General features: G+C 39.4%; 2 protein-coding genes and 1 long non-coding RNA gene across 7 annotated transcripts; 1 reads left to right on the top strand and 2 right to left on the bottom strand.

Annotated features, from left to right (window-relative positions):
* Positions 1-6,021: 6,021 nt before the first annotated feature.
* On the bottom strand, positions 6,022-61,853 carry STYK1 (serine/threonine/tyrosine kinase 1). 2 transcript variants are annotated; one of them, XM_030939969.1, is made up of 10 exons: positions 61,750-61,853; positions 22,179-22,298; positions 21,598-21,732; positions 18,706-18,969; positions 16,938-17,119; positions 15,136-15,219; positions 12,180-12,388; positions 10,057-10,097; positions 9,296-9,392; positions 6,022-7,455 (listed from the first exon to the last, which is right to left on the bottom strand). In XM_030939969.1, exons 2-10 carry the CDS (start codon positions 22,228-22,230, stop codon positions 7,251-7,253), a joined length of 1,269 nt encoding a protein of 422 aa, XP_030795829.1. In that variant the 5' UTR covers positions 22,231-22,298; positions 61,750-61,853; the 3' UTR covers positions 6,022-7,250. The 2 variants fall into 2 exon arrangements, with proteins under 2 accessions (XP_030795829.1, XP_030795830.1); XM_030939970.1 differs by having other exon boundaries at positions 22,179-22,305; positions 61,750-61,776.
* Positions 61,854-84,824: 22,971 nt separating this feature from the next.
* On the bottom strand, positions 84,825-109,246 carry YBX3 (Y-box binding protein 3). 4 transcript variants are annotated; one of them, XM_010371391.2, is made up of 10 exons: positions 108,656-109,246; positions 104,894-104,957; positions 103,898-103,931; positions 101,348-101,437; positions 98,935-99,057; positions 95,670-95,876; positions 89,787-89,884; positions 87,677-87,851; positions 86,989-87,089; positions 84,825-85,392 (listed from the first exon to the last, which is right to left on the bottom strand). In XM_010371391.2, the coding sequence occupies exons 1-9, from the start codon at positions 108,912-108,914 to the stop codon at positions 87,024-87,026; spliced, it is 1,116 nt and encodes a 371-aa protein (XP_010369693.1). In that variant the 5' UTR covers positions 108,915-109,246; the 3' UTR covers positions 84,825-85,392; positions 86,989-87,023. The 4 variants fall into 4 exon arrangements, with proteins under 4 accessions (XP_010369693.1, XP_010369694.1, XP_030794546.1 ...); XM_010371392.2 differs by having other exon boundaries at positions 87,677-87,848; XM_030938686.1 differs by lacking the exon at positions 95,670-95,876.
* LOC115899927 lies at positions 107,850-119,011 on the top strand. Its single transcript, XR_004059544.1, has 3 exons — positions 107,850-108,102; positions 108,339-108,422; positions 118,478-119,011. It is a non-coding gene; the product is annotated as an uncharacterized LOC115899927 (long non-coding RNA).
* Positions 119,012-122,182: the final 3,171 nt, after the last annotated feature.

Below are 122,182 nucleotides of genomic sequence, written 5' to 3'. Positions count from 1 at the left end.
CGACTTAGAGCTAAAGGTTTGCAAGTGGCTTTTACTTTTCTGGTCTCCCAGTCCTCAAGGCGTTTGTGAGATGGGTGTGGCTCTATTCCCGCTTTAACTGTGAGCTAAATAAAGATAAAGTTTAGAATAGAAATGGCAGACCGGGAATATAAACCATTTTTCTTACTTGATTTCGAACGGGGTGCTTTCCCCTTTGAATAACGATTGGTAGTTGCCCCGGACCTATAAGCCTATAATAATAGAGACAAAGTCAAAGGAATCCATCACAGCAAAAAACGTAAGAGATCTCATTTGATCTCTCAAGAATTCTGTGAGCTTGGCAATGTAGATTGCTGTATATGCCTTAGGCTGATGAACAAACAGGCTTAGAGAGTGTCACTTGCCCGAGGTGAGGTAGCTCTAAGTGTTGGGATTGAATCCCAGGTCTTCTCACCACCACTCTCTTACTAAAAATCACTGACGGTGATTTCAGTGGGACAAAACTGGCTTAAAGTCTTAAAACACACACCCCCTACGCCTGAAAAACCCTGACTGTCACCGTGCTTTTTTTAACAGCAGAACTTCTAAGGTTCTTAATTCATTCAATAAGGGTTAACTTTTAGTAGCCTGTGGAGTTTTGGCAATTTGACTTAAGATACAATAATGGTTTAGCCCATTACTGTTTCTCGCCAGATAGAATTAAATTGGAGGAATGAAAGAATGCTCCATTGTGGCGTAGTTTTTAAGGTAAGGGAAAGACTTTTACACAGTGTCTGCTTTTTAAATATTATTGATCACCCTTTTGTTATCAACACACAGAGTAATCCTCTCTGTCGGTTGACAACCTTCAGTGATTTTTGCAGAAAGTCGTGGTGAGAAGACCTGGGATTCAATCCCAACACTTACAGCTACCTCACCTTGGCAAGTGACTATCTCTAAGCCTGTTTATTCATCAGCCTAATGCATATACAGCAATCTACATTGCCAAGCTCACAGAATTCTTGAGAGATCAAATGAGATATGTAAAATAAGCTTTAAATTTTATAAAACGTTAGTTTTAACAAACATTTCCTATGTGACAGTTTGAAACTAGAAATAAAAAGGCATTTGCACTGGTAGTCTAGAAAAGAAAGCAAACATGTAAGGCAAATATCAGCACAATGGAGCAATTGCTATAATTAAGAATATATGTGCCATTCTGGCCAACATGGTGAAACCCCGTCTCTACTATAAATACCCAAAAACACGTGGTGGCGTGTGCCTGTAGTCCCAGTTACACGGGAGGCTAAGGCAGGAGAATCGCTTGAACCCGGGAGGCAGAGGTTGCAGTGAGCTGAGATGATCCCACCGCACTCCAGCCTGGGCAACAAGAGCGAAACTTCGTCTCAAAAAAAAAAAAAAAAGAAAGGAAAAGGAAAAGAAAAAGGATGAGGAGGGAGGGGGAAGGGGAGGAGGAGGAAGAAGATAATATGTGGCCGGGCGCAGTGGCTCATGCCTGTAATCCCAGCACTTTGGGAGGCCAAAGGGGGCAAATCACCTGAGGTCAGGAGTTCAAGACCAGCCTGGCCAACGTGGCAAAACCCTGTCTTTACTAAAAATACAAAAATTAGCCAGGTCTAGTGCCATGCGCCTGTATTCCCAGCTACTCATGAGGCTGAGGCAGGAGAATCGCTTGAACACGGGAGGCGGAGATCGCGCCATTGCACTCTAGCCTGGGTGACAAGAACGAAACTTCGTCAAAAAATATATATATGTGTGTGTGTGTGTGTGTGTGTGTGTGTGTGTGTGTGTGTGTGTGTGTGTGTCTAAAACATGCTGGTAGTACAGCAGAGGAAGCAAGAGCATTCTATTGCAGAGTAGGTAAATTTGTAAAAAGAGTATTGGAGAAGGACCATCAACGGAAGTATTTGAATTGGACCTTGAGAAGTAAGTTCTATGTATGTTCAGTGGGATGAAAAAGCATTCCAGGCAGAAAATGACCTGAGCAAAGACAGTGGTGTGAAATGCATGTTTTGGGAACACCACAAAATTCGGTATAGCTAGAGCATAAGGTTTAAGTAGAATGACTAAAAAGACAAATTGAGCCACGTTTCCTTGAGTCCATATTAGTACTTATATAACTATTAATATAGAAAAATGAATCAATCCCTACAATAGGCCACCGTTTTGGAAAGTACGTAAGAAACAGCAAGCACCATGTTTTATCATTAGGGTGACTAGCCATTCCAGTTTGACCAGGACTGTGGAGTTTACTGGGACATGGGACTTTCCATACCTGGAAACACCCAGGAAAACTGAGATGGGTTGGTCACCACACTTACCACGAGAATAATTCACAGAAATTTGAGCACTGTATTCCATAGTGTCCCTGGAAATATCAGCTGTAATCCATTTTGTTGAATTATATGGAAAGCCTCATTCAATATTAGATTCCTTAATGTCTCTCCTTCAGGTTTTTGGCACATGTGCCAGTGTTCATCTTCATGTTTACCTAAATAGAACTAAGGATACCAGAATGTGTAACTATGTAAGTAGAGGTTATGGAATGCAAAAAGTATTAACGTCTTTGTTAAGTGGGCCATTAAGATCATTAAGATCTCCAAAAATGACATAGGGGTTCAAGACTATAACCCTGTTTGTAAGATAAAATATGAAACCATATTTACTTAACTCTTCATGTTTTAAACCAAAATTTGAACCTTTTGTGTGGAAGCAAGAATTACAAAGTGATAAAGCATTTGCGTTTTGTGGCGTTCGTGGATGGTACACCACAGTGACGTAAAGTTCTTCTGTATGGCTGCTGAGTACTTGAAAGGTGACTAGTGTGACTTCGAACTGAATTCTTCATTTTGATTAATTTAGATTAAAATTTATATAAACATATGTGGCTAGAAGCTACTGTATTGCTCAGCACAGTTAGAATCTTTTCATATACTTTTAGTTGGGCTAGAAATAGCAAAAAAAAAAAATTGTGAACATTTTTCAAATCGGTTGTTGTAGGCTCCAAATTAGGACATACTTACTGATATCAACACAGTTTACTTATGAAAATAAATGTTTGAGCTGCTTAATTGAAGCCAAAATACTGTTTCCACCTTTGCTAATACAGTGGTAAATTTCAAAGCACAAAGTGAAGAAGGTAAGAAATAAACGTTTTATTTCCAACTGAAATTAAGGCTTAATGATGAAATCATTCTGACTTCCAATTTTCAGAAACATGTTCCATCTTTATCGTGATAAGCACTAGATATTATAGTCTCATGTTTTAAATTTATGAATAATTTTTGATTCATTTGATTTTGTATTTACAGAACAAAAGATGTCAGGGCTATTTCATTCAGTTATTAATAAATGGATCAGAGTAGTAAGTCAAGAATAAGTGCATAATGTGGTTTAAATTTTAAAAAATAGGCCGGGCGCGGTGGCTCAACCCTGAAATCCCAGCACTTTGGGAGGCCGAGACGGGCAGATCACGAGGTCAGGAGATCGAGACCGTCCTGGCTAACACGGTGAAACCCCGTCTCTACCAAAAACACAAAAACTAGCCGGGCGAGGTGGCGGGCGCCTGTAGTCCCAGCTACTAGGGAGGCTGAGGCAGGAGAATGGCGTAAACCCAGGAGGCAGAGCTTGCAGTGAGCTGAGATCCGGCCACTGCACTCCAGTCCGGGCGACAGAGCCAGACTCCGCCTCAAAAAAAAAAAAAAAAAAAAAAAAAATTTTAAATACTCAGAATCAGGTAGTCTATTTTTTTTTTTTTTTTTTTTTTTTTTTTTTGAGACGGAGTCTTGCTCTGCCGCCCAGGCTGGAGTGCAGTGGCCGGATCTCAGCTCACTGCAAGCTCCGCCTCCCGGGTTTACGCCATTCTCCTGTCTCAGCCTCCCGAGTAGCTGGGACTACAGGCGCCCGCCTCGTCGCCCGGCTATTTTTTTGTATTTTTAAGTAGAGACAGGGTTTCACCGTATTAGCCAGGATGGTCTCGATCTCCTGACCTCGCGATCCGCCCGTCTCGGCCTCCCAAAGTGCTGGGATTACAGGCTTGAGCCACCGCGCCCGGCCCAGGTAGTCTATTTTTAATTCATCCACCCACCTTGCTCTTCTCTTTTCCATAATAGACTTCCCTGTGGACTTTAGCCTTATCTGTCTTTTTACCACTCAGTGGTATTAACTTTTTAAATAAGAGAATCACTATCATGCAGAAACACCTAACTTTCCACACCACTCTTTATCACATACGTTCATATATGGAGAGCGCTTGGAGCTACTTCTAGATTATCATGACATGATATATTTAATTCGATTATTCAATCTAAAATTTTTTTCCAGCATTTAACAATCTTATATGCTTCAAACACATAGCATAATCTCTAACTCTTTTGCCCAAAATGGATAAACATAGTCTACTAAATTAAGGATAATAGGATATCTTCCAGTCTTCCACTGTGTTTGCTATTTGTTTATTTCAATGAGCATGTCAAAGCAAAATTTAAAAAAAAATTATTGCAACAAAGTTAAGATTAAGAAAACTCCATTAACTTACTTTTTTGTTTTAAAATGCTAAAAAACCCACTACTATTATTTAATTTTAATAACAGAATACCTAAATCTGGCATGAAAAACATAGTGTTCTCCATGAGCATAATTTGAAAACTACTGGTTCAGACTATTCTATTTTAAATGACATCACCAAGTGTCCCTTAGAGACTATATCTAGGTGGGTGTTTGCTTTATTCCTAAGTGTTGGAACTTTTTTAACAATAAAGCACAGATTAGAAAAACAAGACTGGAAGAGAAGGCAATCAAACCAATACAAAAAAATCTATCTAGAGTCAACCTGATTAAATATAAATATTTTGATTCTGTTTTTCATTCATTAGCTTGGAAACACCTAGGTTGGCTGAAAGGTCAAAGATGTCAGAAATACCATCCTCCTTCTGGAAGAAGCCTGGCCAAGTGAGAGAAAGAACCAGTTTTCTTAGAATAAAAATTACTGTATCCAGTTTTCCAGGCCAGAAAAACAAATAAAATTGGGGTAAAAAATTTAAATATCAATTGTCTGCTTCTTTCCCTCCTACTAAAACAAATAAGACAGTACAACAAAGCAACCTTCCATTTCACTGCGTTCCACTTTCCCTTAGCTCACTGTGCTGCAACCCATATGCTTTCTTGCAGTTCCTTGCCTCAGAATTTTCACACACGCATGTCCTACTCCTGGGCCACTCTTCTCATTCGGCCTGGGTTACTTACCCATCCCTAAGGTCTCAGTTTATAGCCCATTTCTGCTCAGGGAAGTGTTCCTTTTAAACTCCCTTCTACTACCCTATGCTTTTTCTTGATGGCACTTAACACTTTGCACTTAACAGATACCCACATAAATAAATGTATAATGTGTCTCACCTTCTAGACTGTAATCAAAAGCTCCCTATTTCTTTTATCTTACACCTAGCCAAGTGTCTGGCACAGCAAACCTTAACACTCAATATTTTTCAGTGATCAGATAAATAAGTAAATATTTGTAATTTTGACTTAAATGGACAGCTAAGAGGCAACAATGGGATTCCAAAGGACTTTGTAATTTTGTGTGAAGCCACTCTTCCACCCTTCTCCCTACTGCAATTTGCTACCCATTTAAATCCTGACTAGTCATTGTGGAATTCTCACAGCAGCAAGAATCATTATTCCTTTAGCTAACTCATTAGGATTCCATCAGGATTCCATCTGCTACAACATTTTTAGCTGCCAGTCATCTTTCTTACGGCAGTCTTAGATGTCCCTTCCAGGGTACCTGAGTGTTTTTTAAAATTGCAGACCATCATGTTCAACAGAATTGCCCTCATGATGATGTTTTCAATATTTTGAAATAGTAGGAGTCCACTATCATCATCTAAAAACGTGCAAAAATGATGACTTCATCATTGCACATGTATAATATCACTACCTGTGCCATGTCATCTTTAGGCACGTCCTGCCTCGCAGTGTTACCAACTGAGTTTCTCTTCTTGGCCATAGTAGATTTTAAATGAAAAATATATGAAAGGTTCTGGGTTAGGAAAGGCAAAAGAAAAGGAGAAACACATTTATTGAGCACATCTGTGCCAGATAGTATACAAATACATACTCAATACATATCAGTCCTCAGAACAACCTTGTGAGACAGGTATTATCCACATTTACACATAAAGGGTCCCTTTTCTGACATTGTACGTTATCTCTTGAATTTTTCTATTGACATTAACTTTCATTTATTTACATTTATCCTCCCTTTATTTTTAGCAGTTATAAACCAGAAAAACATATTTCCATTTAATAAATATTAATTTAATAAAATAAGTTTCACAGTATATCAATGGATGATTGAAAATTAGAAGCTGCTAGCCTTCCATATCAGATTACATTCTTTTCTAGCCCTTGTTAAAGACTGGGCTACAGAGCCTTCTTGCTTAGTTTCTACATTTCCTATTTATTGTGCACACACTCACATACACACACACAGCATTCTTATCACTGTTCTAACATTGACTCTCTAGGCTTAGTCTCCTTAGTCTAATTGGAACTAGGAACCTAGCTTAATGAACAATACACGTTGAATGTTCATAATCATGAAATGACTCCTCCATCTTCTAATTAAACGTAGTAACAGAGTTTACCTGTTTCAGAATCAGATAAAAGGGGACCATCTTTCTTTTATCTACACCTAAGGTGAAACTCAGAGGTTTTTCCATTATAGTTCTCTTCCAACCCTACAGGTAGGGCTCAGGACTGAAGAAATTTGTGTCCTACCACCTTTTCTTGAAGGAGGTGTTGGTCCACATCTGTAATCCTGAGCAAGAAGAGCCTTAAATTTTCTTTCCCTTCAACTCTTTTATTGGATTTCTACTCCTTTATTTCATTCCAAATTTTCTGGACCTGGTAATCATCTAGAGAAAAATGTGGTTCCAGAGGAAACTAGCCTAGGATGGGAGGGATGAGCTTATTTGTGTCATGCCCCAACAAATACTGCAGAGTTCTAAAACTTCCTTTGCACATGTCTACCACTTCTACCCAGGATTTCTAGGACTGGAACAGCAGAAGTGCGACTGACAGTATGTCTTAGCTCAGGGTGTGCAGAGTCTCATCCGGCATCATTTAGATTTCCCGAGAAATGTGCCAAGGAAGATCAAGAATCCATGTCCCATTTCTTCCTTTGTGTCCCCTGGAAAGACCATTCTCTGTTCTTACAGGAATTGATTACAAGAACGTATAATCATGCATGAATGTGCGTTGCCCGGGACTCTTCAAAGCATGCTATAGTTGTAGAAGAGGCTCTCCACTCTGATGCCGGCCACAGCTGCATACAGTTCAGGTACCACCAACTCTGGTACTTGTAACACAGCCTTGTCATCTGCAGTTTTAATGGCAACTTCTAGGCGCAAGCGCAGCTCTCTAGGTGAGGGGCGGCCAGCCTCATGCCAGCGCCAGCAGGACTTCATAATACCGTACCTGAGAGGGAAACAAGAGAAGCTGACTTCCTTGACAAGGCAAATGTATGGGGAGTGTGTCTCCTCTCCTCACAAACCTTAACAAACAACTCTACAGTTCTTTAATTGTCTTCTGTTTGCCCTGCTACTCATATTCTTCCCAGAGAGTGATATTCCGGCCGGGCGCGGTGGCTCAAGCCTGTAATCCCAGCACTTTGGGAGGCTGAGACGGGCGGATCACGAGGTCAGAAGATCGAGACCATCCTGGCTAACACTGTGAAACCCCGTCTCTACTAAAAATACAAAAAAAACTAGCCTGGCGAGGTGGCAGGCGCCTGTAGTCCCAGCTCCTCCGGAGGCTGAGGCAGGAGAATGGCGTGAACCCGAGAGGCGGAGCTTGCAGTGAGCCGAGATCCGGCCACTGCACTCCAGCCCCGGCGACAGAGTGAGACTCCGTCTCAAAAAAAAAAAAAAAAAAAAGAGAGTGATATTCCTTCTCAACCTTTTTATATCAAGTCTTAATAGCACTTTCTCAACACGTGCTCTTTTATGATAGGAATGACTTAATATTTTCCAAACTAGGGTATGACAGGACAGTTTTATCACTAGACATTGTTTGCTGTACATTGTGAGCAACGTGCAGTAAAGTAACAGGGCTGGGTAGAACTGAACACATATCATTTTTACTCTGATATGAGACAGAGTTTTTAATCATTATATACTGCTGCACATTTTAGGTTGATTTTCATGTTTCATATATCTCCTCATCAAAATGTTACATTCTTTAATGCTTGTGCCTCGAAGCTGCTGCTAGAACTGCAGATGACAAGGCTGTGCTACAAGTACCAGAGGTTGTGGTACCAGGTCAGGTATTTTGTCAGTTAGGCGTCTCTCCCAGTATCAAGACCAGCCTTTTACACATAGAAATGTTTGTCATCAATTTCTTTCTATTGTACCTAGCTCCATCACTATACTGTGTGCCTGTGTGTGTGTGTGTATACTCATATATAGTTAAGATATTTAAATTTAGTCTGCTTGATGCAGTAATTGTTTGTCATAATGAAAACCAAGTGCTGTAGATTTACCCATTCAATGATGAAAACCTTATAAAATAGCAACAATTCTAATAAAATCATTAATATATTCTCTGCTTCCTTCTTATACACAATTTAACCTTCTCTTACATTCTATAGCAGTTCCTTTTTGAACTTCATTGGTAATAACAGTCTGTGTAATTTTATATTTTTCCATTTCCTGACTCTAGGTTGGTTCACTAACTGTCCCTATCTGCTGATAACACCAGATCCTCCTTCTGCCTTTGTAATTTCTGCTTATCTCCCCTTCCTCTGGTTGGCTTCTGCCACACTGAGAGCTGGAAAAACAGGGAGACAGTCATTTAAAAGTTAAATACTAAATAAGAACTGGTATACTCTGAATGGGTAACTCTAGTGCAATGGGTTTTATGACAGCTGTCTGAACTGTGGCTGGCAGAAGACTGACATGTAGACTAAACACAACTGTACTTGCATTGGGTTTAGTTTACTTGCCACCTATGTTAGAAGCTTCCCGTGGAACTAAACTAGAATAAAATTAGATTCCTAGTGTAGTTCTCAGTGTGTGGTGGGGGTATGTGTGTGTATGTGTGTGAGTATGCATGAGTGTGGATGTATATGTATATATAACATATATGCATATATAATATATGAGACAGGTGTATTTCACTTCATGGGTTTGGTTAAAAGCTGTACATTGGTACATACAGACAGGCGAGGATCATCTGAGCACTTTGAAAAGGGCATGATTGATAGAGAGCAAAACAACATTTGGCATGACAGAAGAGCAGATCTTTAAAACTCACTTACATGGTACGTGTGCAGCTACTGGGTCTCTTCATGATTTTCCTTTTTTGGAGATGCTGTAGGATGCTGGCAGGAGGGACTTCAGGATACGGTGGTGCCCCTGTCATTATGAAAATAATGAGCACTTTAGGGTCCTCTAAAATACAAACTGTAACTAACACTATTCTTCATCCACTTGGATTGGTTGCTTGCAAAAGATATAGCCGTAGGAAAAATACTACATACAATTCAGTTGCTCCCTGGTGATCAAATATGGATATAACGTAGTGAACTGGGGGGAAAGGTGTTTTGGAGAAAAAAACCTGATAAGTTAGGAGAAACCTGAATCTCTAAGAAAGTAATCAAATAAGACAAAGTAAGACATAAGACCTGTCCTCCACTCTCTGCACATGGGAAGGTGTGCAGTTTCTCAATCAAATGAATTAATAAGTCTGAAGTAAACATTTTTATGTTTATCCAAGACCACTCTGGGAATTATCCTTGGGATTTGAAAACATCCTGTGGATTTGGTAATATTTTGGGGAAAATAAAGATGAAGAGAGCAAAAGAAAGGTAAAAAAGGACAGGGAAGAAGGGAGTGGGGCAAGGAGAAAATAATCAGTTTATATGACCATCACGGGAATCAGGCTTAGATAACATGTCGTCCATTTCAAGCTTCAGCACTGTACTGAAACCCTTTCCGAAAGCATACATCATCCACCCCTTAAATAAACATGCTTGCATATTTGCATACAGGTACACACTATTTTGGGGTTCATCCTTACCTAGAGTCACCATCTCATAGAGCAGGATCCCAAAAGACCAGCTGTAAAAGAAACAAAGCCATCTACTTAATTGCTATTTCTGTTTTTCTAAAGAGAGCTCATTTAAGTGTCAGAGGCCTTTAGTAAGAGCCCCATAAAAAAGGCGGATGAAGGAGAATCAAGGATGAGTGTCTGAAAAGCAAAATAACTGCGATTAGAAAGCATTTCTGCTCAATTTCCGTAGATTTGAATCTCTTTTAGGATTGAAGCTATATCTCTATTTACTCTCCTGTATTTTAAATTAATAGATGTTTATTATTTGCAAATGTGTGTGCATATAATCACACAAACACATTTACCTCAATCACAAAAGCACATTTACCTAAAAATATTCCCTCTGTGTCTCTTTCTTCCTTTCCATCCCTCTCTGCTGAAATTCTAGCCTTTATTCTTAGCACAAATCCAACCAAGTTTTATCATTTAGTCACTATTTTCTCAGTAGATTTAATTCCCCAAACCTAGGAAAAATATTAACAGAGCAAGCTTTATATATAGTTGAAATTGGTATTTGCCTAAGCAATATGACTTGAGAGGTGTATAATTCACTATTCTATAATATCATTATTAAATGATTAATATTTTACAGTTAAGTTTATTACCCCCAGATGTCTACTGAAAAGCAGATGTCAGTGAAGCAGCAATGGAAATCTCATAACTGACTCATCCTATTAACTGATATTCTAAATTTCCTCTGCTGCTCATGGCATTCATGACTAGCAGGATGTTCTACATTATATCTATTCACTTCTCCAAGCAATTGAGCTATATGGCTACCAAAAGTCAATTGTGATTCTTCATGATACTGTTAATGTCAATTTTACATGTAATTGCAATTATATGTAGTTATATAATCAATTAGATATTTTATACACTGATTACATGAAAAAAAGTGTTATCTTCCTTCAAACTAAGTTGAATGTTTTAAAAATTATTTATACAAATAAACTGCTGAAAAAGAAAGTGTTGTCAAATTGTGTGAGGGAGACAACTGTAGAAAACTGGGAAAAGTAACATCAAAAGTCTGCAAACAATTTCATAATTATTTTCAGGTTTCTCATGCTACCTAAAATCATTCTGAACTGGAACTCAAAAATAAATCATTCTTATTTACACTAAAAGATACTATTTACACTAAAAGAACAACATACAACTTCATTTGGGAGACTCATCCTCATAAAAAGAAGCCTCACCCCCTCCTTGAAAAAAACAGATAATCTACATTTATAAGTTTTATGTTAAAATAAGTTATTGAAGGTATGTATGTTTCTTTTTATTTTAACAATGTATGTTAACTGGCATTTTGGTTATGTGGACCTACCTCCTTCAGATAAAAGAGACTTTACTAGATTAAGTCCTCGGATATTGATGTGGATAATCTTTTCACTTTTTTTTTTCTAATTAAGGCTGCTAATCCAATACAGAAGAAGTACTTGAGGCTGGGCGTGGTTGCTCATGCCTATAACCCCAGCACTTTGGGAGGCTGAGGTGAGAGGATCACTTCAGCCCGGAAGTTTTAGGCCAGCCTGGGCAACATGGTGAACTTTGTCAAAAAAAAAAAAGAAAGAAAGAAAGAAAGAAAGAAAGAAAGAAAGAAAGAGAGAGAGAGAGAGAGAGAGAGAGAGAAAGAAAGAAAGAAAGAAAGAAAGAAAGAAAGAAAGAAAGAAAGAAAGAAAGAAAGAAAGAAAGAAAGAAAGAAAGAAAAAAAGCCAAGTGGGGTGGTACATGCCTACAGTCCTAGCTTCTAGGGAGGCTGAGGTGGGAGGATCGCTTGAGCCTGGGAGGTGGAGGCTGCAGTGAGCTGTGATCATGCCACTGCACTTCAGCCTGGGCAACACAGTGAGATCCTGACTTAGAAAAGAAAGAAAAGAAAATAAAGGAAAAGAAAAGGTTGAAAAACTACCAAAAAGGACTGCAGACAGATGACAAACATGAACTCTGTCACATAACATTTCTGCTTGAGAGTATGCCTGATTTCTAAGTAGAGATTATATTTGTAGAAATAATTGGCAACAGATCAAATCATATTCAGGGAGAACACCCAAGTCATGAAGAAAGTAAACTCAGAGTCCAGGAATAAACCGTACACATCTGCTCTGATGCCAGCAGGTCTTAGGAGAAGCCGTTCTGGGGCAAGCCACTTGAGAGGTATGGTTTGAGTAGAGGAGATGGCCCCTCGGGTGTAAACTTCATAAGCCAGGCCCAATCCACAGAGCTTAGCAGTGAGATCACTTTGGATCAGGATATTCCTGGCTGCCACATCCCCATGGAACAGATGCTTATCCTGCAGGAATTCCTGTCAAGATAAAATCAAATATGATCAGCTGTCTGAGATCACAGCTTGGGTCACAGACAAGGAGAGACAGTCCTAGGAATCTTCAAAAACAGAAGGACATTTTCTATTCTGAACAAGTCTCACTAATAATGATACGTCACTTCCAAAGCATGCTAATGAATCGCACGTTTCTGTATTGTGTTTAGGAATACCAAATTGAGCAAATAATTCAAATGACATTAATACTGGATTTTGAAAATATAATCACCTCTGTGTTAAACACTGACCCCTGCTTGATTTTCCTTTCCCGTGAGAAAGGACCCAGCTAGACACCGGAGAAGGGAGTAGATTCCAAGTTTCTTCCTTTTTTCTTTTTTTTTTTTTTTGAGACAGAGTCTCATTCTGTCGCCCAGGCTGGAGCGCAGTGGCGGGATCTCAGCTCACTGCAAGCTCCGCCTCCTGGGTTCATGCCATTCTCCTGCCTCAGCCTCCTGAGTAGCTGGGATTTCAGGCGCCTGCTACAAGCCCAGCTATTGTTTTGCATTTTTAGTAGAGACAGGGTTTCACCGTGTTAGCCAGGATGGTCTCAATCTCTTGACCTCGTGATCCGCCCACCTTGGCCTCCCAAAGTGCTGAGATTACGGGTGTGAGCCACCGCACCCGGCCTGATTCCAAGTTTCTAGCAGTAGTCCCCAAAACAATGTAATACATACCAAAATTGAGTATCATAATGAAAAATTTACATACATATCTCACTTTTTCCCCTAAAATAACTGCATGAGTTGAATTCAGAAATTCTCTTTTAGATAAATTGAAATGATTACAAATGGCCACAGAGTTATTAAGTGGTACTGACCAGAACCAGGTATTATAATTCATAGGATATACTATATAAAGTCTACTAAAAATTCTCAAGTCAGTCTGCATATTGGAATTGCCTGAGAGCTTTTTAAACATAAGATTTTCACCCCAGATTTACTAAACCAAAATGTAAGAAGAAAGACCTGGTAACCTACATTTTTGAGAAGTATCAAATTCTAGTACAGCCAACAGAGCATCAGAGAGCTATGGCACCCTATGGTAATTGATTTTTGGAGTTATTTCCGATGGCATCAAACTATTCAAGACATAAGGAGAAGCTGCAAAACTATATATGACTGAAGACCTGGAGATTGAGGGCTGTAATTACTAAACAAGGATGGTATAGAAAATTAAAACGTAAAGGTGATAATTTCCAATCACTGATGATAAAGAAAACTAGCAGTTTTCTGTGTCTGGTGAAGCTTTAAAATAAGAAATTATACTGCCATGATAAGAATTAAAGAATGTAACTGGCCGGACGCGGTGGCTCAAGCCTGTAATCCCCAGCACTTTGGGAGGCCGAGACAGGCGGATCACGAGGTCAGGAGATCGAGACCATCCTGGCTAACACGGTGAAACCTCGTCTCTACTAAAAATACAAAAACTAGCCGGGCGAGGTGGCGGGCGCCTGTAGTCCCAGCTACTCGGGGGACTGAGGCAGGAGAATGGCGTAAATCCGGGAGGCGGAGCTTGCAGTGAGCTGAGATCCGGCCACTGCACTCCAGCCCGGGAGACAGAGCGAGACTCCGCCTCAAAAAAAAAAAAAAAAAAAAAAAAAGGTAAGAAAAAAATAGTATGATATTGCCTTGTAACAGGTAGCACAGGGTCTTGATGAATGCACCAGTTTGACCAATTCATCCCTGTACGGCACCTCTGCAATTGTGGCTCTGAATACAGGGTAGGTTGTATCCTGACACTCTTTATCAAGGGAACATACCAACGAGGCCATCCAAGCACCATAGACAATATTCACGTATATGATGTGTACTCTCCCTTGACCCATAGGAGCTTCAGCCATAACTATTACTCCTTACCCACCTTAATCCTTTTTTTCTAACCTTTTCCTGATTCCACTTAGATCCCTATATTCCACACCTCAAGGTGGTAAGATAAATCAAATATTTAAAACAGCAGCTTCACAGAGCCCTGATTTTCCATAGCAAATGTTAATTTTAAACACAACTATTGAAATAATTTCATAGAAATGGACATAGAAAGTTCCTGGGTAATTCTGGTAAAGGTAAATTTTTTATCTTAAACCCTGAGTTCTTTGTCTTATCTCTTTAAGTTGTTTTAAAATAAAGGAATTATCCAACTGTTGCTCTTCTCATTCATCCTTTTCCACTTGTTCCTTAATCATTTTATAATTATATGTACTCCCTGTCACATTCAGTATCAAAGCAAGTCTCTAACCAAACATGTTCTGAACTAGTTTTTCTTGTTTTTCAGTTACAAAATTGCATACTTCCTTCTGGTTCTGTCGCCTTTCACCCATTCAGTTTCTCTTTCTGTATCTTTTCCCTACTTGCTTCCCTATCCATCTCTTTTAATTCTATTATTAGTACATATGGGGATGTAAAAGTATCAGGTAAATGGGCGTATACCTCTTGGCCCTGGCTGTTGAATTTTAGGACTGAAAAATCTTTAAAATCCTTCCTGTTCCTTGTATAAACCCTAAGTTGACTACTTTCTTCCTGAAATTACCAATAACGTAGTAAATTATCTAGATAAATCCCTAAAGAAGGGACTAAAAACAATTTATCCATGCTTGAGTTTCTGCTCCCTAACTTCTAATTTTCTTTAGAACATATACACCACTTGAGAATATTAATATGAGAAATATGGCATAAAAAACAAGGCTAACAAGAAAATGTCACACCATCAGTTGTCATTTTGCGTCGTCTTACCAGTGCCAAAAGGACCTGCTTTCCAATGTGATATACTTGTTTTTCTGTGAGATCATAGAGAAGACCATCCATGGTCATCACATCCTAAAGAGACAGGGGGGAAAAAAGCCATTATATCAAAATGGCACTAACAGATTTGGAAAAGAAATAAAGTTGGGCAGAGATACTCTGAAATGCAGTTACCAAAGCAAAGAAAAATATAAGGGCTAATGTTCAAAGTGAGGCTGATGTGGGAGATTTTCAGATAGGCAGAGAAATAAAACAATCAACTGGACTGGAAAAACAATGACAGACATAGATGAATAGCAGGTAAGTAAGGCAAGTATAAATAAGACTATTCACTGAATAAAACAGCAGTTTTTCTGGGGCTCTGTGTGAGTGTGTGTGTGTATGCACATGTGAGCACACATGTGTTCATGATTAATTTAGCACATTAACTGAATGCATCTTTATTGAATGCCTGAAATGTCCCTTATTCCATGTTGGGAACTGGGAATACAAGCATGAGTAAAATAGCATGGCTGCTGCCTTCTGGAGCTTGTTGTGTGACAGGCACATGTGAATCGGAATCAAATAATCACACACAAATAAATCGTTACATATCTGTAAGTGCCATAAAGGAAATGTACAAAGTGCTAAGAGAGCATATGATCGCGGGCAGAAGAGAGTTGATTGAGTTGGAGGGACAGGGAAATTGTTTGATGAGATCTGAAGGATGAGTGGAAATTAACTATGAAAAGAAGAGAAGAGAGAAGTTTGGTGGAACAAGAAAAACATATAAAGATAATCTGAAATAGAGCTGCGTGGTATTTTTGAAAAATGGAAAGAAGCTAGTGCAGTTAGAGGACAAAACAAGTTTTAGATGAGTGACCTCTGTAAAAAGTTTAAAATGCCTAAATACTTGCAATTGTCCTACTGACAACACTGGATGGAAGACAATAACAGGGTCCTTTTCTCATACACATTCAGTTGTACAATAATCAGCGTATGAAGGACGTTCAAAGAATATTGAACTTGCTCATTAGCAAGTGAGAAACTAGGGAAACAGGTAACACTTATCAAAGAGGAATGTAGAACATGAGAAATTGTAAGGAAAAGGACATCCATTTGAGGCTAAAAATGTCTGAACATTTTAATTTTAAAAAACATGAGTTTGAGCTACAAAAGTTTTACAAGCTAAATTTCTCCCTGAGTTTGCCCCACCATACTATGGTGATGTTACAGAATGGAAAACACACTTAATAACCATGACAAAATTACAATCATTACCAAAAATACTCATGTCATTATATAATTATCTTTAAAACAGCTACCATTTTGAGTGCTTACTCTGTATGAACCACCATTTTCACATATATAATTTCTTGTATTTTTTATAATAATTATTACTCCCATTTTACAGATTCAGAAAGCTCAGTAACAGAAAGGTGACTTGTTCAGTCACATAACTAGTAGGAGGTGAAGCCTAAAGTCCATGCTCTAAACTTGTACTGTCCACTCTGTGCTCATTAGCCACATGTGGCTATTTAAACTTCTATTACTTAAAGTTAAATAAAATTTAAAATTTAATTTCTCCATCATATCAGCCACATTTCAAGTGTCTAGAAGCTATCTGTGATTAGTGGCTTATCATATTGGATGGAGGAGTTATAGAACATTTCTATAATTACAAAAAGTTCTCTTATTCTGTCATGCTATTATAATGTCTCTGCATTTTGTCATTTGTCACACTAATTGACATGTGAAAAGCTAATCAACAAGGTCAAGCCTTAACCTCCTAATACCTCTGCCCTACTGCTCACCCGCCGACAGGTCCAGAGAAAGTTGAGCAGGTCCCCATGGACCACATCCTCCAACACCATATAGAGTGGCAGCTTTTCAGTGCAGCAGCCTTCCAGCTGCACTAGGTTCTTGTGTTTCCCCAGGTATTGATGGAATTGGATTCGCCCTAAGAAATCTTGTACCTCATGGAGCCCAGCTGGTTCTGTAGAGGATGAAAGAGCCAGGAAGTGAGCAGTCAGCACATCCTCGATGAGTGGGAGGCAGGGAGCGGGAGGCAACTTAAGACGGTAATTCTTAAGGCCCCACATGGGAGTGAATGTAGGCAAAAATAAATACAAAGGGGACCAATTAGAAGAAGATGATGCTTAATATCACTGATCTTTTATCAAAGGTAACACAGAATCATAATTATTAGAACTGGATAGGCTTTCATCTGCCTAGAGAGATAGTCTGTTTGCATTAAAAAGTTATCACTGTCTAGTCCTTTGGATTAATACCCTTGCTTGTCTTATCTTTGTTCTATGTATCCACCATTACTGGCCCATATCATGAAGAAGAGAGAGAGAGAAAGAAATATAATATAAGCTGGGTTCAATGGCTCACGCCTGTAATCCCAGCACTTTGGGAGGCCGAGGCTGGTGGCTAAGGTCAGGAGTTCGAGACTGGCCTGGCCAATATGGTGAAACCCCATTTCTACTAATAATACAAAAATTAGCTGGCCATGGTGGCACATGCCTGTAAGCCCAGCTACTCGGGAGGCTGAGACAGGAGAATCACTTAAACCTGGGAGGCGGAGGTTGCAGTGAGCCCAGATAGCACCACTGCACTCCAGCCTGGGTGACAAGAGCAAAACTCCATCTCAAAAAAAAGAAATATAATATCAGGAAAGGGTATCAAAGAATAAAGTAAAATGAGGAAACAACCTCAGAATCCTAGTCCAAGTAACATCCATTGTGAAAAAAAATCAGTTTTAACAGCCTCCATAGCAAAGAAGAGCTAGGGAACCTAGGATGCAAGGATGTTTTAACGTATGCAAATCAATTCTGTGACATACCGCATTAACAGAATAAAGTATAAACATCATATGATCATTTCAATCAATGCAGAAAAGGCATTTGATAAAATGCAATATCCTTTCATGATAAAAACACTACACAAACTAAATACAGAAGGAATGTACCTCAACACAATAAAGACTGTGTAAAAACCCACAGCTAACATCTTACTCATCATAACATTGTACTTATTCGTGGTAGTCATTTTAGTTATTATTTGGAGATTGGGTGAGGATTCACAAATAAACAATTTGTGTAATTAAAAAAGGGCTGGGCGCGGTGGCTGAAGCCTGTAATCCCAGCACTTTGCGAGGCCGAGGCGGGCGGATCATGAGGTCAGGAGATCAAGACGATCCTGGCTAACACGGTGAAACCCTGTCTCTACTAAAAGATACAAAAAACTAGCCAGGCGAGATGGCGGGCGCCTGTAGTCCCAGCTACTCGGGAGGCTGAGGCAGGAGAATGGCGTAAACCCGGGAGGCGGAGCTTGCAGTGAGCTGAGATCTGGACACTGCACTCCAGCTTGGGCGACAGAGCAAGACTCTGCCTCAATAAAACAAAAAAAAAAAAAAAAAAGAGGACACCAAGAAAAACATTTCTGTCTCAAGTTTCCACTCTATTTCCTTTTTCTGTACACAGTTGTGATCACAACGGTTAGTTAACATCTCAATGTTCACAAAGCCTGTTAATATTTACTGTTAGGGGAAGGGGAGTCAAACACTTCTTGTTTTACCTTTTAAAGCCTTGAGAATAACACTCTTGGACTTAGAAGCGTCCCCAGTGTTCATATTGGCTCTCAAGATAGGCCCATAGCTACCGTTGCAAATCTGCTCCACAACTTCAGAGAGTTGCTCCCGCGGCACCTGCAGCTTAGCCAGGGCAGGTGTAGCTCCCAGAAAGTTTTCCACTGATGTCTCCTTAAGTGGCAAAGCCACATTTCCTCCATGTCCAGCTGCTTCCCAGCTTAGGTCCCTAGACGGAGGGACAGGGGCAGTGTCTAGAACAGAGAGATGATGTCAACCAGTTTTTCCCTGCCCTGGGGATTCCAGAAAGCAGACACTGAAACAAACTGGCAAGCAAGTTCCTTCAGCAGTTTTCTCTCTGGCCAATGTGGAGTTGTCTTCTGATGCTTCTCTATAAACCAGCATCAATGCCAAGTTTGTAGAACCTTTACGATAATCCCCATTACTTCTTAAGACAACTCAAGAAGGACCGTAGGAAAGTGGTCATGACACTTCCTTTCTGCCTTCCTTCCTCTGGGTTACAATTGAGTACTCCCCATGAGTGTGGTATGGAGACAATTAGGGAAGTTCCTGAATGGGAATCCAAACCACAGAGGCCTAAAGGTGGAGGTAACTGCCAGTGAGAACTGTCATTTAAGTCAGACAAATGGCTTTCAAAGTTGGAGGAAAGGTATGGATAATTAATCAAATTTAAGCTATGGCTATTCTTCCTCCCTCAAGTTACCCCAAAAGTCAAGTTATTTCATATATCCTTGAGTCTCGGTTAAAAAAGTCTTTGGGTACTTTCTCCCTCCCTTGGCCAGCAAAAAAGAGAGGTTCATCCTTCCTATTAAATCTACATTTATTCATTTATTCAACAAATACCACTTATTACATGCCAGGTACTGTTCTAAGTGTTGGGAACAGGCAAAGTCCAGATTCACCTGAAGATTACTTTCTAGTGAGAGGGGAGAGGAAGCAGGTAATAATATATCAAGCAATTAATGTTGTGGAGGAAAATAAAAGATGGAGAAAAAGCTGAGTGTGGTGCCATGAGCCTGTAATCCCAGCTACTGGGGAGGCCAAGGCAAGAGGATCTCCTGAGCCCAGGAATTAGCATTCAGCCTGAGCAACATAGCGAGACTCCATCTCTTAAAAAAAAAAAAAAAAAAAAAGGCAGTGGGGAGAAGCAACACCAGTGAATCAGTCACCTATGTTATAAATGAAGGTCAAGAAAGGCCTTTATGATGAGATAACATTTGAGAAAGGCCTGGAAGCAACTAGGGAGCAAACCATGCTGGTGTCAGGGAGAGTACTGTAGGCAAAGGGAGCAAAAATTGCAAAAAGCATTAAGCAGGGAGCATACCTATAATAGCTGAGAAACAGCAAGGAAGCCACTGTAGCTGGAGCCAAGTGGGATCATTGGAGAGTAATAGGAGATAAGGCCAGGGAGGCCCAGATCATGTAAGGCCATGGAAAGTATTTTGTCATTTTTCATTCTGAGCAAGATGGGAGGTTACTGCATGTGTGTGTGTGGCAGAGAGATTTCAATCTGACAACTAACAGGACTGACTATTAAAAGACTCATTCTGGCCTTTCTATAAAGGAGTAGGGGCAGAAGCAGGGAACGTTAAGAGTGTGTTGCAGTGATCTGTGAGATGTGAGAGTAACTTGGGGTTATTTTGAAAACAGGGTAACAGTGTTTGCTTACGGATTAGATATGGACTATGAGAGAAAGAAGGGAGTTAAGGATATAGTCAAGGTTTGAGACTGAAAACACAGAAGACAGGACTTGCCCTTTACTAAGACAGGCAAGACTATTTGGGGAGGACATTTGTGAGAGAATTTCAGGACCTTTGTTTTGGTCATATTACATATGAGATGTGTATTCTATTGAAACTGTGCAGTAGGTGGGTTAATATGAGAATCGAGTTCAAGGGATTATCATTGGAATAGAAAACATATTTGAATACATAAGACTAAAAATTATAACATTTAGGAAGTGGCTTTAGTTTTTTTAAGTATTTCAAGAAAAAAAGTTCAAAACTGTTTCAAATGCTTTCGACAGATCAGGTAAGATGAAGACTAAGAATTGATCATTGGACTTGTCAACAGAGCTGTCACTGATGACCTTGGAAAGACTTGTTTTGGCAAAGTGGTAGAGATAAAAACCTTATTTTAGTGGGTTCAGAAGAGAATGTGATGAGTAGAAGTACTAGAAGTGAGTTTAGACAACTTGTTTGAGAAGTTTTCTATAAAAGTGAAGTATAAGAGAAGTGGGATAAAATTTAAAGAAAAACTAAGGATTAGCCACTATAGAGTTTCATATTATTATGAGAGTTTTCTTTTTCCTTCTTTTTACCCTGAGTTTCATGTATGAGCTGATTCCCTTTTATTATATGCTCAGTGGAACTCTGGAACAGATTGTTATCATCTACTTAGCACTTCAAAGACTATTAAAATATGAAGGCCCCTCCTTTCCATCATATATCCTGGAGGCAAAGATTAGGAATGGAATGTATCATAGGGTGATATGTCATCCTCCTAGGATGTTAATAAAGCCCTGGACTTTACCCCCTTAGGTCTTTCTCCTAGGTCCTTAGGCACTCATATAGTCCAACAGGAATATAAACAGTTTTGATAGTCCAATAGGAATAGAAACAGGTTATATGAGGTTTTTTCTTGCACACTCTTTTTTCAGTCAGTAAGCACATGTTGAATTCCAACTCAGGACTTCCTAGAAAAGAGATCACCCCCCTCTCAACTCCATGGGAGGGAACCCATGCCTCTCTCATTGCAGGTACCTAGACTTCTAGACATGGGCTCATTGAAACTTAGACCATACTTTTTCCTAATCTCCATCTTCTTTAAGCCCCTGCCCAGCCCCAAAGTTTGAGCTTTACCTCGAGGTCCAGGACGGTGCTGTTGAGTTCTTTGTTCTCTGATAAAAAGCCACAGGATGACCCCAAGAAGGATGAGGAAGATAGTAACCAAGAAAGTTGGGACGATAATCACTTCATACTGCTTCTCCTGGATGACTGGGTAGGCAATCACATAGGAAGAGAAGAGAATGAAGAAGAAGCCTAACCTGGCGTTCATGCAATTTCCCCTATGCACCAGCAATCAGCTCATCATACATGAAAAGGTCATCTCTTCTACCTTCCCCTCTACTTCCATTCAACAGAAACACTGCTGGGAGTAACTCTCTAATCCGAAACCCCAGTGGCCCTGTTTCTTAGCCCATCAAATGTATATGACGTTGCTTCTGGCAGTTTTCTTACCAAGATTGAAGATGCAGCATCTGGATCGCTGATTAGCACTTACCCTCTCCCCAAAAAGACAATGGCTTCTAGTCCCCATCCTTTTATCACCACTGTCTTCATTTCTACTGGAAATCAAATCATCCTCCTTCTAGAATCTATCCAGACCTTAGCCTTCATAATTCTACAATCAGAGGATAGACATCTGTGGAATCTGTACTTACCACACAATTTGTCACTGAGACTGCATTCCAGGAGCATCCGTGTCATGCCCATTGCCACAGGGCTGTCCTCTTCCCTGCTAGGCCCACAGAGAATGTACAGAGCACAGCTGTGAGTAATTCCTAAGGACTGAGTGGTTTTTGAAAAAAATAAATAAAATGAATGAAAAAAAATACATGAAACACAGACAGAATTTTAAACTGCCTCTACAGATTGCTAGTTAGGTAATTGGCTACCTCTCTGAGTCGTCCGTTTATCTCTATCTACCTAGCTGACATTCAGGTTGGAAGAACCCTCCCAACCTTCTTCTTTCAACATTTCTCTTTTCTCTATTATACAGCAAAGACAGCTCTGATCTGCTCTTCTCCTTTCATTCAATTGTTACTGAAATTATTTTAAAGTCTCCCCTCCCACCTGAGACTTCTGCTCCCATGATCAAGTACAGATTTGCAACATGCATCTGAACTGTGATCCATGGGTTATGTAGGCATGATCTACCTCCCCTACAGTATTAAGCATGTCTAATATATTTTTTTAGCTGTGCATCACATTTTTTAAGCAAAATATTTATTTGAAGTTGGGATCTTGCTCTGTAGTCCAGGCTTGAGTGCAGTGGTGTGATCACGGCTCAGTGAATTCTCAAATTCTTGGGTTCACGTAATCCTTCTGCCTCAGCCCCCCGAGTCTCTGGAATTACAGGCACGAGCTACCATGTCTAGCTCTAAAGAAAACATTTAATTTCATTTTTACACACAGTTAATTCAGATAATGAATAAAAAATTGACAGATGTCAAAGGATATGAATTACACATTTGCTTTATTTCTCTGAAATATCCGCACCCTCACAAGCAATGAACAGACAGCATTTATCAATGAAAACTATTTAATTCCTCATCCCTCAGAGCTTCAAGGTGCTTCCTCTGCTCATATCAGATATAGACATGGACACTGATTGCTACCAGGATATAAAGGAAGTATCAGTACCAAGCCACCTTCTCTTTCTCTCTTAAATAAAAAGAAAATACATTCATATGATTCAAAAAATAAAAACGTAAAATAGGATAGCATAAAAACCTTTTTCCCACCCCATTCTTTTCCATTTATCCAGTTCTTAACTCTCCTCCAAGTAGACTCTAGTTATTAGTTTCTTGTTTGTCTGGCAATGGATTCTTTAAGTGTATCACTGTTAAGTCTATATAATATAATCAGTACATATTTCAAATAACACCCCCAAAAACCTGGTTCTTTCTTTCAGAAGAGAACTCATGTTTACCACTCTCCCATCCCTCTCCTAAATTTATATTTTGCCTTTGCTTGACAAGACACGCCCATGGTTCTATAGTCAGCAAAGCCTACTTCTTTAATTCTGATTAACTTGAAAGAAAATACAGTGATTTTTCTCCTAAATAAGTCTAAATATGCCATCCAGTTTTGGAGTGACTTGATAAAAACATAAAACAAAAATCAGAAGCATAGCTTATATAATATGCCACTATATTGTACAGGTGTTACATTGGCCATATTGTGCTGTCCTCTACTATTACATTACGCGTTGTTTTTATTATTGATACTAACAACCACAGTGTTATTTACTGAGGTAGAATCTCTCAGTGCCTGAAAGACCTATGTAAAGAAGCCTCCCAGATTCTGCCTTACCTGTTTTCGACTCTTCCTGGAGCACCATGAACTTGTATGTGTGTTCAATAGTTAAGCAATTCCCTTATAACTCAAGAGAGACAAAACTGTGTAGTTGGTTGACAAAAGCCCAGGTAGACAGCAAAGTAGCCAGCGGGTGGAAAATTTGCACAGAAGAGGGAAATTCTTATCCTTATCCTTATTCTTAGAACGGGATCTAAGAAGTCGATGAATAGTTAGATAGCAAAGTCCACCGTATCTAGTGTGTAAACCAAAAAGGCAAGGAGAAATGTGGCTGAGAAGGTTTTCACAATTCACGAGGCCACATGGAAGGACTGGCACTCATGATGAAACTTTCAAGAAACAGACTCTTAAGAGAGTGGCACAAAGGAGAAGGTCTGAAAAATAAAACACTGGATCAGTAGGGTGAATTCAGGAAGGCTATTAGAAAATTCATCACTGCTGTTTTCATTCTTATTTTCCTTTCCTTTGCTTCCTTTTTAGTGGATTATCAGAAGTAATTATTTTCATTCACGGAGCAGCCAGTTTAACCAGTTTGGCTTTCTGAGGAGGAGGTTCTCAGCATACTCCCTCTTACCGCAGCACAAGTGGAAAAAAAGGGTCAGTCAGCAGCTAGCTCAGACTCGTGAGCTCTGCCCAGAAAACAAACTACACACCCACTGATACATACTGAAGGGAGTCGTTTAAAGCCATGTGTGTACATGTACCCCAACATGGGTACAGTGAACTGCTCATGGAAGGTATCCATACTCAACCATATGCACCTGGCCAAACACACCTATCCCTGATAACTCAAACTCATGCTTACACCCTTACACTGACTATCACACCTATCACAGAGCAGTCACCTTTGGAGGCACTATGGCCTGCTACTGCATTTCCTGAACCAGGTTCTCACCATCACGTTTACTTGTACATAAGTCGTTTAAAGAGGCAAGGCTTATGGATATCTCGCAGCCCAGTGAAATTGGATGCTAGCGCAAGCAGATCAATGTATAGAATGATGAGGCCCACTCAATGAAATTGCTTTCCATATGTGTATACAGTAAGCCTTTTCTGATGGTTACAGTTTAGGTAGAGGCATATGCAGTGTACCAGATGAGTCTAGGATTTTTAGGGCACACACACCGGGCACACCCACATATCCATGAACGCTACTGTGGGAAACCTCACCACAAAGAGGCCACCAAAGCTCATACATCAGAGAATGCTTGTATTTACTTGTAACAGCAATATTCCTCTCTACATCACTTTTTTCCTTGAAATTCACACACAGAAACCACATGGCTTTGCCTGCCCACTCTGACAAGCTGAGAAAAGGCATGCCTTGATGCCAAAACCCTCGAGGATGACTTTTCCCATGGGTTCAATTCTGGCCCACCTGACCACTAGAAGGATACTTCTGACCAAGGTTCCTGTTCAGTCTGACCGATACTCCACTCCCTTTCATTGTATCTAAATACTTTTCCCAATATGTCAGAGTAAATATGTAGGCTATTGCTTCTTCTCTTAGCTGAACTGTAAAGTTCTTAACACTATAAAGCATTATCCACAGTTCTCTATTGAATGTTATGAATAATGAAATCCATGGCTTTGGAACCAAGGGTCTAGTGGAATTGTAATATATTTTATTCTGACAACTATGTTTGATAGTTGTAAAATATGTTTGTACATACTTTGCCTCTAGTTTACATAATCCTATATTTACAGAGCCAAACCTCTTCAGGCAGGGTTCGAATTAGAACAATAATATCATCTCACTGGTAGTTATCATTCCTAAATTTTCTCTCATCAGTTGCTTCAGACTTTCTCTTAGCATATTAAAGTTTTAACTCCCCTCTTTAATTGGGAATCCTGAGGAGAAACAGTGCAATGAAGGAGACACAAAGGGGAGGAGAATGAAAGTAAAATGAGGAGTAAAGTCCACGCTAAATCTTTACAGGACTATAGTCTGAAGACCATAAAAGCTCATGAATATAACTATAACGAAATTGAACTAAATAGTAATATTAATTCTCTAAACTTTTACACATACAATACAAGCATAATGTCACACTGCATTTAAGCATCTATTTTAATTCACACTATAATCTATTTGCAACCATAACACAACTCTTATTAAGTGGCATTTCTTTTCAGTTAGCACAATACAGTCTCCCAGACACAATCTGCAATTTACTCATGACTTTCCAGAGTAAACTCTTTTTACCAAAATATACCTAGGCATAAGACTTCTAAAATCAGATTTGCTGTACTCTGCCTGCTTACGTGTGGTGAAAAATTCCATGATTGAACTCACTAGAACATCTGGCTCTGTTCCAGTAGGGTACAATTAAATCCGTTGTGCCAGCCTCACCTTCAAGCTTACTGCTTGCTTATCAACACATGCGGATCTTCTAGCCATGTTCTTTTTAGATAGACAAGTGATCCACCCTCCCAAGTGGATGCCATATGGGTCAAGGAAGTTATTAACGGCTTTGGGCTATGGGGCAGACGACTCAAAGACTAAAAGTGAGGAGGGTAAAATATATGGAGGTAGCAGCCCCTAGCCTGAAACAGTCTGCCTTCCTGTACAGTCAGTCTTTCATCCTTACCCTTGAGCTATCTGGAAAGAAAAACAAAACAAAAACAAAAAACCAAACCAAACCAAAACCAAAACAAACAAACAAAAAACATGTTTAATGGGCTGAACATATTAATTTGGAAGTGAGACAGAGAACAATGCTCAGATCTAAAGGATTTGAGAATTACTTGTTACCAGCATCCTATAAAACAAGCTTCCTGTTTGCAGATCTAATAAACCTGTGTTTAGTGACTACGGTGTGCCAGGTATTGTGCTAGGCACTTTCATACAAAGAAGGCAAGGCAGAAACTGAAGGGTTAAGTTATGAATTAGTGATTAAGTTATAAATTGGCCACTTTTTTTTTTTTTTTTTTTTTTTTGAGGTGGAGTCTCGCTGTTGTCGGCCCATGCTGGAGTGCAATGGCATGATCTCAGCTCACTGCAACCTCTGCCTCCCAGGTTCCAGCAATGCTCGTGCCTCAGCCTCCCAAATAGCTGGGATTACACATGCGTGCCACCATACCCAGCTAATTTTTGTCTTTTAAGTAGAGACGGGTTTTCACCATGTTGGCCAGGCTGTTCTCGAACTCCTGACCTCAGGTTATCCGCCCGTCATGGCCTCCCCAAGTGCTGGGATTATAAGCATGAACCACCGTACCCCGCCAAATTAGCCACTTTTTAAAAAAAATGGCAGAGCAAGGTTGCACACCCAGGTCTTTTACTTACAAACCCAATGTTCTTTATACTATTTCCTTATACATATATACTTGTCTTCCAAATGAGCAAGACCAACAAGGTCAAGAAGGAATTACATTAGAATCCAAAAGAATCATGGAAACCACAAGGCTGAAACCAAATTTTACTAACAAATGCACTCCAATTTGGAAAGAATGGATGAATTGAATCTGCCTGTAAGGGTGTCCTATAGGAACCTCATAGGGACATAGATGACATCTGCATGTCTGTCTTTAAAGTATATTCTGAAAACAGAGGTAGAATCAGAATTTTTTTCCCAGTATTCACCAGATTATGCCATCTTGGGTTGTTTCCTTTGCTCATTTTCCTGGGTCTGATCCCCAATCCTATTTCTATCTTCTGCTTTTTGAGTAAAACAGTCCGGTTCTTAGGACTAGCCATCTTTCACTGAGAGCATGAGGGTCAGAAAGAGGCCAGAAATTGCAGGGCACAGGGCACTGGCCTAGGAATTAGGGTCTTCATGCGGCTCTCTCAGTGCCCCAGGCTCGATCTTTCTAGGGAAACAAACCAGTGAGAGGACAAAGAGTGCATGGAAGGGCACACTGGAGACGTGATTCTTTTTAAATCCAGAGAAGCATATTGGTATAGATAACTTGCCTTACGCCCTGTGATATCGCCTAGGGTGGGTGAGGCAGGGAGGAGGTTACCTAAGAGAGATTATCTTGTCCTCTCACTCTTCTCAGATATTGAGAAATTGTGCTTATTCTGATCTTTGCCCTCCCTCATCTTCCTAGAGACCCAGGGATCAAAACGAACTTTGAAACTCTAGGGAAAGTGTTTCAAAGGGGTTCTCATAGGGAAACCCCTTTCCACCATGGTGCCTAGGAGTCCCTGAGCCTGTTTCAACAGATCTTTTGACTCACTGGTGCTCACCAGATTATGACATCTGAGGGCTATCAGCTTTTCTTGCTTCCTATTTTTACCTATCTCCAGAGATTCCTGAAACATACGATATATAGTTGAGATGAGGAAGTTTAATCTGTATCCTGGTACCTCACAAAAGTTTACTTTGTAAAGGAGCAAAGTGATTGGAAGCCAGGCCCCATAACATCTAGGTAAGAAACGCAGTGCTCACAGACACTTACAAACAGCATCAGATTTTAAATATGGTTTCACAGATAAACACATTTTATTTCCTTTGAGGTATTATACAAATTCAAAACAGCTTATTTTTATCATAATTATCTTGCTATTTTTTATGTGCCCAATTCCATAATCCTTCATCTACCAGTTTCAAACAAAAGCCCAGAAATAGCATATCTTAAACTAAATATTCTCCTGCTGATTACTTTCTCTTCCTGAGATTCCTAATGAATAACAATTTCCCCAGCTCCTCAGTTTCCGCAGCTCAGAATAAGGGCTATCATCAGCAAGAGGGAAACGCCTAGAACACACAACGCCACTCCCACTCAGTACAGGATTATCTCTGATCCATCCGCGTCTCCTTTTCCTACCTGATTAATGCACCAGAAGACGGCTTGGGGCTGCTTTCAAATACCTTGTTCCTACTGTTGTCAGTGACCTTGCATTTCCAAGGATCGGTCCTCTTCTTTGGTATTCAGTCTGCTGGGTTTTTCCTTCTAAGGAAGATTTTGGGTTCTCTAAAAGTCTCTTGGAAGTCTCCCCCCATAAGTGAGATCGGTTTTGTTTTCTGGCCACTTTTCCAGGCTATCTAACACACTGCCCCCTGGCAGAGAGGCGGGCCCAAGCTGAGGAGGACTGAAGGAGGACAGGCTACACAGGCTGTAGGGGCACATATACACATACAGGCACTTTCTCATTCTCTGATAAATGAGACTCGGGCCCAGGCAGACAGAGAGATGTGGTCATGAGGTCTCACCATCAGAAAGCTAACTCAGCTGCTGCTCACCTCAGTGCTGTGCCGGACAGGGTGTGTCACTATAAAAGTTCTATATGTAGAATGTAATTCCAGGTAAACAATAACAAACTCCTGGTAAGCGGAAAAAGACACCCCTGGGAACACATAACCTCCTGCCTCATTCTGTACAGCCAGTATCCAAGGGCAGGTTCCCCTCCCTAGGGTGTGGGTCAGCGTGGTTCAGAGCTGAGCAGTCCAGGAATTAAGGGAAGTGGAGTCAGCCCTGACTTAGTGCCGTAATAACAGAGTGAGAGATTTGAAGTTCTAGTTCTGGTTGGGTGGGTGATTCATTCGGCATCCGGAAGCATGTCACCTGACCTTGCCATTCCTTGCCTTCCTAGTTTAGGAAGCAGGAAACGTGCATGTCTCCTAAGGGTTGTGTGTCTCTCTCCTGCTGCAGAGAGCAGCAGGAAGTTTATCAACTGGAAAACGGGCATGCCAATCAATAAGTACCCTCAGCCAGTTATGCTACCTCTGCTTGTCCCTGCAAGAGCTCCCAAATTTTGGAGGCTTCCTTTCATCCACATCTTCCCACCCATATCATGGCAGCCGTGGAATCTGATAGGTATCTATTCCTACCCTTACCCTGCATACAATTTCCTATGCTATAATGGTAAGAAAAGGGGCTTTGGAGTTTGGCTTCTGTTTGAATCTCATTTCTGTCATTCATTATGACTTCATATAGGTATTTTAACTTTGTGAACCCCTGTTTTCCCATATGTGAAGTGCTGCTGATGATATCTACCTACCAGGGTTGTTGAGAGCTGTATAGCATAATTTCTGTAAAATACCTAGAACATTACCAGAGCCATGGCGGATCATCAATATGTGTTGCTGTCCCTCTTCCTCCCTTACTTCTTCACTTGCCTTTCCAGTTGGGAAATAGTCATACAGCTGTATCAATCAGGTAAACATGTATAACCAAAAATAACAAAATGAAACAAAAAACCTGTCATCTGAATATTTATAATATTTGTGGATGTAAATATACTCATCTCCATGTACAGAGAGGGAGTTAAAGTAATCAAAAAGTTAATGCAGGATTTAAAACTTCTTATACTTCAATTAGGTGTCATTTGACAGCAAAAATAGTACAGCTGCCAGTAGGTATCTGAATTTAACAATCATGCTGAGGAAGAGAGATTTAAACCAGATAAATCAAATAGCATAATGCTGTAAACTAAGGTATAGAAATGGAAAGAATGCTAGATAGTGGTATGGTATTTATCAGGGAAAATGTATCAGCACCTGCCTGATTTCTTCTGCCTCTAAATTTTTCAGCTCCTCGTACTGATTCCACTGATAACACTTATATTCTGGCTAATTTCCACCCAGTTCCTGAACCAATTCTGATGAGGGCATTATGGCAATCAGCAGTCTCAGTCCTCTTCATCCTATTTATCTTACATACTTCCCAATTTGGGGAAGATGTAGTCTTTATCCGCTTCCCAAAATCTGCCCAATTACTCATGCTTGTTAACAGAACTCTCTCAAATCTGGACCCCTCACCTGAATGCCACACAAGTCGATGAGGCCTTGTTGTCCTCCCTTTGCCTAAATCAATCCTAAGTAAGATTGAAATGTTGCTTTATACTCTGATTACCGTGCTCTTGCTACTAATGTAAAAGCCTCCCAGATAAATGCAACCACAATGGTCAAATGCCTCTTTACTGACCATCATCCTGCTCCACTCTACTTCATTCCTACCTCATTCACACCCCTGAACCCCATTGCCTTTTTTTCGGCCGACCACACTGAAAACCTGAGTTGCTAAATCTTGCCTGAATTTTACTCTAAAACTGGACCATCCATTTGAGACAGTTCTACTTCTCCCACTTCTACAATCTAGTGAGTTTATCTCACATCATTCCTTGGGGGGCCAGCCTTATTCCAAGTCATTCACTCAGATGTTAAATAACTAACCATAAAAGTTATTAAATATGTTTCGCTATGAAGGAGAAGTTTAAGGTGCTATAAAAAAGGTGCAATAGAAAGGAAGTCAAAAAAAGTTTCTCTAAGTAAACAATATTTAAACAAATGATGAGTAGGAGCTGACTAGATAAAGGTGGGCACAGGCACAAGGCAAGAGAGGAGGAGTATCCAGGCCTTGGATGAGAACAGAGCTTGATACATTCTCAGAACTGGAAGGTCAGTGCGCCTGGACAGTAACAAGAGAGGAGAAAACACGAAGAGATGGCACTGTGCAGGTAGTCCAGAGACAGATCATAATGAGCCTTTAGGCCGTGTTAAACATTGCTTGTTTTATTCTAAGTATCATCGAAGTGTTTAAGTAGAGTGACATAATCCATTTTGTATTTTTTTGAAAAAACATTATTTGGAATACTACTCAGCAATAAGAAGGAACAAATTATTGCTACATGCAACACTTGGATGGAACTTAAGGACTTCATGTTGAGTGGAAAAAGCCTGTCTCAAAAGGTTACATGCTGTATGGTTCCATCTGTATAATATTTCCAAAATGGCAAAATTAGAGAGACAGAAAATAAATCAGTGTTTACCAGTAGGAACAGGGAGAAGGTGTGACTTTGAAGGGGTAGCATGAGGGAGTTCCTTTATGGTGACAGACAATACTGTATCTTGACTGTGGTGATAATTACATGAATATATGTGATAAAATATCAAAGAAATATGCACAGAGAGGAACAAGATGACGTGTGAATGCAAAAACTGAAATCCCAGGAAGCTCTATAGTCTAGTTAATTATACTATGCCATTGTCAGTTTCATAATTTGGATTATTTGCTACAGTAATTTAGATGTTCCCATTGGGAAAATGGGTAATTGTTACATTGGATTCTATACTATTTTTGCAACTACTTGTGAACTTCTAATCATTTCAAATTGAAAAGTAAAAAGTAGTATTATTTTTGCAGCCATTGAATAACAAATTGCAGGTGATAATAAATACATACGAGAATATCAATTGTGAAACTAATAATTTCATAATCATTTTTGGGTTACAGTAGTGACAGTAAAAAGAGAAAAAGAATGGATTGGAAACCTTGAGGAGATTGAGCCAACAGGACACAGTGGTTGTAGAAGGTAAGAAGAAGAAGGAGAAATCAAATAAGAGGAGAAGATAATCAAATAAGAGGAGTCGTTCTGGACATTTTGATTTGAGATGCCAGTGTGACTTTGAAGTAGAATATTAGAAATAAGCATTTGGTTGTACAGTTCTTAGGATTTATAAGGGAAGCCTGGACCAGAGATAAATATATGGGAGTCATTAGATAATACTGAAAGCTTGAAAGTGAATAAGAGAGAAAGAGGAAAAAATAAACAAAAAGGAAAAAGAGAAGAGAGAAAAAGAGGCCCTAGGAAAGAATGCATGGAGTTCCAATGGATAATGCTACATGAAGGAAGAGGAGTTGGGGTCCAGGAGGAAACTCAAAAAGGCCCTAAGAGGGAAAAACTAGAGAAGTAAAGGGGAACCAAGAATTTGTGCTGTTGTAGAAGCAAAGGAGAGGAGAATGGACAACAGCTGGACTAAAATCTGATGAGAGGTCAGGAAAACAATAAGTAGTGGATACAGGCAACATGGAGGTGACTCGTCATAGAAAGAATAGCTATAGTGTAGTGGCCAGAGAGCAGGGTGGTTCTGGGAATAAATAGGTGGTGAGGATGTGGAGAAAATGTGTTTAGGGGGCTCTTCTGTGATCTTTGACACCTGTATGAATGAGAGGACTGAAAAGAGGAGTTCAGAGAGAGATTTTATAGTTGATTTCTTTGAAAACTTAGGGCTCCAGCAAGATGAGAAAGGGAACTGGTAATACCCCAACATGCAGTAATCTCTCATTCTAAAAAAACAAAGCAAAGTTTGGTATGGAGAGGCCTGTATCAGGCATAAATGTTTTACAAAGCCTAAACACACACACACACACACACACACACACACACACACACACACAGATACTGAAAAACATTAAGATGGATTACTAGAATACATAAATAACCCAGAAAAAAAGACACATATTTAGGACTTTAAAATAAAGAAGTCAGCATGAATCAAAATGAGCAGATCAGTGGTTCTCAAACCAGAGAGCACATTAGAATCTCCTAGGAGGCGTTTTTTTAAAATATCAGTCCTGATATTCATTTCCCACTTGATATGGTTTGGCTGTGTCCCCACCCAAATCTCATCTTGAATTCCTATGTGTTGTGAGAGGGACCCAGTGGGAGGTAATTGAATCAAGGGCCAGGTCTTTCCCATGCTGTTCTCATGATAATGAATAAGTCTCATGGGATCTGATGGCTTTATAAGGGGGAGTTTTCCCAAACAACTTCTCTCTCTTTGCCTGTCACCACCCATGTAAGATGTGACTTGTTCCTCCTTGTCTTCCACCATGATTGGGAGGCCTCCCCAGTCACTGGGAACTGTAAGTCCATTAAACCTCTTTCTTTTGTAAATTGCCCAGTTTCATGTATGTCTTTATCAGCAGCATGAAAATGGATTAATACAGTCAACTGGTACGAGGAGTGGGGAGCTACTGAAAAGATACCCAAAACTGTGGAAGTGATTTTGAAACTGGGTAATAGGCAGAAGTTGGAACAGTTTGGAGGGCTCAGAAGAAGACAGGAAACTGTGGGAAAGTTCGAAACTCCCTAGAGACTTGTTGAATGACTTTGACCAAAAAGCCAGGCTGGGAGCAGCGGTTCATGCCTGTAATCCCAGCACTTTGGGAGGTCGAGGTGGGCGGATCATGAGGTTGGATCACGAGGTCAGGAGATCGAGACCATCTGGCAACATGGTGAAACCCAGTCTCTACTAAAAATACAAAAAATTAGCCAGGTGCAGCGGCAGGCGCCTATAGTCCCAGCTACTCGGGAAGCTGAGGCAGGAGACTTGCTTGAACCAGGAGGTGAAGGTTGCAGTGAGCCAAGATCATGCCACTGCACTCCAGCCTGGGCGACGGTGAGACTCCTGTCTCAAAAAAAAAAAAAAAAAAAAAAAAAAAAAAAAGCTGCTAATGATATGAACAATGAAATCCAGGATGAAGTCATCTCAGATGGAGATGAGAAACTTCTTGGGAACTGGAGCAAAGGTGACTCTTGTTATGTTTTAGCAAAGAGACTGGTGGCATTTGCCCCTGCCCTAGATATCTGTGGAACTTTTAACTTGAAGGAGATGATTTAAGGTATCTGGCAAAGAAAGTTCTAAGTAATGAAGCATTCAAGAGGTGACTTGGGTGCTGTTAAAGGCATTCAGTTTTAAAAGGGAAACAGAGCATACAAGTTTGGAAAATTTGCAGCCTGACAATGTGATAGAATAGAAAATCCCATTTTCTGAGGAGAAATTCAAGCCAGCTGCAGAAATTTGCATAAGTAACAAGCAGCCGAATGTTAATCACTAAGACAAGGAGGAAAATGTCTCCAGGGCATGTCAGAGATCTTTGAGGCAGCCCCTCCCATCACAGACACAGAGGTTTAGGAGGAAAAAATGGTTTCATGGGTTGAGCCCAAGGTCCCTCTGCTATGTGCAATCTAGGGACTTGGTGCCCTGTGTCCCAGCTGCTCCAGCTGTGATTAAAGGGCCAAAGTAGAACTTGGGCTGCTGCTTCAGAGGGTGAAAGTCCCAGGCCTTGGCAGCTTCCATGTGGTGTTGAGCCTGTGGGTACACAGAAGTCAAGAATTAAGGCTTGAGAACCTCTGCCTAGATTTCAGAGAATGTTTGCTGCAGGGGCGGGGCCCTCCTAGAGAATATCTGCTAGGGCAGTGCAGAAGGGAAATGTGGGGTTGGAGCCCCCACACAATGTCCCTACTGAGGCACCACCTAGTGGAGCTATGAGAAGAGGGCTACCATCCTCCAAAACCCCAGAATGTTAGATCCACCAACAGCTTGCACCATGTGCTTGGGCAAGCTGCATACACTCAACACCAGTCCATGAAAGCAGCCAGGAGTGGGGCTATACCCTGCCAAGCCACAGCAGCAGAGATGTCCAAAACCATGGGAATCCACCACTTGAATCACCATGACCCAGATGTGAGACATGGAGTCAAGGAAGATCATGTTGGAGCTTTAAGATTTGACTGCTCTGCTGGATTTTGGACTTGCATGGAGCCTGTAGCCCTTTGTTTTGGCCAATTTCTCCTTGTGAAACAGCTGTATTTACCCAATGTCTATATCCTCATTGTATCTAAGTAATAACTAACTTGCTTTTGATTTTACAGGCTTATAGGTGGAAGCGACTTGCTTTGTCTCAGATAAGGTGTTGAACTGTGGACTTCTGAGTTAATGCTGAAATGAGTTAAGATTTTGGGGAACTGTTGGGAAGGCAATATCGGTTTTGAAACGTGAAAACGTGAGATTTGGGAAGGGCCAGGTATAAAATGATGTGGTTTGGATGTGTCCCCACCCAAATCTTTTCTTGAATTCCCATATGCTATGGGAGGGACAAAGTGGGAGGTAATTGAAACATGGGGGTAGATCTGTCCTGTGCTCGTGATAGTGAATAAGTCTCACAAGATCTGATGGTTTTATAAAGGGGAGTTTCCCTGCACGAAAGAGTTCTCTCTCTTTGCCTGCCATCATTCACACAAGATGTGACTTGCTCCTCCTTGTCTTCTGCCATGATTGTAAGGCCTCCCCAGCCACTCGGAACTGTAAGTACACTAAACCTCTTTCTTTTGTAAATTGCCCAGTCTCAGGTATGTCTTTATCTGCAGCATAAAAATGGACTAATACACTATTCCTCTTAGAGATTATGATGATTATAAACCCCATAGATTATGACTTCACATATCAGCTTCAATCAAGGAAATGCTTCCCAGGAGATACTAACGTACAGCTGGGGTTGAGAACTACTAAGATATATTCATCAAATGGAATTTAGGCAATAGAATACTTGTTGGATAACAAAAAGTATAGTTTTGATCCACCTGTACACAAAATTAATTTTGGGGAAAAAGCTAGATGCTTTGAGAGACATAAAAATTAACATTATAAATTATATTGGGTTTGTGATAACTTCCTAAGCTTAAACAAAAAACTGTCTTCCAACAGGAAAAAAAAAAAAAATCACAACGAAAACATCAACCAATAAACAAATAAAAACATAGTACTTTTATAGTAATAAGAAAACCACTAATCTGCCAATAAATAAATAGTCAAGGAACACGAAAAACAAAAGAAAACCAGTTCACCAAAACAAAATGTTTCACAAATGTGGAAGCATGGTGAACTAAGATGGAAATTTTTTTATCTTAACTAGTAATTTTAAAAATACTTTAAAATAAAACAAGATACATTTTTTGCCAATCCATTTAAGAAAAAAAAGATATTTATTTATTTATTTATTATTTATTTATTTTATTTTTTAATTTTTTGAGCTGGGGCCTTGCTCTGTTGTCCAGGCTAGAGTGCACAGGTGTGATCTTGGCTCACTGCAACCTTGATCTCCCAGACTCAAGTGATCCTTCCACCTGAGCTTCTTGAGTAGCTGGGATCACACGCAGGTGCCACCACACATGGCTAATTTTAAATTTTTTTTGGAGAGATGGAGCCTTGCCATGTTGCCCAGGCTGATCTAAAATTCCTGGCTTTGAGTGATCCTCCCACCTCAGCCTCCCAAAGTGCTGAGGTTATAAGTGTGAGCTACCACACCCAGCAGAAAACAAGATTTGAAAACTAATATTTATGCTCTAAAGAGTTTTATTTAAAAAGACCACTCTTATAAGATTGACAAGGAATCTAAATGTCCACATTTTGAAAAAAAACTTGGCACTATGAAAACTGACAGTCTGAATGGCCTTAATGATTTTGACTCTGTAATATCTCTCCCAAGTGTCAATTATGTGTATTTTTTTTAAAAATGGAAGATGTTTCTGAACACACAAAAAAATCTGTGACACTTATTTAACTGTTTTGAAAATATAAATAGGGATTTGCTTCAAAATAATTCATGAACTTGAAGGAGGAGAAATAGGTGGAGATGTAAATAAAAAAAAAATTAACCATGTGTTCAAAATTGCTGAATTCAGGGGATATACATGGGAAGCCATTCTACTATTTTTGCTGCTTTTGTATATATTTGAAATTTTCTGAAATGAAAAATTAAAAATAGAAGAAAAACTTAAATTTTCATCAAGAGGAGGGATGTTTCAAATTATTTTTATATAGTTGGACCATGGAACACTACACATTTATTAAATTTATGTTCACAAAAAGTTTTAATAAATGGCAATTTTTAATGTTAGTGAGTTAAGTAAAAAGGCATGTTTTAATAATATATATACCACAAGAGTACAATGAAATTGAGTGAGAAAAACACCTGTGTAGGGGAATCCCAAAGAGAAGTATATTAGAATGTTATAGCAACAGTGATGATGGTTAGTATGAATAATTTTTTCCTCTATTTTCTATTTTCCAAATGGAATGGATTGAGCCTTAGTTATTTTATAATAAGAACATGCAAAAGAAGAAAGGCTACAAGGCACAAAAGTTTGATAGCCAAAATACAAAAGAGAAAATTGGCTGAGGGTAATAAAAAAAAGTCAAAGAGGGAAAACAATCTTCCTAAAGAACTAGTGTTTAGAATTAAAGACAAAGTACAATCATTAAATCAAGATTAATGGCTTCAAAGAGGGCTCTCCTGGCCTACAGCCAAGGTAAAGATCTGGAGTTTAACAAGCTTCACTGTTGCTTGTTAAAGGCATTATCTTGCCTACCTGGGAGAAAGCCAAGTTGGAACTCCCAGGAACAAAGTTAATGTATCATCTCCATTCAACTGTAGTAAAGGAGAAAGAATAAAATAACCCGTGTCAGAGTTAGGGGTGGGTTTATCTTAATGTACTGAAGCCTTGGTTTACTAACCTATACAGCTGAGATAATTCTGCCTGCCTACATCAGAGGATTCTAGTGAGAATTAATAAGAATGTAAAATTGTTCTTCAGTGATAGTAGCTAAAAGTGCCTCTTCTAGCAAGAATGTATTTGTGTAACATAATTACTTTTCAGACAAAGGGTTCCAACTTTGTGCTCCTGATCAAGGTTCCCTTTTTGATGGCTTTCCTTCAATGCATTAGCATAAATGTAGCTAAAATTCCTTTCTTCTCAGCACAGGCACAATAAAATGAAAGTGCCCGAAGACTTGCTAAATGTTAAGTAAATTTAGGAAACCAATTCAGTGAACAAAACGTGAAGAAGCAGGTCCGGGTGCGGTGGCTCATGCCTGTTATCCCAGCACTTTGGGAAGCTGAGACAGGTGGATCACCTGAGGTCAGGAGTTCAAGACCAGCCTGGTCAACATAGAGAAGCCCCGTCTCTACCAAAAAAAACCCCACAAAAATTAGCCGGGTGTGGTGGCATGCACCTGTAGTCTCAGCTACTCGGGAGGCTGAGGCAGGAGAATTACTTGAACCTGGGAGGCGGAGGTTGCAGTGAGCCGAGACTGTGCCATTGCACTCCAGCCTGGGTGACAGAGCGAGACTCCATCTCAAAAAAAAAAAAAAGTGCAGGAGCAGTGTGTGTGCACGTGTGGTTGTGGGTGTGTGAGGTGTATATGCAGGAGTGTGTATTTTCCTAAGTTGAAGTTTGCAATTCTACTGCAGCTAGCTTGTTGTCTTAAGAGGGCCATGCTGGAGCCCAACAGCCTCCTGCCTTGGTCCTGCACTTTTCCTGCTCTGAACTTGTATGTGTGAGGGAAATGCTGGGCTCACTCACTCCTTTCCTTTTCATCTTTTATATCTGCCATGATAAAGGCATATTTACTATTCAGACTCCTAGGTTTCAGCTCACTTTCCAGTTTTTTTTATTATAAGTCTCAGAAGCATAGCCCAGCCCATTTCTGAAATTCAGTACACCCATCTCTCCTACTATGATAATTAGCTTTGTACTCTTGAGTGAATTACTTAGTCTCTCCTAATCCTCAGTTTCTCATCTGCAAATTGGGTTTGCAATAGTATCTAACACAAAGAGCCATTGTAATAATTAACCAATTTTACATGATAATGCACCTAGAACAATACCTAGTACATAGTAAGCAGTAGCTGTTACTAATTATTCCTATGATAGCTATAAAAATAAGAATATTTCTATAATAATTACTATTATTATTCCTCAGATTATGACATTTTTGAATGACCTCTCCTTGTGGGTAAGACCTTCATTCTATGTAACATCAATATGATAACATAATACCACTCACATTTCTGTATATTCCACAGGAATAAGAATTATTTCCTGATGCCTGAGTTTACAGAAAATCTTACTTATGCTTCAGTACAATTTTCTTACCATCCTTCTGCAATGTATCTGCTTTTTTAAATCTTAAATTGTCAATTGTTCTATACTTTTTTTGTAAATTACTTCATAGTTTTCAAATTTAAAAGGTCATATGAGTATTAAAGTGGATGTAGCAGATTTTATACTATTCTTTTCCTAGGCTCTAACAACCAAAACGTAAGCCAGTGGTTCTACTTGAGGAGCTTTTTTAAAATCCCATTGCCCGGGATGCATCTCAAACCAATTAAATCAGAATCAGACTCTGGGAATAGGAACCAGGCATTGAGATTTATGTAAAGCTCCTAAGGTAATTCCAATATGCGACCAAGTTTGGGAATCCTGCCTTAAACCCTTGTTATCTCCTTTTCTTAATTCATCCAGAGAAAATTCACCAGACTCTAATTTATTAGATAAGATTCTACATTGACATCCACTATTCTAGTTCTCTCTCTCTCTTTCTCTCTCTCATTCTTTCTCTCCCCCTCCTCCCTTCATTCATCTCTCCCTCATTTGTATGTAATCTTCAGCAAGTGAGATCATTTCCCTGGGGTTTAATTCCTAATCTGTAAAATAATGGGTCATAGTCTTGCACAATGTAATCAGAGATGTTTTGACAGCACAAATGAGATAAAACATATGAAAGTACTTTAAAGTTTTAGAATACAAGTATTTCAGAAATCCAAGGTAGAATTATCATATTCCCCACATCCTTCCTTCTCCTCTCATGTAGACATGTGCAAGGCCATCTCTTCTGAAGTACCCTTGCTTCCTGAAGTAAAGCTTTTCTATGGTAAATAACTTGAGGATCTGTTAAACTCTTAAGGTTTTGGTATTTCTTTCACAGACTTTCAAGCCAACTTTACTCAAGGTTGTATCATTGGTTGACCACACTTTTTATCTTGTCTTATGTCACTACTTACAGGTTTTAGAGAGAAAAAGGGTTAACGAGTCTACGGAGACATAATATGAGGTGCACTCTGGAAAAAATCTAAGATAAATGAACTTTAAAATAATGCTATTTTTGCACACCAATATGGTCTCCAGTATGATGAGGTCCTGACAGTAATCTTCACTTTGGCTTCAACTTCCTTCTGCTCTGAAATTCATCTTGTTTTCCTCACCTAAATTTTTCTCAATAGAAAGTTCTAGGAGAAATGCTTGGTTGAAAGGAAGAAACTTCTCTTGAAACAGGGAAAGGAGTCAGGAGATCTCAGTTATAACACTGGGTCAATGACTTCCTGTGTGACCTTTGGCAAATCAATTAACATATCTTTTCTTTTTTTTTTTTTTTTTTTATCTTTGAGACAGAGTCTCGCTCTGTTGCCCAGGCTGGAGTGCAGTGGCGCGATCTTGGCTCACTGCAAGCTCCGCCTTCTGGGTTCACACTATTCTCCTGCCTCACCCTCCCGAGTAGCTGGGATTACAGGCGCCGACACTATGCCCGGCTAATTTTTTTTGTTTTGTTTTTTTTCAATAGAGATGGGGTTTCACAGTGTTAGCCAAGATGGTCTTAATCTCCTGACCTTGTGATCCGCCTGCCTCGGCCTCCCAAAGTGCTGGGATTACAGGCATGAGCCACCGTGCCTGGCCCAATTAACATATCTTTTCTAGAGAGTTGCATGTAAAGTATTTGAGATGTATAACAATCAGTACAAATATGAGGTATTATCATTATTTATTGATATCTCACGAGGAGTACTCAAGAAAGTAGAACTATAATGAAACTAAGATATATAAACTATATTTACATATGAGAATTCAGAAGTGTAAAACCTGAGAAAAAGTGGATAAGAGTTTTTCTCTATCATCTTAAGCAAGAAATTTAACACCTTATATCCTTTCCTCAAAATCCAGTCCTTGCAGTCCTTTTAGTAGAATCTGTACATCCTGTATGTTGACAGAAAGAGTCAGAGCTCCTGGAAAATCAAGAATGGTAGATGTGCCCCTACAATGATACAGAAAGCAGTTTAAAGCAAAGGTATATGAATGATGCTAGCAATACCTGCTACCCTCGTGGGTTCTTGACTTGTCGTGGGAACAAAAACGTGGCACTGCATTAATGCTTAAAGATTGGTCTTGTTGGAGGTATTTGAACCAGAGCAGCTCCATTTTGATTAGGGGCTGGGTAAAACAAGGCTGAGACCTACTGGGTTGCATTCCCAGGAGTTTAGGCATTCTTAGTTATAGGATGAAACAGGAGGTCAACAAGATGCAGGTCACAATGGCCTTGCTGATAAAACAGAATGCAGTAAAGAAGCCAGCCAAAACCCACCTCAACCGAGATGGCCACAAAAGTGACCGCTGGTCATCCTCACTGCTCATTATACGCTAATTATAAGGCATTAGCATGCTAAGAGACACGCCCATCAGTGTCGTGACAGTTTACAAATGCCACAGCAACATCTGCAAGTTACCCTATGTGGTCTTAAAAGGGGTGGAAATTTCACTTCCCAATCTTTTCCCAGAAAACTCATGAATAATCCACCCCTTGTTTAGCATATAATCAAGAAATAACTGTAAGTCTACTCAGTCTAGTAGCCCACACTGTTCCTCTGCCTATGGAGCAGCCATTCCTTTATTCCTTTACTTTCTTAGTAAACGTGCTTTCACTTTATGGACTCACTCTGAATTATTTCTTGAGCAATGTCCAAGAACCCTCTCTTGGGGTCTGGGTTGGGACCCCTTTCCAGTAACATCTTCCTGGAAACCATGAAGAGACTATACTGAGGAAAATTCTATGGACCCAAAGGAAATAGACTATAGCACTGCCAATTGGGCAACTTTAGGTAAGGGGCGGGATATGTTTTGCCCAGGCAAAGGATCAGATTGGGTTAGAGGTCGAACTTAGGAGACTATCTCCTAAGATAGAGAGGGTTAAGGTCCCTCCTAATAAAAGGCAAGGATGCTTAATGGAACTTGAGTTTGAGGCCCAATTTAGAAAGGTTAGAGTCCTTCCGAAGATTTAGGGGTTAGAGGCTCCTCTCAGTAAAGTCCTTCTTGGTTAAAAGTGGATTTAACACTATGGGATGTTAACTGCTATTCTCTTTGGATTAATCTGCCTTGCACTCTTTGCTGACAGCCATGGGTGACAGGATTAGGCATGTACAGGATCACCAGACATGGGGAGCTTTTTTCTCCCCAAAGGGGGAAACTTGAGAGCTGATGGGACTGCTAGAAAACATCCTTCACTACTGACAAGTGGCCACCTGGGTCTTTCTCTAGTCTCCCTGAGCTCCTTGGCTTCCCCACCCCACCGTAGGCAACACTTTTATCCCTTCCTGTTCCTCTTTCTGTACAAACCAGTTGCAGGAATGGTAGAAATCACCAGCTCTTGCAACATTTTGATTAATGAGTAAAAGGATTCACGATGCTTGTCTTAACGCTGTAGCGAATCTGGTGTATTTTGTGGTTGAATTTGTCTTTCTGTGTTATTCAGTCATAAAGGGGAGGTACCTTGGGATAGAACACAGGCTTAGGACTCCATAAGCTGGATAGGGTTTCTCTCTCATCTTGTTTTACATCCTTGGGAGCTTGACCTTGTAACCACGTGGCAGTACTTTCTCTTAGTCTCTGCCATCCAGAGGACAGCAATTTTGGAGTTTATGACATAGTTAGCTCTAAAAATTGTTTTGAGCGGTTAAATCCTTCATTGGCTCAAAACTGTCTGCTCTAGGCCCTTTCTGGGAAGGCAATGGAAACTTCCCAATGCTGTAGCTTAGTAGTTAAGGTTGTGTCTTTTCACAGTGGCATCCCTGGTTCGGGGTTTAATTTCTGGTTTAGGGAATTAGTACTTTCTGGTTGATATTTGTGTGATCTTTGCCATTTGTTGATTTTATTCCCCTCCATGAACAACTTCTATCTTCCCTTCTTGAATCTTCCTTTCTCCAAGCTACCTTGTAGACTCTAAATCTTGTAAAAACTGCTAACCATCTCTTTTAAAATACTGGTACACTTGTGATTAAGTCATAACCTTAGTGAAGGCTTACCGGTTTCATCTGGGAGGTTACTTTTGGTAGAGTTTAAAAGCCAGAAAAATGGATTGTTTGGCCTGGCTAAAGTCAGGTAATAAGAGATTTAAGAGGATTTTTAAAGTGCTGTGGTTAAAAGTCAGCTTTAATTAAAAGCAGATATATGAGCTATATGTATATTTAAAAGGTCTTTATAATTTTTCTCTTCTTGGATCTTATTTCTCTGAGGAAAAAAAAATTTTTTCTTCTCAGTTGACTGAATTGTTGATAGGGTTTGGCTATGTCCCCATCCAAATCTCCTCTTGTAGCTCCCATAATTCCCATGTGTTGTGGGAGGGACACAGTAGGAGATAACTGAATTATGGGGGTGGATCTTTGCCATGCTGTTCTTGTGATACTGAATAAGTCTCGTGAGACCTGAGAGTTTTAAAAGTAGGAGTTTCCCTGCACAGGTTCTGTCTCTGCCTGCCGCCTACGTGAGACATGGCTTGCTCCTCCTCGCCTTCCGCCATGATTGTGAGGCCTCCCCAGCCACATGGAATTGTAAGTCCATTAAAGCTCTTCTTTTGTAAATCGTCGAGTCTCAGGTTTGTCTTTATCAGCAGCGTGAAAATGGATGAATACAGGGCCGGGCGCAGTGGCTCACGTCTGTAATCCCAGCACTTTGGGAGGCCAAGGAGGGCGGATCATGAGGTCAGGAGATAGAGACCATCTGGCTAACATGGTGAAATCCGTCTCTACTAAGAATACAAAAAATTGGGCGAGGTGGTGGGCGCCTATAGTCCCAGCTACTCGGGAGGCTTAGGCAGGAGAATGGTGTGAACCTGGGAGGCGGAACTTGGAGTGAGCCAAGATCACATCACTGCACTCCAGCCTGGGCAACTCTGTCTCAAAAAAAAAAAAAAAAGAAAAGAAAAGAAAAAAGAAAAAAAAAATGGATGAATACAATTACTTTTCTCCATTTTGTCTTCTTGCCACTCTTGATATACATGAGGTGATCTAAAACAATTTCTAACAGCCTGGGAGTCCTTGGGGAAAGCAGAGGAGTTGCCACAGATCCTGTTTTGGAAAAAAGCTTCTGTTTTCCTTATGAAACCACTGGAATTGAAAGGGGATAAATAAATCCCTCTCAAAATCGAATGCTGTGTTTCATTTTGTATTGTGTTATCTGATGGTTTTGACTTTTGTGGGTATCAGAAATTACTTCTCATTATGAGAGAGCTTTGGTTTGTAATAACTAGGAAACATACTTTTAGGGATGGCTAACGGAAGTTATGGGGGGAGGATACTCGGCTCTTTGCATGTTTGTATCAGAGAAGTATACTCTTGGCCACCTGGAAGATATGGAAGTGTCCCCATTGCCACACTGAGAGATAAGAGTCCCAAAGGATGTGGACTGATTTCCTCTTTTTGGAGATTCAACATCTGGTATAAAAATGGGACCCTTAATTTTTTTAAATCTGTTTTGCCTTCCAGCTATGCCTGCCTGTTAGGCTCTAGAAATTACATGCTTTCCTGGCCCTCTTCCTCAAAGGGCTCCTCCCTGAAGCCAGTAATTCAATTAAGAAACTTAAAAACTGGCAAATGAAAAATCTTACAACTACTGGATCTTCTGTCTGTTGTGTATTCGTATGTGTTGTATGTGTAATGTTTATATATGAAAGAGCTCTGATTAATTGGTTTAAAAATAATAAGCACTTAAATCAAATATTTTGTCAGAAAAATAAAAACTGTAAGGCTTTTTAGTTCATGTAACTTTAGTAAGCTTTGGGAAATAAAGACAGTTTTAAAGATTATTGGTAAAATAAAAACGTCTTCCAAACTTACATATTTGGTCTAAATTAGGCAGATAAGATATTAGATTTACTAAATGCTTTAAGGTCATAAACTGCTTATTTGACTTCTGAAAATTGTTTGGTGTACCTGCTTTAGAGACATTAGATTCTAGATAAGGCCTGGGGATATGTAGAATTCACCATGCCCCCTGGCTATGCTGGAGAGAATCAGATCTTATCTTGTACTTCTGTCTGGTGTCCTAAGCTTCACACCTAGTACCTAATTAAAATGACTTACTTACCAGGTTTTTCACCAAAAATAAAAGTTGCTAAGAGTTAACATTGTAACATATAATTGAGACAACCGGAAAAACAGGTTTTTTTTTGTTTTTTTTTTTTTTTTTTTTTTTTGTTTTTTTTTGTTTTTGAGACGGAGTCTTGCTCTGTCGCCCGGGCTGGAGTGCAGTGGCCGGTTCTCAGCTCACTGCAAGCTCCGCCTCCCGGGTTTATGCCATTCTCCTGCCTCAGCCTCTGAGTAGCTGGGACTACAGGCGCCCGCCACCTCGCCTGGCTAGTTTTTTGTATTTTTTAGTAGAGACGGGGTTTCACTGTGTTAGCCAGGATGTTCTCAATCTCCTGACCTCGTGATCCGCCCGTCTCGGCCTCCCAAAGTGCTGGGATTACAGGCTTGAGCCACCGCGCCCGGCGAAAAACAGTTTTAACATGCAAGGTGTGTAAGGAAAGTGAAATGTGTTTTTGGTAAAAGATTATAAGAAGGCATGGGAATGTGAATTTTTTTTTAGCCTGGTTTAGAAGGCTAAGGGGTTGTAAGTATTCTTTATCCTGAAAGTTTGAGCAAATTGTGGAAGATCTGTGAAAAATTAATCTTGTGAAGGAAATTCTGTGTGAACATATTGGCTAAAGTTAAAGGGGTCTTATTCAGTTTTTATGTAAATTGAACATTGGAATAAAAGCACAACAGGGTGTTCTTAGAGCACTGATCTGCTCCTTTTAAAGAGTTTAAAAAGGCTTATGGGAATCTTACCTTTTGGTGTAACTGCTTAAGATTGAATAGATTTGTCTATAAGGTTTTATTAAGAATTGGGATTGATATTAACAGTACACTAATGCAAAGGGTAAAATCTGGCTTTCTCTCTTGAATAAGATTTTTGTGTAATATTTTTAAAAATGAAACTCTGTTTGCCTTTTGACTAAACTATAAGAAAAAGACAGGAAGGAAAAGAGGCATTGTGTGGAAAGCTGTCTTCCCTGTATTAATAAGTAAAGTTTTTTGTCTTTTCAAAATTTTTGAGTTATCATTTTGGCTAAATGAACGACTTATGGTGACCTGAGATTCTATGTTTGTAATATCAAGTGCTTAAACCTTCGATATTTGACAAACTTTCTAAAATCAAATGATTAATTATGTCTTTTTCTGACCTAATTAATCTTTTCATATTAGGTCCCCTAAAGTCCAGAAGAGCCGTATTTGGCTTAATGTGGTATAGAAATCTATAGAAATCATACAGGAAGCATTATAAAATATAAAATTATGTTTGACTTTCTTTGGGCTGTATTTGAATAAATATGTTCTTGGTTATGTGTTCCAAAATTATGGGAAGCTCCTATAATTCTAATATAACTTAGTGTATTGTTAGTAATTATAATTGTTACGTAATATTATTGTGTGCCATAGAGGTAACCACATTTCCTTGTCAATCATGTCTGACTGTGACTGCCCTAAGACTTTTTGTCATTCACAGACAACTGTTGTCTTGTTTTGATCCTCTTTTAAAAGTGCCTTATAATCAGCAATAGGACTTTGACAGGTGCTCTTGAATGCAGGTTTCTAATAACTTTGGAGATTGTGACATTAGGATAGAGGAGAAAACTTTCATGATTCTCATGGAGAGCTGAAATGTTCATGAATATCAAACAGAACAGGAGTTAACTGCATGGATTGAACTAATGAGGAATGACTGAAATAATCATTTTGTGACTTTTTGCTTAAAACATTGCTAATTCTTTGCTTTGTTTTTCAGAGTAGAGAAAATCTTTGAGTTTTCTATAGCTTGTGGCAATACTCCTGTAAACAAAATTTTAGAGCATATTTCTCTCTGATTTCTCCAGAATTTGGAAACTATTTGTGAGTATGCTTAATTTACGGCAATATAGTTATTTGCATAAGTGAAAAAGAATGCTTTCTTTTGCAACAGGATACAATTGAATAAACTTTTTATTACCAAGTCTTTGACTGGAATAGCGTGCTCTCCTTTAAGGAATTAAACTTGACTTATACAGCCAATAAAAGCTCCTTGGGAAAACTGGCCACATACCTCGTCTATGCAGTCCCTGTACAGGGTTCCTGACCTCTGGTAAGTGAAGAATGTCATTTTCTGATGGGCCCAGGAGCCCCAAGTTATCTTGGGACCTCAAGAGGAGGGGAATTTATCCAACTCATAGGTATTTTATGGTACAAAACCGTGGCTGAGCTCAAGGAGTTTTAAAAACTCTTAACTGAAATTCCCGATGGAATAAAGTTTCATCAGAGATAATTTAAAAAGAACCTATGTGAAAAATAATTATTCTTGCTGAACTTCATATAAATAATCAGGCCAAGTATAATACTAAAGCTTATTTTTGCAAACAAATTAGTTCTATTATGATTTGTCTTTAGTCAAAATGAGGAGATAGAAAAACTATGTTTCAAGAACTATGGTACACCTGTTGTTAGATTCTAGTTCCATCAGCTTTTAGTTTTTTTCTGCAATTTAGACTGACCCTGCTTATTCCTGTGAATCAACCAGTGATCTCTGACTGCAGCTCAGAAGAAACAAGATGGATGGGTAATATAAAAATCTGGATTAGTATTCCAATTCTGGGTAAGTACTGGAATCAGTTAGTGACCCCATATCATCTTGGTTCCAACAGTTGCTCACTTCACAAAAATCTTGTTAGTTTACTTAGGATAATTTTGTTTATTTTGCTCTACTCTTGTAGAATATATTGCTTTTGTACCCTTTGTGTAGGAATGCAGTATAAGCTTACTGATTGTTTTCTTAAATTGAACACTTATTAATATTCCAGATATTACCTTTTGTGGGAAATCAAGAGTTATGAATGACCATCTGCATATTGATGCTTTCTGACTGAGCTTCTATCTACCCTAAATACAAAAGACACTGATAGTTAGGCAGCAATATCATTGCCACTATTCAGCCTGAAGAAGTTACAGAAGATGGATCTTCATCCCTCTACAACCCTTAGGATTAAGGGTCCCCTCGTAAAGGAGAGGAGAGAAATATATTAGAGGCATTTGAACCAGAGCAGCTCCATCTTGAATAGGGATGGGGTAAAATGAGGCTGAGACCTACTGGGCTGCATTCGCAGGAGTTTAGGCATTCTTAGTTATAGAGTGAGATGGGAGGTCAGCCCAAGATACAGGTCACAAGATACGGAATGTGGTAAAGAAGCCAGCCAAAACCCACCTAAACCAAGATGGCCACAAAAGTGACCTCTGGTGGTCCTCATTGCTTATTATACACTAATTATAATGTATTAGCATGCTAAGAGACACTCCCACCAGTGTCAAGACAGTTTACAAATGTCATGGCAACATCAGGAAGTTACCCTATATGGTCTAAAAAGGGGGAACCCTCAGTTCTGGGATTTGCCCATCCCTTTCCCAGAAAACTCATGAATAGTCCACCGCTTGCTTAGCATATAATCAAGAAATAACGGTAAGTATACTCAGTCAAGTAGCCCACACCACTGCTCTGCCTATGGAGAGCATTTCTTTATTCTTTTACTTTCTTAGTAAACTTACTTTCACTTTACTCTATGGACTCGCCCTGAATTTTGTCTTGAGCAAAGTCCAAGAACCCTCTGTTAGGATCCGGATTGGAACCCCTTTCCGGTAACAGTCTGACCTTTACTTTTTGAAATGAAATACTAAAACTGTCTCAAGAAAAAAGTAATCTTCAAATCAGAACAGGAGGAGAAACATCATGAGTTTATGACCAAAATTCCAGAGGAAAATCCTGAAAAATTTTTTGCCTAATTTTTATTTACATTAAACAACAAGTATATATTAAGTATTGTTAACCATTCCTTGCTAGTCCCCATCTGTCTCCTCTAACATATTTTTGGACCTTTTCCCAGGATCCAAGTAAGAAGGCAAAATTTAGATGTTATATTCTCGATCCATATCATCGCCTCCTCCTCTTGGACAAAACCCAGACTCTTTTCACACATCGGCATGGAGCAGAGTCCAGCCAATAAACGGAGTGAAGCAATCTGCTTTGGAATCCACCCTGCTCTGCTCTTCCTTAACTGACATTTGTGTTTTACACAAACTTCCTCAATACTGGTTTTGATTCCCACTATTACCTAGTACAGTTTATTGCACGTGGTTATAACAGCAAACATTTGTACTGTGGTAGTCGTGTGTTAGGCACTCTTCCAAGCACTTCACAAATATTTAGTCATTTAATTCTACCAGATGAAGAAACTGGGGCACAGAGAGGTTAAGTAAGTTGCTCCAGATCACACAGCTAGTAAGCACTGAAGATGGATTCCAACCCAGATCATTTGGCTTTAGAATCCATGTTCTTAAAATCTGTCCTATACTGTTTCTCCAGTAAATTCTCAAAAACTAGTTTTTTTTGTAAAATTAGAATTATCTTTAATATTACTTGTTTTTTAAATTGAGATATAATTCATATACCATAACATTTACCCTTTTAATGTGTGCAATTTAGTGGTTTTATTATAGTCACAAAAGTATGCAACCATCACCACTATCTTATTTTAGAATATTTCCATTACCCCAGAAAGAAACTCCTACCCAATAGCAGTCATACCCTACTGCTCCCTTCCCCAGCCCCGGGGATTCATGAATTATTTTCTGTCTTTATGGATTCGCCTATTCAGGACATTTCATATAAATCGACTCATACAGTATGTGGACTTTTGTAACTGGCTGGCTTCTTTTGCTTGCAAATGTTTTCAAAGATGATCCATGTTGTAGCATGAAAGAGTACTTCATTCCTTTTTGAGGCTAAATAATACTGCATTGTATGGATATACACAGAGATTTTGTTTAGCCATTTATCAGTGGGTGGGCATTTGGATAGTTTTCACTTTTTCACATTTATATAAAATGCTGCTGTGGACATTCACATACAAGTTTCTGTGTGGACATGTTTACATTTTTCTTTGGTATATATGTAGGAGTGAAATTGTTGACATGGTAACTCTATGTTTAAATTTTGAGCAACTGACAACTGTCTTTTAAAGTGACTGCATCACTTTATACTCCCACCAGTAATTTATAAGGAGTCCAGTGTCTCCACATCCTTAACAAACACTTCTTGCTTTTTGTCTTTCTTACTGTAACCCAAATAGTTGGTGTGAAATGATATCTCATTGTGGTTTTGATTTGCATTTTGATGCTGAACATTTCTCATATGCTCATTGGCCATTTGTATATCTTCTTTGAAGAAATGTACATTCAACTCCTTTACCATTTTTTTTGGTTGGACAATTTGTCTTTTTATTGTATAAGTACCCAGTACATATTCCAGAAACTAAACCCTTATTAGATACATCACATGCAATATTTTCTTCCATGCTGTTATGCTGTCTTTTCACTGTTGATAATGGCCTTTGAAGCATAATAGTTTCTAATTTTGACAATTTTGTGTTTGATTGCTAGTGCTTTTGATGTGTGTTTAAGAAACCATTGCCAGGCCGGGCGCGGTGGCTCAAGCCTGTAATCCCAGCACTTTGGGAGGCTGACATGGGTGGATCACGAGGGCAGGAGATCGAGACCATCCTGGCAGACACGGTGAAACCCCGTCTCTACTAAAAAATACAAAAAAACTAGCCGGGCAAGGTGGTGGGCGCCTGTAGTCCCAGCTACTCGGGAGGCTGAGGCAGGAGAATGGAGTGAACCCTGGAGGCGGAACTTGCAGTGAGCCGAGATCGTGCCACTGCACTCCAGCCTGGGCGACAGAGCGAGACTCCATCTCAAAAAAAAAAAAAAAAAAAAAAAAAAGAACCATTGCCTAACCAATATCACAAAGATTTACACTTACGTTTTTCCTAATAATTTCATAGTTTTAGTTCTTACATTCAGGCCTTTGGTTCATTTTGAATTAGAGGTAAAGGTCCAACTTCATTCTTTTGCATGTGAATATCCAGTTGTCCCAGCACAATTTGTTAAAAACACTCGTTTTCTGCTCTTTATTATTATTAAAGATAGTCTTTTTCAGGCTTATTATTATTAGAGAAAATGTCTCCCTTTGTCCCCCAGGCTGGAGTGCAATGGTGTGATCAGAGCTCATTGCAGCCTCAAGCTCTGGACTCAAGGGATTCCCTCTGCCTCAGCCTCGCAAGTAGCTGGGATTACAGGCGCGTGCCACAGCACGCAGCCCACGCAGTCTTGATTACTGTAGATTTGTCATAAGTTTTAATATCATTAAGTGTGGCTGGGCGCGGTGGCTCACCCCTGTAATCCCAGCATTTTGGGAGGGCGAGGCGGGCGGATCACGAGGTCAGGAGATCCAGACCACAGTGAAACCCCATCTCTACTAAAAATACAGAATGAGCGGGGCACAGTGGCGGGCGCCTGTAGTCCCAGCTACTCGGGAGGCTGAAGCAGGAGAATGGCGTGAACCCGGGAGGCAGAGCTTGCAGTGAGCTGAGATCGCGCCACCGCACTCCAGCCTGGGTGACAGAGTCTCAAAAAAAAAAAAAAAAAAAAAAAAAAAAAAAAAAAAAAAAATCACTGTGTGATTCCTCCAACTTTGTTCTTTTTCAAGACTGTTTTGGCTATTCTGAGTCCCTTGTGTTCTCATAAATTTTAGAATCACTTTGACCATTTCGGAAACAAAACAAAAACAAAAACAAAAACGGGTGGAATTTTGATAGCGATGATGTTGAGTATGTAGATCAGTTTGGGGAGTACCACTATCTTAACAGTATGAAGTCATCCCATTGAAGAAAACAATATGTCTTTCCATTCATTTAGGTCTTCTTTAGCTTCTTTCATGGATATTTGGGATATTTTGCAGTTTTTCGTATACAAGTAACATTTGTTGATAATAAACTTTATAGTTCCATGGCCTCTAAAGGTTAAACCAGAATTTGTGTGCGATTTGGTGAGACCACAGAATGTTCTGTTTCTGGAAGAATCTGTTCTAGGACAGGTCGGGCGACAAATGCCTCCCAGAGACTGGCCAGAAACGCATTCTATGTGAAGTAGCATGGTGTAATACAGTGCCACTATTGATCCTTCTCATACCTGGGATAAGTAGACAGACTATAGGGCACTACATTCTATAGTTGTCTTGATGTCAGAACCCAGCTCATTTTCCCCTGAGAGCCCACAGGGGATGATCTAAATTTCTCAGGTTGTCATGAATTGCAGGGACGAGAGACTGTGTCCAAAGAATCTGCATCCCTAACTTCCTATTAACATAACTACTTCTATTTATCCATCCTCCTACAGAGACCACCGCTCCCTAGGCACCAAAAATATGTCTGATTGAGATTTAAGTAAAAGCCCAGAAAGATGCAGCCCCCAATATCCCTGCTAAACCCTAAACTCAGGTGTAAAGATGCTAGTACATCTAGCACAGAACAGAGAGTTCTATGCCAAGGATCAATGAACTTCTTTTTGTGAGCAATCTATCTCACACACTATCTGAATATTTATAAACCCACAACCTGTCACTAGTTATGTCTTGTTGATACTGTCAAATTTGTGTTGTCTGTCTGTTTGTAGATATCCTAAGGTCACACTTTTACGACCTTAGTTCAAGTGAGCCTGACTCTATTTCCTAGTAAATGTTAACGAATTAAGAATAATTCATTTTAATGTTAGCCCCCCAAAAAAGGAGACCTACAAAAAATGATTTTGGTGTGGGAGGGGAGATTATAATTGTAGTTTTAAATCACATTTGGTTTACCTACATTTCTTTTTTTCTAATGCTGTAAAACTGGAGTATTTTTCAAAATTATTTTTGTAATAGAAAACCATTTCACAATAATTCATGGATATTTTACCAACTTCATATTGCATGTGGAAACTAAGTTTAAGTGAAAAGGTGACTTGCATAAGTCAGAAAATGAATCAGAGATCTAATCAGATGTGGGACCTTCCAATCATGAATCCATTATTAGACTGTCTCTAAGTATGAAACATGGGTGAGGAAAAGAGACAGAGAGTGAAATCAAGGTCATTTGGGGTTATGGGAACCACCTGGGCTTCAAGAAAGACTGCAAACACAGCAGGTTCAATTCTCAGTGTCAGAAAGCCATGCCGTTCACACACTGTAAATGAGGTAACCATCCCATACCTTCTGTACCACTATAATCACACCTCCCTGTTACAGAAACAAAAAACATAAGAACAGCAACTCTGTTGTCTCTTTCTTGATCTCTTTGACAAATACACTATGAAATACAGCAGATGCTTCACAAATGCCAAAGAATGCCCTATGTGTACAATAACAAGGGTGCTTTGAAAGCAACAACAAAAACCTAACTTCCAAATTTACTGTTGGGGGAACTAAGGTACAGAGTTCAGATACCTCCCAATAGTTAATTAGCACCTAAGCATTGTATGTTGGCATCTCTATCTGGTGCTCTTCCTGCTACAATTTCCCACCCTTCATACGGCTGACTGGATATTCCATCTATTTTTTTCAGTTGAGTTTTGTAGGGATGAGACTGAGGAAGAAGACGCTGGCCCTTGCAATTCACAATATGCATACACTTTCATAGTTTCTTCTGGGCCTTTGGGATGCACATGTATCCAGACTAGCCTCTGCCAATCTCTACCAGATACATGAAGGCTACAATATTTATATCTCAGTTGTGTTTTCATTGATGGGGCTTTAAGAATATTCTAATTAATACTCTGCTTCTTTTTTCTTCCTCAGCCAAAACTCGCTCTGACTTATACTGAGATATCAGCCCCAAGGAAAGTTAAAGGAGTCAGGCCTTGAGCACTGTGAGGAAAGACCACAGAAGTAGGAGTCAGGGAAGCCATGTGGTTTCACATCAGATGGGCTGGATTTGTGGAATTGGAGAATAAGTCTTATAGAATAAATGTGACCACAAGGAGGTCAGTATCAATTTTCAGCATTCCAGTTTCCTCTCTCCTCCTTCCTTGAATCATAAGCCAAACCTGTTCATTCTACTACTAAAACAAGTCCTTTCTTGCTATTATAGCTTCTAACTGGCCAGAAGTGGTACTAAATTTGGGCCCAGGATGAAGAGGTGTCAAAGAGCTGCAGCCTTCACTTCTCAAGCTCAAGTGATCCTCCCATCTTAACCTCCCCAGTAGCTGGGACTACAGGCATCCACCACCACGTCCAGCTAATTTTTGTAGGTGAGGGTCAACCAGGAGCTTTTCCTATCTAGGTGAAGCCAGCCTGATCTGACTTAACCGAGACTTTGGAGAAGTTGATTCTAAGCCTTTTTTCACTGACACAAACTAGGGGTGACTTGACATACAATTGGTCCTGGTAGCTGACTATTGTCAGAAAAAAAAGTACTTGAGATCAACTTCTCTAAACATCAAATTAGCACCTTTGGCAAGTATTTTTCACCACTTATCTGGTAGCATAATATGAATATAAAGTAATCCTGTCTCCTAAAGTTGTCTAACACAAACCCTGCATTCATCTCCCACAACACAGTACATCTGGTTAAATCATTCAATGTCTGAGTGTGCAACTAAAACCAATCATTTCAAGGCTTTTTCCAGAAAGGCATCTGACTTCATATGTGGATATTACATGTTGATATGGTTTGGCTCTATGTCTTCACCCAGATCTCATCTCAAATTGTAATCCCCATAATCCCCCCATGTCCAGGGAAGGACCCGGTGGGGGGTGATTGGATCATGGGGGTGGTTTCCCCCATGCTGTTCTCGTGATAGTGAATAAGTTCTCACGAGATCTGATGGTTTTATAAGGGGCTCTTCCCCCTTTGCTTCCTTCACATGCTTTCTCTCGCCTGCCACCTCTTCTGTAAGAGGTGTAAGACGTGCCTGCTTCCTCTTCTGCCATGGTTATAAGTTTCCTGAGGCCTCCCCAGCCATGAGGAACTATGAGTCAATTAAACCTCTTTTCTTTATAAATTACCCAGTCTTGGCTAATTTATAGCAGTGTGAGAAAGGACTAATACACATGTATATTACTGTGATTTTTCTATAACCACAATGTATAGTTTGAAATACATTTTTTTGCCTTAAACCTTTGGCATCCACTACTGTGTCCTTACTAGAATTCTAACTTAGCCTAGAATTATATACATATAATACTTTTAATTTAGATCAATATTCTAAAACTACCATATTTCTATATATTGTTATCTAACAATTTTTGAAAATACCCTTAAATGTATAAAGATGCGGCTAGTTATTGAGGTTATAAAAGGTTAACAGCTACAGAGGAAAAAAACTAAAGCAGGTTTCCTTTTCATTTTTTATTTTGGCCAGTAATTTAAAGCATAAAAGTATAAATTTTGGGTCATAAAAGTTAAAACACTACCTTTGATTTGCTCTGACCATGGCAACTGTTAAGAATTAGCGGTCAGCTGGCCTCCACGGCTCACTTCTGCAATCCTAGCATTTTGGAAGATGAAGGCATGAGGATCACTTGAGGCCAGGAGTTCCAGGCCAGCCTGGTTAGCCAGGCTCTTCAGCAAGACCCTGTCTCTTAAAAAAAAAAAAAAATACAAAAATTAGCTGGACATGGTGGTGCACGCCTGTAGTCCCAGCTGCTGGGGAAGTTGAGATGGGAGGATCACCTGAGTCTGAGAGGTCAGGGCTGCAGCAAGCTGTGATCATCCCACTGCCCTCCAGCCTGGGCAACAGAGTGAGACTCCGTCTCAAAAAACAAAACAAAACAAATTAACTGTCGATATTCCTTGTTGTCACTATGCCAAGAAGGGTTATTGTGAAAGAGAAATATGAGAAAACTGATTGAGATGGCTTTCAGGGAAGCACATAATACTCAGAAGCTTGGATACGACCTAGACTGCTGGGGGCTAAGGAAAGAGTGATCATCAGGAAATGTTCATGTTTCCTGAAGACTCACCCTTAGGAGGTAGTACTCACAATGTGATAGGGCTGAACTCTAACGGCCCAATTCAGCAGAAGGTATAGGGAGGAAAAGCTAGTGAGGAAGGCCACCTGGGCTGAGGAGGGTTCTGCAGGAAATGAGGTCTTAAGCCAACGGATGGATAGAAACCCCTTACTCCATCCCCATTATCCTTTCCCTATCCAGAAGTTACCATCTCCTCTAAACTCTAAACTATCTTATTATTATTCTGGTCAGAAATCTCAAAGAAATTCTGCAAAGTTCAAAAATAAAAGACTTCTTTTTTTTTTTTTAACCTGGAAGAATCTCCAGCAATTTCCCAGTCAACCTCTACCCTTCATTTTTAAAAGGAATAAAAATAATAATCAAACAACTAAGGACCCCTGAGGTAGACGCCTTGTAGTTTGCTCACAAAGACAGAGCTTAAAACAGATTTCAGGTCCCCTGGACTGAGAGAGGACTCTATCCACTCTACACTGATGTCTGTGTAATTAGTTGCTGCTGCTGCTGCTTCTACTTCTTCTTCTTCTTCTTCTTTTTTTTTTTTTTTTTTTTGACAGAGTTTCACTCTTGTTGCCTAGGCTGGAGTGCAGTGCAGTGGCATGATCTCAGCTTACCGCAACCTCCGCCTCCCGGGTTCAAGCTAATCTCCTGCCTCAGGCTCCCGCGTAGCTGGGATTACAGGCAGCTGCCACCATGCCTGGCTAATTTTTTTTTTTTTTTTTTTTGTATATTTAGTAGAGATGGGGTTTCACTATGTTGGCAAAGCTGCTCTCAAACTCCTGACCTCAGGTGATCCGCCCGCCTCAGCCTCCCAAAGTGCTGGGATTACAGGCGTGAGCCACTGCACCCCACCGGCCATAATTAGCTTCTTTACCTTCGTGCATATTCATTCCCTTCTACTTTCACTTTCTCCAGTTAGAAACTATGCCAAGACATGATATGCTAATACCCAACCTCCTTATTCAGTACTTAACCAGTTTGCCTATTATTATCTGTTTCTTCCCAACAAGACTGTAATTTCCTGGAGAGCACAGGCAGCTTCTTTAGGTCCCTCATTAGCACAGGCCAGAAGTAGGCACAGAACACTAGCTACATCTAAATTCAGAAAGCATGTTGGAGAACTGGAGACTGGCTGAGCCTGGGCTGGTGGGGAGGACAAAAATGAAGTGGCAAAGTAAGAAGAAAAAGCATGAAATAGAGAATAAAAATTTAGGGACCGGCTATTTTGTTCACTGGTGTATCCCTAGCACCAAGAGTAGTGTCTGGCATATATCGGAATTCATATGATTGTTGAATAAATAAGTAGCTAATTCATCTATGAAAATAGATGATTAACTACAATACTAAAAGTACAAGGGGGAATGGGGAGTAGTTTTTAACAGTATATATAGCAAGCAAGTCCATGGTACCCAGGTTTCAGCTCAATAGGGACACATTTTTTGTTCCATCATTAAGCAGGTTGTTTTTCTTCAGATAAAATATTTAAAGTTCTTTGCTATCTATAAACAGCAGGCAAAACATCGAGCCTTCAGAATAAAAATAAGATAATATACTCAATAAAGAACACCACATACAAAAATCAACTCAAAATGGATTAAAGACTTAAATGTAAGATCTGACACTAAAAGTACTAGAAGAGAACATAGAGAAAAGCTCCATCATATTAGGATAGGTGAGGTTTTTTTGGACGTAAATCCAAAAGCACAGGCAACAAAAGCAAAAATAGACAAATGGGGTTACATCAAACTAAAAAATGTCTGCACAACCAAGGAAAAAATCAACAGAGTGAAGAGATAACCCATGGAATGGGAGAAACATCTGAGAAGTGATTAATGTCTGGTAAGTGATTAATATCCAAAATACATAGGGAACTAAAACAATAGGCGGAAAACAAATAATCGCATTAAAAATGAACAAAGGACCTGAATAGACATTTCTCAAAAGAAGACACACAAATGACCAACACATACGTGAAAAAATGTTCAACATTACTGATCATCAGGGAAAATGTAAGTTAAAACTACAATGAGCTATTACCTCATACCTGTTAGAATGGCTATTATCGAAAAAATGAAAAATAAGTGTTGGAGAGGATATAGGGAAAGGGGAATGTTTGCACACTGTTGGTGGGAATGTAAATTAGTACAACCATTAGGGAAAACAGTAGGAAAGTTCCTCAAAAAATTAAAAGTAAACTACTGTATGATCCAGCAATCCCACTATTGGGTATACATCCAATAGTGATTTGACTTTTGTATATGGTGTTCTTTATTGAGTACATTATCTTACTTTTATTCTGAAGGCTTAATGTTTTGCCTTCTGTGTATAGATAGCAAGAAAATGAAATCAGTATGTCTGATTTCAGACATACTGCTGTCTGCCCGCCATGTTTATTGCAGCATTGTTCACAATAGCCAAGAGATGGAATCAATGTAAATGTCCATCAATGGATAAACGAATAAAGTATAAATACATATAGTATAAACACAATGAAATATTACTCAGCCTTTTGAAAAATGGAAATTGACAACATGGATGAACCCAGGAGACATTATGTTAAGTGAAATAAACTAGGCAGAAAGAGAGAAATATCCCATGATCTCACTTATATGTAGAATCTAAAAAAGTTGAACTCATAAAAGTAGAGAATAGAAAGGTGGTTACCAGAGGTTGGGGGAATTAGAGGGGTTGGAAAGATGTCAGAGGATATGAAAGGATTCTTCCTAACAAGGAGGAATAAGCTCAAGAGATCTACTTACAACATGGTGGCTATAGTTAATAACTATGTATTGTATTCTTGAAAATTGCTAAGAGAGTAGATGTTAAGTGTTCTCATCACAAAAATATGTGAAATAATACTATGTTAATTAGCTTAATTTGACCATTCCACAATATATACATATTTCAAAACAACATGTATATGATAAATATATATATAATTTTTAATTTTTTAAAATTAAACATAAATTTTAAATATACATATAATAAAAATAAAGAATACCCAGTTGGGAAAGCTCAGGTATAGTAGGCAGAATAATGGCTTCCCAAAGATGTCCATGTCCTAATCTCCAGAACCTATGAATATGTTGATTTTTAATAGCGTTGAAATAGCGAAGGGGAATTAAGGTTACAGACGGAATGAATCAACTGACCTTAAAATAGAAAGATTACCCTGGAATACTCAGTGAGTTCAGTGCAGTTACAAGAATCCTTAAGTGTGAGAAAGGCAAAAGTGTGAGCGTCAGCATGAGAAGACATGAGAAACACTCGACCGGCCATTCCTGGTTTTGAAGATGGAGGAAGGGGCCAGGAGCCAAGTATTGTAAGCAGCCTCTAGAGACTGGAGGAGACAAGGAAATTGATTCTCCCTTAGAACCTCCAAAAGGAACCATCCATCTGGAGACGTACCCATCCATTTTTACTTCTGACCTCCAGAACTGTAAGATAAAACTTTATGTTGTGTTAAGCCACCACCTTTGTGGTAATCTGTTACAGCGGCAACAGGAAATGTATAAACTCAGGTTAAAAGAAAACAGAGCTGCAGAATCACATAACTCCTGGCAGAACTTCGGAGCACGTGTTGGTTGGGACTGGTTGTGAGGGTTTGGGAAAGGTGGGAATTAGTTTCTGCCAGAGACAACTGAAATAGATGCAATGCTCAACTAACTTGTGCATGATTAAAGACTTTAGTTGTTAATGGGTTGAACTGTAAACCCTCCCAAAATTAATATGCTGACATTCTAACCTCCAGAACTCATAATGTAACTTTATTGGGAGATGATAGTACAGAAATAATCAATTAAAATGAGGTAATTAGGATGGACCCTAATCCAATAAGACTAGTGTCCTTATAAAAAGGGGAAATTCAGGGGCAGGGCACGGTGGCTCACGCCTGTAATCCCAGCACTTTGGCAGGCCGAGGCGGGCGGATCACGAGGTCAGGAGATGGAGACTATCCTGGCTAACACAGTGAAACCTCGTCTCTACCAAAAATACAAAAAAAAAAAAAATTAGCCGGGCGTGGTGGCGGGCGCCTATAGTCCCAGCTACTCCTGAGCTCAAACTCCTGAGCTCAGGGCGATCCACCCACCACCTCCTCCCAAAGTGGTGGGGTTACAGATGTGAGCCACTGTGCCCGCAGGCATTAGATCCTCATAGGAGCGTGAACCCTATTGTGAACACCTCATGTGAGGGATATAGGTTGTGAACTCCTTATGAGAATCTAACGCCTGATGACGTGAGATGGAACAGTTTCATTCTGAAACCATCTCCCACTAACCTCATCCGACCCACCAACCTCATCCGCATCTATGAAAAAATTGTCTTGCACAAAATCAGTCCCTGGTACCTGGTGCCAAAAGCCATGTAGTTTGTAGTACGTTGTTACAGCAGCCCTAGCAAACGCATACAGTAATGGAGGCACTGAAAGAAAAAGCGTATGATTTTCATTGAAGAAATACTTCATGATGTCTCATTGAAAGACCTAGCTGCCGCCCAGCTAGCTGTCAGTGGAGACTCCGGTGTACTGAGGGGGAAAAACCGGGTAGAAAGCACAGAGTTCCGTTTCCAGGTGTATTTCAGTTGAGCTGTGCTGCACATTATAGTAACTCGACTCCTTTATTGCCACAACCACTTCCCACCCAGTGGCAAGGAAGTGTGGTCTCATAGGTATAAGAAACTCCAATGTGGAGAGGACTCATTACAGAAGGAAGCAACAATCGCATAAATGAAAGAAAGAAAGAAAGAAAGAAAGAAAGGGGACAAAGCGGGGATGAGGGGTTGATAGAGAAAAATGAAAGAGGAAAAAAGACGTTAAAAAGAAAACAGAGGTGAAACCTCGTCTCCACTAAAAATACAAAAATATTAGCCGGGCGTGGTAGTGGGCGCCTGTAATCCCAGCTACTTGGGAGGCGGAGGCAGGATAATCGCTTGGACCTGGGAGGCGGAGGTTGCAGTGAGCCGAGATCGCGCCACTGCACTCCAGCGTGGGTGAGAGAGCAAGACTCCCTCCCCCATTCTCCCCACCCCCCAAAAAAGAAAGAAAGAAAACAGAGATTCAGTCAGCAAGGGATAGCACATCACGCTGTACCCTTTTTAATCATGGTTATTGATATCTCATTTAAATATCGCAACAACCCTGGAAAGTAATTCCAGTATTTATGCTTTGCAGTTGAAGAAGCTGAAGCTGAAAGCAATGAGCCCATGGTCTGAAAGGCTATGCAGTCCTCTGACAAGTAATTCCTGTAAGTTCATTCTTTCCCTCCCCCGTCTCCTGATGTCCCCCTCTCCAGGAATAAACAGAGGTCCCCCATTCCTGGGTTTTCTCATGTTTCTCTCCGCACCAAATCTGCTGAGGCAGGTTTAGTCCCTTACCATATAAAAACACAGAAGCCAAACCCCACAAGATGCTTGTTCCGAAGAAACACAGGTTAATTCACTTGGTGATTTCTGTTTGTTCACATAAACACAAACAGCAGATCACAACCGTTCCGCTCCCAGCCTCTTTCCTTTTTCTCCCTCCCCAACTGCAAAGTCCACCCCCAGCTGCCTCGCCGCCATTCCCCTCCCACCTTCTTTACCTTCCCCGCCGCGCCCGCCCCCCATACCCCGTTCACTACCGTGTCCCTCCTGTGGTCACTCCGGTTTCAGGTGGGACCAGCCCAGTCAGAGGGGAAATAATGACCGGGTTGGGTAGGGCAAGGTGTGCCAGCCTCAAGGAAATGCTTTTCAGTCCCTCCTTCCCACTGCGGGGCGTGGCTGCCGGCAAAGGATGGAGCTCGGGCGGGCTCCCGCGAAGGGAAGTCTGCGGGCTCCGAGGTTTCCGGGACTCGCCACACGCGAGCCACAGGAAACCTCTGCTGAAACTGTAAAAGCTGGACTTGTTGCTGATCTATAGTGATCGTTAGATGCCAGGTATCACGGAGACTCCAGTCCAGGTGAAAACGGAGTCACGATACAGGGCAACAGCGCCACCTCACGGCCGGCCCCAAAGCAGCGGCCTCCATTGGCGCCTAAAAATAGTCAGGATTCACATTCAGGTGGATTATTCTGCGCCAGGAACGTTCTCCACCTGAAGGCTTTGCCGGGGTGTTCCAAGGTAATACTGACGGGCCGGGAGTGGTGGCTCACGCCTGTAATCCCAGAATTTTGAGAAGCCAAGGCGGGTGGATCACCTGTGGTCAGGAGATCGAGACCAGCCTGGCCAACATGGTGAAACCCCGTCTCTACTAAAAATCCAAAAATTATCCGGGCGTGATGGCGGGCGCCTATAATCCCAGCTACTCAGGAGGCTGAAGCAGGAGACTCGTTTGAACCCAGGAGGCAGAGATTGCATAGAGCCGAGATTGTGCCACTGCATTGCAGCCTGAGCGACAGAGCAAGGCTTCGTCTGAAAAAAAAAAAAAAAAAAAAAAAAAAAAAAAGATAGTACTGATCACTGCGGAGACGTGGGGGAACCTATAAGGAATTAATGGGAATTAAAATCCCAATATTACGTAATTGATCATTCATTTAGAGCGCGCGCGCACACACACACGTATATCTATATGTATGTGTATATGTATATGTATGTGTATATGTATATGTATATGTATATGTATATGTATATGTATATGTGTGTGTGTGTATCCCATTATGTCCTGGGTTCTCCTCTGGCGAAACAGTGAACAAATAAGTTATGTTACCTGCCCACATGGAAACTAAAATAATAGAAAATACTTAAGACAATAGATAGCTGAAGGAATTCTGTTAGATATTAACACCTAATACAAATTCTATTAAAGAAATATGGGTCATAGGAAACTTGAATATGTCACCAGTTTGTTCAGCATTGAACGCATACGAAACACAAACTGACATTCATTAGAGCAAAAAGAACTTGGGTGCAATGTAATGTGGAATATTTAGGATTGAGATATGTCAATTCTCTAGAGCTTTCTCTATTGGCATTTTCATTTCCTTTAGGGCTTTTTAAAAACAGGATGAATTGTACTTAATGCCACTGAACTGTTCATTTTTAAATGGCTAATGGTTGATTTTATGCTATGTGAATTTTACCTCAAAAGGAGAGAGTAAGACATCTCATCAGTTAGTTGTTCTTTCCATCCTTTGTGTCATAAGTGATAAATCAAAGCCAAATGAACTCTTTGGAACTTCATATGATGTAATTTTCTACTCTACCTCCCCAAGCATGCTCCTTGATGACAGATAAAGTGGTTTACTCATTTTTTAAATTTCTGCAGTGTATTGCTAGATACTCATTCTGATGCACAGAATTTTGTTTAAAATCTTGTTACTGTTATGGTAATAGAGGTTATAACCTCTAGGATTAAAAAATATATATATATGGTACAGAAAGGGGAGGCAAAATTTTACTCTCCAATTTTGTTGAGCAAATCAAATAAATTATACATTAAAAACATTTCGAGATAGAGAAAACACTGGAAATGGTAATGCCCAGACACGGAAACAAGTAAGTACCACATAGTCTGAGTTAAACAGCAGAAATACACAATGAGGTATATATGTATAGCTAGTCCCACACATTATACTCATTAATAAGATGGTTAGAATATCCATTATTTCTCTTTTCAAGTTTTCATTCCCTTGTAATTTCAATTATTACCTCCATCTCAAATTTATGAGCCTCCAACTCATTGTCAACGATGCTTTGGCTCCAGTGTTTCCACCAGCTCATTATTTCTGCCTCATTATTAATTCCGTAGGAATTTGTTGAATGCCCATTATCTCTCTGTCCAGATTAAGTACTGAACAGTAGTGGGAAGTCACACTGAAATACACATTGGAGGTCTCTTCCTTCTCCAGTTTAGTCTACATGAATCCTAACTGCCAGATCCTGCTCTCCTCTAAGCTGTTAAAGCCATCCATCCATGTGTTACTTAGTATATTCCCTCTTGTATGATTCTGCAGTCGTGAGGAAGGAATCTATTGGTTTAGTGGGGTGGAATCTATTTACAGAAGGCATGGAGGAATTCCTGGAAAGTCATTCATTATAAGAAAAAAGCAAATCAAAGCACAAAGGTATTTTCCACTAACAAGAATAGCTTGGGGTTCAGCATTGTGTCTGCATCTCAATGTCCTTTGGCCAAGCCCTTATGAAATTTAACAGAGTCCTAGTGAGAGGGGACTCTAAGTACAACTGGTAGAGTTATTTCACAGAAAAATACAACAGCAACAATAAAACTGTATGAGACCTTGTGTACACAAGGTAGCTTTGCTCTGGAACTGTTTTCAACGGAATATAACACAAAAGCGAGGCAGGCGAATTCTTCCAACTTTATCTGGAAATGCAGCTCAACTTTCACAAAAGGGCAAGCAGTGGCTACTAGTGGGAGGTAGCTCCACATGGGCCTGAGGCTTACCTGAAAGACTTAAACTGGCACAGAGGATCAGAGTCCCTTTGATGAAAGCTATAAACAGAGTCAGCGGTAGAGTCACTGCAGCAATGCCTGGCATCTGAATGGAGCTTCCCAGGCATTTAGAGAACAGTAGACATCACCAGAGGAAATCTAAGACAAGAAAAATAGTGGATTCTATGTAGCAGCTAGGGTTTGGGACTGTGAACATTTATGAGGTCCTCTACTATCTTGAGGATCTTCAGGGACAGTTGGGGAAAGGATCTTTTAAGAAAAACCAGAGGTTCTGCAACCAACTAAAGACAGTGACAGAGTATGGGAAATTACTACTGATATGACCTCATGTTTAACCCTGGTTGGTATACCCTACAGAATATTGATCATTGGTAAGCTTCCATGTACATGTTGTTTCTTTTTACATTATATATTAGTTTTCTATTGCTAACATAACACATTACCACAAACTTAGTGGCCTAAACAATATAAATTTTTTATTTTACAGTTCCATAAGTCAGAAGTTAATATAATTCTACGTGGGTTAAAATCAAGGTATTATCAGGGCTGTATTCTTTTCTAGAGTTTCCTGGGAAGAATTTGTTTTCTTGCCTTTCCCAGCTTATAAAAGTCTCCCATATTCTTTGGTTGATAGCCTTTTTCTTCCCCCCATCTTCAAAGCCAACAGTGGCTGGTTGAGTCCTCTCACACCAGGTGTGTGTTTCTGTGACCATTCTGCCATTGGTGTGTGTCCTGCTCTCTCTCTGACCACAGGTTAGAAAGTTTCTCCACCTTTAAGGACTCACATGATGAGTAGATTGGGCCCACAGGATAATCTTCTTCTCTGAAGCTCCATAACCTCCGTCGCATCTCCACTGTCACTTTTGCCATTAAAGGTAGCATAATCGTTACTGGTGGAGGGTGTCCAGGTTCTCGGCGTTTTGAACAAAGAATTGGACAAAAGGCACAAACAAAGCAATGCAAGTAAATCACAGATTTATTAAAATAAATTACACTCCACAGACTGACCAGTTTCGAGCAAGTGACTCAAGAGCCTGGTTACAGAATTTTCTGGGGTTTAAATATTCTCTAGAGGTTTCCTGTTGGTTACTTGGTTTAAACCCTATGTAAATGAAGTAGTGGCCAGCAACCAGTCTGATTGGTGATGCAAAATGACCAATCGGAAGCTGAAGTGAAGTTACAAAGTTACACATGAAGACTTGGCCTGCAACCAGTCTGATTGGTTGCAGGAGGGGACCAATCGGAGGTCCTTTCATCCGCAACGCAGAAAAGAGTGGAGGGGGGAGTTGCAAAGGAAGTAGCCCCTGATCATTTTGTTACTTGGGTGTGGAGAGGTGGGGTTTTCCTTTTGATTCAGTTCTAGGAAGTCGGAGCCAATCGGCCTTAGGTTCCCTGCCTTCAGACCCTATTCTCCTGCCTCACAATCACAGGTTCTAAGGATTAGGGTGTGGACATCTTTGGGGGCCATTGTTCTGCCTACCACACATTGCTTGGAAGAGCGTGCAGTATAAGGTCCATGTCTTACACCTCTTCATAGTCTCTGTTTCCTGTAAATACTAAAAAATCAGTAAATGTTATTGACCATAAAAAACGTATACCACTTGCCAACTACTTTTATTCTCAAGAACATTCGATCTCCCTACTGATTAAAAAAAAAGTGATAATTAAGGATATGATGTCAACCATTTGGGTCCACTCATTTTTTTCTTCTCGTTTTCCTTCTTTCACCAGGATTCTCATACAGTTGTTCAGTTGAGAATGACTGTTTAGAGTTCACTGACCTACAGCTAGATTCCAGAGCTTGCATCAGCTTCAGCAGGTTGACCTTTCTGGGCGTCAGTTTTCTCACTTGTAAAATTGAAAGGTTAGACTACATTAGCCTCAGGTTCTTGTCAGGGCTCATATTCTATGATCCTCTAAACATTGCATGCACAATCTCCTCTCCCCCTAACTCCTGCCTGCTAGAGCTATTGCATGCTATGGAGCATCTCTGGCAGGTAGACATCCAGCTTTGTCTACACTTCTTCAGTGCTGAGGACCGGCCGCCAAGTAGCTTATTCCATTCATAATACCTGATTATCAGAATTTTTTTTCTTATACTTAACCTCTCTAACCCCCAATTTGTTTACATGTAAAATGAAACAAAAAAGGCCTAACTCACAGAGTTGTTGAAAGTTCAAATTAAAAAAAAAAATACTGAAAGTACTTCTTGAAAATCAAAAGCACTATATAAGTGTTAATTGTCATATTATTATTACCTAATATTGCTAATAATAACTTACGTTTCTATTAATCTATACTTGTGCAACCTATGGTGGATTGTACATCTCTCTTTTAAACACTTTATTTGTTCATCTCAGTCCCCTTCAGGTAAAACATTAAAAATAATTCTGAATCAAAATTCTGACGTTATCCCTTTCTAGCTATATTACTGAGATATTTTCAACTACATACTTGATTTTTTTAAAAAGCACCCTTTTAATATTATTTCCACCTACTTCACTGATAAAGGTAAAAAGAACAGAGTTTTTACAATACCACTAAATAATTATCTAAATGTTGGTACTTAATTCAATAAGCAGTCTTTAAATATGATTTTCCAAATAGCTACTGTCCTCCCTAATGGACTGTAAGCTTCAGGTTAAGAATACTGTATCCACTGAGCTGCTCAAATCAGGAAGCTGGGAAATGCCACATAGATGCTGTTCAATCTTTTTGCCTCCATTTCACGTAATCAAATAGCAGTAACAGTTGTACCTTCTGAATCTCTTTATCTTGTCTCTCTTCTCTCTTACATTATCTGAATTCACCCCTCTTCTTTTCCTGCCTCAATTTCTGTAAGAGTCTTCCAACTGGCCTTCACTCCTCAATCTCACCTTCTAATTTTTCATTTTATTGCCAGCATATTTTTCCAATGAGTATGTCTTACCATGCAATACCTACCCCCATTTAAAATCTTTACAAAATAAAATTTCTTAAAGATGATTTCTTACATCATTACAAAATAAAATTTCTTGATGGTGAATCTCCCTTAACCCTCACCTTATCTATACTTCCTAATATCCACCAATCATACCACATATTCATTTTTTCTACAAAAACCAAAGAAACAAGTACTAAATCCTCTCACCTGACAAGCATTTGCACACTCTGTTCCCTATGCTTCTAATGCCCTTCCCCTCCTAACTTATTTAATAATTCCCACCTAGCTGTTTAGGATGCAGCTCACCTCTGAGAAGTAAATGGTCCCTGAGCTTTACTCTGAATCCTCTCCTATGCAGACTGTCCTTCTTTCTTCTTGTCACCAGAGTGTTTCTCATTTGTAGTTTCCTTGTCTGTTTCTTCTAATAGACTATATTCTCCCTAAGGACAGAGACGCCAATTTATCCTATTTATAGACCCTTGCAAAGTGCCAGGGTGTGTTTGTCAAATATTGGAAGAGTATAAGAAAAAATGATGGTCTTACATTGAAGTCTCAAAATACTTTCAGATTTATCATTTTGTTAGATCTCTATAAAATCTTAGTGAGGCAGAGAGGACAGATACTGTAAAAAACACGTAATTTTTATTGAGATTCAGTGATTGTGTCTTGTCCGTAGTCACACAGAAAGTAAGCTGCAAAGTCAATATTTGCCAAATTAAATGCTTTATTAAATACATGTTTGTACCCAAATACATAAAAATTGCTAGTAAAATAAACTTAAAAAATGTAACTGTGTGCTAAAGCCTCTAAGAGGTAATTAAGAAATGCATTGAGATCAGGAAGCCCAAACCTCACCAAGGATTCATTTATATCATAATAATGCCGTGGTCTGAATACAGTCCAGAAAAAAAAAAAAAAAAAAAAAACTAGAGTGAATTTTTTTATGTGTTCAACATTACCAAGGGGAAATATGCTTTTATAACATGATATGAACACTTTGTGTAGCATAAAGTTGCTATTACTACATAACACAAGATCCCCAATACTTCCTTCCCCAGGTCTCCCCAAGGAGACTTTGTCTCCTTGGCTTCCCAGTATCTTTCAAAAACTCTAAACATATACCCGGAGCAATGCACTTGTGATTTATTGTTCCTAGAACACTCTGGATTTCTCCTCAGCTACCCGCCACCATCACTTCCTTCAGGTCTCTGATCAAATGTAATCTTATCAGTGAGGCCTTTCCTGACCACCCAACCCCACTCCATCTTGGCACATATAGTCATCCTTGCCATTATTTTCCCTTTAGAGCTTATCATACCCAAACATACTATATAATTACTTCTTTATTTATCATCTTTCTTCCTTAACTTTGTAAAGACAGAGTCCTTTTTGGTTCACAGAAGTATCTCCAAAACCTAAAACAGTATCTGGTACATGATAGCCCCTTAATAAATATTTATGAAATGGATGAGTGAATGAGTCAATGATCCGTGGGATATATTTCCTTCTGGGTTAAGCATGAGGTGTAGTTGTACATTTTGGAAGCAAATTATTTCACTCTTTTTATAGATGCAGTTCACTTATAGCTACTTGTATTTCTTAGAAGTGAATTTGTTACAAAATATCAGAACCAAATTTATGGCCCATTTTATTATGTATAGGATTCATGGCTAACATATTGTGCTCTGCCTCAGTTTTAACTTCAACCTATTGCCCTTTACTTCATTATCTTTCCAATTTACTTATTTTTATCTTTTGTGTCATATATGTCATATGTATACATATATGTATATATTTTATATATATAAAATAAAATCTTAAGATGCTTTACTATATATAGTATATAGTAAATATAGTATATATTAAATACAGATATAGCGTACAGTAAATATATAGTATACACTATATAGTATAGTAAATATGGTCTATAGTATGTACTACATATAGTGTACTATATATTATATATACTATAGTAAATTTAAGTATATATACTATATAATGTATATATTGTAATATATTTCAGTATACTATGTATAAAGTATATATAGTATATCATATACTATATAGAGAGTAAAGCATCTTAAATTGTTCTAGAATAGGAAGGAGAAAAATTCAATAAATGGAGGAAGTTTTTTAAAGTTATTAAAATGTCACTTCTTATAAATGATTTTTGCAAACATAGTATTAAACAATCCTTGGGGAACTAAAAATTAGCAGTTTATGAACGGGCAAAGCTAAAGACAGATCTCATTTTCACCATGCTGTGCCCCTACAAAATGCAGCATGAAGAGGCAGTTAATCTTTTCATGGGTTCTTCCTTTTGCCTTGCACTGACAATGTAGCATGAACACAAAAGCATGGATATTGTAATCAGAAAGACCATGGTTGAAACCTAAATCCACCTCCAAACAGTTCATGCTTTGGAACTGTGGCAGAGATTGTGGTAGGTTCTGCTCACCTCACCTGTTTCTTCCCTGTAGGTGCACTTTCCCAGCACCCTCTCATCTGGGTAGGACCATGTAACTAGCTCTTGTCCAGAGACCATAAGCATTAGTGAGTTGTCACTTCCAGTCTGAAGCCCAGGGGCTCCCTCATTTCCCTACCTACTGGCTGGATGAGCACAGAACAGGCTAAAACCATGTTAAAGGTGATAGAGCCACAGTGTGAAGGAGACTTTATTCTTAAGTATCGACCAGAAGGAGAAATGTCCAGAGAGAGCCACCAAACCAAACACACAAGAAAAAAATATATTAAGCCACTGGAATTTAAGATTGTTGATTACAGCAGCTAGCATTATCTTGAAGAATGCAAACATATTACAATGCAAGAGCCACTATTTTCCACATCAGTAAAAGGGAAATAGAATGTGTTTCAGTAAAGGTAAAAATAGTATATTTACAATGCTTGATATTTTGGTTACTTTGGTAGGTAATATGTAAACCAGGAGGAAAAAATATGTGTGTCTTGAAATATATGAAAATAAGGTTTTGCTAAAATTTACTAATATTTTATATCATGAAATGACAGTGGCACCCTCACTGGGTCTGTATGTCACAGGGTTGTGTATTATGTATGGAAGACGAGATATTCATCTAGTATCCTGGTGAATAGGACAGCAATACATGGAATGAAGGGGTTGCTCATGTGCAAGATGCATTTGTTCGTACCTGTTTAACATAATGCAGCCTATGATGATATCAGTGTGGTTTAGTTTATAAAATAAAAACTAATAAATAGTGTGATCTTAGCAAAACCATAAAATGACAGGAGTAATCATTATAATTACTTGTTTTTACTGCTATCATCTGTCAAAATACTCAAGAGTTATCACGTTCAAAATACTATTCATTTTTCCCTTTACACAAAGTCAAGTTTCCCACTCTGCGCTCTATTCTTTGATAAGTACTGGCAGGAATATGCTACCTAGCAAACAATATCCCATGACTTAAATACTATGATATAAAATAAACATCAATCCTCTATACATGTGAGTTTCAAATCCACAGATTCAACCAATTGCAGATTGAAAATATTCATTAAAAAATGGATGACTGCATCTTTACTGAACATATGTAGACTTTTTCCTTGTCATTACTCCCTAAACAATATGGGATACCAATTGTTTATATAGCATTTACATAGTATTAGGTGTTGTAAGTAACCTAGAGATGATTTAAAGTATATGGGATGATGTACATAGGTCATATGCAAATACTATGCTTTATATAAGGAACTTGAACATCTGTGAGTTTTGGTATCAGCAGGAGGTCCTGGAAGCAATTCTCCATGGATACGGAGGAACAACTGTACTTAAACACTACGTCTATACAATGAATATATCTTACGTTACATGATAAGGGAATTAGAGAGGAACGAAAACAAAGATGCACATAAACACAAATGTATTCATGGCAAAATAAGGAGGAAGTACTCATGACAATTACAGTCCTTATTTCTGTAAGCAGTCAAGTGGTTGTAGCTGGTATTTGTAATACCGTCTTCACTACCTTTTCTGTGTTCCCTTTGGTTTTAGCAACACCTCAGCTGGTCATGATTCTTTATCAGGTGGTGTGACCAAAACCTTCATTTCTGAAGGATCTGCCCCCTTCGTCCTCCTCCCTAGACTGGGTTGCTACAGTTTCACTGACCTTAATCACAGAGCATGTAATCTAAGAGATGCCCTAAAGGATCTACTGTATTCCAGACATGTTTTCTTCCTTATTTCCATTGCAAAGCAGTTGTTGCATTTTGCCTTAGGAGTCAGGATCTTCCTCTGCTAAGGTCAGTATTCACATGGGACACAGGAGAAGTCTATCCATATAGCTCTTCTGCAAATATTTTTTGCCACCAATATTCCAATCATGTTCCTTCCAAATCCCTGAGCATCTAGTGAAACCATTGACCACAGCCCATAAATCAGTACATAACCACATGTTTAGCCATTTTCTGTTACAAGCAAAGTAAACAATCAGGTGCGCTTCTCAAAGTTCAGCCCACTGGAGGGTTTCCCTTTACCACTGTCCTTCAAATGATGTTCCATAGCGGGGCTTTAGGGCTGCAGCTGTGTAATTTCAGGTAGTGCCTGCATATAGTGCAGAACCATCTGTAAACCAGACCTAAGTCTTCTCTTCCTCTGACCACTGATCACAGGGAGCTCCCAGTGAAGCTGTAAGTGTAGGCTGGGAGAGAGAAGGCAGTATAGTCGGAGTGGGCATTTGGGCCACTTTTCATGTAACCTACTTGTGCCTTTAGGCCTGCTCAAGCCTGATCATGTATATACCACTTCCATTTGATGATGGAGTATTACTGGCATACCCAATTTTATGGGTTGAGGAGCCAGATAACTCCCAGTTCATGGTGGGGGGCTCAGGTCCAGTTAAATTCGTGGCCCATAATTAAGTAGTCAGTCTCTACTAGGCCCAGTAGCACACCAAGAGTTGTTTATCATAATAATAATAGTTATTTGTGGATGATGGGGCAGGGCCTTGCTCCAAAATCCTAAAGACTTGTCCTATGATTCACCTAAGGGAGCCTGCCAAAGGCTCCAAACAGCATCCTTATCTGCCACTGATACTTCAAGCTCCATATGGCCCAAGTAGCAAAGCAGCTTGCACAGCAGCCTGGACCCATTGCAGAACCTTGTCTTGTTCTGGGCCATACTCAAAACCAGCAACTTTTCAGTTCACTTGTAAATGGGCCAGAGTAACACACTCAAATGAGTAACATGTTCCTTAAAAATCCAAAGAGACCCACTAGGCATTGTGCCTCTTTCTTGCTTGTAGAAGAGGCCAGATGCAACAACATATCCTTCACCTTAGAAGAGATGTCTCAACATGACTCACATCACTGTATCCTAGAAGTTTCACCAAGGGAGAAGATCCCTGAATTTCCATCAGATTTATTTCCCACCCTCTGACATATAAATTTCTTACCAATAAGTCTAGAATAGTTCCCACTTCATGCTCATGAGGTTCAATCAACATAAGTCATCAATGTAATGAACCACTGTGATATCTTGAAGAAGAGAAAGTCAGTCAAGATCACTGAGAACTAAATTAAAACATAGGTCTGGCAAGTTGACCTACTGATATGGTTTGGCTCTGTGTCCCCATCCAAATCTCATCTCAGATTGTAATCCCCACATGTCAAGGGAGGGACCTAATGGGAGGTGATTGGATCATAGGGGCAGTTTCCCCTATGCTATTCTCATTATAGTAAGGTACTTCTCATGAGATCTGATGGTTTAAAAGTGGTGCACTTTTCCCTGCCCCCTACTCCCATGTAAGATGTGCCTTGCTTCCCCTTTGCCTTCCACCATGATTGTAAGTTTCCTGAGGCCTCCCCAATCATGCAGAGCTAATAAAATTTGGTTGTGTCCCCTCCCAAATCTCATCTTGAATTGTAGTTCCCATAATCCCCACATGTCATGGGAGGGACCCAGTGGGAGGTAATTGAATCATTGCGTTGGTTACCCCCATGTTACTGTTCTTGTGAGTTTTCATGAGATCTGATGGTTTTATAAGGGGCTTTCCCCCCTTTTGCTTGGCACTTCTCTTTCCTGTCACCATGTGAAGAAGGGCATGTTTGCTTCCCCTTCCTCCATGATTGTAAGCTTCCTGAGGCCTCCTCAGCCATGCTGAACTGTAAATCAATTAAACCTCTTTCCTTTATAAATTACTCAGTCTCAGGTATGTCTTTATTGGCAGCATGAGAAAAGATTAATACAGGAAGTGAGTTAAGTAAACCTCTTTTCTTTATAAATTATACACTCTCAGTAGCTCTTTATTGCAGTGTGAAAATTGACTACTACAGAAAATTGATACTGGCAAATTGGGGCACTGCTATAAAGATACCTGAAAATGTGGAAGTGACTTTGGAACTCAGTCACAGGCAGAACTTGGAACAGTTTGGAGGGCTCAGAAAAAGATAGAAAGACAGGGAGAATTTTAGAACTTCCTAGTAACTTGTTGAATGGTTTTGACCAAAATGCAGACCAAAAACCTCTCCTTTATAAGTTACCCAGCCTCAGGTAGTTCTTTATAGCAGTTGAAAATGGATTCATACACCTACCCTTTAGCTGAGACAGTGAAAGTGCATTAATGGCATCATCAGGAGAAAGCAAACTGCTTCTGGTGAATCTTATGAACAGGTATGGAGAAAAAGGGATTGATAGATCAATAGATGTATACCAAGTATCAGAGGATAAGTTAATTCGCTTAAGCTATGAAACTATATCTGATACTGCAGCTGCAACTGTAAGCATCACCTGGTTAAGCTTGTGATAATCCTCCATCATTCTCCAAGATCTATCTATCTTCTGGACAGACCAAATATGAGAGTTGAATGAGGATGTGGGGGAATCACTGTCCCTGCATCCTTCAAGTTCTTGATGGTGGTGTGAATCTTGGCAATCCCTCAGGGAATGCAGTATTGTTTTTATTTACTATTTTCCTAGGTAGAGGCAGTTCTAATGGCTTCATCTTGGCCTTTCACACCATAGTAACCCTCACTCCACAGGTCAGGGAACCAATGTGGGATTCTTTCAGCTACTAATGGCATATGTCTATTCCAGCTATGCATCTGGAACTGGGAAGACCACCAGATGGATCTGGGGACCCACTGGACCCACTGTGAGATGACCCTGAGCTAAAACTCCATGGCTCACCTGATTTCCATAAGCCCCTACTCAGACAGGTAGGTCAAAGTGGTATTTTGGGACTCCCAGAATCAGTGTAATTTCAAAACCAGTGTCCAGTAATCCCCCAAATGTCTGATTATTTTCCCCAGTGATTTTTACCCCAGCAAAAGGCAGTAGATTTCTTTGTGGAGGGCTTGGAGAAAGATTAACAGTATACATTTTTGATAGGGTACCAGGCTCCTCCCTCAAAAGGACCTGGACTCCCTTTCATTTAAGGGGCTCTGGGTCTGTAAATTGGCTCGTCTGGTAATCGATTGAGAGCCAGCCATGACTCTGTTTATATGATTCAGCTTAGATTTTTGTTCACTTGACCTAGAACTTTTCTGCTTAAACAGGTAAAAAATGTAGTAGACTTTCTATTTGTTTCCCTTCTAAGAGCACTATAAGCAATTAGCTAATATCACAGGTCTACACAAGTCAGACTATTCTGATTACTGCTTTGATTCTAATGCCCTCTAATGTAACTACGCCCAACTTGCCTTTGTCCCTGCTACCCCAAGATCCAATTACTCCTACTGCATTTAGGTTTCCCAATTCAGTGACTGCAGTTCCCACTATGAGGTCTGGCCTATAGAGAGTAGAGCAATCAGAGAACTCTTCAAGGATGCCAGAACTTCCTTCACAAATTTATTTCTTCCGGTATTGCTGAAAGATGTGTCTTCTGGACTTCTCAGTGTGATATGTCTTAAATGACTAATTCACTCTAATTCTAATATCCCTATGCCTTTGGATTTCTTCCTCTACATTCAACCAAGGCATTTTCTGTATTTCCAATTCGCTCATGGTGAACCACCTTTTGATGAATGTTTTAGTCAAACAATCAAATTAATTTTTAAAGCTCATTCTAACTCCTTGAGTTGATCTGCAACATTAAATGCAGAATCTCTGCTTAGTGAGCCCATGTCAATAAATTCGGCTTGATCCAATTTTATATTCCTTCCATTATCATCCTATACTCTTAGTATCCATTCCCACACATATCCCCTGGATTTTGTGTGTATGAATTAGAAAACTCAAGTAGCTCATTTGGAGTGTAGTGCACCTCCTCAGGGGTCATACTTTCTGCCTCACCCTTAGGGACCTGCTGGGACTTGAGTCTAGTTGTAGGTCTAGAAGAAAATAAGGGTGTTGGGGGTGGGTCCTGAGAATCAGCATTGTTTCACTGGGCCACTGTCTCAGGGAACGCAATTACTGTTTTCTCAGGCAATTCAGGGTTAATACCACTGGGGGTGAGGATGCCACTGTATTGAGCATGGGGGGACTGCTTCTTCTGGAGTTGAGGGGACCACTTCTGCTGGGGCTAGGAAGACCTCTTCTACTTGTAAAGAATGCTATAAGAATTGAGGGACTCAATGTCCCCAGCTTCATCAGGGTCTTCCCACACAGCCACATCCTAATGTATAGGATCCCATGCTTTTCCATTTAATGCCCTCACTTCAATACAACATACCATGCAAAGCTGGGAATTCAACTTGCTGTGTACTCGGCCAGTCACAGGATGAGGTTCTGCCTTCGATTTTCAGCAATTTCAGTCCTACAGCTACAGGAGATGAGTCTCCTTCAGCTCAAACATAAAAACTCTTGAGACAGTTATGTAGTACTTAAGCTGGGATTTCATATCCCTAAGCTCATCCTTTTCTTTCACTACTTTGTCTAGCAACATAGGAACAACCAACTAACATCATTATTTTCCTTAGTTTTCCAAAAATGATTGAAAATATCATATACATAGTCACTTAGCTCCTTGCTTCCTTGTAAGTGGTGAACTAGGAGTACCCCAGTAGAGAGATTTTGCATATCTCCATAAACTATCAATACACTATCATTCATGCCATACACTATCAATGCTTTATTTACTACTGGAAGTAGTCATTAGCATCTTTAAATCTAATCAGATTAGAGTGAATTCTGGGAACTCCAGAAGCAATTCTGAAAACTCATCCTTAAAATTCTGTTCCTCTAGAAGCACTCTCAATACCAAAATCTCTATTAGGGTTCTCCAGAGAATCAGAACCAGTAGCATATATATATATATATATATATATATATATATATATATATATATATATGTATATATATATAATGTATATATACATATGTGTATATATTATATACACATATACAATGTATATATGATGTATATATGTATGATGTATATATGTGTGCATATATATGATGTATATATGTATATATATGATCTATATATGATGTATATAAAAGATTTATTATAAAGAACTGGCTCATTATAGAGGCTGAGAACTGCTTGCTGTCTGTAAGCTGGAGTTCCAGAGATGCCAATGGTTTAATTCAGTCAGAGTCCAAAGGCCTGAGAGTCAGAGGAGCCAGTGGTATAAATACCAGTCTCAGGCAAGAGAAGATGAGATGAGATGTTCCAGTTCAAGTGGTGAGGCAGGGAAAAAGGGGCAAATTCCTCCTTCATCTGCCTTTTGCTCTATTCATGGCTTCAGTGGATTAGGTAATGCCCACACACACTGAGAAGGACAATCACTTTACTGAATCCACAGGTTCAAATGCTAATCTCTTCTGGAAACACTCTCACAGGCATACCTCAAAATAATGTTTAATCTGGGTACTCTGTGGCCAGTCAAGTTGACACACAAAATTAATCATCAAAACCTTCCCAACTACAATGAACTTCATAAAGGAAGGTCTCAATACCCACCAAATGCTGCTTGCTGGGGATGATGGAAATGATTAACAATTGCACATGCCATTAGCAGTCATTTAACCTTAAAATTTAACCTTAAAAAGAAAAAGGAAAAGGACTAAGCAGAAAAAGTAGGAGGAACGGGTCTGAAAGTTCTGAGTCTGTCAAGAAAAGGACTTTAGGAATAAAAATAATAAGGAAAAAGTCATTATCAGCACACTTTACTTTCACAACATCATCAGGGTTATCTCAAACTGTACTTGTCAAAAAGGATCTAATACCACAGTTTAAATACACTTTTTCTAAATAGAAACTAAATGACCAGAACGAGCAAGGTATTTGATCCTTGTTTAGCTTCTCTCTTACCTATTTTGGTCGGCTATACTTATGATACAATGTCATTGGCACACACTTGGATTACTCTACATTGGCTGTGGCCTCCACTATCCTTTGCCCTACAATTATGTAGAGGTATAGATTACACGTCTCAGGCAGTGAAACATAATCCCTAGATGAGACCAGGACAGAGCCATCCACAAAAAGACAATGGCATATTCTAGTTGAGGGAGAGCTGGGATAGTCTGAAATGTCTTCCCCTTTACCTTTAGTTGAAAACCACATTGTTCCTTTCAAATATGCTGAAACCACATTCTTGAGTGAGCAGCCTGAGGTTACAGATGATGAGGGTTTTAGACCTGAACCTAGATCTTGCAGCTCCTGAGCTTGTTCTCCATCTAGCCTACTTTCTGTGAATTTCAGTCTTAAATACATTTGTGTAACCAGCATCCACAACATTCTCATTTCCTAAACGGCAACAAAAGAGACTAGCGAGGATTGTTGTGGAGGCCTAAAGCAATGTTGAGAACATTGGTATTTAATGTGTTGTTCATTTATGCAAGAGAATTTAAAGATAACTTCATACCATGCTTCTCAACATTTTTCACAACATTTTTATAATCTTTCACTTTGCCTCACCGAATTTCTCTGACTTCTGCAGTAGTCAAGACAGGTTTTGGTTAGATTTACTTGAGTCCACAAGGCAAGTTTCAAAATGGGTGAGGTGTTTTAATTGGCTGGTTCAAACCAGGTCTTTTGGCCCCGCCAGTCAGCATATGGCCCCAGTTCCCTTGTATCCCCCAAAACTCAGCAGTTACCATGTTCATAGAGCAGAAACTACTGGACCTACATGATTAGATGGTCTTTCTATTGGTCCAAGGATAAATAACTTAATAATATCACTAAAACCACTAAATAATAGCAGAGTTATTTTTAAGAGCCCATGGAACATTCACTAATCCTGGATCATAAACCAAACAAAACTCAACAAATTAAAATCATCAAAATGATACACTGTGTGTTCCCCGATTATGATGAAATAAAAGTAGAAATTAATACCAGAATAACAGAAAAACCAACAAGCATTGGAAATTAAACACCATACTTCTTAATGGGTCAATGAAGACGTTTCAAGAGAAATTTTAAAATACATTAAACTGTATGAAAATATGAATACAACATTTGAAATCTGTGGGCACAATTAATGCCATGCTGAGAAGGAAATTTATAGCATAAGTGTTTATATTAGAATAGGAAAAAAGTCAAAAATAAATAATCTGAGCTCCAGTCTTAAGAATCAGAAAAAGAACAAAATAAACCTAAAGCAAGCAGGAAAAGAGAAATAATAAAGAACAGATGTCAATAAAGTGTAAAACAGAAAACCAGAGAGAAATCATTAAAACAAAAAGCTGGTTCTTTGAAAATTTTTGATGAAATTGAAAACCTCTTATGAGACTGATAGGAAAAAAAGGGATGCAAATTACAAATATCAGTACTGAAACAGAGATTTTACTACCATCCCCAAAGACATAAAAGGAAAATCTAAAAAATCATTATAACTCTTCATACATAAATGTGGTAATAATTTAGAGGTAATGAATTCCTTAAAAAGCACAAACTACCAAAACTCCCCCAATATAAAATACATAATTTGAATAGACTTGTAATTGTTACATTTGTAGTTTAAAAATTCTCAAAAAAAATCCTCTATGCTCAGATGGTTTCACTGAAGAATGCTACCAAACATTTAAAGAAAATTTAACATCAATTATACATAATCTCTTCCAAAAAATAGAAGAGGGAGGAACACTTTCCATCTCATTTTATAAGGCTACTGTTAACTGTGATACCAAAATCAGACAAAGACAGTACAGAAAAAAAGAAAAACTACACACCAGTATCCCTCATGCATAGAGGAGTACAAAACTTCAATAAAATATTAGCAAGTTAAATCCAATAATATATTTAACATTATACAACATGACCAAGTGCATTTATTCAGGGAATGCTAGGCTGGTTCAATATTTGAAAATCAATCTAACCCACCATATTAACAAGCTAAAGAGGAAAAATCATGTGATCATATCAACTGAAGCAGGAAAAGCATTTCCCAAAATCTAATAATCATCCATGATAAATACTCTCAGCGAACTAGAAAACAGAGAGGATCTTCCTGAACCTGATAAAGAAGATCTACAAAAACACCTACAGTTAACGTGATACTTAATGGTGAAAGGCTGAATGCTTTCTCCCTAGTACTGGGAAAAAGGCAAGATTATCCACTCTACTATTCTTAGTTAATGTAACACTGAATGTCCTCATCAGTCAGCACAGTAAGAACAGAAAATAGGCCGGGCGCGGTGGCTCACGACTGCAATGCCAGCACTTTGGAAGGCTGAGGCGGGCGGATCACGAGGTCAGAAGATCTAGACCATCCTGGCTAACACGGTGAAACCCCGTCTCTACTAAAAATACACAAAAAAATCGGCTGAGCGTGGTCGCGGGCGCCTGTGGTCCCAGCTACTCCAGAGGCTGAGGCAGGAGAATGGCCCAGCTTGCAGTGAGCCGAGATAGCGCCACTGCACTCCAGCCTGGGCTACAGAGCGAGACTCCGTCTCAAAAAACAAGTAAAAATAAAAATAAAAATAAAAAATAAAGAACAGAAAATAAATGAATAAATGGCACACAGATTAGAAAGGAAAAAAAAAAAAAAAAAACTGTGCCTACTTGCAGATAACATAATCTACCAAAACATTTCCTAAAACTGTTAAGTTCAGTGAATTTGCAGCATAAAAGGTCAACATATACAAATCTATTTCTATACACTAGCTATGAACAGTAAAAGCTTATAGTACCATTTGCAATCACTAAAAATGAAATACTTGGGTATAAGTCTAATTAAATATGTACAGAACATATATGCTGAAAAGTAAAATGCTGACGAAAGAAATCAAAGATTTGAATAAATAGATGTATGTGTTCATGGATTGGAAGACTCAACATCAATTCTCTCCAGACTAATCAAGGGCTTAACACATTCTCTATCAAAATCTGAGCAAGATTTTTTTTTTTAGAAACAGATAAGCTTATTCTAGAATGTACACAGGAAGGCAAAATAACTAGAATAGCTAAAACAGTTGTGAAAAAGAATAAAGTGGGAAGAATCACTCTACCTGATATTAAGATTTACAGTAATTATGGCAATATGTTATTGCCAGAGAGATAACAAACAAGACCAGTAGAACAGAATAGAGACCCCAGAAAAAGACCCACAAAAGCAGAGCCAACTAGATTTTGGCAATGCTATAGAAAAGCTATGCAACTAAGACAGTCTTTTCAACAAATGGTGCTGGGACAACTGGACAGACACAGGTGAAAAACTGACCCTCAACTTAAAACTTCATATCTTATACACAAAGACGAAGAAAAACATGGAAGAAAATCTTTAAGACCGAGGCTAGGTAAAGAGTTCTTAGACAGAACACCAAAAGCACAATCAATAAAGGAAAAAAAATAATAAACTGGAGTTCACTAAAATTAAAAACTTTTGTTCTACACAAGATACTGTTAAAAGGGTAAAGACAGCTAGGTGCGGTGGCTTACACCTGTAATCCCAGCACTTTGGGAGGCCGAGGTGGATGGATCACGAGGTCAAGACAGCGAGAGCAGCCTGGCCAATAGGGTGAAACCCAGTCTCTACTAAAAATACAAAAATTAGCCAGGCATGGTGGCACGTGCCTGTAGTCCCAGCTATGGGAGGATAGGGCAGGAGAATCGCTTGAACCTGGGAGGCAGAGGTTGCAGTGAGTCGAGATTGTGTTACTGCATTCCAGCCTGGGCGACAGAGCGAGACTCCGTCTCAAATAAATAAATAAATAAATAAATAAAAATAAAAAAAGTAAAGAACTCATCTAGATTACATAAAGAACTCCCAAAATTCCAACAGTAACAAAAACCAAACAGCCCAATCAGAAAATTGGTAAAAGACATGGAAAGACATTTCACCATAGAAGATAGATGGCAAATAAGCATGTGAAAATATATTCAACATCATTAGCTATTAGGGAAATGCAAATTAAAGCCACAATAAATATCACCTCACCTATAAAAGTTAAGCAAATAACAGTGACAATACCAAATGCTGATGAATATGTTAAGACTCCAGGTCTCATATGCTGCTGCCATGAATGTAAAGTGACATAGCCTCTGTAGTAGTTTGCTAGGGCTGCCATAACAAAATACCACAGATTAGTGGCTTACACAATAGAAAATCCTTTTCTCAGGTCTGGAGGTTGGAAGTCCAAGATCAAGGTGCTGGCAGGTTTGGTTCACCCTGAGGCCTCTCTCCGTGGCTTGCAAATGGCCTTCTCTTGCAGCTTCTTTACATGGTCATCCCCCTGTGCATGCAACAAGTACACCAGTCGTATTGGATTAGACCTCACCCTAAAATGGACTTATTTTAAACTCATCTCTCACCCCTTAAAACAACTTATCTCCCAATATGGTTACATTCTGAGGTACTGGATGTTAGGACTTCAACATCTGAGTTTTAGGGGGACACAATTAGGCCCTTAACAGCCATGCTGGAAAATATCTTAGGAATTTTTTAAAACACACACACACACACACACACACACACGAAAACTTCTTCCCACAATTTTTATTACTCGGGAAATTCTGTTCTCAACTGATAAGAGGGAGTTTTCACCAGTGGTGCCAAGTCCATGTGGCAGGCACAGGCGTTGCCTGGAACTCCTTATGTGCAAGTCTTCATGAATTTAACAATGAGATCAATGCATAAAAGAACAATACTATGGCAATAGCAAAGTGGTGATTTCTAGTCTCTTATTTATCACATGCCTCTATTCTATACCCCTTTTACTAGAATACTGTCCAAACTAGAAACATAGGGAGGGATCTGCAAACTAAGCTCCCTGTGTTATTTGACCAGTGTGGATCATTCATTAGAGCTTACCATCCCCATTCTGAAAGCCTGGGTGATTCTGGAGCTAGGTCATCAGTTAAAATGAAATGCTTTCACAAAGCATTATGGGAAAATCACAAAGCTGATGAATTCTTATTTCTGCTGCTGTACAAGGTCACCACATTTCCAGAGATTTATATCAGCACCTGTATCCTTTCGAGACTTTTTCTTATTAAACAAGATGCTTATGCCATAATATACAAAATCATTCTTAAGAGATTCTTTTCCATTTTTTACCCGAAAGTAGCTTCAATCTAATTTAGCTCTAAAATGTTTCTTTAAAATCTCAAAACATTGGTCTTTATAAACACATTTATCCATTCCAAGAGCAAAAATCTTTCAAAACTTGCATCTTTGCAATAAACACAAGAGCCCTTATAACACTGTTACAGCTCATTTACTTGTGATCTGAAAGCACCCAGCATCACTCTTACACATAGTAGGCACTCAAATACTGATCCGCATAGTGCTGTTTTCTAATAGGTGCAGTTGCCATCAAATATGAACAACCACACAGTTAAGTTGTGATTGCAGTATGACAGAGAGCCTTCCAGTTAATTTCTGGCTGTGGTCTCACCCCAGTGGCCTGTATTTCTTGATAAAGCAATCCAAGGTCCCTGGTTTGCTGCTGTGAAATAACGTGCTTTCGGCCCATCCTCACATCACATCCAATTTCTGTTCTTTCTGTACCTACAACCAGTGTGTTTTCCCCAACTCTGCATTCATCATTCCATTTTTTTTCTCCAGAAATAGAATAGCTACAATCCTGAAACAGATAATAGTATCTAGAAGTAAGGATATTGGGATTATATCAGGCAAAATGTTTGCAATGGCCATTAAGATACCCTCAATATTCCATCATAGAAGGCTAGTACAATTATGGTTATGTAATGGAATGTTATATAGTCAATACAAATGATGAGAGGACTCTACACATGTTGATAATAGGAAAAATATTAGGTGAAAAAAAAGTCGGTGCCAAAAAGTATATGGTACATTTTAAAAACATTTTTAAAAGTATGTTTGAAATATTCTATACTAGAATAGCTTTAAAGTGAGCAGGAACAGAGAAGGGGAAGTTAGGAAAAAGAAGACTGGCTAAATAGTATAGTTGAATTATCCATAGAATTTTAAACACGGATATGTCTAATGATTGTTTTTAAGCTGTTAACATAAGCACAATTTAAGCTCATTTCCTCTTCTCAAATTTCCATTAGTCTGCCAATCACACACACACATACACACACACACGGACTCACACACATGAAATATGTGAAATGGATGTATTCTTAAGATATGCTAACTGGTTGCCTGGAGGAAACTGGAACCAAGATAGGAGACTTTTTTAATAGAATACTTTTTTATATAGTTGATTTTTTTTGCTTTGGCCTATTACCAATTTTTTACCAACCCTTTTAACTTCAATATAATACAAGGTTCTTGAACAGTTCACATTCACCTGCTTGCCATTTATTAGGCAAACAATGCCCCCTCCACCTGCAGTGTTCTTCCCTGCAGATACTCAAAATGTTTAATGATCCCTCACCTTGGGACTCCATTTAAATAGGAGACCCTCCCCACTATTTAAAATCAACATACCTGTATAATTATGCCAGTATCCTCCTACCATATCTGTTTCTTAACAGCACTTATTGCCATCTGAATTAAATTCCGTATGTTTATTTTCTGTATGTGCCTGGTCATTGAAACAATGGTATTTTGCTGCTTTGTTCCGTCCTAGCCACCAGAATAATGTTTACCACAAACCTAGACTCAATATGTACTGTTGCAGCAGATCTGAAAAATAACTACATAGCACTGACAGCTCCTATAGTTTTTCTCAACTTAGGGGCACCATGGCTGGGAGTGGGGGAGAAATGTGAATGAACCCAAAAAGGCAAGAACTCCCTTGTATACCCTTGTCACCCCACTGAATGAAGATTACTCAAAGAGACAGTACCAAATAATTCATGCCTACTACTGAACTCAGACATGAACTTCTGAATTTCCAGCTGTAGATTTCAACAGGAATCCAATTGTTTATCATCTCAAGCTTATATGCCTAAATTTGTGAAATAGTGTTAATTTAACTTTACATTTGGCTTTGAATTTACCACTAATCAAGTCAAGTAAAAGAAGTGGTGGAGAAGACAAACACAGGCTAAGGTCGGCAAAAATACACTCCTATTAAACATTTTGTCCTTTGAAGGGTAAAAATTTTATTTTTGAGGAACTTCTTACTGCACATTTTCAAAGAGAGTCACATAAGAAAGCAAAAATGTTATCCTCCCCTCATCCTAGAAATAAATAAGGAGGACATAAATTTTTTTTTTTTAAATCATGACACTTGGAGGTTTAGCACCAGCATCCAAAATGAACAAAAACGGAAAAAAAAGCATTTACTATATATTTCAGATTTCTTTGGTTGGGGTTCTCCCCATGCAGTATTAATATTTCTTGTTTCAATATATATATTACCAAAACAGTAAAAACCAGGAAAAAAAATATAAACCTAGCGGTTGCTGAAACTGGGGAGGCTGCTCTCTTGTCTTCTGTGCAGGATTCCCAGGTTCTCAGCTTGCTGGAAAAATTTGTTGACATTTTCTTTTTGTAGTTGTTTCTTAAAAGAATAACCGTAAACATTCCAATGTCCAAATCTTGGTTTGTCTTCCACTTTATTGCTTGAATGTTTCTTTGGTGTTGGTAAGGTTGTGGCCTGCTTTTTGCTTTATTTCTGAATGGTCGCTAATTCTTTAGGTCACCTGGGAAAAGTTAAAATCAAACTTATAAAGAGTGACAAAGTAATAATGAGTTAAAGAATAAAAAGGCAGAAATTATCTGCTTTTCATATAATTAGAAAAAGAGTACTTCAAATGCTCTAAATACAAACATATCTTGTATAGATCTGTAAGCAGTATGTTAATTAAATTGAAACTCACTTTTTAATAAACTATTTTTATAAACCAGAAGTCAGTACATAGTAGCAAAAATTTTATAAAATTGTATAAATGAAAATTACCATTACTAATGAACAATACTCAAAATCATTTTAGTGGCTGCACCCTATCTCCTAATATGAATATACCACAATTAGTTAGCTACTTACCAAATGTCAGACAGACTAAATTGTAAAAATATTTTTTCCTAATATTTAAAATTATTTCCTTAGAAACAATACCTAGAAATAATGTTACTCCATAAAAGGTTATGATCATTTTTATGATTAATATGCTACTCTAAATCAGTTAATTCCAAGTTTGAATAGGGAACTTATTTCTGTGACAGACTGCCCATGCTACCCAAGATAAAACAGAATATTGCCCTCACAGCAAATGCCTACCTAATTAAAGGCTGACTAAAATCCCCCATCATTGGATATAAAAGCAGATGGCCTTAAGACACAAGCACTTATAATAATCCCAAAACTTCACTCATGAAATGTTAACAATTTTTTAAAAACAGCATCGACACTGAGTTTACAACCTTTCTTAACTAAAAGCTAATGGAAAGGGTGATAACCAAGAAGTATAAGAACTAAAGTCTCACTTAAAAGGGTTATAGGAAAAAAAAAAGCCCAGAACTTATAATTGAGTTGATCTTTCTAGCTATAATTCTTTCTATGTAAATAAAATGTCCAAGACCTTTTTTAAAAGACAGAAAAAAGTAGAAAATGACAAGAAAATAACAAGCTATCCTTTTATGAGACATTATTCTTTACCATACCCTACTGTAAACACTTCCTGTTATTTCACTTAATAATCCTTGCAACAACCCTAGTAAATATAATTAGTATCCTAATTCTTACCAGTAGCAGACAGTACTGAGACAGAGGATAAACTACACAAGATCACCCAGCAAATGAGAGGTGCAGTAGAGCCTGCATTGGATAGAAAAACCTTGGCTCTTATACATTATGCTGCACTGCCTCAAAATAAATAAAGTTGATTATCAAAGGAAAAGAGAAGGAAAAAAAAACCCTTTAGTTATTCTACTGTTTCTGATTACTTAACAGGTTCTGAAACTGTTTCTGATTACTAAAACCAGGCCTTTGTTAGGAACTTTTAGCATCAGTTTTCCTAAGTGGTACTAGCAGTTAAAAAACTGCCTGTCTAGAAAAAAGAAGTTGAGTGTCATCAACTCTGTCTGAATGCTTATACCCTCACCAAAGCTTATCAAAATGAGGTCAATCCCAGAAATATTTAACCACCAAATCACTCTTTCCACAGAATCCCAACAGAGACAAAGGGTTGGCACAGATGAACTGCAGAACTAGTTTAGACTAATTTGTACTCTTGTTGAGAAACCAGTAATACTAAACAGAAAATACCAACTCCAGACTGGGCTGCCCCAGCTCTTACCCTGCTGATGGTGAAGGTGCCTGGGGAGCCTGGTGTTACTCAGCACTGCTCTGCTCGGTGGGTGGAGCAGGGTTCTCAGTTGGTGCTTCACCTGCCTTGGCCTAAAATGCAAAACAAAGCCATAAATCAGATAAAGTCACATGACAGTGGAAAGTTCAAGACTGAAAGTTCTTCAAAGTTTGAATTTTCCTGTGAAGGAAAATTAGCATGCAAAAAATTACTCTTATGTATGAGTCAAAAATTAGTACCATATTCAGTCCCTGGCATTTCTACCAAAACACCACCAAACCAAAACCCCACAAAAACAAAAAACAAAACAAAATTAGTACCATAGAAGAACAGCTTACAAACGGCAAACTAAATACCACTACTCTCCATGAAGTCTGTGACATACAACTGCTTCCAACTCATGCTTAGAGGCGGCTTCCTCTCGATAAATGCCTCTCTTATTTGAAGAGCCCTAAATGTATGAGCTTGAATCCCCATTAGTATGGGTCATTCTTTCAGAGAATGTTAACTGGATTCAAATATTTGGTCTGTGTTATGCGCAAGGCATACCCTATATATACGGATCTTGAGCAAAATGTTTTTGTATTTGTTAAGTGTCAGGTTATCATGTGATAAAACCACTCTTAGAATGCTAGTTTGACAGGATTAAAGACAATCCACCCTGACTGGCTGGACTGACCTCTTTGCCATCTTGTGAAGGAGCGTTAGGAAGACGCGGGCGACGCCGGTAATTGTAGGGACGCCGGTATCCACGGCGAACTGACGGCTGGTTTGGACCACTGGACGCTTGCTGATTTTCCTTATCTTCAGCCTCTCCAACTGCTGGGGCAGGTCGTGGGCGAGGAGGTCCCCTGCTGGAGGGAACACAGAACAAAAGAGAACAAGTGCCAATGGGACAGAGCTTCTCCAGAAAATAAGGTTTTATTTATTTTTAAAAATTAAAAAGTCAAGTGTTCAGGGCCAGGCGTAGTGGCTCACTCCTGTAATCCCAGTACTTTGGGAGGTTGAGGCAGGGTTAGGAGTTTGAGACCAGCCTGGCTAACATGGTGAAACCCTATCTCTGCTAAAAATATAAAAATTAGCCAGGTGTGGTGGCACGTGCCTATAATCCCAGCTACTTGGGAGGCTGAGGCAAGAGAATTGCTTGAATCCATGAGGCAGAGGTTGCAGCAACCAGAGACTGTGGCACTGCACTGGAGCCTGGGTGACAGACGGAGACTCCATCTCAAAAAAAAAAAAAAAAAAAAGTCAAGTGATCAGTACTTATTGCTAGAATTATTCACAGGCCAATGCAGCAAAAGGAATAGAGGTTTCATGAAAACAAACAAACAAACAAACAAACAAAAACAAAAAACACACACTTAGTTTTCCATCATTTTCCCCTTTCATTTGAATACATATTTGCAGTGCACATACACATACTGAACACATACTCTGTTCCTATCAGACCCTTTGATAAGCACTAAGAATAGGAAAATTAAAAAAGAGAAGAGTAGTCTAGCATCTGCCTTCCATGAACAGAATTTAGTAGAGACTAAGGGAATGAAACATGAGAAGAAACATTATTATGTGTCAGAGTCTGTGCTAGTCGGTTTTCAAATTAAATATTTAATTTGAATGGTAATTCTGTGGATGAGATTTATAACGAGAAAACCAAGAAGTTTAGACGATAAAGTGTATGGTTGAGCTGTATAAAAGTGCTGCTTTTATAGGTTAAAAAAGGTCAACTATGACTTTCCAAGATCACATAGCCAGGGACTCATGAAGCTGAACCTCACACATGCTACTGCATCCTTTTTGTTCCAATAAGACATTTCTATGCCATCTCTTTTATTTGAAAGTCCGTAGTACTTAATCATTCTTGATTATGCCTAAAACTGGAGGGAACCTTGTGAAGAAAAAGGACACAATCCTTTTACAATTATATTGGTAGAATCCTTTCCCAGTATAATATACTTTTTCTCCCTTTAATAAACCCATATTGACACATTTCAAGGTAGCATAAACACCATTCAGGAAGGAAGTTGTAGTTTTTCCACTTACCACAAAGGGTAAGAGAAAAGAATGGGCAGGCTTACAGTATAAAAGGCTTCAAAGGGATCTTAGGGAGGGAGTCTAGCCTAACTCAGTCTTCAAAAGGAATAAAGCACAAATACAATAACCCAGCATTCACTAATATTAGCCTCAATGGTGGCAATAATATCTAATACATATTGAGGCCTTTATCAGGTACCACACTAATTATCTTAGTTGCATTAGTACCTTTAATCCCCAACTACAGAATATCTCTGTTTTCAGACAGGGTCTCACTCTGTTATGCAGGCTGCAATGCAGTCCAAGAACATACATCTAATGAACTGTAGAGCTGGAAGATAAATTCAGGTGATCTGATCATACTCTGATTTAACCCCTCTACTGGACTGCCTCAAGGATTAATATTCAGTATCCCAAACACCCTCTGACACTCAATTCTTCCTCCATTTGCAGCATTACCACAGAATTGCCCACCAATAATTTATCTGATTTATTTTGATAAAAATTAGGTACTAATTTACATCATATTATAGTTCCAGAATACAAAATGATGCTTTGGCGCAGAGAAAACTAAAACATCTAGTATTAAGTAGGGGGGAAATGTCACACCACCACCTGAAAACTCTGGCATGCAGTCAAAGCATTCCCATTTCCTAGATATATAATGAATCCATTAAAACAGAACCACACGGTCCTCATTCTACCACTGTGCACACAAGTCCTTTAATGAGCAATTAGTGGAAAATGCGACATACCTGCGGTACCTTGGGCGGTAAGTTGGATTTCGATGAACCGGTCCCTGAAGTTGTGCTCCCTCTGGGACTCCATCCTTCATCTCTCCAATCTCACCAGCCTGGAGAGGCAATGAGAGCTGACAGTGAGTGTCACAGCACAGGGGGTAAGATACAGTGCATACAGCTATGTTCAGAACATTTTTTAGAAGTAAAAAATAAAATGCTTCATTACAAAGCTAGGCACTCTCAGCGGTAACACAAACTATTTATGAGTAAATCTTTGTGAACGACTGAAAAGGAAGATAAACCTAGTCTGACTACAGCAGTCATTTGCTTAATCCCAGAGCACCTCACTTTATTTTCGTGCATCAATTTAACATTTTGAAATCGGATACATCTCATTCATCTCTTTAAATAAAATACTCTTTTATTTTTCTTTACAACAAAGTTACTTTAAGCCAGTGGAATAAAATTAACTTATTGTACTACTTCCAGGGGGAAGAAAGAACAACTTAAAAAACAAACAAACAAACAAACAAAAACCCACCAACAATGCCTGCAATTCTTTACCATACATACAAGCCATAGCTTAACTTTATTTTCTTATCTCAAAACATCCCTTCCGCCTCCTAGGAGCCAAATACTATCCTTCATATTTTGTCAAGAAAAGAGAAACAGTCAGAAGACAGGTTCCACACTCTCACTAGCAAATCTACCAAGCTCCTTGTATTTACATCAGAATGTTCTTGTCTCTCATTACCCTGGGTAAGTGATCCAAGCTCATATTTGAAACCAACAGCCTCTCTATTCTCATCAAGTAGATACAGCATGTTAACTCTATCCTTCACTATATATTTTTGCTTTTTCTATCATTTCCATCCAAGCATAAATACCCAGGGAAATAGCACCCATACTTTTCAATTTCTTAAAAGTTTGAAATAAGCACAAAGTTACAGAAAAGTTACATGTAATTCTCAAATCCCATTCGAGTTTCACCATTTGTCCCAATGATGCCCTTTATAGCAAAAACACCATTTAGAATTATGCACTGAAGTAAGTTATATCTTTTTATTTGGAGCAATTATTTATTTATTTATTTGAGATGGAGTCTTGTTCTGTCGCCAGGCTGGAGTGCAGTGGCGTGATCTTAGCTCACTGCAACCTCCGCCTCCCTGGTTCAAGTGATTCTCCTGCCTCAGCCTCCCAAGTAGCTGGGACTACAGGTGTGTGTCACCATGCACGGCTAATGTTTTGTATTTTTAGTACAGATGGGGTTTCACCATGTCCGGCAGGATGATCTCAATCTCTTGACCTCGTGATCCACCCGGCTCGGCCTTTCAAAGTGCTGGGATTAGAGGCATGAGCCAACACGTTGGTTTTCATGACCTTGATGCTTTTTTAAAGATTACAAACCAGTTATTTTGTAAAATATCCCTCAACTTAGGTTATTTGGTGTTCACTAATGATTAGATTTTGTTTTTGCATCCCCAGCAAAAGTGACACTGCATTCTCCTCACTGCATCCTGTGAGGTGGCATATAGTTCCAATTTGTGCCATTAGTGACAACGTTCACTTTGATAAGTGGTTAAGGTGGTTATCTGCCACCAGGGTCCTCCTCTGTAAGTTGACTGTTTCCTTCTTTGTAATTAATGGGTCCTTTGTGAGGAAGTACTTACAAAGTATGTAAATATACTATTCCTTATCATATTTTTCAATATATTGGTTTATTTATTTATATTTTTATGGACTCATGGTTTTCTATTTTATTCAATGAGTTGTAATCTGTTACTATCATTACTGGCCAACGGGAACCCCTTCAAGCTGGCTCATATCCTTTTGACATGTTTCCAACATTCTTTGAGTACTTCTTCCCTTTCTGGCACAACATGATGTTCCAGGCTCATATTGTACTTTCTCTGTCCCAGCTCTGAAATCAGCCATTTCTCCAAAGGGAATTCTTTTTGTTTGAGAATGTTATTTAAAAACAAAAAATTGGGGGACAGGTATGCTCAATGCTGTTACTAAGGTATCACTGCTTTCAGGAACTTTCAATAGACAGAACTATGGAACACACATACACACAATGTTACATATATATGTGTGTCTATGTATGTGTATGTATGTGCGTGTATGGCAAACACACATGCCTACCTTGATCTGCCCATCTAATGGCTTTATAAGTTGTTGGTGAGATAAGGGGTAAGGGAGAGATGGGCAACTCTGTATTGTAAAAAGCAAGTCAAATCACGCAAAAATCTTGCTCTGATCTCGTATCTTCTTGCAGCTACTACCCCATTTCTTTACAGACATACATACTAAAGAAAAACCAAACACCATGACCACCACTACAGAAACCTCAATGGGGGTTATGTCTCCTCTTCTCACCCTTTGCTGTTTCTTAAGTTCATTCTATTTAAACTTTTGTCTTCACTAAACCACTAACCTCCAAGTTACCAAATGTAATAATCAATTCTCAGCTTAATCTCCTCTACTTATCAACAAGCATTTAACACATTTCATTCTTGAAATACGTTCTCCTTGGCTGCTCCTTCTCATTGTCCTTTGCTAGACAATCCTCATCTTCCTAATCTTTAATTGTTGGTGTGTCCCAGAACTTGATCCTGGAATCCTATCTCCACCTACACTCACCTTATAGTTAATCTCATCCTGCCCCTATGGCTTTAAATATCCTGTTTTATAACTCCAAATCAGCCAGGCGCGGTGACTCACGCCTGTAATCCCAGCATTTTGGGAGGCTGAGGCGGGTGGATCACAAAGTCAGGAGATTGAAACCATCCAGGCTAACACAGTGAAACCCCATCTCTACTAAAAATACACACACACACACACACACACACACACACACACACAAAAATTAGCCAGGTGTGGTGGCGGGTGCCTGTAGTCCCAGCTACTCGGGAGGCTGAGGCAGGAGAACGGCGTAAACCCGGGAGGCGGAGCTTGCAGTGAGCTGAGATCACGCCACTGCACTCCAGCCTGGGCGACAGAGCGAGACTCCATCTCAAAAAAATACATAAATAAAAAAAATAAATTTAAAAAACCTCCAAATCATTATTTACAATCCCATTTCTCCCCTTCAGACTCCATTCACGCTCTTCCTCGGACCTGATGGACTTGATCCTTTTGCTCCATTTAGGTCTCTTCTCAACTACAACTTAATGAACTCCTCAAAATGCTGTCAACCACTGTATCTAAGGCTACACCTTCCATCCTCCAGCCACTTCCTACTTCTTCCCTCTACTTTATTTTTTCTGCCTACTTAACACCTCCACTTGTAAGTGAATTTAATATGAGAAAAAGACCTCCAAAGAATTTTCACCTTTCCCTCCAAACCCAATCTTCTTCAATATTCCCATATTTGTTTAAATCAAAACTACAGAGGTATTATTTACTCCTCATACAATACATTGCCATTCCTCACACTCCTCATTCAATCCATCATGAAATGACGACACCTCTATATGCTTAAAACATCTTCCAAATCTAACCATTTAGTGAGACCTTGCACTGACAGCTTCTCTAAAACAACCCATGTTCATCTCTCTACTGAGAAGATTATAGCAGCTGTTCTCCCTCCTTTTACCTCTTGCCTTCTGTGGTCTAGTCCCAACAAAACAGTCCAATAATCTCTTAAGTGTTTCTTTACTGTTGAGATCCCTTTACTGGCTTATTATCACATTTACAGTAGGTCAAGTCTTCACAGTGGTCTACCAGCATGACTGACCTCCCCTGAGATCTCACCTCATACCCTCCCCCGCTTCACTCACATCATCCCCATCACATGAGCCTCTCTTTAGTTTCCTAAGTAAGCTCGGCCATTTCTTCCTCAGAAACTGTGAGTCACAAAAAAAGACTGATAGAAACAGCAATTAAGGTGTCTAAAGGATGAGAGTCTGGCATAAAGACTGGGTGACATGAACAAAATGAATTAAAATTAAGTTCTACCACTTCTTGTCCATGTAAAATAAAAGTTGCTGATTTTTAGAAATAATCAAATTCCTTCATTTGTGACAACAACAAAAAATATGGAAACCGCTGTTTCCCTCAGGCTGTGGAGAGAACTAAAGAATCGATTCCAAGTATCTGTCACTTGGTAGATGCCACAATGTTGCTCCCTTCCCTCCATCATATAATTATTTTCTCAAAGACAACAAGTACCTAGTAGCTCAGTGAACGATTCTACTTAATTTTCAAATCTATAGAACTATTTTCTTTAAAAATGGAAGTCATTCAGTCACTAATAAATCATGCTATATTATGTCCTTGCATAAGGCAAATACCACAGGCCTATATATTCCTATTTTTTTCTATTATGCCCAATAAATTTCATAGCGTTGTAATAGAAAATGTTGGCAAAGACTTTTCTATTTGATCTCAGTAATTTTACCATCCTAGAGATCCATCTATATATTTTTAAGACATCACACTGACAACTCTGAAGTAGCTTAGTTATATGGATGAGAGCTTTAGGAATTTTCTTTTGATGATCTTGACTGGCTCAATCAGACTGCTTAGTCAGGGAACTAGTAGATATTATACAGATTATTAAAAAATACTGTTTAAAGGATCAAGACAACTTTTAATTCTAACATGGAATAGGTAGGAAAGTCAGTCATTCAGTCAACAACTAAATGCAGTTAGGTTACAGGAATAAGTGTGCATGTTCAAAAGAAGCTTTCGATTAGCTTCTGCACATCATGTTTTACGTGGCACTAAGGAATGACTTTGTTCTGAAACTTCAATTCCTGAGGTGAAATACATTTTATTTCAAAAGATATGAAAAAGAATCACCATGCTTTCAGCAAACATGACATATGGTGTATATGCCAAACACTAAGGAGGAGTATTTCAGGAAAGCACTATTAAGACACTAAAAATAAGTGCATATTACAATCCCACTGACTTTTCCTGTCCTTGTTTCCTAGAAGCCTAGAGTGCTGCCCTAAAGCTACTATGTCTCATGTACCCAATCTCTCCATATATGTAAGTCTACTTGTTATTTTTAGCACATTTGTCAGGGGCAGCTGTTGAAGAGTAGAAGGAAAAAAACAAGAAAGAACACAGTCATGCATGATGGGACAGGAGAAGGGTAGCAAACAACAGACTGAACATAATGTTCAGTCAAAACATCTAGTGGGGGGGACAAAAAGAAACCCCAAGGATACTAAGGAGAAAAAAGTTGTGGCTAGTGATAACAAAAATGAGGACCTAGCCCTAGTTTTCCAAGTTCCCCAGGAACTGCAAAGGTGATGTAAGGTTTATTAAGCACAAAACAAACTCACAACAGCTGTACTAATATTTTGCAGTAAAAAAGCAGAATCAATAATCAACAAGCTCCGTTGTGGTAGGCTGCCTTTAAAAATCAGCACTAGCTCATTTAAATCTAATACTTTATAAACGTTATTTATGCTGTAGGCATCTTTTGCTAAATCCTTTATCTTTAACCACCACAACCGTATGGTGCAAGCATTTAATGCCCCCGTTTAATGGATGAACTTAATCCAAAACTTGGTTTACTCAAAACCTCACAAGTAAGTAGCAGAAACAGGATTCAAATTAAGCCTGACTTCAGAGTCCAAGCTCTTACACACTCCACCTGTCTTGTTACCTTAATTATTTTTTCATCCTTCTATCAACTAGAAACTTCAGCCACCAGGGTTCCCTATTACAGGCATGGAACATGTGGTTTTGCTTTTAGAAATGTTACCGGAATGACTGCTTTGAAAAAGCAGACTGAAGGCCTTGCCTCAAGCTTTTGTAGCATCAGGAAGCCATAAGCAAAGTTTCTGGCAGCTGGTGTTGGAGGAGGAGGAGGAAGAAGAGGAGGCAGAGAAGGATGGAAGGGTGAGAATTGCTGAAGAGAAGTCTCAGTTGCAATTTTACCTGTATTCTGTTGGGATGGGGTAAGACCCGTGAGCGACGGTCAAAGGTCTGTCCCACGTGGTAAGGCGGGAACCGCCGCTGCCGGTACTGAGGGCGATACTGGGGGCGGCGCAGCTGATTCCGGGCCCCAGAGAACTGCCTATCAGTGGCACGGGGGTCAAATCCTTCACTGCTGCCGCTCCCTTCCTCCTCCTCCTCCCCAGCGTACTAGCGAAGCAAAGAAACAGAGATTCAGAAGAAGTTTTAGCAAGGAAAGAACCAAAGAACACCATTTAGGATGAGTATCACCAAAAGAAAAATCTCCCCAAAGCAATAATCCTTTCCATTATACAGACAAAATGCATTTAACCCAGATTATCATGTGATTTCCTGGGATAAACTACATTAAGATTAGAGTAGATCTGTGCAGATAAAATACCAAGCAGAAAAGCAAGAGCAATCAATCTACAATCAATTTAATATTCATCTAATTAGAACTGGTTATCAGCTAACCAACCACCCGAAGAGTATCTGCAAAGCTTATAATGTTTAGCTCCATCAAAAATGCGTGTCTCCCAGGATTTACCATCCACTGAGGCAATGTCAGGGAAAAGCCAAAAAAGAATTCATTTTATGATGTTACCAACATATTTGACCCAAGTGGTATTCTTCCTACAACAGTCTGTAAAGTGTGGATGGGATCTTTGAAAACTTCCAGGGGTCAGCGAGGTCAAACTATTGCCATAATATTACTAAGATGCTATTTGCCTTTCCCAGGCATTCTCTCAGAAGTATATGGTCTCCCAAAGGCTACAATGACATGTGGTCTCTCAGCAGACTGAATGCAGAAACGGATGTGAGAATCCAGCTATCTTCTATTAAACCATACATCAGAGATCTGCAAAAGTATAAAGCAATACCACTCTTTTCAATTTAAATAATTTTTTCCATAAATACTGTTATTTTCATGAACATATAGTTACTTTAAATCAATTAATACTTTAAATTTTACTTTCTAATATAATATTAATATAAATACACATTGACAAAAGCTCTAGGATCCTCAATAACATGTAAGCATATAAACAGATCCCAAATCCAAGAAGTTTGAGAACCACCGACCTATGGCATGACTCCCTTTATATGTTTAAGAGTAAAGCTTAACCATACTCTGATGGTAATAAGCCCTAATACTGGAGGTTTCTAAATACAGAACTTATTAACAAAGGAAATTACTGATTCATTTTATATTTTTCCTCTAAATTATATCATATATTACCATTTTACATTTTAAAAAACCAAACATCCTACAAAGGCTATGTGATTTCATATCTGACTTTAAAGGGGATATGCAATTGTCTTTAATGGGAAGTAACTAGATTTTAAAATGAATAAATAAAAAAAGCAAAATAATGACCCATTACTTTTTTTACAGGTGTATTTAAGCTTTGGACCCTTCCAGAACAAGTCCACATGTGCAACCAAACTCCCCCTCCAAAAAAGCCTCAACTAGTCTAACTTCAAAAAAAATCAAGCCTTTCTACTCTTCATAAAACCTCTACCAAAGATGAGATTCACAATTATGTAAATGTTTATTTGCACAGAAAATGCTTACCAAAATATTAAGTGTGAGACAACATAAACTGTTTTTCTTCTTAGGCTTATCTTTCTCTTTTGCATTTCACACAATCAAATCTTTAATAAGAGTTTTACAAAGCATAATAATGGCACCAGCACTGCTGAACATGCTCTTTTGAGAGATACTGAACAAGTTGTTGGGACTTAGACATTACGACAAAAAAGCTCATTTATGTCTACACTTAAGAGTTTTAATAATTTTGTTTCTTAAGCGTTTTAACAATTTTGTTTCTAAATATCTTTTATATGCATAACTTTAGAATTTTCAGGTTTTGGAGGGGAAGTCTTTAAGAAAAATTTTTCACTGAATGTTTTTCTACCACTTTTACTTTTGAATTAACCTAGGAGTCAAAATAATCACAGTTAGAGCTCTGTGACTCTGATGAACTTGAAAGAGAACATGTAGGAAACGCTACAGCAGCTCTTTCCTAGCTACCCCCTCATAGCTTATTAAAAATCAAATAAGATAAGCAAAAACAAAGAAATAAGTGAGAAGTCCTAAGGAATCTGACAAAATTAATTTGGGCAGGGTGTGACGATGGCAGAATAAAGAGGAAAAGCAGTTAGGTAAACAGAAAGATGTAAATCTATCAAAACATAAAGAAAGGTCATTCTCAATCTGCAGATATTGAATTCTGTTGAGTTTCTCTTTGGATGAGATAGGTAGTCACAATCTTGTGCTGACAAACATTCGGAGTTTTCTTCCATGTGCCAGTACCTGGTTCTAATTCTAGAAACACCAAGAACTGATTCAAATCTAGTAAGTTCCTCATGACCACAAATATACTGGGTCCATTTTGGATGTCTTGAGAATACTCCTATAAACTGAGCCTCCCAAGAAAGCTCCAGCCAGATTTGCTTACAAACTCTTTCCCCTGCATTGAAACCAATCTAAAGAACTAAAAATCCACAGAATCACTTATTGCTTCTTTCCTTTGAAATAATGGAAAAATGCTATGCTAAATAAAACAGTCTCTTAACCAAGGCAAATTAGTTAATAGTTCCATGGCCTGCACTTTTATTGCCTATTCACAAGTTATTTCCCATTCTTTCACCAACGAAATGTTTATTTTCTTAGAGGTCAACAGTGTCGGCACCAAGCAATGAACAAGATTAAGTCAATGATGGAAATTGCATTCCCCTTTGCCAGTGAATGTGTGACTAGGTTCTGGTCAGAAAAAAGAGCCAAATGAAGAGAAACCGTGTTAAAACCTCAGCACTGTCTCCCTTAAGTCTTCCTGTTCCAAGATAATTAAATGTCTATTACTTGTAGCCAAATATATCCTAACTGATTCTGAATGGCAAGTTTCTAATGAGACCAGTAGCTCTTTAAAAATTCTGAGCACTAAAATTTCCCCTTTAGAGTACCGTGTATACTGCTCCAGTGATGGGTGCACCAAAATCTCAGAAATCACCACTAAAGAACTTATTCATGTAACTAATCACCACCGGTTTCCCAACAACCTATGGAAATAAATAATAAACATTTTAAAAAATAAGATAAAAATTTCCTCTAAACAAAAAATAAAAATCACTTAAATCATTTGTCTCCAGGAGAAGACAAGGCATTTATCTGCTCCAAGTACATACACTTAATTCCATGCATGAAGAATTTCTCAATCACTGGTAAGTAACAGAAGCAACGTACATTCCGGGGAGGGCCACGGCGTCTTCCATAGTAGCCACGTCTGTAACGGCGTCGATCAGCAGCGTAACGACTCCCTTCCACAGGAACTCCATCCGGGCCAGTCACATTGGCAGCTTCTGCACCCTGAGAAGAAAATAAAAAGATGGCCTCAAAATTAAAAAGAACATAAGCTAACTCACAAAACAGCCTTGGACTGCAAGAGTATAAGACTGGCAGAACATACTAAGAATTCCCACTGTGATTTTAAAAAACAGATCTAGGTTTTAAACAAAGTGAGCAAGGCACTTCACAACCTGATTTAAACATGTATGGCTTGTGTGCTCCCACAACCTGAGCTTTGCTTTCTTGTCTAGTTATGCCAATCACAAAAGCAAAGTGTAACCTCTTTAAAGAACATAAACTAGCAAATATACAACTGTCCAAGTAGAAGTAATGCTAGACCAGGAAGACTATCCTCAGTGGGAAATATCTGAGATACTGTACCAAGAGAATCCCTATTCATGGGCTCACGTGATTATCTGTTCAGCACAAAGGTAATGAGTGAAACTTCTCCCATTTTGGCAGCAACAAGAAGAAAGGGTCTTTGATGAATAACATTCTCCACACATGTAGTCCTTCTTTACACTTTCCTTCTTTAGACTATCCTTGAAACAGATTTAGAACTCTTATTCTCATATGGACAAATGGATAATGTTTCAAAAATGTAAAAAAAAATGTAGACCAAGAAGATTTCAGAGAACGTATTTCACATCCTACGTCAATTTGTAAAACCCCGAGTTCTGAAAACATACAGAAGAAAAATCAACCCAAAACAATTTTTTAAAAATTGGACGGGATATCAGAGATCCTCAGAGACCGGCATATGCCGGTGAGTGATCTGGAAATCTAAAAGACTTACAAGATACCCCGGAGCTCACACTGGTAAAGATAATCACTTAAATTTCTGCATCAAATGAAATAAAGTGTTTTCTTTTAAAACACAATGGTTTGAGAGCCATTAGGAACGTGAACTATGGAATGGTCTATGTGTCTGTGGGAGGAACACATACAGGGAGTTAACCTGTCATTCATTCAGTTAATTTCTAATTCAGCTGCCATGACTACCTGCCATGGCAGTTGGGCTATATGTAGTTTTAGCATGTTTTTAATCTAACTCAACATTGTTTTACTAATATCTGTAACAGACTAAACACAAAGCATAAAGGATACTACTGACATGGAATTAAATATAGAACAGTATTAAAAACTTCTGTAGCTAGTCTTCAGGATAATCCCTCAACTTCTTGGATTCAATTCACCTGAACAAAGCTATTTTAGGGTCTATCAGTATACCTTCAGCTTCCCAAAATCCAAACCAAACAGAAAACAAAATGATTAATATTCAATTTCAATTTCCTTTTATTGAGATTAAAATATACTTTACCATGTATTATTTGTAGGTAGAAGTGCTTACAAGTCAGCCTGAAAACTTTACTTTGATAAAAGAAATCTTCTGCCCCAAAGCAGTTTTTTCTTTTTTTTCTTTTCTTTTTGTTTTTGAAACAGAATCTTGCTCTGTCACCCAGGCTGGAGTGCAATGTCTCAGAGGTACAAACTCCACCTCCTTGGTTCAAGCGATTCTCCTGCCTCAGCCTCCTAAGTAGCCAGAATTACAGGCGTGCGACCACACTCAGATATTTTTATAATTTTAGTAGAGACGGGTTTCACCATGTTGGCCAGGCTGGTCTCGAACTCCTGACCCCAGGAGATCCGCCCGCCTCGGCATCCCAAAGTGCTGGAATTACAGGTGTGGGCCACCACGTCCAGCTGCAAAGCAGTTGTAATAATAAGATAGCTAAATTTTAAACTGCATTTCAAAATACGTACCTTTGGTACAAAAATAAAAGTTATTTTGAAATTGAGAAATCAGCTTTTCTTTCCATAATCAGAGTTGATCATTTATTAAATAAGAATTAAAGTATCTTTATTGCAGAATGTTTATAATGACAAGGTCAAAAATATTTCTGCTGGCTGGGGGTGGTGGCTCACACCTGTAATCCCAATACTTTGGGAGGCCGACACAGGTGGATCACCTAAGGTCAGGAGTTTCAAGACCAGCCTGGTCAACATGGCGAAACCCAGTCTCTACTAAAAATACAAAAATTAGCCGGGCGTGGCGGTGGGTGCCTGTAATCGCAGCTACTTGAACCTGGATGGCAGAAGCTGCAGTGAACCAAGATCGCGCCAATGTACTCCAGCCTGGGCAATAGAGGGAGACTCCATCTAAAAAAAAAAGATTCTGTATAAAAGTCACTTCCTGCTATTGTACAAAAATTCCAAAGTCATGTCAATTAATAAGGGGCTGACAGACAATTTACTGTGCAACAAAACTATGTGCCAGCCCTTTTGATACCGAACCACAATTTCCTCTCACCTTCTCTCCTTCAACCACATCAAACTCTACAGTTTCTCCATCTCCTACACTGCGCAGATATTTCCGTGGGTTATTCTTCTTGATGGCAGTCTGGAAAGAGAACAGAAAATCTGATTCGAAGTAAAGAGAACAGAAAATTTTATTCAAAGTGTATTTCAATATTGGCCAGAGATTTCACTGCTTTCAAGTACACTAGAGTGAACCTGAAGAAACTATTGATCAATTATTATTTTTCCATCATTCTCCCACTAACCTGGAGCTCTAAAACAACAAAAAAAACCACTATAAAACTATATTCCACATTACTTTCTTGATTTGTGCTATTCATCTTGACAGGTAGATTAAACAGAACATGTTTTTCCTATAATTGCAGTATGTGCAGTGACTACACACTACTGTCACAGGCTCATCACCTGATCATATCAGCTGTATTAATTACCTCAAACCAAAGATGAAGCTGTAGCTCCATCAGCAAGGGTAAAAAAAATGCTTTTGTGAGATCTTACATATACACACAAACACATATTTTAGGGATAGAGGTTCCTGTAGACAACAGAAACTACTAACTTCAATAGGGATTTTTAAAATGCGAGCTAGGCTTGAGGGGGAAAGGAGGCAGTGATAAAGAAAAAAATTAAAATGCCAAGGGGATAAATATTTCTGACAGAGTAAACAAAATTGTCTCAAGAATCAGAATGTATTAGCAATAATCTGGCCTCCCCCCTCCTCCCTCCCATTTTGCAGATGAGTTAACATGAGGCTAACAGTTAAAGTGATTTATCTGAAGTCACAAATGTAACAGCCCCAGGGATGATGGGGGAAGTGGAGGAGAGGGAATTCATATCCCTGTACTCTACCTATATGATATTTATTCAACATTTCCCCCATCACACAATTCATATGTCAACAAATCCTATGCTTCCTGATAATACATTAAAAGGTTAGTGAAGATGCTATTCTTCATTAAACATCTGCATCTAAATATCTCCTTATGAATAGGTACTGCTCTCTCTTTTTCAATCAATGAAGGCAGAAAATAATTCCTGCAATGCATTTCCATTTCTTTGGCTGGTATCTCTCAACAGTTAAAGGGGCTTGAGTTTCTATGGAACTAGGTCAACCTTATTTTACAAAGCGATTAAGCATGTGTAATCCAGCCCATCTCCTAACTCTGAGTAGGAGGGAAAAGAAATAGTGAGCCAATAGAGCAGAGACCTCACCCATAGAGGAAAAAAGGCAGTTCAGGACAGGATATATGCGCACGCAGCATGAACATTCAGCCATTCCAAAAACAGCCCCTCCCTGCCAGCTCTCTCCCTTTTTCCTGTTAAACTGGGCAGGCCTCAACACAGAGGTGACTCACCACACAACCTCACCGGGGCTGGAATCGGGTCATATACTCACAGGCTAATAAAGCCAGCCACCAATACAGCAACTTCTGAGGACCTTTACCTCTAGCAGTCTTCAGCATTCTTACCCCAAAAGGTCTATTAACCTCAAACCTCCAAGTATTATAAACAACTCTATTATGACCCTAAAAGTCACTGTATCTGAACAAAATAAATCTACTCAAATTATCTAGGTACAACTGAGATATATCCAGTCAAGTAGAAATATAAACAATAGAAACCATAGCTAGATACCACTATCTCCAACTCCTACTGCCACTCCAATACACACACAGACCTAAACAGAAGGAAACAAAAACACAGAAAATCAGATGTATTCTGGATTTCTGCATTGCAAGAGAATGGACTGGCATTAGTACCTGCTGCTCTATCTTCCTTATTGTTATACTCTGAGAACGCATATTTCAGACAATTCACTGAAAACTAAATAAACAAAAAGAACACTAAGGATAGTATTCCTTCTCTTAGCCTATTTTATAAAGGAAGTCTAGGACATATTAATAACAAAATAAGTAACATCCTAGGCTATCAAAGCAAAGAAAAACCGAGGCACCAACAGCAGAGAAGCTCCATATCTTACCCATTGCCTCTGTTTCCTGCGAATCTAAGGGAATTTGCATCTTTTGACCTGGGTATGTCCTAACATGCCTCATTTAACAAGAGTGAGGTCTACCCTGGAAACTGGAAGTTTTCTCATCTTACTATCTGCTTCTCTGTGCTATTTACTTCAATTGAGAGCTGCTCTGATAGAGGACCTTTAACCAACACCTACCCAGGCAGAAGCCAGATTGGCTCCAGGCAAACACTAAGGAGGAACCACATCAGAACAGGATGCTAATATGGAAACAGACTTTTTTTTTTTGCCTAAGGACTCAAAGCCTTTAAAAATTAGAAAGTGGTCTAACCAAATACTGCTTTATAAAACTACAAAAATGAAACTATTTGAAAAGTTAATATGACAGGACAGAAGAACTTATTTGCCAACCTTAAAATGTGGAACCGAGCTCTTGTTGCAAAATAAATCACAGAAAGAGTTTAGATTAAAATAATAATCCATAGGACTTACTTTTGGGAAAGGGATGACTGAAGATTACATACCCCCTCCTCACATAGCAAATGTAATATTTATAATCCCTCTTACCTGATGTACAAATACATCTTCTTTGGTGTCATTTCTGTTGAAAGACAAAAAGCTCACAATTAAAGGTAGTAGGTATGTGGAAAAACTTAAAAGAAAATATGTGTTATGAATTTAAATCCCAAGTCCTCAAAACACAACATATATTTTCACTTATTTTCTACACTCAATTCAGACACCTAAAATCAATCCTTGTTAAACATTTCTAACTCCACAAGCCACCCACCTTCTTCCTCCACATTGCCACAGTGCTTAGATCCAAGCTCACAGACTCAACATACAGAAACATCCCCTTCCTCTGTCTCTTTCTGAATCACATGGTGTGTAATCAGAGCCTTAGATTTTCCTCCCAGCAAAAGCAAAGCAAGACAGTTAAAAGGACAGGGCACAGCTGTGAACTAGGCTCTCCTTACACTGAAACTTAAAACAGCCCCCCACCCCCACCCCACCAAAGGAGACAAGATATTGGAGGAACTTTAAGAAAGGGTGGGAAAGCAAATAAAATGTCGGTATCATGTAAAAACCTCAGAATACTCCCAACATCTTGTAGTTGTGTTCTCATTCCTGTATGGTTAAAAGCGGCTACAGTTTTCAGTTTCTACGTAGGACTGGACCAGAAGTGGGTTAAAGATCCAGCTAAATTACTCACTAGTTGGGTGACCTTAGGAAAGCAGCTTAACCAGTCTAAGACTCCATTTCTCCATCTGTGAAATTATGGATATTGTCTCATTTATCCTAAGGCCCTTCCCATTTCTGATTTTGTCCCCCCCTCCTTTTTTTCCTTAATGACTAGACTTTACGAAATAAGTTATTTATTAGTGTCCTGGAAATGTATTTTAAGTAATATTTAACAACCAGTAGCTTAGAAATAAGAATATTTACAGTGCCTAGAAACCTAAAAAATTTATATAAGCCATTAATGAAGCATAAGGGATTTATAACTGTTAGTGCCACAATATAAGTATAATTTAAAACATGCAAATACACACACACACATACCGATTTATAAATCCATATCCATTTCTGACGTTGAACCATTTGACAGTGCCAAGGACTTTGGTGGCTAAAATAGGATTAAGCAGATAAATTAGTATCTGACCTACAAAGAGATAAAGCTCATATCACTAAGATCTTGATAACATTAGACAAAGCCTAAACATACCTAAAGAAACCATTAAAAGCTTAATTCCAAAATACATTAGAAAAAGAAAATGGAGCAAGCCAAGATATTCTAAGGAAACACTTTTCAGAAGACTAAACCTTTCTTCCTTATTCAACTTTTCAGGAAAGTCACAAGATAAGCAGTGATTATGTCTATACAATTCTGTAATCATTAAAATTGAGAAACACTGAAGGAAAAAAAATGTTCAAGAAGAATCTTACAAGTTTTAAGCTAGACAAATGCTGTAAGTTCAAAAGAGGGGCTACAATAAAACAGTGAAAGACCTTAATATATCACTTTCATACCTCGAAATATTAGGCAAACTTTAATGAGAAACAAGGTGGCTCTTTGTTAACAGGCACTCTAGAAAGATGTAAAGCAACTTGTCCAGTTGCCAAATGGGAGCCCATCAGAGGAGTCAAGAATAATAATAGAACTGTTGCTGTCTCAATCCAGTTGGGTACTTACCACCCTGAGACATGACATAACAGGTCTTTTCAAACCACATGATGAATTTGGCTTTGTTTCTTTGTTTACAGTTGTGCGAATCAAACTTAAGCATTTTCCATAACATCCCCCTCTTTACTGTGATCACTGTCTCTACCTCATGAGCAGGACCACTTCTCTACAATGCCTGGTTTTAGCAGAATTAAGAGAAGGAATCTAAACAAAATAAAACTTCAAGTAACTTGTACTTTGTAGGTTTACATTTATCTCAACTATTTCAAATATGATCTTTGGAATCAATCGTGAATGACAAATTCAGTACTTCTAGGCAATGTCCCTCTCTAAATTCAGGAAGTGCAAAAAGCAATTATCGAGACTTAATGAAACAGGAAACCTGATAATAGATTACCTTAAAGACAAAAAAAAAGAAAAAAGGCTCAGTAGAGAATGAAAGTAATTATTAACATCAATCCATGCTGTCTCTTCATAAAATACAAAGTTTATAATTTCCAAGGATAAACAGTAAGGCTTCACTTTTAAATTCAAAACTAAAATAGTAATTAGGACTTGCTCTGTTGTTGGCAGGGTTAGTTCTGAATTTTGCTAGACTGATATACTTGGGAAAATACTTTAGCTCTCTTTGTGGGGGGGAAAGAAAAACAAAAACAAAAAACATGTCTTTATATCTCCAAAGTTATGCAGTCTACATTGATTAGGCATTCTCCAGCTTTAATTCCAAAGATCTCTCATCTCTCCAAAGAAGAAATCAAACCCAGGCAATCTTAGGCTTGAGGCCACTCTAACTGGAGCAGCAAGGCAAAGGAGAAAAAAAACAGTTGATGTTTTAGATGCAAATGTACACAGAAGAGGCCCGTTTTTGATACATGCATATACATTTAAGTCAGGCAATATTCCAAATAATATGCTTTTAGTGCCTCTTTTTATTTGCCCAAAAAATTAAATTACCTGCGAAAATATAAAGACTGGAACTGTTTTTTAATATCTAGCATTGTTGACGGAATAATCTTGATTAAAAAGGCAAAACTAACAATAAAGGGAAAAGATGATAAATAATTCTCAGGTCTGGCCTCAATCCAGGCTGAAGGTTATTTTTACTCTCCAATGTAGTTTAAAAAAAAGTTTTGTAATTCCACAAATACTTCTCCAAGGACTTCATATGATCAAATTCATTCCCACTTCTTGCTTTAAACCATAAACCCACTGCATATACACTAAGCGGAAGGGTTGGGGAGGAAGACCATAGATTTCCATAATATTTATCAAAAGGAAAATTTTTTTGCACTCGTGAAAACAATTTTTCCTGGTCTATGTGCCTATAAACTCAAGGCCCATTTGCAAATACTAGAACATATCCATTTTAGTCAGCACTGTGCCTAGCACATGTTAGGCTTCCATGTGTTTGCTTGGCAAAGGAAAGGGGATGGCAGGACACACTAGACAGACAAACAGTGTTGAGGTGTCATGTAGCAAGGGCTGTCCTTCATTTTTAGAGAGATGCAGTAAGAGTGGAAAGATAAGTCATCAGACTCATCACCAGGGATCTGCAGAGGCAGTTGGTTGAGAAAATCAACCTTCATTTACCTGTTTCCTTTATCTTTAAAGATAGTAGTATCTGCTTTCCCAATCTCAGAAGAGTACAGGATTAAGTGAAAAACTGCAAAAGCTTTCTACAAAAATAAGGTATCATTAAGAATGTTATCTTAACCAGTACTTTGGAGAACACAAGGTTGTCTCTCTCAGACATCTGGCAGAAAGTGTTCCAATAAATATTTGCTAGAAACAACAACACAGTGTACTACTGACTAGATTTAAGCAACTTTTAGTCCAGCAAAATGAGGCCTGTTTTGTTTCTTAACCTACACAGGTTACAATTAGCATATTGTTTGGTAGGGACTTAGTAAAAGCCCTGGGAAAAAAAGAGAAAAGTAGTCCTCTCAAGGTGGGGAATATTGAAAGGTGTTACACTTTTCTCACATTGTTCCCTCTTCCCAAAGGGGAAGCAGGGCTCAGAGAGATCAGACAAACATGCCCCACCCCAAATAGTGAAAATGTCTCCGAAGCATCCTACACCACACCATCTGTTAACGTTCCCGTGTTCCTGAGTGAACGATATGGACACACACCCTTTAGGGAGGTTATTCACCACCCACCCGCTTTGCAAAGCGTTTAAGAACTCACACAGGGCGTTACTTAAGAACAGAACGCTTAAGTTACATGACTAAACCAACAACCATCACAGAAACCCTTTCCATCCACTCCCCGCCCCCCCCAATCTGAACATTTCATCTTCCTGTTTCCCTTCCTAGGTTACAAGTGCCAAGGTAACAATGTTTTGAACTAACGTCATACTCCTACTTCCGACGAAGTTTTTTCAGCTGCTACACCACGTGCGTTCCCACAGTCCGGGAAGAGGGAAGCGTGTAGCCATTGGTGGACACTGAATGGCTGTTTGCAGCAGTGGGCACAGAGAGGGGGAGGAGGACGTGGGACTAAGATCCAAGTTTCCCGGAGACGATTGCAACACCTCTTTGCTGGCATGTGGCCGACAGGAGCATGGCGTCTTTCCCATGCCCATGTGGTAAGGGCGACAGGGACAGACACCCGACCCTTTCTGGCAAGAAGCTTTTCTATCTTTCCCTCCCCGTTTCCTTCTAGCGCCTTCCTCTTCCCCAAAGGAAATGCTCTCCTTTCCCAGATCCCAAGCAAGGACCCCAAAGTGCCAGGCCCACGTGTCCGTCCTTCCCCTACGTCCACATACATCTCTACCCAAGGTCCCCTCTCCCAGACCGCCTCTCCTTTCCTCTCCAAACGCAGGCATTTTCCACCAGGGCAATCCGCGACAGTGCCCGTCTGCTAGACAGAAGTTAAGACCTAAACTTTCTGGCCCGGAACCAGAAGGTAGGTGCACGCGGTGGCGAGGAGCGCAGGGCGCAGCGCGCTCACCTGGGAGCGCCGGCAAGGGAGGCGGCCAGCGGCGGCCGGAACTGGGGACCCGGAGACCCCTGGGGGACCCCGTGCTGTCTGCGTCTCCAGCCTGGGTGGGAGGTGTAGCGCGAGCTGCCCACACGTGCTCCGCGGCCGGCCGGGCCCGCCCCACTACTGCATCCCCTGCCCTCCCCGGCCTGACTCACCGAGAACTTTTTTTTCCGCGTCTTCGCTACCGGCGGCGGTGGCTAAAGAGGCGGCGGCCGCGGTACCCGTGGCTGCGGGGGCCGCGTCCCCACCCGGGTTTCCTGCGACGTGGGCGGCGGGCGCCGGGGCCGCGGCCTGGGGCGCACCGCTGCCCACTGGGCTCTTGGGCGCGGGGTCCTGGGAAGCCGCGGCGGCCGCCTCCGTCGGAGCCTGCGGGAGGGTGGTGGTGGTGGTGGTGGCCTCGCCCGCCTCGCTCATGCCTCCTCCTCCTCTGCTCTCGCTCAGGCGCCTCGGTGGCGGTTGGTCGGCGGTTAGCGCGGCTGGTGGTCGCGGCGGCCCGGGCTCGCTCTCGGGGAGGCCGGGGCGGATCTCGCGGCGCAGGCGGCGGCGGCCGAGGTGGGGTCGCGCGGCGGAGGCGGCTCGAGCTTTGGGTTGCGCGCTCGCTGTTGGGCTCCTCGCTCGATCTTACTGCCCCAAAAATGGCCCCGCACAAGTTTTTCTAGGCGGCGCACAGGCCCGGGAGGGAAGGGCGGGCGAGGGGAGAGGGTGGGGAAACTTGGCTTGGGAGTCGGGCCCTGGGCTCTCATTAGCATTTAAAGGCGCCCGGTGCCCTTTCCATGGCTCCAATCCGCCGGGACGCGAGCGCGCGGGCCGCGTTGCAGAGCCAAGGAAAGCCAGGGTGAACGAGGCGCCTGGGTTGTCGTCTGGAGCGTTCCGAGGAGCCTGCGCTGCTGACCCTTTGTTGGAGCTGGGTGCAGGGGCTCTCCTCCCTCAACCCATCTTGACACCCGCAGCTGACCTATAGGAGAGGTAAAATAGGGCACCCAAACTACTCTGCGCTTTACTGTCTCAAACACTTGTTTTTAAATCCTTTGCATCTAGTCATTCATTCAACATATATGAAGCCCCAGCAGCTATTCGTAGCACAGCCATTAAGAACTGGAATAATAAAACCTTAAGACTATTTGGCAACTTACTCCTGAAAGGTAATATACGGATCATTTCATCTGTAACACGCAGATGAGGAAATTGACCTCACAGATTTAATGTAAATTCAGAGTTTACACCAATTTAACCGCGACAAATAATGAGCTGTCAATATATATTTAATAAGGTACTTGAAAAAAGCTGAATAAATCCACGTCCTACCTTCTGCTCCAGTTGCCTCTGCCAGCTGGTGAAAGCTTAAGGAACTGAGCCCTCTTAGCCTCCAGGATGAGAAGTATAGAGAAACAGATCACACAATCAACATTATTCCCAACTTGAAGAGCTCACATGGCCCTTTGAGAATGGACTGGATGGTACTAAACACAGGGCCAAAGGGTCTGGGATCTATACCCAAAGACTGTCTGGAATACAGGATTATTTGGCCCCTAGGGTTCAGACAGACGAGGTATAAATTCTGGCTCTATTCTTTATTAACCAGGTTAATTTGGGACAGAGATTCAATGTCCCAGAGTCGGTTTCCTTCTTTATGAGAGGTTCTCAAAGGTGACATGAAAAGTAGATGAGATTATCATGTGTAACTCCAGTGTCCGGTCCACTTAAAGCTCCTTCGTTTTGTTTGTTTTTTAAGTTATTGCCTGTTCCCTGAAACAATTTACCTAATTTTTTCCAGGAATGTATCTGTAATGTCGATGTCTACCTTACATCAGTAGGGTAACTATCAAGTGTAATTCATCTTTGTATCTCCACTGGTTAGTACAGTATGTAGCATAGAGTTTGGACATAATAAGTTTTTACAAAATGAAAACAGACCAAATTCTTCCAAACTCAATTACTTATCTGCACATTTGCTATCAATTATGAAACTTTCCTGAATTCTTACTTTCTTGTTTCATCCACAAAAAACACAAAGAAAATAAATTATTTGAAAAAATGACAAATTATGGAATTTTGAGCTTTTCTATGTAATTCATCAATATTTTAAAAATTACAAACTCTTAAATGTTAGATTCATATTTTAGTTTGACTTCAATATGGAGCATACAATGATGTTATATAAATGCAGATGCTTTTAAAATGCTGGTCTAATTCTGAGAATGATTAAATTATTTCTTAATTCGAAAGATTATGCTCTTAATTACAATTAAATTATAAGAATGATTTATTCTGGTGAGGACTGACCATTGACTTTCTTATTCAGCAAAATGATTATCATTGCTATTACCTTTCAGAATTACATTACAGGAAAAAAGAGATTGAACTCTTCAAACCGATCCAACAGTAAAGCCTTTAAAAAAAATTCATCCTTGGAAATAATTCATAACTAACAGGTGTGGTCTCCAACCTGTGGAAGACCCTAAAATAATTACAGATGCACCCTGGGATTTCCTAGAATTTGTGCTGGACTGGCTCCCAAAACTACTCATCATTGTCATCCAAAAAAAGCAGTGAGCAGCTGGAAGTTCTTGGTACTGGGCTAAATAAATCTAAAGAAAATTAGAACAAACATGATCTATGTTGTTTTAATAATCATAACTAGGAAGCAACTTGGATACAGATACACATAAATTTATCCATTCACTAATTCATACACTCATATTTGCTAAGCAAATACTTTGTCAAGTACACCATTTTGAGTATCCAATGTTGACCAGAATAGAGCTGGTCATAAGGTCTTTTGATGTGATGTTAAATTATTTTTCACTATCAACATTTCTGTTGTAAGACAATATCATCATTTATTAAGTTTAAGTCAACAAAGAATTATAATCTAATTTTTGACAGCAATCATTTTTAAGCAATTATTGATTTGATCATAAAAACAAATGCCACTCTGTTCCTAGCATGGAGGAAGTTAAAGCTTTCACAACCGTTGGAAGGGCTGAAGGAGGGAAACTCAGAGAAGCTCCGTTGAAGATCTCAGACTCCAGTCCCCAAGACAGTGGTTCTCAGGAGTTCTCCTGAAGCCACTGGAGCCACAAGATCTTTCGGAAGTTCTCAGCAATTCAGGGCTGGATTGAGGTTTTGTGACACTTAAAACTCATACAATTTAGAGAGCCCTTTTTGAGATAAAATAAAGTTATGAATACTAAATTGCTAGGACTGCTCCCAGAGTCTTAGAAAGGGTCTGTGCAAGATAGGAGCCCTGAAATTTAAACTTCATTAGCTTTACTTCTGTACCTGCTGTCTCAGTCAGCACCACAGATGCAGTAAGTCCTCAAGAAGTTCATCTGGAAGCAGCTTCGATGCCCATGCATCTTTCTGTAACTGACTCTGGAATATAATGGTCTCCTCCTCTTCTTCCTTCTAAACTTTGAGCGAAAGCCTCTCATTTGCAGATTCCAACTTGGAAATATACAGGCCAGGAGGGAGATTCTGGGAAATGTAGTCTCTGCGTTTGAAGAAGCTAAGGTTGATGCTAAATTGACAAGAGACTAGCATATCACCCTAAAGAAGAAAATGCAATTAATTGACTAAAGAGATTGAGGAGAATTCAAGTTATTCAAGAGACTGGAGCTTAAAGTGAAGAAGCATTGTATATTAGCATATTTGAAAGTGGAAAACAGTGAAGTATTAATCTAAACTTAATACAAAAAAGAACATGAGGGAAATGATCAGTTTGGAACAGAAAAGTTCAAGAATAAGAGAGTAAAGGTATTTCAGGATGTCTCTAGCAATGTTCAGGGGGAGAGTGGACCTTGGTTATCATGCTGTTTGGCACTCAGTAATAGTGCATTCAGCACATTTATTAATCATTCCAATTCGGTGTTGAGAACATCATGCAAAACAGGACAGGAATGCCCCTGTATTGAATGAATTTATGGTATAGACCCACACTGTCCCAATGGAAATATAATTTGAGCCCCAAGTGTGAACCAAATATTTAATTTTAAATTTTCAAGCAGCCACAATAAAACAGTGAAAAACAGATGAAATTAATTTTAATAGATTTTACCTAACCCAATCAATATAAAATATATATTATTTCCACATTTAATCAAGAGTAAAACTATGAATGATGCATTCTACATTCCTCTTTTTTTTGGTACTGTCTTCAAAATGTGTATCTTACACTTTTAAGACATCTTAATTTGAACTCACATTTAAAGAGTTCAGGCCGGGCGCGGTGGCTCAAGCCTGTAATCCCAGCACTTTGGGAGGCCGAGACGGGCGGATCACGAGGTCAGGAGATCGAAACCATCCTGGCTAACACGGTGAAACCCCGTCTCTACTAAAAATACAAAAAAATTAGCTGGGCGAGGTGGCGGGCGCCTGTAGTCCCAGCTACTGGGAGGCAGAGGCAGGAGAATGGCGTGAACCCGGGAGGCGGAGCTTGCAGTGAGCTGAGATCCGGCCACTGCACTCCAGCCTGGGGGCAGAGGGATACTCTGTCTCAAAAAAAAAAAAAAAAAAAAGAGTTCAGTGTGGCTGATGACCACCATATTGAGTAGCACAAGCCTTCTAGACAATTAGAAGTTTAGTCTGAATAATTAATTCTTCAGGATTCCATTGGGAAAAAGTCCCGGTCCTGAAGGGTGGACCATACATCAGTCTGTGGTTGCCCATCAGGATAATGCTACCTGTTGGGCTGGTTTGAGCTTCCTTTGTGACATATAATATCCAAAGAATTGGATATTATATCCAAACATGTAATTGGATATTATATCCAAACATGTAATATCCAAACATGAACCGTAATGCTGTAATTCTGAATAACTCCATAATGATGTCACTGATAATCTCTAGGGTATGTAAACAAAGTGAATTTACAATATCCATTCCATGTCACCACTGCCTTTATAGACTATGCTTCTTATTTAACTTTCACATATATTGGCCTACCATAATGAATGTGTATTATAGGATTTCTTCCTTTTCATTAAGAGAACTAAGAATATGGTGGGGAATTGGCTGTGACTTTACTCTCCCCTCTGGGAAGCTAGATTTAGAGTTCAGAAAATGTTGCACCTGTAGACCTGAAATTATTAAGCAGTAGGAAAAAAAAAAGCAATTTCTGAGAAGTTTTAAAAAACCTGATATTTCAACGTATATTGATTTTATATAAAAGTTCCAACTTCTAAGTGACTTTGTTGGATTTGTTTTGCTTTTACTTATTTTCTCAACTATTTAGATGTGTTCTTAGTGTTTATTTAAAGACTAGCAGATGGATACAGTTTTGGTGGAAGAACTTGAAAAGATTATCTGATAAATTCGAACTAGAAAGAAATTTATCCATCTCAACCCCACTCATTTTAGAAACAAGGAATTGCAGTTCAGAGATTAACCAACTTTCTCAAACTAATTTATGTATTTGGTGGCGAAGCTAGAACCAAAACCTGAGTCTCCTTATACCCAATTCAGCGCCCTTGCCACCATAAAATTCTGACTGACAAAATGTCCATGCTCTATCATTGAGTCCCCTCAAAACCAGAGCAAGGCAGCACTTTGGGAGGTCAACGCAGGTGGATCGCTTGAGCCCAGGAGTTTAGGACCAGCCTGGACAACATAGCAAAACCCCGTTTCTACAAAACCAACCAACCAAACAAAAACTAACAAAAATTAGCTGTGCTGGACATGATGGCACATGCCTGTAGTTCCAGCTACTCAGGGCTACTCAGGAGACTGAGGTGGGAGGATCACTTGAGCCTGGGAGGTTGAGGCTAGAGTGAACCGTGATCATGCCACTGTGCTCTAGCCTGGGTGACAGAGTGAGATCCTGTCTTAAGAAAACAAAGAAAAGAAATAAAGCAAGGCTGTCTGGCCACAGAAGATAATGTTCAGATCTTTCCAATTAGGTCCTCTGGAGAGGAAACCAAACAGCTGTGTGCAATTTTATTTGAAGCATTTTGAAACTTTCTGAAGCAATGAATAAAATATATTCTCCTCTTCCTAAAAAAGCTTTATTCTGTCTCTTTTTGCAATACTGTTTTTCTCTTTTTTTTCTGTTTTAATCCACTTTCTTTATTCTTTTAACTTTCTTTGTCACCTCACTTTATGTCCATACTTGTTTAGGAATTAAATCTCAGAGACTTTCAAATCTAGATTATTGTCTAGAAGATATAGAGTCTTTTATTTCTTGGTAGATATGATAATTCTTAAAAATGCACTCTCAAACAGCAAACAGGAAAATGCACTCTCACACAGCAAACAGGGAGGAAAATCATCCAATGTGTCTCTTCTTCGGTTTTTGCCCTTCAAAATTCTTCCTTCTCTTCTCTTTAAATTGAACTCTTCCTTTTAGTCAGACTTTCATTTGATCTCTTTAGCATCCCTAGTGGCTCACTATAATGATCTATTTAATACTCATTTTTTGGAGACACGTTTAATTGGATTTTGATGTTCCTTTAACATGGGAACTTTGGAGTAGAAACTGAGAATGAGAAAATTTGGGAGAAAGAAAACTGGCTCCTAAGAAAATTCCAAGAGAGAAAGATTTGTTAAAATTCCAATCTGAGTTTTAACTTCCAAATGAATATATATATATATATATATATATTCAAAAAATAAATACATGTGCACATGCACACACACATACACACACACACACGACCACAAAATAGTAGTATTTGCTAATGTAGACCTGAATATTTATTTATTTTGACATTATGGGCTAAATATAAACAAGAAGTATAATATCTGCTTCCTCCAAGGATTTAGATCTCCAGAAATCTTACTGTACTGTGAGCAAAATATTTCTAGTTTTTTATTTCCTTTTATTCTGCTTTTGCCAGATCCCTTGCATCCATCACTATTGGTCTTTTAGTAAGCATGGGATGGTAGGGAGCAGAATTTAAGCAAAAATGAGTATTATGACAGGATACCTATTAGTTTGTTTGGGGTGCTACAGAAAAATACCATAGACTGGGTAGTTTCTAAACAACAGAAATGTATTGCTTACAGTTTTGGAGGCGGGGAAATTGGAGATCAAGGCACCATTAGATTTGGTATCTGGTGAGGGCCTGTTCTTCATAGATGTTGCCTTCAGTGGGTCCTTACATGGTGGAAGGACAAAAAGGCTAACAAGCTCCCTCGGGTCTCTTTTATTAGGGTGCTAATCCTATTGGTGAGGGCCTGTGCTCATGACCTAAATGTCCCCAAAAGGCCCCATCTCCTAATGCCATCACCTTGGTGATTAGGCTTCAACGTGCGAATTGTGGAGAGACACAAACGTTCAGACCGTGGAACCTATGTCTTGACTAGCACGTATTTTACTACCATTTCCAATTACAGATCAGCTTGTTGCCAATTTCCAGAAACACATCAACCTAGTGATATTTTACTTTAAATCATAAAATATATATTTTAAAATAGTTTTAGTAAAATAATTTTTATTCTATTGGTATTCTTTTTTTGCAGCCTACACTGATTTGCAACATTAACTCTTAAGCCAGCTTTTTCTTCTCTTTGACTTTTTATTAAATTTAAGATGAAAAAGTAATCAATATTAGAATGGTCTTATTGATAAAGACAGATCAGTTTTAGAGTTTTTCAAGATAAATGTTTTAGCGTTTAAAGCTATACCACTCTAGAAGTACCCACAGTGAAATTTTACATGGAAAATTAAGAAACAAAGCTAGGAGTCTTGAAATATCAAAGGGATAAACTTAAATTCAAGTAGGTTAATTTGTAACAACAAGATTGCAAGAATCAACTGGAATGGTTTGGTTTGTTTTCTGAGGGGGTTACTTTTTTTGTTGTTGGTGAGTTGAGTGATGATTTATATACATTTATTATTATTATTTTGAGGGCCATCCTAAAAAAGACCCACCAAGCTAAAAACCTGTATTTTAGAATACAAGGCAATATTAAAAAGTACGTTGCAGTAAAGACATACACTGTTTGACTGTGGCTACTCCCATTCTCCTGTATGTCGAGTTCATGAATTTCTTTTCAAATTCAGGATTCATAGCCTATAACTACTATGAAATATAAAATATTTCCCTAAAATATGGAAGCTGACATCCAAAAGGACCCATTACGCATACTGGGGCCTAAGAAAATAGAAGAATGCCATTTTATTTGAATTGCACTGATGTGTATAACTAGCTATTTTAATGTATCTAATAAGTGTAAAACAGAAGAACACAAGTTAAATTGTACCAAGAAGGAACTTGGTTTGGTAGCATCAAAATGTGAGGGGTGAGAAATTCCATCATGTGACAAAATGACTTTGAGGTGTCCCTTTGAGGTAACTACAATCTTTGTGGGCAGGGAGTTGGTTAATGGTTGGATGTAGTCTGGGCTGTCTGTGAAAAGGTCATTAAAATATACTCAATTAGGACTTGACTATCCGGATTTGACAGGAGTAGGAATCTGCTGTGGAGGGTTATCCACACTCCATTCCATCACTCAACCCTTCTTTATAGATTAGGAAATAAGATTCACTAATGAAGACTCAACAGGTATAACTGGGCACACCTTATCCTTGGTTTCTGATCTCAGTGTATCCTGGTCCTTCAAGATTAGTTGCCACTTTCCTGACCTTCATTATGGCTGAAACTCTTAAGCAAGCTGTACATACCTGCAGAAATAGGCCACAGTACTCTTTGAGTTAGAAGTCTGTTGAGAAAATGCTGGATTGGGGTTACTGATGCCTTTTGCTCCAGATGGGGACCAACCCCTGTTGAGAGTAAATTTGGTAATCCGAGGATCCCTCTCATTTCCTGCAAACAAAAACTGGAAAGAAGAGACAAAAATATCTTATGAGTAGAGACTCTTATAATTTAATTTGACCTTAACTCTCAGTCCAGTTCATTTTTCTCTTTTACTTTTCTATTTTCTTTACAGACAGGGTCTCGCTCTGTCACCCAGGCTGGAATGCAGTGGCACCATCATAACTCGCTGCAAACTGTATTTTCCAGGCTTAAGAGATCCTGCCTCTCCTGCCTCAGCCTCCCAAGTAGCTGGGAATACAGCTATGTTGCTATTGTTCCTCAAACTCCTGGCCTCAAGTGATCTTCCTACCTCACCTGCCTCAGCCTCCCAAACTGCTGGGATTACAGGCTTGAGCCACCACACTTGGCCAGTTCATTTTTTTAATCCATCAACTTCTCAGGCCTTTCTCTGGTTTGCTGTATTCTGTGGTTTTGAGGGTGGGATGATTACCTGAATATGAACAGGAAGCACTCTTCATCTGGTACTTACCATGGTCTATGTACTAAACAGGGACGTTGTATTTATCATTTCTAACCTTTACACCAGCTCAGTAAGTTTGGTGTTATTGTAATTTTATAGGTGAGGAAACCAAAACTCAGAATGGTTACTCAATTTGCTTATGATCATAAAGATAGTAGGTCATAAAATAGGGATTCAAACTGAGATTCATCAGGGTCCAAAGTCAGGACCATCTCCTCAGCTCTACACTGACATTCATTCCTCTTGTCCTTATCCATGCAGATTATGTGAGACTATCAGCTCTGGACAGTAATTAAGTACATGTTTAGAGAGGCAAGTTTGTTTAAATATTATAGGGGAAGTTACATCATTATATGCTTACCTTAATCCTCTTGCCTCCCTCCATCTCTGTCAAGCTCTGAGGCTCAGAAATACGGAGGCAAAGAGTGGAGGGGAAAGGATGTATGTGGAATCAGACAAGTGACAAGGCTATGACTGTTTTTCTATTTTTATATACATTGATATTTTATGTGTGTATTTTTTTCTTGTTTCTATCTTATATACAAGCTAGAATTAACATCAATTTCCCCTTCTGCTATGCTACCCCAACTCCATTTAAAATTCCAACTTGATTATGTAAATTAAATTGTATGTTATTCATGTTGCAATAGAAGAGTCAGAGAGAATTCTGACTAACTGGATTTGTTTCAGTGATTTTCTTTTTCCTTATTCTAGAAAGCTAAGTTTTTGGCATTTGGTAGTTTGCAGGACTGAAAGCAGAAGCTGCTTCCAGAAGAACCCCCTCCCCCGCCCTCTTAATTTTGTGAGAATCCAAGCCCACTGAAGAAATGATGCCAGGAAATTCAGAGTGGAAGGGGAAAAGAGTTAGTGTCTGAAAGAAGATTCGCAAAAGCAGAATTCAAGTTAAGGAGAATCTCAAGCCTGGGGAAAAAACAATAAGCTCATCTATGTAACTGGGACTGTGGCTGTTCCCTCTTGTGCTCCCTGGAAGGACTTCGAAATGTGGAGGATATCTTCATAGTAGGCACATTTGAGTAGCACCGTGTTCCTCAAGGTTCTCAATTCTAGCAAAGATTCCCATGAACACTGTGGTGCAGAGCCACAGAACCACTGGACTTGGGCATTCCTGCAAGTTGGACAGCGTTCATCTCATCAGTAAGTGTGGTCAGAATCTAGATTAAAGACTAAACAGCATGCTCTATTGAAGATGGGATGGGTGTGAAGAGGAGGGGATGGATTTGGGATGGATTCCCCCAAATAAAATTAATTTTAAGTGAAAGAAAATAATGTAGGCTGATTTTTTTTTTTTTGTCTCCAACATCCATTCTTTACCTTTTTTTCTCCCTGCTCTGTGCCCCAGAGAATTAACCACTTTGAACAGCTTCTACAGACTTCTTTGCTCTGGCTTCCAGTTGGGTCCAGTCATTGGAGAGCACTGCAGAAGAAGAGAATGGAATGAATTGGGATATTTATTTCCAAGGACCCCTCCCTATAGTTTGATGGAGTCCCTTTCCTGAAGGCAGCAAATCCTGTCTGGGGGTCCTATCTGGTCTGGGTTGGGTTCTGGAAACGATTTCCTCTCTTTGCACTCTCAAACCCTAGGATCTTTAAGCTTCCCTGTTTTTAGCCCTGAGGGTACTTCATCATTCCTGGTTGATCTCCCCTAATCCTCCCTACACATTTTAGGGTATTTTTTTTGTTGTTGTTAAAACTCTCAATTAATTGCCTTTTATCATGCTTTTTCCTGCCAGGGCCCTGACTGATACATTATATGACTTTTTTTCACCACACATGAATATGTGGGCTATGACTCATATCTCTTATACGTGCCTTCCCCTCGGCTCCCCTACCACTGGAATTACCAAAGTATTTGTGTGGTCCATATCAGAGCCATGGGTAGATTACAGCTCTTAGCACTGAAGCCAAATCATTTGGAAATTTTAGCACCGAAAGTCCCACATCCTGGGAAATGCCTTAGTCCCAGACAAACTGGATGACTGGTCAGCCTAGCTGTGACTCTGGTGTAGATTTGGGTGTGCACTTTCACAAGTCCCTAGTGATATGTGACTAGGGTACTATGGTGAGACTGTTTGAAAGTTACTACACAATTACACATATAAGATTGTCCAGCAGAAGATAAAGAAATTAAATTAGGGTAAATACAATCCATTTTAGTGTTTAGCAATTACCTGGAGAGTCCTTTTTGGGGAGCATGACTATAAGACCATCATTTCAGAATGGATTGTTAAAAATTAAACTTCTGCTTGAAGATGGTGGAGTCATGTTGTTAGAATCCTGGGCACAAGGCAAACATCATTTCCCCAAACCTGGACATGCCATCTGACACATGGTTTAACATGATGGGACAGATGATAGAACCTGGAAAAGGCCACTTAGATTAAGCTGGAGATGATTACCTACCAGAAATTCAGAGTGTTTTTAGGAGACACAATTTCCATCCCAAGAGAAAAGACATGTCTGTCTTGATTAAGGCTCAATAATGAGGTGGCAGGTAGCTGAGAAAGGAAGATGACCTCTAGAACGCCTGAGGGTGTCAACCTCAGGAAGCCACTAGTGCCCTCAAGTCATGTGTTTCTGAGACTAGTTCAAGGTCCTTGACAGATGGTTCTGGGTACTTAAAACCAGAGAAGATTATAGGTAAACATCCCAAATGTTGCCAGGAAGCTCGGGAAAGCTGACTATATTCATAGTAAGGTTAACTGGCCCATTCAGCCCTGGTATGGGCAGGAGCAAAGCTGAGCATCCTTCTCTCTGCAAAGCCTAATCTGACTATACCCAATCCCTTTGCCAAACTTCTCTCAACTAATGAAGCTGGTAAAAGAAACTGTTTCCTTCCATAGCAGGAGACAGGGTGCAGGCAAACAGATCCTTTTCTGTGGATTGACCCAAGGCCCATGCGAGAGTTGATGGGGAATTAAGGTGGCAATTAAAATCTCTGAATGCTGCTTTTCAAAGTTTTGGGTAACTGGGGCCCCTGGATATCCACACTGGATACCCTTGTCTCATTCTCACCAGAGAATCGGCTTCTGTGAATGTTTGGCTGCTGGTAACGCCATTGAATTGTAATAGACTTTAACCTGCTGCCAATGTGGTGGCCTGAGGCACTCGGAGAGAGCCTGGGACCTAAAAAAGACTGGCCCCATAGCAACACCAGCTCTACCAGTATCATTTTGAAATTTTAGCACCGAAAGTCCCACATCCTGGGAAATGCCTTAGTCCCAGGCAAACTGGATGACTGGATAAAGGAAATTTGAAGTCATATGTCCTGGGTTTCAATTTTACAAGCTGTGCAACTTTGGACAAATTTCCATTTCGTTTCTTCGGTTTCTTCATCAGTAAAAGGAAATAATAATAATAGTACCTCTTGCCAAGCATAGTGCCTTATGCCTGTGATTTCAATATTTTGGGAGGCTGAGGTGGGAGGATCGCTTGAAGCCAGGAAATTTGAGAGCAGCCTGGGCAACATAATGGGACCTTGATCCTACAAAATTAAAAAGAGAAGAAATTAGCTGTGCAGTGGCGCACGTCTGTAGTCCTAGCTACTCAGGAGGCTGAGGCGGGAAGATCACTTGAGCCTAGGAGTTCAAGGCTGCTGTGAGCTTTGGTGGCACCACTATACTGCAGTGTAGGCAACAGAGCAAGACCCCAGCTCTTAAAAAATAATAATTATAAGGTTGTTGTAATGATTAAATGAGACAAAGTGCATAAAGTTCTTAGAATAATACTTGTCACAACCAAAATACCCAGTGAATGTGTGCTTACCCTCATCATCAGAAGGGACACATGTATAAGATAGCTGTTTAGAGTTTAGGGGTATGCAATCACCCTTCTTTTATTGTGCTTTTGAGGAAAATTTACGTGCTCACAACTAACCACACAGTAAGTGCTTTGATGAAAAAGCTGAGTGTGTTTTGGGGTTCTTTAGGAGAGGGAGTTCCAGTGGGGCCACTCTTGTCTCAGTAGAGGCCACATGCAATTGACACCTCTTTTGCTTGACTCACTTTGAGTCACAGCTCTGCACACTGTGCTCAGGAACTGGGAAAACCTAATCAGCTCTTTCCAGGTACTTTCTCTGTAACAGAGAACTGGTTGTGCTTGGGAAAGATTTTTAGACAATAATAAACTGGAAATTTGAAACAGGAAAGTACCGTCAAACCTTTACCTGGTAATGGATGAAAAGCAAGGAGAGTGGCACTACCCTCTCATTCTTCCCCAAACATGGATGGATGTGAGCAGGGGACTATGACCCAAGGGTCAGGGAGAAAGGAGAAATGGAATGGCTTCAAGGATGAAGAGGCTTGACTGAAGATTTGGTTTGAATGAGCAATTCATGGCTTCCCACCCATAGAAAAACCTCATATCTCCGTTTAAGCCCCACATGGCTACTCCATTATCTGAGACTCCAAGTTCTGTGAGGCTAATAT

Source organism: Rhinopithecus roxellana, chromosome 10 (genome assembly GCF_007565055.1).
Source record: "Rhinopithecus roxellana isolate Shanxi Qingling chromosome 10, ASM756505v1, whole genome shotgun sequence".
In the NCBI taxonomy this organism is placed as follows: domain Eukaryota; kingdom Metazoa; phylum Chordata; class Mammalia; order Primates; family Cercopithecidae; genus Rhinopithecus; species Rhinopithecus roxellana.
Note: the sequence above shows the minus strand (reverse complement) of the source record. Positions and strands in the feature narration are given on the sequence as shown.

Excerpts from the sequence above, each read along its gene's own strand:
- STYK1 (XM_030939969.1), bottom strand. The coding sequence starts at position 22,230 with ATGGGCATGACACGGATGCTCCTGGAATGCAGTCTCAGTGACAAATTG. Across the intron at positions 15,220-16,937 it reads TTCTCTGGACCTGTCGGCGG|GATGTGATGACCATGGATGG; the intron begins GTGAGCAGTAGG and ends CTGTCTCTTTAG. Across the intron at positions 9,393-10,056 it reads CTATGAGATGGTGACTCTAG|GGGCACCACCGTATCCTGAA; the intron begins GTAAGGATGAAC and ends TCATAATGACAG.
- YBX3 (XM_010371391.2), bottom strand. The coding sequence starts at position 108,914 with ATGAGCGAGGCGGGCGAGGCCACCACCACCACCACCACCCTCCCGCAG. Across the intron at positions 103,932-104,893 it reads GGATATGGATTTATAAATCG|AAATGACACCAAAGAAGATG; the intron begins GTATGTGTGTGT and ends GTCTTTCAACAG. Across the intron at positions 87,852-89,786 it reads TACCGCCCAAGGTACCGCAG|CAGGGGACCTCCTCGCCCAC; the intron begins GTATGTCGCATT and ends TGTTCCCTCCAG.